Source organism: Vitis riparia, chromosome 14 (assembly GCF_004353265.1).
Source record: "Vitis riparia cultivar Riparia Gloire de Montpellier isolate 1030 chromosome 14, EGFV_Vit.rip_1.0, whole genome shotgun sequence".
NCBI classification, from domain to species: domain Eukaryota; kingdom Viridiplantae; phylum Streptophyta; class Magnoliopsida; order Vitales; family Vitaceae; genus Vitis; species Vitis riparia.
The window spans coordinates 25874442-26017959 of record NC_048444.1 but is presented as its reverse complement, the minus strand read 5'-3'; the positions used below and the strand labels follow the sequence as shown (position 1 = coordinate 26017959).

Below are 143518 nucleotides of genomic sequence, written 5' to 3'. Positions count from 1 at the left end.
TCAACAGCCTTACCTATATGATTCCACATGATTTGTATCGAGGTTGCATGAGTGTTGTTGGTCTTTGACAATAGTGTTGACAACTACATTTGTGATTGCTAAAGAACAATTAGATTGGTTGTTTGTCAATCTCTTCCTCATGTCCATAGAACACACATCCCTCCAGCATTCCCTCGTTTAAGCTTCTTTAAGAAGATCAATTTGTTCTGTCTCCCTGCCAAGGACATAGGAGCATAATTCACTCTAGGGTGTGAGATGGACATGCTCTATCTTTTAGCTCTCAAACCGAGTGGTATGAAACCCAGTGGAGTAGTCTCAAAAGTTGGTTTCTTGTCCAATTTGCACTTCTTGTTATTTAGTTTATACCTCTAGGCAAGCACATTGATTTGTGTAAATCTCTTAAGAAGGTGAAGGAGAATTCTACATTAAAAGGTATTTGCATAAGCAGTATTAATGTTTTTCATGGTTGGAACATATTCATGTAGATCAATATTGAAGCATTTAAGATAAGAATTAATTAACTTTGGTTTTCTAACTATTTGCACAGGTGTTCATCTAACAATAGAAATTAGAGTCTATTGCAAGTTGGGTTTCCTTTAAGATTTGGCCCATTGACTATTTTTTATTGTATGTGAGGGATGCTTTGGTTATGAAATGTTTCATGTAGAATTGTTTCACATCATAGCTTGGGTGGGAGATCTAGTAATGGCAGTTTGAGCTACAAAAAGGAGCAGAAAGAAGAATAGCAAATTGAGTCTATTAATTAAAATTACCTATTGGTTTTGTTTCCACCAATTTGCTATTGGGTCATTCGCTCTTGAGTTAACACATGTATTTACTTTGGCATGAAACTTGCCTACACATGCAATAAAACTAAGTGTGATTACCTTCCATATTGGTGAGATAAGGAAATTCACATTATTGGAAATGCATCTTAATTACATGAAAATTAAAAGGATACCAATGAAGTTTAGTATGAAATAACAATGAAGTAAAAATTCAAACAAAAAAACATGTATAATAATCAAGATATTGGATTCTTGCATGTTTTGTGATTGTGACTAGTTCCACGACAATAAGAACAATATGTTATCTTCTTTTTTTTCCATGAATTGTGATTTTCAATTTTTTTTTCTTAGCCGTTGAGGATGGTGTTTAGTATAAGGAGGTTTAAGAGAATAGTACACAAAGTAATGTTGCGAACGACACCATCTTTATCAACTTTTAGCATGTTATGAGTCTCAATACTAGAAAAAAAGCCCAAGTATATCAATTCTTATTTCATGAATTTGTATTAGTCTTCCATAAAATCATATACATTTTGACTTATCAAAAGTATAATTGCATATGTAAGTTCACATAGGATTCCTGTCATTTGTCAAGCCTTATAAGTACAAGAGTGTTATGAATGATGTTGATATTTAATAATGCCTTCCAAATAAAAATACCAAAAATGCCATTCATAAAGGAACTAACAGGCAATGTCTCTCCCTTGACAATATTCATGTGTATTTTTTCCTCGATCTTTGTGCTAACGAAACCTTCCACTTCATTGATTCCATTTTGTGCTTGACTAGCATGTTGTCCAACTTTATCATGTACTCTATAAGAAAGTTGCAAATAGAGTGATGACGATTCAATTTTCACCTAAGTATTAAATGATTGTACAAGATTTTTCATTATTTTGCCCTATCTTTTTTTTGGGAAACTTGGACATCGACCAATGTTCAGGTCTATTTTCTTCAACCCAATTAGCTTATCTAAAGTTCAATTTCCTTAGTTCAAACATGGCTACATTATAATCATGATCTAACCTTGCATAAGGTGGATAGAATTTCACCATATATCAATATTTAATTGTATCCATGTTTAGTATATAAAATAAATATATGAAATATGCTCTTTCACACATATGGCATCAATGTGACCCCTTTATATTCTTCAAAGCCATCAATACCCTTCACTAGTTGGCCTCCATGTATATAGCATAACACTTCATGATTTGGACCCATTATTTATATGTTAAATAAATAAATAAAACAAATCAAATACATTAGTGATCATCTTGAAGCTTTGTAATCAAAGGTAACTACAAGAACTTGTTATATGATATGAAATGCTTATTTGTGATGCTCTTGGTTTTCACTCTATTATTATATGCTCATAAAAAATAAAAAGCTTCTGAAAATCAAAAGAAATAAAGAAATAAGGAAAATATTGGCCTTAAGCTTCTAAAAAAATATTTATTCAAATGAAAAGAGAAGAGGAAGATCAATGTCTCATGGCAATAAAAGAAGAAAAAGGATAACAAAAACATTATAATGTAGTGAAAGAACAAAGTTGTTACAAAAAAAAACGAGAATAGGCAACAAGAACAAAACAAAATAAGAACATATAGGTAGAAAAAAAGAAAATCCATTATGTCAAAAAATTGGTACAAAATGGAAAAGATTCTAGTGGCTACTGCATAGGCATAAAGATCATGACCCTAAATTTGGTCTGATCCCTCCGCTATCATCACAAACCCTCCAAAAAAATCTCATAATTTTTCTTTACCACATATGCCACACTACGAACTTTTCGGGTCAAACCAAATAAAATTCTAGTCACCAACTCTAACAAAAATCCTAATTCTCACCTACAAAGATGACATCCTCATCCATGGCTCCACTACTATGTATTTGTCATATTATATTGATAATTTACACTTGACGTCATATTGATTATATTTTGTGTCTTAGATTTTTTTCATAAACATTATACTGTTTTTTAAATATTATATTATTTTTAGTATTTTAATTATTTATTTTGATGCATAATATAGTTTTCTTTCCTTTTTTTTTTCTTTTTTTTTTTTTGATAATATTTTGAGTATTTTAGTTATTTAATTTGATGTGTGATATATTTTTCTTTCCTTTCTTAAAATGCGTTTGAAATTGCTAAATTTAAAAGGATAATCACTTTATGTTAAACTTCTTTTAGTAATTGTTTATAGTTACTTGAATTATTTGAAATAGTTAATTAATCTCATTAATAATTGAAATTATAAGTATAAATTTTATATTCATTTTTGGGAATTTGATCTTTATATGATTTTGTTGAGAAGTCACTTATTTGCATTCTTGTATATATGATATTTTTTTTAATTTAAAATTTAAATTTAATGTTGAAATTAGTAATCCTCATTAAAGTCAAAAGAGTTTTAGGAATTTGAGCAATATTAAAAAAAATTATTTATTTTAGGTTTCCTATGGTATATTAAACTCCTAATTTAATTATTAATTAAAATTGTAATGCTAGTATTATTATTTTATTATAAATAGATTTTTTTTATTCTTTTATATAAAAGAATAGAATGAAATAAATATTCTTTAGTAAATTGTTATTCATATATATTAAGGACAAAATAATCACTAAATTGGGAATAATAATCCTCACTCTCACTCTCTACAAATCCATCATTTAATTTTAAAATAAAATTCTAAAATTCTTCATAAAAATAGGACTTAAATTTTCATAACAATAAAATTGATTATCCCTTCTTATTTTTTATCATTCCAAATATGGTTTAAAGAATAGAAGTGGTAAAAAATAAAATAAAATAAAAAAAGCAAAAACGTGTTGGATTCAAATTTGGAAAGTTAAAAAATATAAACTAAATTAAGAAATTATATTTATATATAATATGATGGAGGGAGAGCGATTAAGTGTGAAGCAGACATGGCTGCCCTCAACGGCGCATACGAACGAAGTAGAAAGCCACAGGATGATATCGAAACCAAGCCATGGTCAGATCTTCCTCAAGACTTAATAGTCTCGGTAACGGAATGCCTCTATGTAGCAGATCAAACCCGCCTTCGTGCAGTTTGCAAGGATTGGCATCTACAACCCAATCATGGGACTAAAGCCATTGATAAGTTGCCATGGACAATGGAATATAAATGGCGGAACCCAAAATCAATCTGTTTCTGGAGTGTCTGCAAGCTTTATGAACCGCTCCATCACAACCCAAGATGGTCTTCATGATAGAAAAGGGAAGGATAAGGAGGAAAAACTTTACGAACTCCCAGGTGCGTGCTTCTAGATCCAGCTGGGTCCTTTTATCCAAGGAAGAGTACTGACGAGGAAAGTTCTTCTTCAATCTTTTTACTAAAGAGGTGATATTTCTTCCTTCCTTGGAGTCACCTGTGCCTGAACTCGCCACATTCTCTTCGGCTCCAACTACTTCAGACTGTTTTATATTTGTTCCATATCTGCGCAACTGTAATGAAATTTGGATAAACATATACAGCCATGCGGATAAAACATGGAAGACTCATGACTTAGCGGCTAATGATCATCCTCTTGGCGCCCTGAAAGATGTAGGCTACATGGAAGGAACTTTCTACTGTCACTTCAGTAGCTTCCATCTTGAGGCCTTCAACATTGCTGGCCAAGAACTGAGTCTTGTGATGACAACTTGTCCAGCGCTGGATCATCTTGATGATTCTTTGTTTAACTACCTTTCTCGAAGTTACTTGCTTGAATGTGATGGAGAATTGTTACTCGTATATTTATTCGAAAGCTTGTCATGCTGGCATCATTTGTACGTATTGAAGTTAGATTGGTTGCAGAAGGAATGGATGCGGGTGAGTAGGCTGGGAGGGCGTGCGATGTTTCTGGGCGAGGCCTCGTTCTGCGTTTCAGCGGGGGAGAGACAGAGATAATAGCAAACAGGGTCGACTACCAACACGATGGTGTTCCAGAGTTTCAAACCCTGGATTTATGTAGCTTTGATGAGTATGACTCTCGAGCCATGATTATTTAACTTGGCAGAGGGAAAGAAGAGAAAAGGGGGGGATGCCAAGATTTATGGGTGCTGTAGGAAAAGCCTAAAAACCATATGGATTCAACCTCCTCAAGATTTAGGTATATTTGATGAAGTTGTGTCTAGGAATAAGAGATAAAAAAAAAGTAGCTTTTTTATTATGAGAATATATGCTCATTTATAATGAAAAAGTTATGAAAATATTCTTTATATTTCTAATTATTTTTTAAAATACTCTAACAAAATCTATCATAACATATTTCAAAATTATTTTAAAATTACATTTTTAGTAAAAAAATTTACTAAATAGGTTTCTCAAGTAAAAAAAAATATGCTTTTAAAAACAATTTACAAACTCGTATACCCACTCTAACAAAAACTATCAAAACATATTTCAAAATTATTTTAAAATTGTATTTTTAGTAAAAAAAAATTTACTAAATGGGTTTCTCAAGTTAAAAAGTGTACTTTTAAAAACAATTTACATACTCAGTTGACCCTATTTGGTAACTACTTTTATAGAATAAATTTATATTTTCTAAAACAAATAAAACATAAAAACACATTTAACAACCAAAAAATATAAAAAGGTTTTTTACTCTTAAAAAAAATATGGTATTTTTAGTTATTTTCAATTATTTTTTGAAAATTTTTTTAAAAAAGAATTATAAAAATATGAAAAATAAAGAAAAATAAAGTATTACATGTAAAAATATTGAAAAAAAAAACAAATTAAGAATATTTTAGATTACCAAATAGAAAATATATGTAAAAATATAAAAAAATAAATTAAAAATATTTTAAATGTCCAAACAAATTATTCTATAAAACATTATAAAACAATTTTTAAAAACATTTTTTAAATAGAACCTTAGCTTTTGCGTATTTGTATTCTCCTACCATTCTTTTTAGACTATATTTTTCTTTTGTTAATTGAATGATTGATAGAATGTGGACAAGGTGGTTTTATCATCACACCATCTAAACTTCTAAGTTATACTAATTCAAGTTTATAAAATAATTCCATAAATTATATTTATAAAATTAGAAATTCAAATTTTTTTTGTCAAATTTACATATAAAGTGCCAAAGAAAATTATATATTACAAAAATTATTAATGATTTACACATTTTCAAACGCCCCATTATTTATAGAGAATACAAAAGAACAATATTTCTAGAAAAATATTATATATACTTGAAGAGTGAGTTGAAGTCCTTTTCTAAACTTCTCCATTGTTTTATGTTACCAGTCAACTGTAAACTTAGGTGGTGTTTGTTTTTTTTTTATTTTTTACTTAAAGTAATTTGTTTTCAGAATTTAGGTTGTTTGTTTTTCTACTTTTTCATGACTTATTATAAACTTTTTACTAAATAGAAAAAACCAAAATATGTAACTTTTTCTAAATAGAAAAAATAACATATTGTTTTTTTTACTTTTTAATACTTAATAGAAATAAAATACTACAAAAACAAACAACCTAATATTTAACACTATTAAGCATTAAGGCTCTATTTAGAATTAAGTAAAAAAACAAACACCACCTTACTCTATTTGGCCACCATATAACAATAAGCAAGATTTAATCTTACCATAAAAGATAATGTTCCAAATTTTAGAGTATCTTAAAAGTTTTCCACACTAAAGAGTAGAGCACATTGCAACCACAAAGAGAGGCAAATAGGAGAAGAAGCTTCCGTACATGATCTTTGGATAGGTAGCTGAAGGCTCCCAAAGCTTTAATGTCAGAATATTTGGAAGCAACTTCCTTTCGTCGCCCACCAAGCTTCACTTTGTTTGACGACCTGGTATAAAAGGAAAAGACGCTGATGGGAACAATGTTCTTAAGTAGGGACGAAGTAATAATCAAAATTCAGTTTAATAATAACAGTAGGCCTGTCTTGAAGGGTTACAACATCATCTATATTACAATGTATCTTCTAAAAACAAGAGCAAGGCTCATTGGTAGTTGGCCTTCTCTTCTGTTAATTCATATCTAGGATTTCACACTATGACTAAGAAGAGTCTGTTTGGTGCATGAAAGAGTTATGGATTTATATTCGTCAGTAACAGAAATCCCAGTTCAGGTCAATGGATAGGTATGAGGCCAAAAGAATATGAAGTTGCAACAGAAGAAAAATATCGCACCTTCTAAAGCTCTCTGCCATTCAAGAACTGTCAGAAGTGGGAATAGGAACCCCTGACTCTTCTGTCAGTTTTTTATAAGCATTTTGCAGATGTCGAGTTACTGGCCCTACTTGGCCATCACCAACAGGGCGCCCATCAATCTTGATAACCTAACAAAAGAATTATCATGGATTAGGCATCACTTATCATGAATGCAAACTGAGATAGGAGTAGAAACATGACAAGGCACTTATGCCATGATAAAAAGTCTTACTCATCTGGGTATGTCACAATAGAGCGTCAGAAAAAGTAGGATTTCAAAGAAAGCGGTGAGAAGCACTAGTTACTAAAAATGATGGTTGAGGTACCTTTAGTAGAATTGAAGTCATAATTTAGCAGAAGATGTCAGTAAGTAATAGTAAAAGTTTGACACCAGTTAAGTACTTCTCATCAGCTGAGTCAAGCTTGGCTATATCCCAAGCCCAGAAGCTCTCAGTCCTTATAAACCTAGCCTTACTGTCATTCCCTCTCCAGGATTTTGTATGGCTGACCAAATGGCTTTATGCCAGGCTAATGGCAGCCAAGTATACTTGAACTGCTCACTCAGCCTAAAATATCTCAATCCCATAAAACAAAAATCTATCTCACATAATATAACTTTTAAGCTTGAAGAAGATTATTATATGGGGGTGGGGGGTGGGGGGAGGGGACTGTAAAGATGGTAGGTTCTATATCAAACACCAGCTGAACTAAGCCTCTAAAGCATCATCAAACAGAGAGTAGACCAACTCAAGCCTCACACTAGTACACCCGACCCAGAACAAGAGAGTGAATGAGACCAACCTGAGTTTGAAATTTTTCCTCAAGTTCCACTTAAATAACAAATGTCCAAAGAGAACGTATTCCAATTTTTTTACATATGGGATAAAAATATAGACTAACCAACTTGCAATTCATACAAACAAAAATCAAAACCGAGGATTTCCAAAATATTTAACCAAAACAACAAATGCCTGAGATGTGCCCCTACTACACCATACTTTTCAGATTCATTACATACAATAAAAGGAACTTACTGGGCTGAGTTCTCCCATGGTTCCAGTTGTCCATACCTGCAAGGAAAGCATTTTTGCTGTTACTCTAAAAGCATAAAATGTTTAAAAGAAAATAGATTTGAGCTAGAATGGGCACTTTTATAACAAGTTACCAGATTCAGAGCCACTACCCAAACAGTTGATCACATTTGACATTTAAAAGAATGCTGCAGAGCATATATTTGAAACAACTTGGTCATTGCCTGAGATATCTTAAGTTTATAGATCATACAATGGGATCCAATACCATTCCCATGTGTGCATGCATATGAGCAATTGTTGGCAAAAGTTTTATAGGATCCTAGTGGAAGAAAAGTAATTCAGCACACTAGAATTCATCAATCTTGGCATATGATGTGCATTATAGGAATTTGATGTTAGATGATCACTGCTATTATTTCAAAACAAAACTTGCGGTCCATGTTTTCTGATCAGAGGTGAATTTTGGCCTGTCAATGAACAGAATTGTTTGGGAAATGCAACAAAAGTGGCAAGAATTTTTTTTCATAGGATAGAAACTCATGGAAATAATTGGAAATACAAAACAAACTCAGAAGAAAAGAGATGCCAAGAAATAATGATTTGACAATAATGAAAGAATAGAGCTGACGCACTTGTTAATACAGACTGCTAGTTCTTTACATCAAAAACAAATGTACAATTAATAGATTAAACTAAAAGTTGTCAATACATATTTGTGTAGTTTATAATATAAAATTAAGATTTTCCATATATACAGGTATAGTTTAAATTTTTATGAATTTTTTAAAATGATGATACATTTAAATTTATTGAAATCTAAATTTACTTCTTAAAAAAATGATATGCAAGACTATTATGTATGATGGAAATAGCATAACGCAGCAAAACAGCCCTCATTGAAGAATAAGAATCTCAACTACTTACTACAGTTAAATTTGCATCATAACAAGTGTAAAATAAAATTATTAAGATCTCAAAGTAACTGTTCAATTTATTGAATCAAGGAATGGTCAATCATATATCAATCTGAAGCCAAAATGTTTTACTTCATTTATCATTGAATATTCCAGTTTCATGATTTGGAAAGTATTTCCTAAGCCATTAAAGTATATGCATATATTCTCTTTTTTTTTGATAGACAAAGTATATGCATATATTCTCAACAAATTGCTTTCATACATTCATCATTTGCATATGATTCATGCAATGGTATGCTATCACTGTTATGTAAATACATAGACGATATCAATAATATCTTCTATGATTAATCAGCTTTCTGAAAGAAAACTTACAGATAAAAATGATATATTATTGCTATGGAAGTTCTTAAATACAACATTTTAGTTGATATTCCCTTTTCAAAACTGCCCTCTTATTAATAGGTTGGTCGAATTTGATCTGAATAGGCCCTGCAGAGTAGATTCATTACCCAACAGAATTATGACCATTTCAGGTTTTTTCCAATTAGACATGACCAAATTTTTTAGTAGACTTTCTGAGTTATTATGCAGAGTTGTTTGAGACATTTTCAATGATTACGAACCTAAACAAACCTTTAAAGTGATCATCATACAATACTTGCAATTCTGAAAGGTGCCAGCTTTTCAAATGCATCATTTTTTTTGCAGAATACTAGTCACTGAAATTCAACAATGACCCATCAGGTGCTCCTGATGGATGTTTTGGTCAAACAAAAACAGACCTCATCTGCAGTATGAAACTCTGATAGGCTGATTCGCCGCTCCACTAAAGGAAACTTTTCCTTTACCACTAGGTCCATGACCTGCCACCTCAAAGAATAAATTGGTCAGATCACCACCAAAATATTTTACTCTTTGACAACTTATCATATTATCTTACTATAAGAAATGTTAACACCTTATTATGCTGTTCATTTTATTCTACTTAGTCATATCATCTATTCACACTCATATTAATACATCCAATCTGAGACAGAAATTTGTTGGATGTTTTCCTAATTTCTCATGCAACTCAACTTTTAGGTCCAACTTGTTGACCATTCTTTTGTAAATTTCAGGAGATCTAAATCACACCCTTTTATTGCACACATCCATCTGTATCTTACTGGGTTAGCTGTCAAGAGAAGGCCCCTCTAAACACTGTAAAAATTTTAGTCTTTTCCATCCCCACAAGATGGGTGCAGGTAAACTGGGTTCACACTTGACCTACATTCTACTTTCAAACGTTCAATCACTTTAAATGTATGCAGGTTTTACCTATTTATAGTTCAGGGTAAAAGAAGCTAAAAATTTCTTCATGTTAGATTGCTACAGATTGAATAAGAAAATGAAAGAAACTTACAGTAGCTCGAGTTATCCCAGGAAGGCAGTAATCAGCATGAGGTGTCAGAACATGACCTTTCTTCACTAAGAACTGCAATATGAAACAGAGGAATATTTTTCAGTCAGGAAGTCTACAGTCAAAATCAATGAATCTTCAAGGGACTGCTTCTTTTCAATGATGAGAGCGAAAGCTACCAATTGGAGACTGCCTGAACATCATTTATCAGAGTAGTACACCACTGTTGAACATGCAGGGAGGTGGGATCTACCATTTATGGCAATTAAAGAAAATACATCTGAATGTTAAGTTGATCATCAAATTGTGAGTTCAGAACCATCTCTCAGAGGAAAACTTTTAAAACTTGTTCATGAAAATTAAAATATAACACAAACTAAATACCCCAAATTGAACTTCTGATAGAACAAATGGTGGGTCCCACCTCCTTGCAAAGGCAAAGGAATGGGAAACCAAAATACAGAAAATGCATAGTCTTACAATGTTTGTAGCATTTGTTTCAGAAACATAACCATCCTTGTCAAGCATGATTGCATCATCAGCATTTGCATTATTCCCTTCTATCTGTACCACCCCAAATAACTAATTTAAGTTAAAATCCAACAAGACGTAATAGATCTGTACATGTATGAATGCATAAGGACAATGAAGGGCTACCACCAGAGTACCATAGACTAAAAGCATGTGTATCTACCATGTTCTTATACATTATATCATGTAGATTTGATGGTAAACATGATGTCATCAATTTTCTATGCCATGTTATTATTAGCTGATAAAATTTATTAGTTTAGGACAAGGAAATTTCCCATATTACATAAACCCAGAAGATCAAAAAATTGCTTATCTTCCATGGCATGGTAAGAGATATACACTCAGTTGATGAAAGATTATTGTACTATCAGATAAACTTCACATTAAATCATGAAGTGTTGTGAAGAGGACAATACCTTTGCAAGTATGTTGTTAAGAAGGTTATTATGGTGAATCTTTGAATCCAAATTCTGGTTGGTACAAAAGAAAATAAATCAGGGTCAATTACATCAGCAAATAAGAATATATCCACCACATAAAAATTGTGGTTGAGATTAAACTATATATTTTCTGTACTGTGATGGGATTTTAGGCTACTGAGATATATTCCACTATAAGATGTCTTGCATGAGCCATTTTACCGTCAACGGTGTATTTATGCCCACAGGATTAAAGAAAAAAAAATTTAAACACTGTTCAGATGGAACATCCACCTTCAGGCAACATCTTTGTGAACAAGGAAATAACGGCAGAAAGTAATCATGAAATTAGTAAGAGATAAATAACAATCTAGTAAGAGAAGCAAACTACACCTCTGATGTACATGAGAACACAGACAACAGAAATAAACAAACTTGCACCATAAACCCAAGGTCCAAGTTTTAATGAGTTCCTCTTTACTGAATAAGTCTACATTTTTAATAGCTTATGCATATCTACATTGTACTGGTTTATGATAAGAACAATTCAAACATGGACTACCATACAGATTACAACCAAAAGGAGAATTTTGTCCTGATCAGTATAAATCTAAAAAAAAAACTAGCCTCAACTTAATTACCCAGTTGAGCTGGTAAAATTTCATCTATAGAGCTGGTAAAATTACCCAGTTGAAATTTGGGCAGTATTGACCTACATGTCACTACAACCAAAGCCAGGTCCCATTTATTGCAGAAAATGCATTCAGTTTCTGCATCAAGAATGATATTTCCCAAAACTAAGAGTATTTTCTTCAAAGAATAGTGTGGTTTACTCTTTCTAATTATAATGTCTGTGCTCTTTATATTTTGCACTTATGTAGGGTGCTATCTTAAACATTGATGCAATGCTGTTTCATGTTGCTAAAAAAAAGTTAGCTAAAGGAGGATGGATTTCTCTCTCTCCTTCCTCACTTCAGTGGTACCTAAACAGGTATATAATTTGGTAATTCAAATAGAGCCAGTCATTTAAAAAGAATGAACCAACATCAAAGTTCTGCCAATGGAACCCATAAAAATAGTAGCCAGGAAATGCACTGTAAACTTGTGGCATTAAAGCTGCAGGAAGCAAAAGTTCTTTATATTCCCCTTCATTGCATATTGCAACTAAAAGTAACATAGAACACTATGAACCTTACATTTGGTGAATTACGACGTGTAGTAGCAGTCACCAGAGTAATACCCTTTGTATTGTCATAGACAGGTGGCTTCCATTCAGCAAGCACTGCATTTTTCAAGAGACATGAACTGCTGTGTAAGGAAACCTATACATAGGGATAGCATATTCTAGAGGTAACCAAAAAAGGGGTAGTTTTTTAGAATAAATAAAAACTCTCATTAGCAACTTAAGAACTTGTTTAATAAAAGCTCAGAACAATTACTAACTTGTACTCTTTAAAGTCAACTAAAAGTAGAATGTTTTACTATCTAAAGGAAATAGTTTGGACTTTGCCAATGAAGTTCATTATTTTTAGAACATAGTCAGTATGTCAAAAGCTGACAGAAAAACTTGTGTTCAAATATCAGAGTCATGAGAATTCACAAGTGACCATGATATTTACTTCTTTCAGATATTCAAATATGTATTTTCTCTTTTATTTGTACTATACTTAACATGCCTTCAGGGCTAATTAGACATGAAAGTATATAAAGTTGGGACATCTGCAGGGCTACTTGAGAGCGTGGGATGGACACATATGTTTGTAGAAAAGGACAAAAGGTACCAATCATAGTAACTACAAAGAACATAGAGACGGGGACACAGCTATACATGGAAGCACTTGAGAATTTCTTATATATCAAAATATAAAAAATATAATTCAACTTTCGTTGAAGTTGGTGTCTGTATGTGGAAGAAAGTGATCATTCCAAAATAACTTACATAACAAAAGGGGATTGTTGAACTTAACTGTATGTGGAAGTTTAAGTACATAAAAATGAAATATTTACAAAGATCTTGCCACCACGTGTCCAAGGGAATTAAGTCCTCATCTAAAAACAATGAATATTGATTATACTTTGTGAGGCATCCAATATGATCCAACTTTGTTTACATCAATAACCATAGACAAACAACACATCCCTCAATTTTCCTTGTGAGATTATCAAAGTAATCATTTTTAAACTAGGTGAGCATCCAAGATTTACAATCGCTGGAGTTTCAGAATTAGTAAAGTAGGAGTCTAACACTCAATGTGATTATGCACTTCAAACTAATTGCCTAGGCTTTTGAAAGGAACTAGCCATGCAGCTGACTCTCAGGAAGAACAAAAGTTTCATGGACAATGCTATATAAAAAGGATACTACAACAAGTGCTTCCCTGCACAACAACCTCAACAACACAAAAATATCAGGTAACTGGATTCGGTTGATATAGAGCCCAAGTGACTATGCATTAAAAAGACAGAATATTTAAATCAGCCATGCCATTGTAACATTGGGGATATACTAGAAATTAAAATTACCAATTAGAGTGCATCCATAGAGATTGAATGCCGGGCTCATTCCAGAAGTAACCTGAATTACACCAGAATATAGCAAATCAATAAAACAGTAGGCATGCGAAGAAGTTGCACAAATATTTTATCATTTTTAAAATTGAGTTAGTTTAATAGAAAGTGAAGAATTTCTGAATTCCTTTATTGATAATGATAGGTACACACCATACACATATATATACACAAATAACCGAATAAGAAAAAATCAATCTAGCTTGATTCTCTCCTAAAATTAGGAAACAGAATCATCTAAATGATCTCTCCTTTTTTATTCCTAAAATACTTTCCTAAATTAAAAAACCCCTTTTTTATTCCTAAAATACTTTCCTAAATTAAAAAACCCTAACTTTGAATGCCAAATTTCAACACTCCCCCTCAAGCTGGAGAATATATATCATATAATCCCAGCTTGCAAGTTAAGTCTTCAAAGTTAGGCCTAGGTAAAGCTTTGGTGAGGATGTCTGCGGTTTGGTGCTTGGTAGGAACATAGTTCAATCTAACCGTCTCACTAGTCACCTTCTCTGTGATGAAGTGTCTGTCAATCTCAACGTGCTTGGTCCTGTCATGATGCACGGGGTTCTTTGCTATGCTTATAGCTGCCTGATTATCACACATCATCAGAATTGGAGATGAACTCGTTTGCCCCAGTTCACTAAGAACCCTTTTTATCCAAATCCCTTCACAGATTCCCTGTGCAAGAGCTCTGTACTCAGCTTCTGCACTACTTCTGGCTACAACTGATTGCTTCTTACTCCTCCAGGTAACAAGATTTCCCCAGACAAAAGAACAATATCCAGAAGTGGACCGCCTGTCAATGATGTTTCCTGCCCAATCCGCATCTGAGTATACTTCAGTGTCACGGTTCTCTGTCTTTCTGAAGAATAGACCTTTCCCTGGTGTCATTTTTAAATATCTAAGAATCCTGTAGACTGCTTCCATGTGTTCCTCAGTGGGGCTGTGCATGAATTGACTTACAGTACTCACTGCAAAGCCAATATCTGGCCGAGTGTGTGAGAGATAAATCAAGCGCCCGACGAGCCGCTGATATCTCCCCCTGTCTACCGGTGTACTTTCTTTCTCGATACCAAGTTTCTTCTGACTATCCATAGGAGTATCAATTGGTTTGCATCCAAGCATACCGGTCTCCTTAAGAAGATCGAGTATGTATTTTCTTTGAGAGACTACAATTCCCTTCCTTGATCTAGCCACTTCCATACCAAGGAAATATTTCAAATTTCCAAGGTCTTTAACTTCAAACTCCTCTGACAAATACTTCTTCAAATTCTGTAATTCCTCCATATCATTCCCAGATGGAATAATATCATCAACATAGACTATCAATATGGCCATTTTCCCGGCATGAGACTTCTTGACAAATAGAGTATGATCAGCCTGACCTTGTTTGTAGCCCAGCTTCAAGACTGCTTTTGTGAATCTATCAAACCAGGCTCGGGGAGATTGTTTAAGGCCGTACAAGGATTTTTGGAGTTTGCAAACCTGATTCTTTGCCATACTTCCTTCGAAACCAGGTGGTATTTCCATGTAGACTTCCTCTTCTAGGTCACCATTTAGAAACGCATTTTTATGTCCAGTTGTTGCAAGCACCAATCTTGATTGACAGCCAATGAGAGAAGAATCCTGATAGTGTTCAGTTTTGCAACAGGAGCAAAAGTCTCCTGATAGTCTATCCCATAGGATTGTGTAAACCCTCTAGCTACCAAACGAGCCTTGAATCTCTCGACTGATCCATCTGTTTTGTATTTTATGGTGAAAATCCACTTGCACCCCACGGGCCTCTTCCCAACCGGCAAATTTGTGATAGTCCACGTCCCATTCTTCTCAAGTGCATCAATCTCATCTTGTACTGCCTTCTTCCATTCTGAAATTTTTAATGCCTCTTGTATTGTGTTGGGAACCTGAGTATCATCAAGAGAAGTAGCAAATGCTCTGTAAGATGGTGATAGCCCTTCATATGTAACATAATTCCCAATTGGATGATCTATACATCTCCTAACACCCTTCCTCAATGCAATCGGCAGAGTAGAATCATCAATGCTGGGAATTAACACCTCTCCAGCCCTATCCTCACCTATGTTCTCTTCAGGAAGACTTGAATTGGAGTCAATATATTGGCCACATGTTGACTGTGATCCGTGCTCTAATTCCTGTCTTTTCCTCCTCATGATGTAAACTTGTAAGTTCTCATTAGCAAGTTGTGGGGCTATAGGTTGAATAGGCATGGGAGACTGGATGGTCACAGGAGATGGCTGGACTGATGACGGTATGGGTGTGGACAACTCAGTGGGCGCGAATTGGAAAGGATTTGGTGACTCTGAGTGAAAAGAAGGTACACCCTCAAGAAGAGACTCCCAAACTTGATGTTCATTCATGCTCTCCCCCTGAACATGAGATTTGGGATAGAAGAAGACATGTTCAAAGAAAGAGACGTCCATGGTGGTGTAAAATCTTTTGTTGGTTGGAGAATAGCATTTGTACCCTTTTTGGGTTGGAGAATACCCTAGGAAAATGCACTTATTGGCTCGAGGAGCAAATTTGCTACGATTTTGAGGATACACATGAACGAATGCCGTGCAACCAAATACTTTGAGTGGTAAATCAGAAGAGGCTGCACGGGTGTGAGGAAATTGTTTTAAGAAAAGTTGACGTGGGGATTGAAAGGTAAGCACTCTGGATGGCATACGGTTAATCAAATAAGTAGCTGTGAGAATAGCTTCCCCCCAGAAATAGTTTGGAACATTAGAGGAAAACATAAGGCACCGGGCAACCTCCAAGAGATGTCTATTCTTGCGTTCAGCCACCCCATTTTGTTGTGGGGTGTCAACGCAAGAACTTATGTGGATAATGCCGTGGTTTTGAAGATAAGTACTGAGACTACTAGTGAAGTATTCCTTTGCATTATCTGACTTGAGGACTTGAATTTTGGAATTGAATTGATTTTGAACCATAAGATGGAAGGTTTGAAAAATGTGCCCGACCTCTGACTTTTCTTTCATAAGGAAAACCCATGTTACCCGTGTATGATCATCAACGAATGTCACAAACCATCGAGTGCCAGAAATATTTTTTATCCGGGAGGGACCCCACACATCACTATGTACTAGAGAGAAAACAGTCGAAGGTTTGTATGGGATTTGAGAATAGACTGTTCGAGTATGCTTTGCAAACTGACAAATTTCACAGTGATACGATGCTGAATTTTTATTGATAAATAATTTGGGAAACAATTTTGCAAGGTAAACAAAGCTAGGATGACCAAGGCGATAGTGTAACATTATAATCTCACTATCTTTATTGACCTTAGAATTTGACACAGAATTGAAAGACTCTAACATACTCTGAGACTGTACGCAACTTGCTTGAGAGACTTGGTTTGAGAATTGGCCACATGAGAGGAGGTAGAGCCCGGAACACAGTTCAGCACTGCCAATCATCTTCCCCGATTTCAAGTCCTGAAAAACACACAAGTTTGGAAAAAATTTAGTAACACATTGGAGATCACGGGCCAATTTGCTAATGGACAAAAGATTACAATCCAAGTTTGGAACATGGAGAACAGAGTCAAGATATAAGTCTTTAGTAAGTTTTATAGAACCTGTCCCGGCAATTTTTGACTTTGAACCATCAACAATATGGACGGATGAATGACCATTACTTGGCTTGTAATTTTGAAGAATGGTAGCATCTCCTGTCATGTGATCAGAAGCACCTGTGTCCACTATCCATGACTTCATTCCTCCTCGATTAGCAGTGAAGGCTACACCGGTAGTACTGCCACTGCCAACTTGGCTTAATAGTTTCTGTAGCATCTCCATCTGCTCTTTGTTGAATGGACTCGGCTCGGGAACAGATGTGCTCTCAAAGTTGGCAGCCACGTGTGCTCTGCCATCTCTGTCAGACCGTGGCTTTGGTTTCCAATCAGCCGGTTTGCCATGAAGCTTCCAGCAAGTCTCCTTATAATGACCTGGTTTCTTACAATAATCACACCAAGGCCTATCCCGTTTCTGACGATCTCCACCACTACTATTAAATGACCGAGCAGCAAGGGCAGAGGCATCCAATGTTGGGGCAGGTTGCTCTTTGGATCCCATCATCACTTTCTTTCTACTTTCTTCACGCCTAACCTCTGAAAAAGCCTCCCTGAGGCTTGGCAGGGGTTTAATGCCCATGATTCGGCCTCTAACATCATCCAATTCCCTGTTTAGTCCTAGGAAAAACTTGAACAGTCTCTTTTGTTCCACAATTTTCCTGTATGTTGCTGCATCATCAGGACATTTCCATGAGTGAGTCTCGAATAAGTCAAGGTGCTGCCAATACCTTGTGAGTGTGTTGTAATACTGAGTAACTGTCTGCTCTCCTTGGCGGAAGTCATGTAGGGCTGATTCAACCTGAAAAAGTTCTGAAATATTTTCAGAACTTGAGTAAGTTTCTTTGGCTGCATCCCATATGTCCTTTGCAGTCCTAAACAGCAAGAAATTTTCACCTATGTCATTGTTCATGGAATTGATAAGCCATGACATGATCATGCTGTTTTCAATCTTCCACTTCCTGAAACCCGGTTCTGTAGTTTCTGGCATGGCTGCTTCTCCAGTGAGGTACTCATCCTTTCCTTTACCGCAAATGAACAGCAACACAGATTGTGACCACTGTAAATAGTTATGGCCATTTAATTTGTGTCCTGTGATGAGAATAGGAGAGGAATCACTGCCACCAAGGTTTGGAATTTCAGATCTGCCTCCTAATTCTGGTGACGTGACGCTGGATACTTGTGATGATGCCATTCCGTATTTTGTCATGGACCGGAAAGGTAGAAGAACACTTCCCAAGGCACGTGCAGGGATTGGAGTTGAGGAAAAATAGCCGGAGGACGTCGGAAAAACTAATCGGAGGGCTCGCGGAGGCAAAAAGACCCCAAAAGAGGCACTTGCAGGGCTTGGATGGCAGAAACAGGTACGTAGGGTGGCTGGTCGGCGTCAGGCGAGCTTGGAGTAGGAAGCGCGTCGCCGGAAAGTGGCTCACGCGCCCTCACGCGCCGGCGCGTGAGATGCAGTCGCCGGCCGAAAAAACGCGCGTGGGCGGCACGTGGATGGTTTTCTGGCTCCGGTGTTTTGGGAAAAGTCGTAGATCTCCTCCAGACTCTCCTTGCGGTGTGAAAAAAAAAACGTCGCCGGAAAAGTTCGCCGGAAAAATCGCCGGCGGTGAATGTTTTTCTGACGACGATTCGACTGACCGGAAAGCGTTTTCTCCCTTGGCTCTGAGAACAGGGACTGATGACCGGAATGAGAGATGGTCGGATTGAGAGATGGCCAGAGAGATTTGGCCGGAATGAATAATGGCCTGAATACGAGGTGGCCAGAAGGGATTAGGGTTTCAGAAAACTGGCTCTGATACCATGAAGAATTTCTGAATTCCTTTATTGATAATGATAGGTACACACCATACACATATATATACACAAATAACTGAATAAGAAAAAATCAATCTAGCTTGATTCTCTCCTAAAATTAGGAAACAGAATCATCTAAATGATCTCTCCTTTTTTATTCCTAAAATACTTTCCTAAATTAAAAAACCCCTTTTTTATTCCTAAAATACTTTCCTAAATTAAAAAACCCTAACTTTGAATGCCAAATTTCAACAGAAAGCACATAGTATATGAATGGTGGATGTATCCCCACCACTGAAATGTAACATTAAGAAATAAATTGTGCTTGATGTGGAACAAGAATTTGTGTAATTCCTGGAGACATTGGAAATGGAAAATGCAAAGGAGGAGCCTATTGACACCGAGTAAAGAGCTTAATTTTGATTAGGATGGTTTTATGGGACATATAGCATATTGTTGGAATTGTCTCAAACCAGTTCTACATCACATCAATGAACTAAACAGGAACTCATAATCAATCACATTAATGAATTTTTGTTTTAGTAGGATTTGCCAATTAGGGGTTCCAATTGTAAATAGGGCTGTAACAAGAAAATTTTTAAATAGCTTTTTTGGATAAAACAACTCAATTTTTTTTCTTGTAATTTTTTTTTTGGTGGTTTCAAGAAGCCACCAGTGGATTCTGGTTCTTTGATGTTGTAGGTCTTCTTCCTCATGCTCCTTACTCCTACATCATCATGATATTATCATCCCTCAATGAATCACATCACCAGATGGAAAGGTAGCCAGAATTTTAAAGAGGAAGCCCTGACAATTTTAATACTTCTTTGCATTTATGATCAAATGACCAGCTGAGATGAGTGGAATTGATTCTCCTCCAAGAAAAGTTCTTATGGACCCCCCAAAGCATGTCAATCATATGAAGGTTTCAAAAGTAGGCACCAATAGGTTAGCGGACAAACAGAAGGAACACCTCTGAAGTTGTTTTTTTATGCTGACATACGGCACATATTCCTACTACTGCTGCTATCTTCCAGCGAATAGAAAGGTCCAATTATAATCTTATGTCAAGGAGTATTTTTAGTTTTTTGCTCATTGGTTATAAAGTACAATAAATCCTAGTGTGAGCAAACTGTAAGCTCTCTCCATATCTTTATTTCTTAATCTCTCTCCTTTTTCTTTCTTTTTGCTTCTTCCCCTTATTGAACAAACTTATAATCTATTGTTTATCCCACCCTAATTCAACATTGGTTCTTGTCTTTGTGTGTATTTTTAACGAGTGTTTGTGTGTGTGAAATGTGAATTAGAGAGAGAAAAAGAGAGAGAGAGAGAGAGAAAGAGAAGAAACAACCTTTTTCCCACGTGTCAGCGACAGTCGAATGTGTGTGTTATCAAACATTCCATTCCTATTAAGGGTAGTGAAGATGGCTTCCTTAATCTGCATTTTGATGCATATAGTCATGTGTCATGAATATAAACAGAACTTCTGTCAGGCATAAGGCAATAGAAAGAACAAACTTCTAATGTGACCTACAGACTCAGAAAGAGAAGTAAGGAGCTACAGGCAACATTGTACTCATAAATGAAACAATCAAAATTCATCTAAAGATCCACACCTCTTCACGAGTTGGAACATTGTTGAAAGCCAGTGCTTTTGCTGAGTCAAACATCCTGATAAAAGAAAACAAATCCGAGTTCAAATTTGGCATTAATACAGACAATGTTCCAGTAACCATTTATGAATTAAAAATGAGAAATATTTTGTGAAATGGACATTCACACAAAGGGAGAATAGGACATTCACATAACCACCACAAAGAACACCAAAACCCTACAGAAATTGATTGTAATGACCATATCTCATCCATGAACTCTTTCAAAATGTTTTCTTTCATATCATCAGTAATAATGAGAAAAAATAATTTGAATTAGCTAAAAAGTATCATTTTGATCCAAATAAAAAGATAGGTTCTATTCTCTTCAAGTTTCAAGTGAACTTGAGAAGCAATAAAGATGAGGATTCTGTCCGGTTGCTAATCCCTCAGATTTCCTCAAGACAGAAAAAAGAGGAGTATTATTCAAGTACGGTTTATAGATGAGTTGGTAGTTGTAGCATCAATAACCATCTAATTTTTTTAAAACAGCCTAAAATGATCGACTTGTATCAACTGAAGTTAATTTTGTAAAGTGGCCTGAAAAGATTGGAGCAAAATACTTGTAATTGTTACAGCATATCATTGTGGAGTTTAAAGGATTTCCTAATACAGGATTCAGGATTTCATAAATGCTTTTAGGGAGCTTATCATTCCAAAACATAATGACATGCAAGTAAAAGAAGATATCTTGAAAGGAAACACAACCATAAGAGAGAAGCAAAACATATTAGATGTGTAACCATTACTTAAAAAGCAACAATTGATTAAAATGTGTTTCCTAATTCTAGATATTTCCAAGCTGCTAGTGGTCCACCATCTTTTAGAAACACTAAAACGAATTTCAGTTAATTGAGACCAGAAAATGATTCAAACATTTCATATATACATTATTTCTTACCAAAGTTCCTAAAGCCCATATTATTTAAATTTTTTGTGTATATTACGAAAAATTCCTTTTGGGTGGATAGGAAGTATCAACAACATATAAAGTACAAAATTTCAAAACAAGTTGAGATTGCCCAAGGAATGTGTCTGCACCAAGCATCAATTCTTATCAAATTTCTCAATTTTCTTTCACTAACCTATCTAAATGCTCTTCAAGCTTAAATATCTTCCCGTTGTAAATTCGAAGCCCCTCCCACACTGAATCACCACCTTGGACAACAGAGTCAAACACCGAAACCTTAAAAAAAATTCACAAAATTATGCATCAGAAACATAAACTGAGAGCTCAATGATGTTAAAATTCTCCAGGAAGATTCTCCAAATATCCAATATAAGAGTACCTTGGCACTTTCACGTGGTACAATTTCATCCCCCACCCATGCAAGCAGCTTCTCATTTTCAGGAACAGGAAGATCTGGAATTGGCAAGGTAGACTTACGAAGGGATGCCCTCTGCTTGACATGGCGCCTAAGGATGTTGTATAATGGCAAACTCTGCTCCAGCAAGTCATAGAGAGAAAAAGGGAATGGCTGAAAGAAAACTTTAAATCGTAAGCTAAACCAAAAAGACTCTCCCTGTCATCCTGATACCTAAGCATCAGATTTATCTTAATGTATACATTTCAATAAATAAAACCATATTGATGCCTTTAGAGATACCATTATCAGTGATTTCAGATTAGTTAAAGAATGATTTACAACAAAATTAGAAAAACAGAGAAAAAAAGAGTAGCAAGAATGTATAAATTTAAATACCACAAATATTTTGACAAACTGCAAATAATATACTGTAAGAGAAGTATTGTCAAACCTATTCAGCCTTCTCAAAAAAAAAAATTAATCATCATAATTTCCTTATAAATTGTTTCTATTTCTAGCAACTGGAAACATATGCCCAGAAATGTCAAATAATTTTATGACATTGCAAACATGCTGACACTAGTAAAACAAGTAGGGAACATACAAGAAATGACTGCTTAATATGAAAAGAATATAGTTGCAAGGGAAAAAGGAAAATGAAAAGGAGAGAGAATGAATGACTAGTAGTATTTATAAAATATACAGTAGCTATATATACAAAATACTTGTATGTTGAGCTTGATCTTCCAGGTTACACAATTGTCAGAATCTAAATTTAAATGTATTTTCATATATATATATATATACATGCTTACATAGACAACCAGACACAAAAATATCTTATTATCCTCACAATGGCTGCATTAGTACCTACTTTTTATTATTTTCAGTTTTAGCCTATTTATGTTGTATTACATCTTGTTTGGGCTAATTCATTTTGGCACACTGGTAATCCCAGCATCAAATTATAAGTCAACACAAATCTGAACACAACACACATTGGTCGAGCTCCCTACATGCCTCCATGTCAATAAGAAAGTATGTAAAATTATTAGGAAAAAGAAAGGGATGATTTAACTAAAGCTGAGATTAGTTGATGCCTCTTTAATGAATTAGAGAACCTTCTACACAATCAAGTAATCTTTCATGTAATTGGAATATGATTTGCAGAGCTATGTTTTAATAAAAACCAATACCACAGGATACTTTCTTCCTGGTTTGAAACATGTTGATTTGTGTACACTTTGATACCACCATGGAGCCCAAATGCCATCTATTGATTTTGGTCCTGCGTCCCATCTGCAAATATTCAGGTTAAAAATCTATTATACACACAAAGTCATGATTTAATTATATGTAATTAGCTGAATTATTAGGCCAGGATAAGGTCAGGCCAAAACCAAACCTTTGAAAGCATATTAAACAAGAACCGGAAAAGAATGTTGAACAACACGATATATATTGTGGGCCCAAATCCTGATACTTTGAGCTTTGAGAAAAATTAGTTGTCCAATATGGTAAGCCTCATTTAGTGGAGATCCTAAGTTTGAACCTCACCACATGTTTAGTCCCCAATTTATTGAGCCCATGTCCATGATTTGTTTACCCACAGGCCTATGTGTTTCTACGCGTGCAGGTATAGGATCACACATGAGGTAAGGTGTTGAAGACCATGATATTCATCATGGGCCCAAATCCTAATAGCTTAAGTTTTTGGGGACATCGATTGTTTAACAGGGCATATTTCCTCAAAGCTAGAGTCAAAGCTAGCATGTTTTGTGCTCCACTGAGGCAAGCATAATAACCATATGTTCTAATTTATTTTAAAAGTAAACTAAGAAAACAAAAAAATATATATCAAACTTAACTTTCATTAAATCTATTTCTTTTACCTTTGATTAAACAATGAAAGTTTAACAAAAAGTGCCCAAATAAACTACAGAGAAAAAGACCATATACTTTCAAGTGAAATAACAGTTGCATACTTGAGCATTGAAGGTTGAAAAGAAATACCCAAGTCTTCACAAAGACCCCGTAAAATAGCCTGCACATCAATGTAATAACTGAAGGTAAGTCTCAAAATATCCCCAAAAATGAGTGAGGTTCCAAAATTTTTATGATAGGGAAAAAAAACTAAAAGTTAAAAAAATAAAAATAGATGAGAAAACTAACAAATTATGAGAAAAGGATACAATAAGCAGTCTCTTAAAACAAGAAAACAAAATACCTACCTGGGATCTTAAGAAAAGGATGCAATTAACAGTCTCCAACATAAAATAAAATATTCATTCAAGCAAATAGAATTAACCATAACAAGAACTTATAAGGTGATATAAGTTCATCCAAAAATTTCAAATTCTTTCAAGCAGCAATTCTGCTTTGAGAAAGCCTAAATAACTTTAACATGAACTAATTTTTACATCCCACTGTAGCTGATGCCACATTCAGCTATGAAGAAACTATTAAAAAAGGTAGATGTCATTTAGGATTAACTTATTATTATCATTTTTCATCCAGAAGCTGAAGCCATGACTCCAAATGGGCAACCTTAGCATTATGAAATTCTTATTGAACATGAATCAGCTTCCTGACAAGCTTACAAAGGCTTCCACAGGAAGCAACCTTGTGCTTACTGCTGTATTAAGCTCTTGGTAAAGCCAGAAGCACTTTAATTAAAAACCATCTAAACACAAATAGAACTTTGTATAGTATATTGAACAACTTATAGGCTCAAACTTCAAGGAAATACTTGAAAACTTAAGGTTTATGTTAGCAGTCAGCTAACCTACAAGGGATCAACCAGATTTTCCAAATATTTAGCCTGCATAACTATATCTTGGAATAGATGGAGGACATGGATAAGCTTCTGGCAAGATTCAAAGGACCACTCTCTATCATATAATAGATTAAAATGGGGGAGAGATAATGGCTGTGAAGAATATGTTCTTTAAGAAACTAGATAGACCATGAAATCAATGTGAGCATAAAATGAGATGAATTTACAGACTAATAATGAAATTTTACAGTTATTATATCTCTCCATGTTTCGTAACATCCCTCTCTTTGCTCCTAGTTCACTAGTACCTTTTGGGTGCTGCAAAAGGTACTGGTTCACCACATGTGTGTCCGTGTGTGTAATACACATGCATGTTGCATGTGCATATTACATGAACATTACATGCGTGTGTGCACCATGATTTGTATTCAAGGCACCTGTCAATAGGAAATCTATCATGAGGTCCCATAAACTTTAGATTTTCAGAGTAGAATTTGGTCATACAGTGGAGTTTTAAAGAAAGATTTTTCCACCCAACTAGAAAATCTTGGAGATGTACAGACTAGATCTTCATGTTAGGAAAAAAAAGGAAAAAAAAAAAAAGGTAGACATTTTTAGTGTTGTATCATTTTGGAATTAAAATAGAGAATTAATTCTTAACACAGGCATCTAGAATGAGTATCCATGAGCAATGTCCAGTCATATCCACACTTTTTGCAGTGGAAGAAAACTATGTGTTTAGAAAGCTCTACAACCTCGGGATCTTGCTGAAGGTCTGCTGCATCAATAATAGGTGGAGGCTTTCCCAGATCACACAGTTCACTATATATAGAGACCAAGTCTGCCAAACCAAGCTCCATGAGGGATGAAGGTATGACCTTGTCAAAGGACGGCTGAAAAAAACATCAGATGAAAATGAGCACACACAACTTGGTGATCTGAAGGATATGGAAAATCGGAAACAGTTAAACCATGAAGAAATTATGCCAGCATACCATCCTATAGTTTCTTAAGCTCTACAAATTAAAGAAAAACGAAAAACTTGCTGCCATAGAAACCTAACAATTTGAAAATTGCAACCCACTAGGAGTGGACATACTGCTGGACCATCTTGTCCCTTTATTTGGTATGTAATCTTTCTAACCATTACAGGGTACCTTTGGCATTTTTGCCATAGTAAGTAACTAGTATACAATATAAGAGATGAAAAGAAACACTGTACATTCTAATTTATTTTGTCCAGCCTCCTCTGTTTATCTTTCCCTCTGTCTCCTTTATTCTTCTCCTTCTATTAATTAAAGATAACCTATCTCACATACCATGTAATAATATGCTACTAAAGGGTTCATTGTTTTTAAGAAGATATGCTATACCTAAAACAAGTGACTAATATAAATTTCACAAACATCTTACCAGAACATCAAGGGGATTCCGTATCAATATGAAGTGCTTTCCTTTCTTCATTAAATCCTTTGTCAAGCCAGGTACATATTGTTTCGCCATATGCTGTAGACAAAAAAAGTGAATACATGGATTTAAACATGATATTAATCCAAAATGTTTTATTAGTAATTCAAAATGTTTCCATCGGCATAGCCATAATGTTTTCGGTTTTAAAGAACTAGCTTGAAAGCTAGGGCAATTGTGAACCTTCATAATTTAGAATAACATAACCAAAGCCTATCGGAACCTATCAAAATTCAATAACCTATGCTGTTGTAAAATATTTTATAAAACTTCGGCAGTTTTGGGAAAAGTTTAACATATTAATCCATAAGATGTAAAGTTACTTTGTTGATAGGTGATAAGATGTAAAGTTATTAAAATCAGTTTCTAAACAAATGCTTCGTACTTCAATTTCACAATCACCATATGACAAAGCAAGTCACTTTATTGCAAAATAATTCAATTTTTTTATGCTAATTAAATAATATTAGAAAAACAAATAAAATAACTGTTTTATCAAATAACATTTTTCTTCAATTTATGACGTGTAAGTGTGTGCTTGTATGGAGTCATTCTTGCTTCATTTTCTATTTGATTATAAGGTCATAAGTTATAGGAATGTCTGGTTGTTTTATTGACATTTTTTGCACAGTTTATTCCATAGATTCAAGTAGAAACAAAAAGATAATGATAATGTAATATTTTGATTTACAAAAAAAAAAAAAAAAATCAAATGAAATCAACAGAATCCCCTGGTCTTAGGGCCTGATCAGCCCTAAAGGACCTATGTTTGGTGTATATTAGTTGTTAATATTAGCTAGTAGAATTAGTCAATCAATGTACAAATTAGGATAACTGTAACAGCCAACTATTGACTAGGATGGCTATAGATTAGTGATTAAGACAGCTATAAATAGAGTGTTATACCCTTAGACACTATGATGTGTGTGTGTGTGTGTACTACTTTTTAATCAAATAATAAATTGTTTTTTTCAACTAATATGGTATCAGAGCCACTTCAGTTTCTTAGGCTCAATTTTTCTGGCTACTCTACCCTACCTTTCTTCCTTTTCTTTTTTTTGGTGTCTCTGCCCTTCCTTCTCCTAACTTTGGTATCCGCTCCTCCTTTCACCCCTTCTGAATCTTTGTTTCTCCATCTTCAGTTCTCCACATGGCTGAACAAACCTCCAATCAGAATTCCATAGTCCCTAAAGTATCCAATCAACTCGATAACCTTACTCTCCAAATCACCACCCAAAAACTCAATGATCATAATTTTCTTGAGTGGTCTCAGTCAACCAAACTCTTTTTATTAAGTTGAAGGAAGATGGGGTATCTACATGGGACAATAACAAAACCAAAAACTTCAGATCCTAACTTCGAATCATGGAAAGCTAAAAACTCTTTAATAATGTCATGGTTACTGAATTCAATGCAACCAAAAATAGCTAAGCCTTTCTTATTTCTCGCTATGGTGAAGGAGATTTGGGATGTTGTTACACATACCTATTCAAAGCAAGGAGATGCTGCTCAAGTGTTTGAATTGATGAACAGGATTCATGAACCAAACAAGGAGAATTGACAGTCAAATCATACTATAATACATTGAAGGTATTATGGCATGAGGTGGACATCTATCAACATATTGAAATATTTATCAAAAAAAAAAAAAAATCAACATATTGAAATGGAATCACCCAAGGATGTTACAAAGCTTGTTAATTTATTTGAAAGATAGAGGATCTTTGACTTCCTTGTTGGCTTGAATCCAGAGTTAGATAAGGTACAGAGCCAAATCCTTGGAAAAGTTCCCCTTCCTTCCTTGAATGTAGTGTTCCCTTATGCACAGTGAAGAATTTAGAATTGGTGTTATGATGAAAACACCATCTTATGGTAATTCTGCTCTCAATGTGGCTGTGGAAAACAATCGAAACACAAACAAGGGAGGGGAGAAAGATACGAGATGGTGTGACTATTCCAAAAGACCCAAACACACAAGAGAGACATGTTGGAAAATGAATGGAAGGCCACAAGAAAGGGAACAAGAATGGAAAATTTTCCAAAGACCAACGAGAGTTTTCAAGCTTAGATAATACCAGGCCCCAACTTTGCTGCTAATGAATCTATTTCAGCTTATGAGAATCTGCCTTTTAGGAAGGAACAATTTGATCTTCCATATAAGATCATGGGAAAATCAGAGGTTACTCCACTTCTTGTGCTCTTACACAATCAAGTACACTCTATAAAGCTCTTACAACCACTGTTACATCTAATTCTAACTCTTGGATCATTGATTCAAGAGCTTGTGATCATGTGACCAAAGAATTCAATCGTTTCTTGTCATAAATACCATGTTCCGGCAAACAAAAGGTGCAGGTTGCTGATGGAACTCTTACTCTAGTTAGTGGCAAAGGAAAGTGCATCTTCCACCCAAATATTACCCTCACTTCTGCACTGCATGTCCCAAAAACGTCTTGTAACCTTTTACAAACTTAAAAAAACTTACAACTATTTAACAACTTTTTTCCCAAATTATTGTGTTTTCCAGGACCTCACCTCAAGGAAGTGATTGGCAATGCTAAGGAGGGAAATGGCCTATAGTACCTAGACACCAAGGAAAGAGGAAAAGTTCAGGCTTATCAAATAAAGGGAGCTAAAGGATTTTTTGAAAGCTATTGGCTAATGCATGAGAGATTAAGGCATCCAACTTTTGCTTACAACAGTTGTGTCCTAAACTTTGTATCAACCTAGATAGCTCTAAGTTCAAGTGTGAAGTGTGTGAATTGGCAAATGGCAAAAGACCATCGGGATCCCTATCCTTTGAGTATAAAAGAAGTGAAGTTCCTTTGTCTATTATACATACAGATGTGTAGGGAACCTCATGGATAACTTGTCTTTTTGGAGACAGGTGATTTATTAGTTTTATCGATGATTGCAGTAGGACTACTCGAGTGTATCTACTAAAGGGAAAATCTGAAACTATTCTCATCTTGCAAACTTTTACAAAATGATACAAACACAATTTGGTGTCCAAGTACAAGTGATTTGATATGATAATGGAATTGAGTACTCCAATGAAAGTCTAAGTACACTTCACTTAAAATGGACTTTTCCACCAATCTACATGTGTGGATACCCCTTAACAAAATGGGATGGTTGAACGAAAGAGTAGACATCTCCTTGAAGTAGCTTAGGTACTTATGTTTGCAAGAAATGTGTCAATGACTTTTTAGGGAGACACTATCCTTACAACAGCTTGTTTAATAAACGATATGCCTTCAAAAGCCCTTAACTTCAAAACTCCCATTGAAAGCTTGAAAAATTATTTTTCCCATATACCATGGCTTGGGACTCTCTCTTCAAAAGTGTTTGGATGCAATATTTTTGTTTATATCCCAGGTAAAGACAAATCTAAACTTGACCGTAGAGCTACTAAATGTATCTTCTTAGACTACTCTCCTACTCAAAAGGGTTATAAATGCTACCATCCTCCTTCTCGAAAGAAATTTGTTATAGTGGATGTTAACTTCTTTGAGGACTAGCTTTATTATCAAAAAACTAATCTTCAGGAAGAGAAATTGGAAGTGGAAGATCAGTACCAAAACTAGTCCCTACCTTTGTTGATGCCTATTCGGGTGGGTGAGAGAACCAGAATGCAAGGGGAGCCTAAAAATTCCGAGCCATAAAATCAAGGGAAGTCTCAAAATTCAAAGTTGCTTGTTTACTCAAGAAGACCTCCAAAATTTGGGCTGGAACAAGGTCAAAATCCTCTTTGAGCACGATCAATCATCGACCCTAAAAGAAGGTATGTCCCCTAATCCGCCTAATTCTACAATTTTGAATCCTCCCAATGTTGTCCAAGTGGTTGATACCAATGCGGACATTCTTTTAGCAATCAAAAAAAGTGTTACGAATTGTAATAAACATTCATCATTGAATTTCTTGTCTTATCACTGGATGAACAACAGCTACAAGGCCTTTACTACAAACTTGAATTCAAGTTCAGCCCCAAAAAATATACAAGAAGCACTTGTTGACCCCAAGTGGAAAGAGGCAATAGATGAAGAAATGAAGGCCCTATACAAGAATGAAAGATGGGATATAGTTGATCTTTCTAAAGGAAAGCATCCACTTGGATGTAAGTATCAAGTACAAAGTTGATGGCTCTATAAAGGGATATAAACCAAGATTGGTCGCTAGGTGATTACTACTCAAAAAGTGCTATTTGATAACTTATAATTAATCCTTTTAAACACTTTTGAGTAGTAGTTAGTGCCTTTTAACCCAATTAGCATGTTAAGGCCCCTTTCAATCAATTCTAATCAAAATGTGTAAGTTTTGGTGTTTTTGTTAGTATTTTGATCACCAAAGCATTAGGAGATTGAGGAGAGTTATATGGAATCCTTGGCAAGCAATGGGAAGCTTAGAGGAATGAAGAATCAAAGCCTTGAAGCACTTTTGCCATAAACGAGTCTGGAATGCAAAGGGAAAGCAAAGAGAAATCAGCCATGGAGCATTCTTGATGACAGTCACTGCAGCCACTTTTGGAGCACTTCCTGATGTCCAATTTATGCATGTTATATGTCATTTGAAAGCTTAGGAAGTCAACAATCCAATGCTTCAAACCGTGTGCAATTTGGAGCTGAAATGAGGAAGTTACAGCCTTTGGAAGACAACTGCTCCAAGCTGAAGGAAGGTTTCAGAAAAGTGCTGCGGAATCAGCCTTTTGTTGCGAGATATTTCGCAACACTTTTGTACAGTGCTATGGTTTTCCCCTGAAGCTTTACGCCGCGATGGAAGCCAAACACCACAAGATGGAAGTCCACTTTGCAAAGGTGTTGAATCAGCTAGTTGCTATGAAGAAATTTCGCAGCCCTTCTTGTGCACCTGCGAAATTTCGCAGACCTCACTTTTCACCTGCGAAGTGGTCTTTAGTGCTTCCCGATATTTGTAACCGACACTTGGAGATATTTTTCATTAGATTTTTTGTTGCCTAAATGCCCAAATTCTCCTTGTAAGTCACCAATGATAGGATTCCTTAGTTTTTAAGTTAGGAATTTGGCAAAAATATGAATGTAATAGTTGATTATGTAATTTTGGTTAAAAAAAGAGAGCCCGAGGAGCCTGTTCTGAGGGTGTGGGGGTGATGAACCTGTTGTAAAAGTTTCAAAGGAAGAAATACACAGAGCTTGAGCTTGAGCTCTGCTTTACCTTCTCACTTTGATTGTGTTTTTTTCTTATTTTACGAAGTTATGCACTCTCTGAGGAGCTTTCCCCAGAGAATGAGTAGCTAAACCTTTTAGTTCCTTGGAGTTAAGGTTGCCGGGAAAGGTTCCAAGTGCAAAAATCAGAGGCTTTGTGGTTTCAGCTAAGAATGAAGAGTAAGTGTGTCCCATGAATGGTTTCTAATGTTTTTAGTTAACTTAAAACACCTTGGAGTCACCTGGGCCAACACTTGGTAAGGCAAGTAATCTCTAACCATGGAGATGCACTAGTGTACCCCTTGCGAGCCTCTGGTAGGTGACTTGAAGGTAGGATTTTCTAGAATAGCCAACACTTGGTAAGCTTTTGGACTCTTAGGAGACATCCATTAGTTACCTCTTGCGAGCTTTTGACGGGTAATCCAAGGTTAAAGATCACCTTGAATGGTAAAGGCTAAGTGAGAGGCTCAAACCATTGCAAGTTGCATCAGTGAGAGAATTAAAGTTGAAATCCAATTGAGAGATGCATTTGTGCAGCACCTGTTAGAGAATTGACTTTAAGTTAATTCTCTAATGTGAGGAAATGAACCAACTGACCGGAGCTATGCTATTGCATGAGGAACCTCCCCTGTAAACCTGAATCTCCAAGGAATGCTTTTCTTCTTAAGTAAATTTTCATCACTTGTCGTCTTGTTAACCTAAGCTTAAATCTTTTTCAACCAAAGTTTGTGTTTTATTTCTTAAGCTAATCTTGAAATGAAACAGCACCAATTCACTTTGAATTGGTATCATTTTCAACTTGAGTATCCTTCCCAGTGGAACGATCCTAGAGCCACTATGCTATAGTAGCTTTGTATTTGCTACCCTAGTTCATGGTGTTATAGGTCATAAATATTGTTGATTACTCTCGCCATCAAGGAGCACCAGCTGGACACGAACCAGCTGAGACACCAATTAGGCATGAATCACTAGGAGGTACACTCAAACTTACGGGATCAACTACCAAGAGACCTTTGCACCTGTTGCAAAGATGAACTCCATCAAAATCCTACTATCTTTTCCTGCAAATTGTGATTGGTCACTTCTACAATTTGGATAAAAGATGTTTTTCATGGGAACTTGGAAAAAGACGTCTTCATGGATGTACCTCTTAGATTTGAGGGGTAGTTTAAGAATGAGAAGATGTGTAAGTTTCAAAAGTCTTTATGCAGTTTGGAACAGTCCCTGAGGGCTTGGTTTGAAAGATTTGCCAAATCCCTTATGGGGTTCAAATACCAAAAAAGCCAAGGAACCACACTTTGTTCATCAAATGATCACCAAGGAAAATAGTGACTATTCTTATTGTCTATGTGGATGATATTATAGTCACTGGTGATGATTTTAAGGAGATATAGAATTTGAAAGGTAAATTAGCTAAGGAATTCGAAATTAAAGATTTGGACAGTCTCAAATATTTCCTTGGCACTGAAGTTGCACAATCAAAAGAGGATTATATGTGTCTTGAAGAAAAATACATTCTTGATTTCTAGAAGAAATCGGAATGTTAGAGCGTAAGCCTTCGAATACACCTATAGATCATAATAATAAGTTAGGGATAAACTTAGACAAAGCGCCGGTTGATAAAAGAAGATATCGAAGGCTTGTTGGCAAGTTGATACACATATCTCATACAAGGCTAAACATTGCATATATTGTTGATGTCACAAGTCAATTCATGCATGTTTCCATGGAAGATCACTTGGAAGCTATAGTGAGGATATTGAAATATTTAAAGGCTACTCCAGGCATAGGATTGTTATTCTCTAAAGGCATAGGATTGTTATTCTCTAAAGGCATAGGATTGCTATTCTCTAGGATTGTTATTCTCTAAAAATAGTCACATGCAAGTAGAGGCTTACACTGACGTTGATTATGTTGGATCTACAATGACAAGAGATCTACTTTAGGGTGTGGCACCTTTGTAGGAAGCATCTTGGTGACTTGGAGGAGAAAAAAAACAACCGGTAGTTATTGGATCAAGTGTTAAGGCTGAATACCGAGTTATGGCCCTTGGTATTTGTGAACTCATGTGAACTCTATCAAAGGAATCACAAGTAGATGTTGAAGAACCTATGAGGCTATATTGCAACGACAAGGCAGCCATAAGCATTATACATAAACCGATTCAACATGACCGCACTAAACATGTTGAAGTGGATAGACACTTCATCAAAAAAAAGATTGATAATGGTTTCATTTGCACTCCTTTTGTTTCATCAAAACTGCAGCTAGCTAATAAATTCACTAAAGGAGTGTCTAATCCAAGCTTCAACTCAGTGACATGCAAGCTAAGAATGAACCACATCTTCAAACCAGCTTGAGGGGGAGTGTAGGAAATCAAGAGAATCCCCTGATCTTAAGGCCTGATCAGCTCTAAAGGACCTATATTTTGCGCATATTAGTTGTTAATATTAGCAATTAGAATTAGTCAATCAATGTACAAATTAGGATAACTATAACAGTCAACTATTGACTAGGATGGCTATAAATTAGTGATTATGACAGCTGTAAATGGGTGTTAGACTCTTAGACACTATAATAAATAAATAAATATATATATATATATATGTGTGTGTGTGTGTGTGTGTGTGTGTGTGTGTACTATTTTTTTATTAAATAATAAATTGTTTTTTCCAACCAATAATAATGTAAAAAGACTTCATCAGGGAAAAAAAAATCATCCCACATTTAGTTAATATAGCTTGATGTGAAAAAGAGTGCTTGTATGGAGTCATTCTTGCTTCATTTTCTGTTTGACTATAAGGTCTTAAGTTCTAGGAACGTCTGGTTGTTTTGTTGACTTTTTTTGCACACTTTATTCCATAGATTCAAGTAGAAACAAAAACATAATGATAATGTAATATTTTGATTTACAAAAAAAAAAATAACAGTAATAATGTAAAAAGACTTCATCAGAGAAAAAAATCAGCCTACATTTAGTTAATATAGCTTGCTAAACTTTTTCATGCTTGAATGTAATGGTAAAACTTGTTGATTACCTTGCAGAACCGATACTTCTTTCCTCCTGGACCAAAAATGATCTCTTTTACAACTTTATTTCCATCAGATTCCTATTCCAGTTCAAGCAATTAAATTTCAATGTCAAGCATAAGGAAAGATGCAATAGTGCATAAAAAGAAAAGGTTGCATTGTAAAAGTGGGAAAAGAATACAATAGTTTCATAATAATCAACTGTCAAATTTCAAAATCATGGACGTATTAGGTTATGATGACCAAAATAAAAAAAAAAAGATAAGATATTTTTTGTGCAGATCATGCTAATTTAACATATGCAAACCACACTGGACTATACAAATAGAATGGAGCAAACTCCTCTCCAAACCCTTCACAAGTCTTGTTTTCACTTTTGAATCAACAAAACTTCGTGCTCTTGTAATAGTAAATTTACCAAGGAGCAGAAGGCTTCTGGCTCTTGATATAAGATGGAGTATCCACTTTAAATCATCAATGTATCTAATGGATATCAACCTTAATGAGGTAGAAATTGGATCAAATTTGGATCACGATCTGACCCATTCACAGTCCTGTATATAGGAAAGCCAATCCCAAGACATATAACGAACCTATTGGGATTTAGCAGTTTAGACCCAAGTTACTTTGCAATGTAAACAAAGAGAGTAATCCATTCCAAAAAGAAGACCAAATCTATATCATGTCACAATTTCCATTTTCTTCACACAATTCAAAAACAGAACAGGAAAAAAGAATGCAGAATTTGCTTCAAGAAAAATGCATACAAGCTTCATTTAACATGATAATTTTGTGTAACAATCTAACATACCATCTTGGACAGAAGCTCCTCACGGTAGGGCCTTTCAACACCTGTTACCCGAAGAAAATTTGCATAGAGGGGTTCATCAAGCACTTCAAAATCATCCCTCTGAGGAAAACACAAAGCACAACCAAAAGGACATAATATTAACGAGGAGGAATTAATTTTAGAGGTAACTCAGAAACATGCATGAATAATGGCTTCAAGTCTAAGGAAATGTTGCTTAGTTATTTTCAATTAACAAGTACAAGGAGCAGCAAAAGCATTCAAAAAGCATCTCTCTACTAACAATCCAACTAAATAATTTCACAAAATAGAATGCAAATGATGGTTACAAGTTAGAACACTTGCTGATGCTTTTTCCAATTGACATATTCAACAGGACATATGAGTGGGTTTCAATCTATTTTTTGAGTTACTATTATTACAATTTCAGTATAAATCCTTTACTTACTGGACCTGAATTTTCCAGACAGGAGCCAAGCCCAAGATAGATCTAATTTTTGGGAACCAATTATAACCCACACACTGGAAAATCAGGTTAACTCTGATTCAACATTATTACTATTCAATCTTAATAGTCCCTCAACCATTCCCATTTTTCATAGCCCTAGTTTCTCATTTGTTTGATTTGATTTTAATCGTACATGTTTTTCTTATGATAAACATGAATCTAACTTTTAGAACAATCCCCCATCCAAAATGTCAAAGGTGTCCAATAGCACATGACTGGTAATAAAAAGTAGAACACCAAAAGAACAATAAACTGATTTTCCAATGAACCAAACAATCCGAATTTTACACCATCCTTGAAAACTGCCATTTCCAGGAAATCCCTTGAAAAAACCCACTACCAACCCCCGCCGGTAGGAGAAATGAATTCAATTTTCTTCTCAGTAGTATTGCACTCGACTCGACTCTGACTATCACAACCATCAACCATCCGGCTTAGTGAGAGTGAGTTCTTGATCAAGCGGGAACCAGAAACCAACACAAACTTCAAGACTTCCATCCATTTTCTTGCTCTTTTCCCTCATTTTCTTTTTCTCAGCAACCAAACAATCGATCAATTAAAGAAGCACAAACCTGAGCAAACGAATACATGAGGCCGGTACTGATAGATCTGGGAGCAGACCATGAATGGATCACTTCAATCTCTTGATTTCCCGGGTCCCCCATGACTGAAAACTCCGAAATTGGGCTTTGACTTTCAAGAATGGAAGCTATGAATAAACACAGTGAAACTGCTACTGAAAGTAGAAATCTACACTTGTAGAGTGCGCCATTGGTTTCAAAAAAACTACAGCGCCGATGGCTCCAATCTCCACGTTTATTTTAAGAAGATGACAGTCGGATTCCCCAAACACCGCGGCTTCAACATTATTGACAAAAATACAAAAAAATTACATCATTTTTCTAAAAAAGGATTGGAAAATTATATCTGGTGCTAGAAAACAGTTGTCAGCGGTTATACGAAAATAGATTACTAAGGTCGAATTTCTATGATACAGTCAGCTCTCTTGAAGGAGGTTGCGTAAACGAAGTGGCGATAGGCAAGAGTTGGCATAGGATTCATAAGGGATAATCTTGAAAGCCAAGCCTGTTGATTGGTCCAGAATAGACAAGCAGACAAATAAATTTTAATATTAAATTCAATTATTAGAATAATTTATCATATGAGCAGTGAGTCAGCACTAGCTGTCGGACACTGTATATTACCAAAGGGTGGAGTCCGGTATTTAGATTAGAAAATAAAAAGAAATGAATTAAATAAGAAATATATTTCATATTTTGGAAGGTTTATTTTTTTATTTTCATATTTGCTAAAATCACCTAATAGTAATAAATATGGAAAAAATTAAAATAATTAAAAATTTACTAAATTAAACGCATGGGTAGACCAAAATTGTAAATAACCAAATTACAATATTTTATAAAATAATCAATTTGAAACTTCAATAGTTTTAAAAATGGAAAATATCTACAAAGAAAATTATCAAGCAAATTTTTTAACAAATGTGATTTATAAAAGAATTATTTAAAAATTTATTAATTATTTTGTATCAACAGGATGATTCTAATAAAAATATTTATTTCATTTTTTATAGTTTCTTCAATTACATGAATTATACCTATTTGCACAAATGCCTCAACAATTCTCACTCGTTAATACATAGAGTCCAATGAGTTGGTTCAAAAATGAGTCGGTACAAAAATAAGTCTCTTATCGAGCCTCCAAAGATAAAGGTACATGGAGTTCTTTGATCCCTGTCAAAATCTACATTGAATAATGGATGTATACAATTACCTTAACATAAATTAATTAGAAACAATTTGCATACTTTTGCTTTAAAGTCATTCACTCACAAGACATTGTATATATTTTGCTAAAATAATTGATTAAAAACTATTTTAAAAAAATACTAAAATCTTGACAGGATCAAAAAACATTTTTCTTTATAACAATTCCTATATTTTATATAGGAGTTCCTACTATTTTTAAAAATCAAAAACAAAAAGCATATCCAAACACCACTTTAATGTTTCACTGAATTTGTCCTAAATTCTTTTCTCGTAGTAGTTCTAACTTCCAAGAGAAATAACAATCTATACAATAATCTTTCACAAAGGAATGGCTTTCTTGAAAATAAAAGAGATATACTATCCCAATTACACATCCATGAAGCTCCATCAAAATGAAATAGAGAGGCCAATGCAGAAGCTATTTGCGCAAGTATGAGAGAGTAAACAACCTTATACTTGATCTGTCATATGACTGCATATAAGGAAGTAAATCAAATGGCTTACATTGTTCAGTCAGGTCCTTGACATCCAGGTTCGCCTCCTCTGCCAATGCAAGGAAGTAATTGAATGTTTCAATGTTGCGAATCACGGAAGCAATGTATGCCACAGGGACTGAATTTTTACCACCACCATCCGCATTGGTAGTAGATCTACTACCATGATCATGGTTGTGGATATCAGCACCTTCAGCTCTAGCATCCATAATACATCTGCTATCTGGTGAAAATTCCACACAATTATCTTGCTGGAGAGGAGACGAGGATCTGGTTTGGTTCAAAAGAGTAGCCAGAACTCGGATAAGATGTGGGAAGCAAAGTGGATTGTAGATTACATCTGCACCCAATCTGTAGAAAGAGAAGGAAAATGAGAATAAGCTGAAAAATGAAACTGACACTGTAACCTGTGTTACAAATTCGAATAACAAAATGTCAAACTCTTCCCCACTGTTGATTTCAAAATTTTCAGTTATCTAACAAACTTGGGTTTTTGGTGTAAGAGAAGAACCGAACCAGTGTCAGCAGGAAACTGAAAAGTCAGAAGCGTTCCTAATGTGTTCAGAAGCCAACTTAAAGTATGGAATGAACTTAAACAGGGTTACTAGGACAACTACACGCATTCAACATCGGTTTTGAATGTTATACTTACATGATGTCAGGCATGAAATTTTGGAGCTCACTTTCCTCTGCAGATTCCCATGGCAGAAAAATGCATTTTACCTGTGTTTCAAAGTTCAAGTCAGCCTCAACTGCCGAAGGGTCTTTTCATAATCCCATAACATGATACTGCGCTTCATAAACTTCCAACAAATTGCAAGGATCAGGTGAATGAGGAAACCATAAAATTAAAATCAAAATTTGAACCTTATATTTGAGGCATTGGGTCTGAACTTCCACGAATGGATTCAACTACTATGAGTGCACAAAGGGTAGAAGCCTTAGCTATATCAGAGGCATCATTTTCACCCTGAGATCATGCTAGTTAAGCATCATAGTTTGCAAGTCAATCAATAAAACAGCTGGAATTAATAAGCGACCATATTGATCATTTCACAACCAGAAAACTCAAAAGTCAAAACCCACCATTCTTGTTCAAAATTCCAAACTAACATGTTTTTACAAATGCTCTTCTACTTGCTCAAGTCAGAATAGTTCAAATGGGGCTAGTCCGCTGGATTGATAAATACTCTATGCCCTTTCAAAGATGGAGCATTTCAGACAAAATGCGAGACATGCCACACAGATCAACAATATAGATTAGTAGATGGAACAAGTAGGGTAATCTGGTGATCAATTCATAGCGAGAGAAGGGCTACTTGTTTCCTTGAACAGTTCTTTCAAACATGAATCATCCAATTAATAATCATGATCCTAAGATTTTGGAGACCCAATTAATTCATCTTGTGCAGGGAAATTAAGTAGAACATTTTGAAAACAAATTGAACTCAAGATTGGAACAAAAAGCATTTTGCATTTCAGCTAAAGCACATTGTGAGAACCTTGTATTTTAATAGACAAAAAATACATTGCAAGAACATTAATATTCCTATGACTGAAACTCACCAAATTTGGATCTTGATTAGTTGTCCCCGGATCATCCATTCTGTTGTTCAACTGGTTCAACTCCAAGTTAAGCTTCATATTTGCTAAACTTGACAGGTCACCTTCACTTAATATCACCTGCATCAAACACAACATGTTTGTGAATGTTCAACATCAAATACATCATTTTTTTGGACATTCAAATGACCATTATGTTCCCATCATGTTCTCAGTAGAATATATATAAATATATATATATTCCTTATTATTAGTGTTTAGCTAGGTTGGCAATTCCGGACAAAATTCCTAAGTGTCCCCTAACTCGGCTTTCCAATTCCTCTTCGGACTACTTGACTTTGAAGACTAAGATTTTACTAAGAGGCCAAGGTATGTAGCCGAGTGTGCGGTGATTGAATGTGAATCAACCCGGTTTTTAATCTTTATGTGTTAGAAAGTTGGGAGAAATGGTTTTTGGTGCAAGACTTTTATTCCCCTGTTTCTGGATCGATCCAGGTGCAGGGGTGGATCGATCCAACTAATTTTTTTTTTTTTTTTATCAAATCTCAACCATTAGATTAAGGGCTTCTTTTTACACTTTAAAAAGCAATCTTCTCTCATTTTTCTGGAGAGTGATTGTAGAAAACGTGGAGAGAGCAGTCACCCCATGTGTTCTTCATTTTCTCATATTGTTTTCCTAATTTGGGGCTTTTGATTGCAAAGAAAATCCATTTCTCTTAATGTTTTCCAAACTAATTTTTAATGGATTTTCTTGAGCAATAAATGGGTTGATTCATTCCTTCATTCATATCTCAATCTCTCATTCTATATGGGTTTGTGCAAAAACCCATTTTCTTCTTGTGTGGATTCAAGAAGAGGCCGTGATTGAGCTTGGTGCGGACTCCAAGTGTGCTCCGGAAGATGAAGGTGAGAAGCTGAAAGTAAAGGTACTAGTCAAGTGGTCCGGGAAGGATTGGTTGGCTTAAGCTAGGTAAAACCTTGTACTTGGTTTTTATTCTTCATAGTGGAGTTTTTCAATCGGTGGTAGGCCCGTGGTTTTTTATCTCTTCGGAGGTTTCCACTTTAAAATCCGGTGTTAATTGTCTCTTTCTCTCACTACACTTTGATTTAATTTCTGTTTTTGATATCATTGATTACTTGGGCATATATGTTGAATGGAAGAAATATGAGGTGATATAAGTGTGATGATCCATGGAATATCCTTAATAATTTTTTTGCTCATTTTGGTTAATGATATCATGGAGTAAATTGATATGAGTTGAGGAGATAATTGTTTTTTTGATTTATTTTTGAGGATTGTTGAAGCATTTGCATGTGTATTACATTTATAAATTGTTGGGAGAGTGTTAGTGCATACATTCTTGCTTGTGGATGTTTTGCTTTGTTGAATAGTTGTTGGAAGAGAAGTTTCTTGACATTGAGAAAGTCTAAGGTTAGGTAATCTTTGTTGGGAGAATTTTTAAATTGTTCTATAACACCTATTCACCCCCCTCTAGGTGTAGTCCATTATTATGATTAACATTTTCACTTATAGATATTGGGTGCATGGGTTGGGTTCTTAGAAAACATGTTCAATGCATATTCTTTATTAAATTCTTTCTACATTGACATCAAGAAGCATTTTTGTATCCTAAGTTGAGTTTACTAAATAAATGTTTACAATGTAATACAGAATCCAACTGCTAGCTTCATGAGTAATTTACCTCAATATGGAATCTGTTTTGAGTTATTCAATGTCTTGCATTCTTGAACTTGTTACTTCAAGAAAGTTTCAGCTATGACGCCTAAAACTATCCTACATTTCCATGCACCTCTGCAAATTCAGTAAAGGCAGTTAAACACCTGATTGGACATCTAGAACAGGATCATCACCCCAAAATCCAATTTAACTACATAATTGAGTCAACCAAAATATTATGGCACTTCATTTGAAAAAACTATTATTTACAGTTAAAAGCTCAGGATATCGGGTTGATTATAATATCCTACCACCTTGCACCCAACCAAAACAGGAAGTCCATCATGGAATGGTTATAATTGATGAGATGTGAAATGCATTCAGATCAACTCCTATGAATTAGCATAATTTCTCTCCAATTTCTCCAATTATAGAACATGCAAGAAAACACCTTAATACTTGTGAGAGCTCATAGTAATGATGCATGGACAAGGGAAAGAAATATGTTAGAAAAGAGGGAAGGGAACAAGATTCTTTTAGATATTTCTCATATAGCAATGCTGCTGTAGAAGGAGAAGACTTTGGCTTTCCTTCTAACAATAAGCGTAAATTTTGAATAAAGTACCTTGGAGGCTTTCACATGGGCCAGACAAATGCCAACCAAACCAACACCAGAACCAACCTGTTTTTTAACCAATCAAAATTTGGGATTACAATGTGCACATAAATACATAAATATATAAGGTTGCCGCAATATGATTTAAAAAAAATAAAAAATAAAAAATACACTGGAGCAGTGTATTACAAAATATAAAACACATGCCCAACCTATAAGGTTAGTATTGAGCAGCCAAAATTGAGTAAGTTTCTTGGCATGTTTTAAACCAAAAGCTATATAAATGATTATTATTTGCAAATTTCAAGAGCATTTGTAATGCTAAGTAATCCATGTTGGAATCCATGCAACAATTAATAGCGAAAAATAGAAAAACGAGAAAGAAGAACACGGAGATTTAACGTGGTTCAGCTAATTGCCTACGTCCACGGGAACAAGGAAAGAGGATTTTCACTATGTTAAAATTAGGGTTACATAAAAAAGGGTATTTATACTAACCCTTAGGAATGAAATTCCAAAAATACCCCTAAACCCCCCCAACCTATCGTTCGCCCCACAACAAAAGAAGTACAAGCTTAAATGGCAAATGCCGGAGTGAAGCTTCACTCCAACATTTGCTCTTTTTTCTCCATATGTCTTTTCGCTCAAATATGAGCCACATACTACAACAATCTCCACCTTGGTGAATATTCACTCTCCCCTTAGGAGACAAGAAACATAGCTTATAACTCCACCTAGGACAATAGGTTGGGGTATCTCCCATCTAGAAACTGGAGACATTAATCAAGTTCAAGCAATGCTTGAACTTTTCTGTGGTAATAGGCTTTGGCTTTTTTTTTTTTTTTTTTTAAGGATATAAAAGAAATATATTAATAAGAAAAACGCCAAAAAAGTGTCCCAAAGTACACAGGAAGTATATAAAAGATGCCTTAAAGCACCACAAAAAATAAGGGGAACAACAAAAAACAACCCTCCCTCAATCAGAGTCCAACCAATCCACAAAATCAACAATGGACTATATACACCTTAGCCCACACCCAAAGATTATAAAGGAAAGAAAGTTTAAGCCTTTAGACCAAATGCTCCTCATTTTCAAACGCCCTACTATTTCTTTCCTTCCACATTGTCTAGAAAAGGCATAAAAAAGCAATCCGTTACACCTTATTTCTCTTTTTACTCAAAAAAGAATTGTGTCATCCTAACAATGTCACTCTGACTGAGAAAGGAAGCACCAACGACACCCCAAACAGAAAAAATAATAAGTACCATAAATCCCTTGCCCTATCGCATTGCATGAGGATGTGGTCGACGGATTCTTCCTCTTAGAGATAAAGGAAGCATCTGCCAACAAAAGACTACCCACTCCTCTACATATGATCCAAGGTTAAGGCCTTATTCCAAGTAGCCTCCCAAGCAAAGAATCCCACCCTCAACAACACCCATGAATTCCAAATTACACCAGCTAGAAAAGAGCCTTGTCTTTCCGACTCCAAAGCCTTGTAGTGGGATTTAACAAAAATTGTTCAATCCTTTGACTTTGTCCAAACACCTTATCATCCCTAGACACCCTCCTCCCTTGTAGTCTTTGGAAAAAGCACTCCACAAGAACCACCTCCCAATCATTAAGCTGCCTAAAAAAGCAGGGAGCCCAAACACCCCCATCAACTGAAGGGTACCAAGCCTCCTTGGATGAAGTAATGGCATATAAGGATGGAAAAGAAGTGCTCAATAGATCACCACCACACCACTTATCCTTCCAAAATCTCACCCTCTTCCCATTACCCATGGCAAAGGCCATGTTGCCACTCAAAATATCCTAATCTTTCCTTATGGTTTTCCACAACCCTACCTCATACCTTTCTCTTACTTCATGGGAACGTCACCCTCCTTCTTCTTCCTTGTACTTACCGCTAATGACTTGCTTCCAAAAAGCCTCCCTCTTCTATGCAAAAACAATAACTCCATTTACATGAGGGCCTTGTTGTGCAACAACATATTCCTAACCCCTAGACCTCCCTTTCTTTTATTTGAGCAAACAATAGACCATCTTACTAAATAAGGTTTCTGCTCAAAGGCCCCTTCCCCCCAAAGAAAATCCCTTTGGATTAATTCTTAGCTTATTCCTAAATGGTTTGAATTGAACCAGTGTTGCATCACAAGAAACAAATTCCTAGTACATATATCTTACCTCAAAACATGATTTATTAGAAAATATTTCTGGATGAGAAAGAATGAACTCTGACAAGAAAAGACTTGAGGGCCAGATGGAACACCTGCATAACGTTTAATGTTAGTCAATAAAAATCAATGGAATAGTTATTATACTCGTAGAAAATGCCAATGTTCCTCATATATAAAATTGATAAAAACACCCCCAATATAAAGATTATAGAACCCAAGTAAATATTCCATCACCTGTGGAGGTTAAGTAGGATAATTAAACTCAATCAATCAGCTGGTCACATCACAATCAATTGGGATAAGCCACATAAATCATAGGCCAACATTTCGTCATGGTGATTGCCAAATCTTCTGTTATCACAAATGCATTATCTCTTCTTTTTAATTTTAACCATGTCCTCCAAGGGCTTCAGTTTCCTCTCTTAGACCTTCAAATAAATCACAAATTTTCACCAGCATTACCTTTTTTTTTTTAATATATATCACCAAACCTTCTAAATCAACAGCCCCGTACTTCTCACCTTAGTGGCTGCCACTACTTTTTCTTGAACTTCAAAACTTTTAATCTTGACTTTTCTAACCTTCCCAACCACAACACCTTCATCTCAGCTACACTTATTCTATAGCATGCTTCCATTCGGTCATGCACCACCACCAGGGGTCTAAAAATTAAATAGAAATGACAATTCCTCCAACACTTTCTCCATTTAATTAGTAGCACACAATACTAAGCAATTTAACTTGTTTTGGATGACGAGGAAAAGCTCAATAATTATTATTTCCATTCCCAGCCAACTCGAAATTCCCTTTAAGGTCCATTAACAGAAAAACACATCATCATCCATGTTAAAAATAATGCCTCAATTAAATTCCAATCTATTTTAGTTTACATAAGGAACTAGTCAACACACTTCCTAAAATTTTCTTTAGCTTGTTCCAAAGTGGACTGACTGAATTTTCTCTGCTTGCAAGCCTGGCTACTCAGTTTGACAAAGATTAAGTAACTGCTAGTTTATTACACAGATTTGCCACTAATCCTGTTGTAACCCAACTCAACAATCAAGCTCAGGATCTCAGCAAAACAAATACACTTTTGCTCTTCCATTCTGTCTGCAAAATGTAGATTCGTCCAAAGTTAAACAATAGGTTATCATTTTTTTTCTCACAGCCTCAACCAATAACTCTTATGGACTCCAGGTAACCTTGTTAAAGCTCTACTAAATTATTGCGTATAACAAGAGGTGCCCTCATGGAAGAAAATAGTTAAGACTATGTGGTAAGGTTGACTGCATTTTTTCCAATAAGGACTGCCGATGGTTAATTCAGATCAAATGCTCTTAATGAATGGCGCAATCAACACCATCCATTTGCTTTTGTTAATTGCAGGACAATATGTAACTGCAAGAAAGCATACCCAGTATCTCCTTCAAGCATGTTGACTGAACAGTGCAGGGGAACTGCCAGTTGCATTGATTTTGGACAACTTGGGATTCCAAAGCAGCCTACAAAAGTACAATAACATCAATTAAACATGAGCTAGTGCAGAGAGATTCTAGAAATTCCAGAAGTAAACATCTCACAACTAAGAGTTCATACCTGGAGGAAAAAGAAATGAAATGCATTTCAAGACCCTTGAGTTTTCTTTCACCAACCTGTCATCCTAAAATGTGACAAGCTAAGATTTAGAAGTTTCATACCAACTGAGAGAGAAACAAACAATAACCAGCCCAGCCAGAGATAGAACATTTTACCTTCAACAAAATCATGTAAGAGGCATATTGTTCGTATAATTCATCCAATATATCACCATGAGCTGATTCAATTTCATTTATAAGCTTCTTTAGAAAATTCTTCGAGTAAGGCACATGGCTTTTTTCAACCTGCATTGCTGAATTAAGCTTAACAGGGTACGATAAATTTATTAATTTACATATATAAATAAAACCTTAACTTGATTGGGAACAGAACCATCTGGCTATAAACAATGTATTCAAAGATTTATTCTCTGATCGTTTCCCTAGTTTTATTGAAGCTGGTAATATGTAAATGGTGTGGTAATGCATTACTAACAAGGAAGAATGTGACACGCATGCAGGTTGTTTTGAAAGTTTGTTTTAAATTTGAAAAGGCCATGTACTGTTCAGTCCCCTTCTCTGTATAAAAACAGGGGAAGCCCAGCTTTACTCGTTGAATGAAAAAAAGAGATACCCATTTATTTCTCTCTTCTTCTTCTTCTCTGTGTCTCTACACTCAGCAGCCAAACAGCAGATGAACATCTCTCTGGTTAAACAGACACTCTAGAAAATAACAGAAGTTAAATTTTTGAGTATAGGTTGTTCACCATTTTTTTTTCATCTAAGCTAAGAAAGATAAAGCCTCTACTTGACTCAGTCTACTGCAATTATTAGGCTTAGCAGAGCCATGTCTTTGATGTTCTGGAGGACGAAAAATATATACCTTAAAGATTCAAAATATAACTTTCGATATTATTCCTCCACTTTCCCAGCAACAGAACGGGGGCTAAAAATCCTTTTGGTGGCGAAGAAAAACTTAACTTCTTCATCATCCCTAAGAAACCAGATCACTAACTCCACCTAGCCTACTGCAACTAGCTCGCTGACTTCAGCTGAGTTTTTCATTTTCCGGAAATCAGAATAACACAGAACACCTGATTCAAAATATCATTTTCTTTTCTTATCCTCCATTTTTCTCGGCATCTAAACAGATACGAAGAGATAAATACTCACTTTGCTGATACAATTGTCCCAAATGAAACGCTGAACTCCTTCAGTAATCAAACCTCCACCACAAACACTGCGTTTTGCACACAAACACAACACATCCATTACATTCCAATACAAATATGAAGAAGGAGAAAGAAACTGCAGAACTGCTAGAACGCGCGGGCCCTGCTAAGATGCGCCGGGGGAGTACCGGGCTAACGAGACGAGGCAATGGGTGGGTTCCATGGCGAGAAACGCTGAAAGCAAGTGGAGAAACGGAGGAGCCATGGGATCGACGCCTTGCTCCGCCATGGCTGCTTCTGCCGTCTGCGTGGTTCAGGGTTTGTGATGAATTCCGAAGGTCAAAGATCTTCGCTCTTTGACTTGTTGTGTCCAAATGCAATCGAGCTTTGACACGTGTGTTGCTCCATAGTATTGCGGTGGACCGTACGTATTCCACCCTATAAAAACTGAGTTTAGACAATAAAAAATAGTAATAATAACTCATTTTTTAATATAAAAAAAATTCCACCAACTAAACCTAATTCCAAAATAATACTCGACCTAATATGTCTCAATCACGAAATATCCACATCAAAAAACCGTAGTTTGTAAAACTTAAAATCGTTGGCGGTTATGACTCAAACCATTTTATAAAAAAAAATCAAAACCGTAGTTATTAATTATAGTTTTAAGTATCAAGTTAGAATCCAATAGAGATATCTTTCTTCGATTTTACTTCAAATTTATTATTTAATTTTTATTTTAAATATTAAAATTATTTGATAAAATTAATTTAAAATTTGTTTTAAATTATCAAATTAACATATTTATCCTCGTAAATTATAATTAAAGTAAGTGAGCTCGAGTAACAATAGAAGTCGTGAAAAATAAATAAATAAAAATCGTGAAGTTAATTAAGACAAATAAAAATAAAAAAATAAAATAAAAATATAAATTTCAGAATAAGTTAATTATTTTTATTTATTACTTAAAGTTATTTTTTTACTTTAATTCATACAATTAAATTATTTTATTAAACATACTTAATTTATTTAATGATTTAAAGTGACTTAATAACTTAATTTAAATTATTAAATAAATTAAACACGTTTGGTAAAATAATTTAATAATACGAATTTAAAAAAAGAAAAAAAAAATTTAAATAATAAATAAAAATAATTAATTTATTTTTAAATCTATATTGAATTTACTATTTCACAACCTTCGTTATGACTCAATCTAATCTACCTTAATTATAATTTATAAGGATAAATATATTAATTTTATGATTCAAAATAAATCCTCTACTATAAAAAATTATTTGATTATATAAATCATTTAATATGATTTATACCCTCGTTAGGAAAAAGGGTGCAATTAATTATCCGTGAACTCAATCTAATCTTGTTGGCAATTGAGTAGACTATTTTTTAACGCTGACGTGGTAAAATCAACCAAATTGAACCTATATATAAATTAGGGAAATTCCTATAAATTATAATCCACACACTTCTATTCCAATCAACCCATTCCCGCCAAAACAGTGAAATTTACTCTTCACCCTAATGTAAGGTCACGAAAATCCATTTTCTGTTTGGTTGCTGAGAAAATTGTAGGAAACTAGAGAAGGTTATATTTGTACTTACATTTTTTTGTTATATGGTTCCGATTTTGGAAGGTTCGTAGTTTTTTTTCTCGGATCCAAACAGAAAATTTTAAGAACTAGATTTTTTTTTTTTTTTTTTTTTATCTTCCTTCGGTTTTCTCGGTGACAAAGCATTTGTGTTTCGATGTACAAATCAGTGTTCCAGTTCATCTCCCTCTCCCCCTGTTTGGTTGCCGAGAAAACTGAAGGAAAAGAAATGTTTAATCTCAACTTAACACAATAATATAACAATATATAAGCCTCACTCACTACTATTCAAGTTAAACGGAATTTTATTCTCTTTTGTTTTTTCGCTTCATTTTGCCTCAATGACAAAACAGAGCGCTAGTTCTAAAATTTTCAGGTCCACTATGTCATACTTTCTTTTTTCTGTGCTGAATTTCATGACAGTTCAACACTAATTCTTGGAAGATTAAGGTTTTTGGCACCATAAAAATATGTCGCACATAACAGTCTGCGCTCGCTTTAGACCTTTAAGTTCAAAAGAGAGAAGAGATCACGGTGATAGCGTTTCTGTCCAAAGCCTAGATTCAGAAACTTTCATTTTCAAGGTTATCTTTCACTAAAATTCACTACTCATCTGTTTCTGTTTGTGTATTCATGAAAAAATCATTATAATAATTGAATTGATGTATGGCAGGATGAGAAGGAAGAGGATTTCACCTTTAGCTTTGATAGGGTTTTTTATCAGGGATCTGAGCAAGTTGATGTCTATGAATTTCTAGCCCTGCCTATTGTTCGAGGTATCAATCTGAACCCATCAGTTTTACCTTTAGCAGTTTTGCCTGATTGTGTGTATAAATTTTTATGTTGGTTTGCTAAGATGAGAAAAAGGAAATTGTAAAATGTTATGTGTTCTATTATTTTGTATTTTTCTCCTAAAATGAGAAGTCAACTCAATTAAGACACTGGGAGTTCTAGTTTTCTCATAATGCCGAAAATTTAAAACTTTGTAATTTTTATCAAGTTTCCTTTCTTATGTTTTCTAACCAGTTAAACATAGGATAAGTTTAACTACTTTGCTTGATGTTCTAATGCAATTCCGAAGCAGCTTAAGCATAATCTTCATCTCATTATTTGGTTGTAATTTTTTTTTCTGGGTCTATCTTAAAAACAGATGCTGTTAATGCAATTAATGGGACAATCATCACTTATGGACAGGTAAGATATAGTTAATTTATGGAAATTGTGGCATAAAGGGTAAGTGTTAGACTTTCAGTGTTATTAACAAACTCCACCACCCCCTTCCCAGTTATTGTTTTGGTAATCAGTAATGAAACTACTAAGTGCACATGATTTGGTCCTAGTTTCTTCAATAGAATGTTTAAATTTTGTGTTAAATTGATGCCTATTTTTGCCTTTGGTCACAGACAGGAGCAGGGAAGACATATAGCATGGAGGTAAAGTAATAACATCGTAAAGATATTCTACAATGATAGATATTACTCTCAATTTTTTCCTTTGCATCAGGGACCGAGCATCCTGGAATGTGATCAGCAGAAGAAAGGCTTACTTCCCAGAGTGGTTGATGGACTTTTTCAGTGCATTAAATCTTCTGATGAAGCAACCAAGTACACAATTAAGTTGTCCATGGTATAAGGACATATTATATCTTTTGTTTGCTCTGTGATCTAGCTGCAAGGCATGCAATGTCATTATCAAACACAAAATCTAACTTTTAAACGTCTTCTGACTTATAGGTAGAGATCTACATGGAGAAAGTAAGGTTTGTGTCACAGTATTTACCCTCAAATATGTGATTCTCTTCCAGGTTACTGGTTGGCTATTCCTAACTCAATGATACAGAAATCAAAATTCTTGAAATTCTGGATAGCTTATGCTTAATGCACAATTTTTTAATTGTAATAGTTGTTCCTACTTCTCAGGGACCTTTTTGATTTGTTGAAAGACAATATACAGATCAAGGAGAGTAAAGTGCATGGGATATTATTGTCTGGAGTAACAGAAGTAAGCCTTATCTTTTGCAGCCAATTTTGATGATCCAAAATTAAAGGAATAATTTCAATGCCATATTCCTCTTTTTTTTTTTTTTTTTCATTTGCAATAATACATTCAGCATGCTGGTCAGTTGAGTCTTATGATTTGAAACCAACTCCAACTAAGCCACTACATTGCAACTCAAGATGATGGTTGCTGATATTTGAATTTTATTTGGTTGCATGAAGTTGAATGTTCATCCTTGACTTGGATAATGAGTTTTTCGTAAAACCAGTGTTATTATATTCTTTTTCAGTTGTAAGAGTGTTTTAACTTTCTCATTTTCCAGGTCTCTATATTGGACAGTACAGAAGCATTACACAGCCTATCTGTAAGATTAAGAACTAAGTCATAAATCATTTCAGTTATATAGATTTAGGTCACCTTCTAATACAGACCCTGAGAATGCAGAGAGGAATAGCCAACAGAGCAGTTGGAGAGACCCGTATCCTTGTTTTTCTTTTTCAATCTCTTTTCATCCATTTTTGGGCAAGCAAGTTGCTAACTTCTGTTTTGCGCTTTAACCTGGATAGAAATGAACATGGCAAGCAGTAGAAGTCATTGTGTTTACATCTTTACAGTCTTGCAGGAATTTCCTAAAGATAAGAGGTTCTCTTTCCTCCCAATTTAGTTTTGGAAATATGTACCAAGAAACTTAGAACATTTTGGGACTGTGACAGGATAAGAACTGGAAAGTTAATTCTTGTGGACTTGGCGGGGTCAGAGAAAGTAGAGAAAACTGGAGCTGAGGGGAAACTTCTTGATGAAGCCAAGACTATCAACAAATCCCTTTCTGCACTTGGGAATGTGATAAATGCTTTGACTTGTAGTCCACAGGGCAGAGCAAATCACATCCCATATCGTGATTCTAAGCTTACACGGATTCTACAAGATGCTCTTGTAGGTGTTCCCTCCTCTGGTCCCAACCCACTGTCCTGATTATCAATTTTTATAGAAAACCAAGTATTTCTCATTTTACAGGGAGGGAATTCGCGAACTGCATTACTGTGTTGTTGTTCACCGAGCCCTTCTAATGCTTCAGAAAGCCTGTCCACCCTCCGCTTTGGTGCAAGGTATCTTAATCCACATTCATTTGAGGGCTTATTATTCCTATATTGATATAGGGAAATAAAATGATAACTAATGGACAAAAAATGTGGAGGAAAATTTGAATTAAGAGAAAGCATAGTGAACTCTTCATGGAATTGATTCACCTAAGTGAGAATAAAGAAATAATCTAAATTGTTCCATCCTGTAGACCTTTTTCTTCTAGGTCCCTTTCTCCCAAAGAAGCATCACTTTTACTGACTTACCTTCTGATTCAAAATCCAAACAACCTATAACAAATCTGTATATAATAAAAGAGTAACAATTGAAATACTGTTTTGGTGGCATTTTGTTAGGCTAACAAAGTTACGATATGCTTGTTTTTTAAGCCTTTTGGTCATTGATGTGAGAAGATCATCATAATGATTTGTGTTTACAACTAGGACTTGCTAACAAAACAGTTGGGGGAAATTATCTATTTCTCAAAATGTTTGGTGTGCTTTCCTTTGTGGCTAAACCTTTCCTGGATCCTTTTTAGCTGTAATCACCTACTCTCACAAGAACAAAACAAAGGGTTTGATTCAGTGTCTATTGGGGCAGGGCGAAACATATAAAGGCATCACCACGCGTCAGTCACAACGATGATAAGTATACAAAGAAGCATGGAACTCAATCACCATCTAAAGATGGGTCATGTGAGAGAATTCTAAACAAGGTTAGAATTACATAGAAAAATTATTTATCCAGACTTTTATATACCAGTCTTTGATGAGATTAAAATTACGTTACATCAGCATTTACTCAAACTTCTGTTTGTCAGTCTCTAATACACAGCTTCCATTAATATAGTTGACAGAGAAACTGGATATTGAAGATGTAAATTTACTGGAGGAGTTGTTCATACTTGAGGGGATTTTCACTTATCCAAATTCAGTTGAAGACTTGGAGTTAACTCTTGAAGATGTTGCATTACAAACAATATCCTCATTGCAAGAAGCTCTGGAAGAGCTGACATTGATAGTTGAGGAGGTAAGAGAAAAATATTAGATGCAATTGATATCAATATCCGGCCTACTCTAATGGTCATCTTTTAAGTACATATATCAAACCCCAAAATGAGCACTTTTTGCTCCTTTTTTGAAACTTTTACATAAGTTTGGCTCAAATCCAATTAGAGCTCTTTCTTCCTGGAAGTTGCTCAGAACTTTTAAGGAGAGAAACCTAAGCTTTAACTACTGTGTTTGTTTCAATTTGATTTGGGATTTTACATTTCACAGCTTAAGATAGAGAATAAGGCTCTCAAGTTCAGACTGGCTGCTGCTGAAAGGGTTGACACACTCAACAAGAAGGCTGGAGGAAATACTAGTTTTCTGCATAAGGTTTTTCAGGCACTCTCAGCTTTCTCCTTTCCTGGGCTGTTTCACTCTCTCATGTCAAGATGCTGAAAACAAAAATTAGTACACCATACAAAACACGAACTGCATTTCCATACTTGAAAATTTCTGCTTAATCAATTTGAATAACTATTGCCATCTGTTATTTTTACACTCTTTTGCATAATATGAAAAGGTGGAGAAACCCGAAGAGATGAAATGCCTAATATGCATGTGGATAGGTAGATGCATCCAAATTGCCACTTGATTGATCTTCACTTGGACCATATACCATTTTATCCGACAACCAATGAAATCATTGAGCACCACTTATCCTTATAGATAAGGAAGCAAATTTTTACAATTCCTGATATGGCTTGACCGATAATGACAATGCATAGTTCGACATTTCTGCATAATTCGCCTCCATTCAATTTTTCGTTCCACTGTTTTCATCAGATCAGTTTGTTAGGAGCAATGAAAGGCGTAGTCAACCTAGCAACACTTGAATTCTATATAAACCTCCATGACAACCATTTCTTACCAACTTCCAGAGGCAACTAGCAAATTACCATGTCCAATGTTCCCAATCTCAGGATAAATATGGTGTCTGAGTTTCTATCAAGGACTGGATAGAGTAGGCTAATTGAACTTTGGACTTACAGATTTTACATCAATTTTCTCTGTCAGTACTGCTTCGATTGTATCATGTTTCGTTTGTCATTTTCTGGAAGGTGTGAGATTTTGAGTGGCATTTGCGACAGTTTTGGACTAATGCACCTGCAGATCCCGTGACTTGTCAAATTATTTAACCAATACATTCCCGTGACAGGAATGGAATCTCTTAAAATTGCAAGACAGCTATCTTATACCAAATTTCTAGGATCCTGCGCCAGCATGGAATCAGCTACCGTTCCAATGCACATATACGTAATTCATAGGCTCAAAAATTTGGGTCTCAAATTAGTACTGATCATATGTGTGAGTTAGATTGTTAAAAATATATGATTAAATTGAAGTTGTTGGATGAAAATACAAATATATGAAATTAAGATATAAAATAATGAGACTTAAAATGTATATATGATCAGATCTGATTGATTTCATTTTGCCATGTCATATCGATGGTATAGCAAGGTCCAACCAGATGTTATAGGATGAATTTGAATGACTACTTTTAGTAGCGATATGAATTTGTTAGAGTTGAAGAAGATCACAAGCAAGATGTTTGAAGTTGTCTGACTCCTAAGTTGAATTGGGTCATGGTTTGAAGGAATTTGAGGAAGAAAAATGTGTGAGATTGGGGGAGGTGGTGAAGTTGGAAGATTTGAAGACAATGGGGGGAGGAAGATGTCATCCCGGTGGCACAATCAGGATGCAATAGTCATATTCCAAAAGTACAAGGCCCATTATTGGGATTTACCAATATTTTGGAGTACAGCCTGCAACGCTTCGCAACCTTGCCACTCGTGAAAGGGAAAATCAACCCATTGCTTCCAAATTGGAGCTCAGAAATGGTCCCTCCCTTTGCTTTCAATGCTCCTCAAGCTTCTCATAATTTCTAAACTCCCCCTCCAAACATTTCTTTCACACCACCGCTTTTCTGTCCTTTTAGATTTCATTACATCTTACTTGTTTGAAACGATGACCTTGTTTTTAGTACAAATCTCAAATCCCTTTTCACTTATAGTGTAGCGTGTGGGATTACGTGCACATGAATAGCATTTAAATTTGAAGGACACTTGAAAAGGAAAAGAAAAAAAAAAAAAAATCATAATAAACTTATGTTCTAGAAGGGCGAGGTTCAATTCTTTTGATAGATAAGCTATACTAAAAGTCTAATTTGATGGTGACTTTTTTAATATAAATTAGAGGTTTTTGGAGTATTATATGTAAATAAATATTTAAGATTCAATTTTAAAATAATATCGAAGGTAGCACACATGTAATACGCATAATTTATTTCATTTAGTTTCATAACCTCTTAAAATAAATTCAATTATTAGAGATATTGACTTTGAAAAAAGATATCCACATTTTATTAATAATTGACTATTTTTTTCCACAAATGTTATATAGGCAGATAGAATATAAAGAGAAATTTGAATAATTCCTCCATTTCTTAAATTTTATAAAATAATGAATAAAAAGAAGTCTTAAATTCTTTTATTTATTTTAAAATATAAAACTTGTTAGAAATTTATAAATTTTCACTTTATCTCTATTTGGTTATTACATCCTTTCTCATTAACATTTTAGCACCAACAAAATTTCAAAGTTATCTTTGATGGTTAGATGAGATATCTAAGATTTTATTTCTAACATGAAATAATATTTTTGAATATTATATTTAGAGATATCATATACCATATTCATGATGAGTAATGTTTATTTAAAATAAAAATTATATTATATCCCCATTATTTGCTATTAAAAAGAAGTATGAAAATTTTTTTATATTTAATATTATTTGAAAATTGTTCTACAATTTAGTATTTAATGGATGTATTTTTAAATTTTTTTATTAATAATATTTGTGATTAAAGAAAAAAAATGAAGAAATGGTTGTAAAAAATAAATTTAGGATTCATAAGATAAGTATGTTTTATATTTCAATTGAAGATTATTATATTTAATATATAATTGAATAATATATTCTACTTCTATAATTGAAAATGTCACACAATAAGTATATATTATAACATATTTTATCTCATTGTCAACGGAATATCATATTCCATGTACAATTCTTATATTTTATCTTATTTCATAGTATATCTAATGAACCAAATAAGACTAAAGATCATATTTATCATGATTAGGATTAAGACCATAATATTACCATTTTAACAAATATTTTCATGATTTATTTTCAAAATATAGATGTTTTAGATATTTTTCATATTTATATTTTGTTTTCTTTTACATTAGGGTTAGGAAAACAATGTTTCCCCTTTACAATTTTTTTTTAAAATATTTTATTGTCAAAAGATTGATAAGATGATAAGATTATTTATAAAATAAGCATCATAACATTTATTGGTTGACTCAAATGGGTATCTTGGACATTTTCATGAATACAAAGGACACCCATTTCTTTCATTCAACAAAAAGGACTCCTCTCCCTGAGTTTCCATATCTCAAAGCAAACATTCTCCCATAAATAAGACCCACCAAACTTTTTTTATTTTATTTTATTTTATTTTATTTATTTTTGTGTCATTTTAATTTATAAAAGGCTTGTGGGTGGTTTGTTTGGTAGTTAAAATTACAAGTGAAAGCTGCAAGCTCCTCTGCCACTACAGCCATGGCCTCCAAATCCTCCATCCTGCAAATTCTCGCTTTCATCTTCATCTTTTCACCTCTTGCACATTCCATACAGTTCAATTTTCCTGCTGTTTTCAACTTCGGTGACTCGAATTCGGACACCGGGGGCCTTGTTGCCGGAATTGGTGATCGCCTTGATCCGCCTAATGGGCAGATTTTCTTCAAAAGACCAGCTGGGCGGTTCTGTGATGGCCGCCTCATCATAGATTTCCTCAGTATGTTACATTGAGACTGGTCCCCTGTTTTATTCTTCTATATTCCTCTGTTTCCCCTGTTTTTAAGTTGTCTTTTAATCTGAGGTAGAAGTTTTACTATTTCTTCTTTATGTGACAGTGGATGCAATGGACCTTCCATTTCTTAATCCATACCTGGATTCAATTGGGGCGCCGACTTTCCGAAAAGGGTGCAATTTTGCAGCTGCAGGGTCCACTGTACTTCCAGCATCTGCCAATGCTGTAAGCCCATTTTCATTTGGGATTCAGGTGGCTCAGTTTATGAGATTCAAAATTCGGGTTCTCCAATTGCTGGAGAAAGGTGAACTTTGAAGCTATGAATTTATCAGAGTTGATTGGCTTCAACAGATACCGCCATGCTAAGCTGTGATTCTAAATTTCTTGCAGGCAGAAAGTTTCAAAAGTACATTCCTCAGGAGGATTCCTTTCAGAAGGGACTTTACATGTTTGATATAGGCCAGAATGATCTTGCTGGTGCCTTCTACTCCAAATCATTGGATCAAATTCTTGCTTCAATTCCAACAATTCTGGTAGAATTCGAAACCGGGATTCAGGTTAGGAAAGTTCCCATTTAGCAAACTTCAAGTTTTCAAGGCCCCCTTTCTTGGGTTGAGTAAACATTACGACTCTCTCTTCTTTTTCTTTCATTTCCAGGAATTATATGACCAAGGAGCAAGAAATTTTTGGATACACAACACGGGTCCTCTTGGATGCTTGACTCAGAATATTGCCAAGTTTGGAACTGATCCCTCAAAGCTCGATGAATTAGGTTGTGTAAGTGGGCACAACCAAGCTGCTAGACTCTTCAATCTGCAGCTTCAAGCTCTCTGCAAGAAGTTCCAGGGCCAGCACCCGGATGCAAAAGTCATACATGTTGACATCTATACAATAAAATACAACCTCATTGCAAATTATTCTCGATATGGTTTGTTCCTCACCATTATGATCATGCTCCTTTTATTCTGCAGGGTTCTTCTTCAATCCAATCAGATTGAAGTAAAAAATTTATATTTTGTTTGAATGGTTATTGGCAGGCTTTGAGCACCCCCTGATGGCTTGCTGTGGATATGGAGGTCTACCATTGAACTATGACAGTCGGGTCCCCTGTGGGAAGACAAAAGTTGTGAATGGGACTGAAATCACAGCCAAAGGGTGCAGTGATAGTACTGAGTATGTGAACTGGGATGGAATTCATTACTCAGAGGCTGCAAACCAGTATGTCTCATCACAAATACTCACTGGGAAATATTCTGATCCCCCCTTTTCAGACAAGATGCCTTTCCTTCTCCCCCTCAAGTTCTAAATGTCCAATGCCCTTATTCCTATTGTTTCATTCTTTGCTTCCTAATCTATTATTGTACACTGATATTTTCAAGAAATTGAACAAAATACAAATCTGACAAGCAGTGCTCAGTTTCAATGAAAGCTACAAATGCTTATATAGCACTTGGTTCTTTATTTTAATACATTGCCTAACAACTTACTTGGGGCTTGTACTAGTGAATGTGTAATGATTCTCTGGTATTACTAGAGGCAGTGTGCTCTTATTACTGTTTCAAAAGTGGAAACGGGGTTTAGATAATGTGATCTGGTGCATGACTCGGGGAAAAGGTTTCTGATACTATATATGTAGTGGGTAATTTGACCCAAACAAATCCCATTACAGATGGTATAACTGCTGATCCCTGTTTGATCTAGATGAGAAAACCATCAACCAAATGAATCAATATATTTTTTACCCTAACAGGCAGCATAACCTTAGTAAAAGTTTTGGAAATTACCTACAAATGTCATCACAGATTTCATATCTCAAAAGCACCAGCTGTTCTATGCAGACCAAAAATTATAAAAAATTTCTTACCTAAAACTTTTAACCCCATTCACTTGCTCTTTCAAGTCACATCCTATATGCCAAAACTCTACTGCAAACTATGAACGACATCATAAACCAAACCAATGTTCTCATTGTTTGTATATGATTCACTTGCAGATTAGGTATCAGACAACTCCATCTGTTCAAATCATGAAAAGGGTGTTGCAGAATGAGTTCAAATTACAGGATACTAAAATGGTATAGGTACACAAAAAATAGCATATCCAATGCTTGTACTTTCATGAACTCCAACAACAATTTTTGCAGCAAAACAAATTGATTTGTTTCAATCCTCAAAAGGGTGTCAAACAAACCAATATCACATTATTCTAGAAGAACAGAGGCATGCTAACTTGAATATATAAGGACGCATTCTTCACTGCGTAAAAACAGACTTCTTTCAGCTTTCCACATCTCAAAGCAAGTTACAGTTATGGATAAAAGCCACCAATCTTTCTCTGACAGTGAATTATAAAAGCCTGTGCCTAGTTTATAGTTAATATACAACTTAATAGCCATGGCCACCAAGACCTTCATCCTCGAAATTCTCATCCTGATTTCAGCCTTTTCACCACTTTCCAATTCCATAGACTTTGATTTTCCTGCTGTTTTCAATTTTGGTGATTCGAATTCTGACACAGGCGGGCTTGTTGCAGGAATGGGTGACCGTCTTGATCCACCTAATGGGCAGACTTACTTTCAAAAACTATCTGGGCGGTTCTGTGATGGCCGTTTGATCATAGACTTTCTCAGTAAACTACACATCATTTTGGAAGACTTTTAAATTACTGACAGTTTTTTTGGTTTGAAACAGCTATGTTCTGCTATATCCATCTCATCCACGTTCTCTCACTGTATATCTCCCTGTTTCTCTGTTTTTCCACAACATTGAAGTTGGTCCTCAATCCTTTATGTACCATTTGGTCACCTAGACAGAACTTCACAGGGTTTTTTGAATCTTAAGTGTGTCTTCTTCCATTGTGTGACAGTGGATGCAACGGGCCTTCCATTTCTATCTCCATATTTGGATTCAGTTGGCATGCCGAATTTCCCCGAAGGATGCAATTTTGCTGCTGCAGGGTCCACTATACTTCCACATGCATCTTTGGTCATCCCATTTTCATTTCGAGTTCAGGTGGCTCAGTTTCTGCAATTCAAAAACCGGGTTCTTGAATTGCTGGCTCAAGGTATGGACTCTATGTAAAAGTTTTAAGCTGCAGCTGCATGCTCGTTTATAGAATTTCTTTGAACTTGGCTAAGGAGAACATGAAACAGTTTTCAACAAGAACCTCACAAATATCATGCTGTGGCCTCACTTTGTTGCAGACAAAGAGTGTGAGAAGTGTGTTCCCCGAGAAGATTATTTTCAGAAGGGACTTTACATGTTTGATATAGGCCAGAATGATCTCGCCTATGCCTTCTATTCCAAATCACTGGATCAGATTCTTGCTTCAGTTCCAATAATTTTAGTAGAGTTTGAATTGGGACTCAAGGTTAGGCCAAGTTTCCATCAGTAAACCATGATTTGTTCTCTAGACTGAGTGACCCTTATGACAGTCCCCTTCTATATTCTGTTTTTTTTCTTCTCTTTCAGGAACTATACGAGCAAGGAGAAAGAAATTTTTGGATACATAACATGGGTCCTCTTGGATGCTTGCCTCAGAATATCGCCCGATTTGGAACTTCATCCATCTAAGCTTGATAAGCAAGGATGTGTCAGCTCCCATAACCAAGCCTCTATGCTTTTCAATCTGCAGCTTCAAGCTCTCTGTAGAAAACTTCAGGCTCAATTTTCGGATGCAGAAGTCATATATGTTGACATCTTCACAATTAAATCCAACCTCATTGCAAATTATTCCCACTATGGTTAGTTCCCTGAATCCAAGACCTCTAGCTCTAATACCATGTTAAGCTACCAACTTTTGGATATGGTCCACAATGTATATCAGGATAACAGCTTATGTATTTAACTTCCAGGATTTAAACAACCCCTAATGGCTTCTTGTGGATATGGAGGTGCACCATTAAAGTATAACCATCAAGTCAACTGTGGAAAAGGCAGAGTTGTGGAAGGGACCTCAGTCACAGACAAAGGGTGCAGTGACAGTACTGAGCACGTGAACTGGGATGGAATCCATTACACAGAGGCTTCAAACCAGTATGTTTCATCACAAATACTCACTGGAAAATATTCTGATCCGCCTTTCTAAAACGAGATAATGCCTTCCCTTCTCAAGCGTAAGCCCTGAATATCCGAAATGCTTGATATCATTCTGTTCTCTTCTTCCTCACCTGTTTATGTGTCCACTAATATATATAGATATAATCACAAGAAGTATGGGTGGTGAATAAAAGCTAGAAATGCTGAAAGAGTGGTTAATTCTTTGTTTTAGTTTCTTCGACTTGATCTTGCCTAAGGGTTTACATGATACAAACATGAATTTATAGCCAGCAGACTCAGCACAAGCTATGGAGATGTAGTTATTCCCTCACATTAGACTCTGCCCACAAGCCCCTTTATCTCATAGCAGTACGGTATAAAATATACAATTTTGTTGTCAGAAATGAAAAGCCTGCAGCATTTTGTATATCCCATAATTCATTTCTTGCACTTCATCTTCAAAATCAGTAAAAACACTCTCCTAAATGCAATCTTAGTGCACTCTCCTAAGTGAAATCATAAAGCTACCAATGAGTAGGAGTACATCTAGTTTCAATGAAATGAATGCATCATCTGTTGGACTAGAAGGCAGCAAAATATTTGTAAAAATTTTACAATTCACCCAAAAATATGCTCTTATCATGAGTTCAAGTTTCTCATCAATCATTTGTACAACATGATCATTTGTACAATTACAAGATATACAAGTTTCCAGAGAACCTAATTTTAACACATATCTAAGAATATAGATGCTACTTACTTCCTGGAGACATAAGCATAATATTGTGCCATGGGCACAACAAAAGCTATCACTAACAAACCTCCAACTACAAAAGTGAATTGCCCACGTTTCTCTTCTGTCTCTTCCCTGGTTTTGAAGTTAGATTCTCGTTTGTTGTCCTTAACTGATGGGCCACCAGGATCTGGAAGCCCATCAATGGCAGCCACTAGCCGTTTGGCACTGCTGAAAACTGCTTCATTGTACTTTTCTTCAGTTGCTAAAACTGCAGTAGTCAACCAAAATCAAATACTCCAATTACCATGAATTCAATTGCTGAGGAAAATTTACTGCTATTCATTATCAAATCAAGAAAAATGAGAATCTGTTCTTGTAGGGGTTGTTGGGTTTGTTTTCATATGTATGATATTGTTTTTTCACTCAAACCGGTTGAAAGTGGCTGGAAATAAAAAGAATGTGTGGGAAGCTTTTGAATAACAATATGATGTGTCAATGGATTCAACTTCACTTAAATCAAATAGAATTGAATATTCAAGATCATATAAAGGGGCCTTAATGCGAGACCGTCTACATGCTTACCTTTCACCAATGTCATTTGAAGTCTACTCAATATATTAGAAATCCCCGTCATATATGTCTAGCCACCTTATAATGGGGTTTCTTTTGTTTGTTTGATTTTGGTGGGAAGAGGCTTGGCAAGGTTATGAACGGAGGGGAGGTAAGAGCATACTTGTCCCCACCCATCATTGCCTTAATGTGGAAGAGCTTACTAGGAAAAGCGTTGGCTAACAAAAGTCATTCCTGTGAAGAGTTAAGAAAATCAGACAAAAATGAAGGAACTGCTGAGCTTGTTTCTGTTAAAAGGAAAAGAATGATAATAGTTGTATTCCATACCCTGAACCCATTAATTCCTCCAACCATGATATCAAGATCCACAAGTACATCTGTTGCACTTACAGCTAAATAGACCTCAACATCCAAAAGAACATGCTAAACACTCAGTCAATTCCATGATTGAAGGGATTGCAGCTTGTGATGAAAATAGAAGCAGTGAGCAACCTTTTGCAAAAGGCAAAGGTTGTGAATCTTAAGCTACTCCTTGGGATGCATACATATTCACCTAATGCATCATGAAGGACAGAATTATGGAAAGGATTCTTACAATTACCCAACAACCATGGTTAGGTGGCTTCCACCTGCAGGGTATTTTGAAATGATGCTCTCATTTTGAAGCACAAGAACTATCCTATAATCTGGCTTGACCAATAGGTCCCTGGTAAACTGGAATACAGCATTTATCTGCATGATGACCGTCCTATTAATATTTTCTGAGAAAGGATTCTGTAAGTAAATATTCCTTCAGCTGAGCTTAGTAGATGGGTGCAGATGGCCCACTTTGTTGAATCTGCCATGACCTCCCTACTAGCATAAATTGCAACTTCACCAATGCCAAAATTCCTTCTATAAAAATTTGAGAAAAGCTTCAAGTTAAAAAAAAAAAAAAAAAAGGAGAAAAGAAAGAAGCAAAAAAGTGATTTGAACGTTCAACCACCCTTTGAGACAGCAACCAGGAATCTTAATTCACTGCATCTTGTACATTAAGTATCAGTCCACTGCATCATACAATTAAATTTCTCATCAATGTTGAAAGTGTTTTAAAACAAAATCCATCTGATGAATGTCCTGGAATGTGCAGTGAAGGCCATGCAATGTGCTCTTTGCAATTAGCCCTTCGTCTATCTATTTCCCAATTGTGTTTTGAACCCTTTGTTCAAGTAGCATTGTGCCATGTAAAACCACATAATATCTCATAGGAAGTAGAATGAGTTCTCTGGTTTGTATCCAGCTACAATTGAGTTTATCAGTAAGTTCATAATTGGGTTTAAGAATCCAAATGAGCTCTGGGTTATATGGCTTATATCTGTTCCATTCTGCACTTATAATTCTCATAATATAGGCTCTCTCTTCTATTCATCATCGATACAACACCTAAAGTCTTGTGTTCCATTCAATGTTCTTTCTCAAGCTCAAACAATTCTCTTTTTTTTTTCTTTTTTTATCAGGGTTTCTTGCAACAAATTGAATTAATAAACCATTACATCTTTTGGAATTCCTTAAAGTGTTAAAACCATTCAAGCTTTTGATGATAAAACAACAAGACAGCCAGAATTTTAAGAAGTGAAAGGAAATGTTTTTATACCCGGAAGGTTCTCTGATACTGTAGCATCAAGAATGGTATCACCAACAGCCTGGACAAAGGCAGGGCCACCAGTGACTGCTCCTTCTTTTTGACTGGTGACAAGCACAACAATACCCTTATTGCTGCCTTCTTCAATTGTGGGATACCACCTCTCCAAAACTTGGTCAGCATATTCAAAGGCATCTGCTTTACTCTGCAAACCAATTCAAATCACAATTTTCATACCTAAAATCCAAACCCTTACACAATTGCAATCTTAAATTTCATATTTTTCTATTCACATATGCCAAGACTTCCCCATATTTCTAAGCACCAAAGCACACAATAAAACAAGTTTCTCATTTTCTGCATATGAAGTCCCAAACAATTAGATCACAAAGACCCCCATTTGCTGAAATTATCAAAAGGGTGTTGCAAAAAGAGTTCAAATTACAGAATGCTAAGACATTGATTACACAATGATTTGACATTTCATGAACTTGAATAACTCATGCAAGAGGCAGCTCCATTTGCCCAAATCACAGATTACCAAAAAGGGTTTCCTCAGAAAGAATCAAAATCACATTATTCTGAACTTACAGTGAGCTTCCGAACAGTGATGAAATTGATGCGCAAGTTCTTCCTGGACTCTAAATCTGATAACAACCGCTTCAAATCAGACTTTGTCACTCTGCTAAGCACACCTGCATCGTCCACCACATATGACTCCTGTGGTGGACCATCGTTGAGCACATCAAACTCAGATGCTAATGCAGAATTAGTAGGCAAGAGTGGGCAAAAGTTGAGAGCTAAAGATAGAGCTAGAGCTGCTAGCCCATGGTGGGCATGTGAAAACCAGCTTTTTGGTAGTGATAGAAATGGTTTTGCTGATTGAGAGGGCTGTTTCTTGAGGTTAGATGTAATGGGTTTGGTGATCAAAGAGAGAGAGTTAGACTTGGGTTGGATAGAAGGAGAGAAAAGGGCCTTTGAGGAGGAAGGTTTGGGGCTGAAGAGAGGAGAGGAGTGAGGATAGAGAATGGTTTCCATGATATCAGATTGTGATTAGAAACGGGAAAGAGAGAAGACCCAGAGAAAGAAAAATAGAACGAAGTGTTTTTTCTGTTTTTACTTATTTATTTTTGTTTCTTGGAACTGTTTTTTTGTGTTTTGCGTTTGGTTTGGATTTTGGGTGGCTGCCATATGTCTGCTTTGGATTGGTGGCTATACTTGATTGTGGATAACGTCTATTAGTGGCCATGCAAAACACTTGGGGGCATTTTCGTCATTTTACAATTGTTATTTCCATGTATTTGTTTTTATTTTATTTTTTAATATGTAAAAAGGTCAAAAAATAAGGATTGAGAAAAGTTTGATGCCCAACAAAGTGGAGAAGGATGAGTAGTAAAATTATATATTTTTATTTTTATTTTTCATTTTATCTCCTTTTTATTTATTAATCCTTTTAAAAATAATTATTATATGTAGTATTTTACTTTTTTAATCATTCTTTATATTTATATAATTATTTTTTAAAAAATTTCTTAAAAAACAAATAAAAACAACTAAAAAATACTATCTAAAAAGGAGTTGTTTTGGTTTTTAAGAATAGAACATAGTTTTTTATTTTTTAGTTATTAAATGTGTTTTTTTTTTTTGTTTTTTTTCATGTTTTAAAAAATATTTACCAAATAGGGCATAATGTCAATATCAAAGTACTTTTTTGTTTTTTTATATCACTTATCTAATCACTATTTATGTATCAAATAAGCTCAATCTTGTATGTATAAAAAAATATTGCCACTTTACATATCTTTCATGTATTATTGGATACAATTTGTTGCTTGCAAGTGAGACCAATGTGGAGACTACCTATTTACAAGTTCAACTACATATACAATATCCAGTCTTATAGAAATCAAATTCCATAAACATTCCAATCATTTTTCTAAAATTTGTAGGATCAACCAACCCACTTGACTTATCTTTCTTGAATTTCAAATTTTCTTCAAATTGAGTTAAAATATATTTGTGTAATTCCACCTTGATTTTTTTTAAGAATTTCACTTGCATACTACTGGGAAAATAACCTTTGAATATAGATTAACGGATGCATGCAACTAAAATCGTAAGCATAATACCTAATTTTCAAAGCATTACTCTAAGGTGTGCTTAAAAAACATATATTTGGATTTGAATGTTTCCAAATCCATTTTCAATTTACAGCAGAAATCTCAAATACCTTACGATCTTCCACCCAATAATTGAGAAGTGTTTGTTTCTTTCTAGAGGGAGTGTTGGCTAGGGTTTCTCTCCAAACAATGTGGAAGATAGTAGTTAGTCTAACTTCAAATCCTAAGAGGGCTTAAATGGACTCTCTCAATTGGGCTCAAGTGACTAGGGTTCATCTTATGGGCATGGATGACTTAATCTAACTCAATGAATTCTATTCAATCAATTAATCCAAATGGCTCCATTTAATTAAATAATCTAAATAAAACTTGTAAGTCCTTTAATTATAAGTCCTTGTACAATTTTGTATTTATACAAAAGTATGGAGGAGTAGGATACTTTTATAATTACCTAGAGTCATTTAATTACCAATTGAGTGGTACGTAGGATTCTAGAGAAGCCTAAAGACATCCACATGTATCCACACAAGGAAGATGAGGCATGGAGAAATCAAGAGAGTTTCAATAATTCTAAAGAGTTCTAGAGTAGTAACGAACCTTTGAGGGTTCCGAGAAGTTCTTTGGGTGCTTATAAATAGAGGATGGTTTCATTTAATTGAAACACCAAGCACTTGAGAGCTTTTCAAGCATTGTAAAGAGTTCTTATGTAATACAAATTTCACCTTTCCTAGTTGCTTCCTTTGTTGTTCCTAGCTTCCAAGCCAAGTTCAATTTTCTTAGCATAATTAGCTAAGATTAGGATAAGGTGAACTTAGCAACATCAAATGACATGAGTTGTCTAAGTGTCACACATGAATTTATGAAGAAAAGGCTTACATCCATGACAAGTGGTATTAAAGCTCAGTTTCAAAATGGTATGATTGGAGCCAAAATATGTTCTTTAATGACACATATTCGATGTGATTTATGCATTACAAGAGACTCAAATTATCTGAATTGACGCAAATCTTCTGTTATGATGAAGCAGTTCGTAGAGCTTGCAAACACTCCAGAAAGAAATTGATTTTGGGTTCCGCCATTTATATTCCATTGTCCATGGCAACTTATCAATGGCTTTAATCTCACGATTCCGTTGTAGATGCCAACCCTTGCAAACTGCACAAAGACGGACTCGATCCGCTACATAGAGGCGTTCCATTATCGAGACTATTAAGTCTTGAGGAAGATCCGACCATGGCCTGGTTTCGATTTCATCCATATGGCTTTCTTCTACGTTCTTACGCTCTGGATTTCTCACTTTGAGGGCAGGCATCATCACCCTCTCCCTTCAACATATTATATATAAATATAAATTCCTAATTTAGTCTATATTTTTTAAGTTTTCAAATTTGAATCTCACACGTTTTGCTTTCCTTTTTTTCACCACTTCTATTCTTTAAACCATATTTGGAATGGATAAAAACTAAGAAGGAAAATCAAATTTTATTCCAATTAATAAAGTTAATAAAATTAACAAGAAAATTTTTTTATTCTTATGAAAATTAAGTCCAATTTTTATGAAGAATTTTAGAATTTTATTTTAAAATTAAATGATGGATTTGTAGAGAGTGAAAGTGAGGACTATTCTTCTCAATTTAGTGATTATTTTGTACTTAATATATATTGATAATAATTTAATAAAAAATATGTATTTATAAAAGAATAAAAAATCTATTTATAATAAAATAATAATACTTGCATTTTAATTAATAATTAAATTAGGAGTTTTATATATCATAGGAAATCTAAAATAAATAACAATTTTTAATATTGCTCAAATTTCTAAAACTCTTTTGATTTTAAGAAGGATTACTAATTTCGACATTAAATTTAAATTTTAAATTAAAAAGTATCATACATACGTAAGAATGCAAATAAGCGATTTCTCTATAAACATTTAGGTTATGTTTGATTCTTGAAAAATACTAAGAAAAGAAAAAATGTTAAAAAAAATTATTTTCTAATGTTTAGTTTTACTATATAAAATGTAAAATAAAATATAATATAATTAAATTTAATTTAAATAAATAAAATAAATACTGAAAAGATTTTTAAATTGATTTATATTTTTTTAAAGAAAATTAATTTATATTGAAAAGATTTTTAAATTAATTTAAAATTTAGAAAATTTTAAATTATTTAATCTTATTATAATAAAAAGAAATAAGTAAAATGAGTTTGAAAAAACATATAAAAATAATAATTTATTAAAAAATAACATATAAAAATGTAAAAATATTAGGATATGTTTGAGAACTGGTTTTTTAAAACAAATTTCCGTTCTTCATAATAAAAAACACAAAAAAACACATTTGACAATCAAATACCGTTTTTTGTTTTCAATTTTTAAGAACAAAAAATAGGATGTTTTCAAAAAACATCTTTTAGTTGTTTTATATTATTTTCCCTTGTTTTTCAAGTGTTATTTTAAGAAATAATTATACACATGTAGAATAATTAAAAATAAAACATTAGATATAAAAATAATTTTTAAAGCATATTTAAAAATATTAAAAATATGTTAAAAATATTAAGGTTTGTTTGAAACTGTTTTCTAAAATAGTTTTATGTTTTCTAAAATAAAAAACTCAAAAAACTTGTTTGACAACTAAACACCGTTTTCTGTTTTTTGTTTTTAAGAATAGAAAATAAAATATTTCTAGAAAACATATTTTAGTCGTTTTATATTATTATTTTTTTTTAGAGTTATTTTAAGAAATAATTATACAAACATACAAAATAATTACAAATAAAATATTAAATATAAAAATGATTTTTAAAACATATTTAAAAATAGGTTAAAAGTTTCTAATTAGACTTTTATTCTAAAAAATTCATAGAACAATTTCTAAAACTTGTTCTCAAAAACTATTTTTCAAAATTATTTTTTAAAACAGTTATCAAACATGAGAAGAAAATGAAGATGAAGATAAGGGCTTTCACGGATGAGTATAATTTTAAAAAAATCTTAAGTTGTGTTTGTTTGGAAATTTTAGTTTTAATTTTTCATGGATGAGTACAATATTGTTTTTCTATGTTTAGAAACAAAATATTGGAAGTATCCAAGCAGATTAACTCGGTACAAAGTAACTACCTTACTTTATAAAAATAAGGAATTTGCAAGAAAAAGGAAAGTGGATTTGTTAATTTTGTTTCCTCCTTTATTTTTGCAAATAAATATAACTGAATATGCATAATTTATCAAATTATTAAAAAAGTCACATTAAAATTTTAAAAGAATTTTTCTTATTTCACATATTGATTGACATAATAATAAACCTATATTTATGATAAACAAATTGCTCCAATTATAATGAAACACTTGTAAATAATATTAAAAATATCAATAAATAGCTTTTGTAATGTTTCTCAAATTTATAAAATTATTTTAATTTACTTTCAGTTAAAATTAATATTTTTAGCAATCTTCTTAGCTTTAAAATTAGTCGCATCAATATCATATTCAACTTCTCAAACTTGGACTTTACCTTTTAACATATGAGTTTATTATACTTCTGGTTTGAGAGAAAGGTTAGAGAAAGCCAAAAAAAAAAAAATATGGTCATGGTAAGGAAGGGCTCAAAACAATCTAGATTCAACCTCCCAAATATTTATAAATACATGGTTGTGCAGAATAACGACATTATTTTATTTCTAAGGGTTATTTGATTAAAATGGTCATTGAAAATCCAATTTTGGAAATCTAACCCTCCATTTTTATTTTATTTTGAAATTAGTAATCCTTCTTAAAATCAAAAGAGTTTTAGAAATTTGAGCAATATTAAAAATTGTTATTTATTTTAGATTTCCTATGATATATAAAACTCCTAATTTAATTATTAATTAAAATGCAAGTATTATTATTTTATTATAAATAGATTTTTTATTCTTTTATAAATACATATTTTTTATTAAATTATTATCAATATATATTAAGTACAAAATAATCACTAAATTGAGAAGAATAGTCCTCACTCTCACTCTCTACAAATCCATCATTTAATTTTAAAATAAAATTCTAAAATTCTTCATAAAAATTGGACTTAATTTTCATAAGAATAAAAAAAAATTCTTGTTAATTTTATTAATTGAAATAAAATTTGATTTTCCTTCTTAGTTTTTATCCATTCCAAATATGGTTTAAAGAATAGAAGTGGTGAAAAAAAGGAAAGCAAAACGTGTGAGATTCAAATTTGAAAACTTAAAAAATATAGACTAAATTAGGAATTTATATTTATATATAATATGTTGAAGGGAGGTGATGATGCCTGCCCTCAAAGTGAGAAATCCAGAGCGTAAGAACGTATGGATGAAATCGAAACCAGGCCATGGTCGGATCTTCCTCAAGACTTAATAGTCTCGATAATGGAACGCCTCTATGTAGCGGATCGAGTCCGTCTTCGTGCAGTTTGCAAGGATTGGCATCTACAACCGAATCGTGAGATTAAATCCATTGATAAGTTGCCATGGACAATGGAATACAAATGGCGGAACCCAAAATCAATTTCTTTCTGGAGTGTTTGCAAGCTCTACGAACCGCTTCATCATAACAGAAGACTTTCTTATATGGTAGAAAAGGGAAGAATGAGAGGGAGGAAAAACTTCGCGAAAGCTGAGGTACGTGCTTCCAGATACGGCTGGGTCCTTTTCTACAAGGATGACTACTGGCAAGGAAAGTTCTTCTTCTTTAACCCTTTTACTAAAGAGGTGATATTTCTTCCTTGCTTGGAGTCACCTGTGTCTGAATTCGCCACATTCTCTTTGGCTCCAACTTCTCCCCACTGTTTTGTGTTTGTTCCATATGAACGCAATTGCAATGAAATTTCAATAAACATATACAGCCATGCGGATAAAACATGGAAGACCCATGACTTAGTGGCTAATGATCATCCTCTTGGCACCCTGAAAGCTGTAGGCTACATGGAAGGAACTTTCTACTGTCACTTTAGTAGCTTCCATCTTGCGGCCTTCAACATTGCTGACCAAGAACTCAGTCTTGTGATGACAACTTGTCCAGCGATGGATCATCTTGATGATTCTTTGTTTAACTACTTTTCTCGAAGTTACTTGCTTGAATGTGAGGGAGATTTGTTACTCGTATATTTATTCGAAAGCTTGTTGTGCTGGCATCAGTTGTATGTATTGAAGTTGGATTGGTCGAGGAATGAATGGGTGCGTGTGAGTAGGCTGGGGGGCCGTGCGATGTTTCTGGGTGAGACCTCGTTCTGCGTATCAGCAGGGGGAGAGACAGAGATAATAGCAAACAGGATCTACTACCACCACGACGGTGTTCCAGAGTTTCAAACCCTGGATTTATGTAGCTTCGATGAGTATGACTCTCGAGACCATGATTATTTAACTTGGCAGAAGGAAAAGAAAAGAGAAGCGGGGAATGCCAAGATTTATGGCTACTGTAGGAAAAGCCTAAAGACCATATGGATTCAACCTCCTCAAGACTCGTAGTCATATTTGTTCATTTTTAAACATGCCTATGCTTTTGTATAAAAATGATTTAGGAGGACATTACGAATTCATGTTTGTAGTATTTAATGCTTATTATTTAATAACTTAAGTTGAGTTTAAGTTGTTAAGTTGTTAACTTAAAACTTATTACTTAATTTATATTTTAAGTATTAAGGTTGTTTGATAAAATTAACTTAAAATTTATTTTAAATCATCAAATTAATATGTTTATCTTCATAAATTATAATTAGGGTAAGAATGTCGAGTAATAATGGAGGTCGTGGGGCAACAAAAGAAATAATGGAGGTAATTAGAGCAAATAAGGATAAAAATGTAAAACGAAAATATAAATTTAAGTATACGTTAATTATTTTTACTTAAAATTATTTTTGAATTTAAATCATATCATTAAGTTATTTTATACAATATACTTAATTTACTTAATGACTTAAATTAAGTTATTAAGTCACGTTTACCAAAGACCCACTTAACTTCTTCTTAATTTCTAGAAATTATATACTTATTTATAATGTAAAAGTTATGGATATATTATCTATGTTTCTAATTATTTTTTGAAATACTCTATAAAACTATCAAAAAAATATTTGAAAATTACATTTTTATGACAAAAAATTATGAAATAGGTTTTTCAAGTTAAAATTTTATTTTTATAAACAGTTTGTAAAGTTTTAGAGTTTGTTTGGTAACTATTTTTCAAAACAATTTCTTATTCTCTAAAAAAAAAAAAAATAAGAAAAAACATTTAAGAACTAGAAAATAGAAAACAGTTTTCTCTTATTAAAGATAAAAAAACTTGATTTTTTAGAGAACATATTTTAGTTATTTTCAATTTTTTTAAATTGTTTTAAAAAATAATTATATAAATATATATTTATAAAAAAAAATCCTTGGGAATAATAGGAATACAAAGGAAGTAAGTATTAAAAATTAATTTTACAATATGAAGGGATATAATACAAACCATTGCTATTTATTTATAATTAATAATTAAAATTCATTTTTAAAAATTAAATTGTTGATATTCTACACCCTAGAATTATCATAATAAATATCCGTTTAAAGAATTTAAATGAAATAGTGATAAAACCAAAACTAAGTTAATTACCTAATTATAAAAAATATAAATAATTTTAAGAATAGTAAAAGATAATCTTGTATTATTATAATATATTACAATATTATCTATTATTATAATAGATAATATTTGATTTATTTATAAATATTATTTATTAATTAATATTATATTTTAATTTATGTCATTTTATGTATTATTTTAATTAATTTTAAGTTATTTATAAACTATTTAAAGCAAATAATTTATCATCAAACTACTCTCTTTTTTTAATATTGAATATGTATATATTTAACTCCTAAATTTAATTTAAATTATTTCATTATTAAAAAATAATTCACTCGTTAATTACCTTTACAATAACAAACATTATCTCTTTCCATATTACCTTTACAATAACAAACATTATCTCTTTCCATGTTAGGGGTTTCACCCATGTGACTTGTTAATTTAATTTTTCGAATAATTATTAATAATAAATAAAATGAGAATTCAAAATCCGAAGTATCATTTTATTTGGAATGATAAAGAGATATGATATCAGTTATTAGAAATTAATATTTAAAATTAACAATTGAAATTAATTTAATGTTAAGTGATATTAAAAATATCATTCCTAGCTAGGAAATGATAGGAATATTACTTTTACTATATGAATATATTATTTATTAAAAATTAATTTTTAAGAATTAAATTATTGATATTCTACATTTAGAATTATCATAATAAATTTCAATTTAAATCATTAAATAAAATCGTGATACAACTAAATGTTTAAATGATTAAAAAACAAATATATGATAAGATAACTATAAAACATAAGTTAATTACTTAATTATAAAAAAAATTAAATAATTTAAAAAATATAAAAGATAATCTTATATTATTATATTATATTATAATATATTTCATTTATCTATTTATCAATATTATTTATTAATTCATATTATATTTTAAATTTATGTGTACTGCTTTAATTAATTTTAAAGTATTTAGAAATTATTTAAAGATAATAATTTATCATTGATATTAGCAAAACGTCATGTATAAACAACACACCTACTAAACTTGTGAGCTTTTATCAAATATAATGATAAAAAATTTATTATTCCAATAAAAATCTTTTTCAAACATTAAATAATATTTATGTTAAAGTTATTATAATGAAATTTGAGTTAAAATAATTTATTTGAAACAATAATGATAGAAAATTTGGATAAATATAAAAAAATAAATTTATATGTAACTTCCAATATAATAAAGTCAAAAAAACAAAAACTTTTAAAATATTAAATTATTGATATTTTGAAGTAGAAATATTAAAAGTTAACATAAATTCAGATAATTATAAAAATAAATTCATACAAATAAAATAAAATAAAATAAAATAAATACGCTTTTTAAAATATTAAATTATTGATATTATGAAGTTACCTAAAACAGGAGGATGCAAAATTTCATAGAAATAAATGTATGATTTCAGAGGCAAAAGAAATATATGATTAAACATATAAGATGCTAAAACTGTGGAGGAGGTGCGATCCAGATTGTTTTTAGCCCTTGCGTACAAGGATGATAGCAAATCTTGCACTTCTCTCTATATTCTTCGACAAGCCCAAAGGGATAATCCAAGGGCGACAGAAAGAATTTAGGGGTGCCACGGGAGTAATGGTGGACCCTATTTGCTACGATCTCTGTTTCTCCTTCACTTGAAATCCAAAACGACGTTTTACCAAGAAATATCGCCCCACCTCTCAACCTTCCCTTATTGCGCCATGCCTTGCGCTTCCAATCCAGCTTGTACAGAAGAAACCATTCGTCATCATACTCACCAGGATATAGGGAATAGCGATCTTTGGCTGCATATGCCAATAACAACTCTCCTTCAACTTCCAGCAAGTAATTCGGATTACTGAAGCAAAACAAAGTACAATCATCAATAGCAAAGTCGTTTTCATAGGTTGGAGAAGATCTAATTCTTATAATACTCCATTTTTGAGTGGCAGTGTTGAAAGATGTCATCCGGTAGAAAGATCCGAAATGACAGTAAAAACTTCCTCCCATGTAGGCCACGGATTCCACGGAGTCGAAAAACTCAGGTACACGAAATATACTGCCGTTCCATGTCCGATCATCCCCACAGGGGCGGCATATGCTTATGGAGATTTTACCCGACTCGGGTGGATGCGTCACAAACACAACGCAATCAGGGAAAGTAGGGGCGGAGGAGAATGTGGCAACTTCAAACCCAGGTGACTCCAGGTGAGGAAGGGATATCACCGCTTTAGTAAATGGACTAAAGAAAAAAAGAGCAAACTCCCTTTTCCTTCCTCTTTGGAGAAAAGCACCCAACCGTCTCTGGACGCACAAGCCTCCGCATCCACGAAGTTGCTCCTCCCTTCCATCATCCCGTTTTCTACAATGTAAGATCGGGATGCGCTGCTGCCTTGATGGAGATCAGGCTCACGTAGCTTGCAAATACTCGATGTACGGTTTGAATCCGTTGTCTTCTTCCACATGTATTCCATTGTCCATGGCAGTTTCGGAATGGGAAAGAGCCCTTGAATGAGTCGTACCGGCAGCCGCCAACCCTTGCAAACGGCGCGAAACCGAATCCGATCGCAGATGTGGAGGAGGCGTTTGAATAGCATCACTAGTATCTCATCAGGGAGATTCGACCATGGCCTGAGCAGGGAAGCCATGAGTGCAATTGATAGGGTTTCTTCTTCAGCCCTAGTTTTATATATAGTACTAGTGTGAGGGCAAGGGATTGTTTCCAATAATGTACTTGACGTGCGGAACAAGCAAGAATGATCCGTCACAATAGGAATCCTTCTTCCCACTCCATAAAATTATAATTTATGATAATATATTCCATGTTTAGTTCCAAATTTTATTTTATTTTATTTATTTTTCTCCTTTTTAATATTTCCTATAAATCTTATAAAAGTTATCCTTAAAATTTCTAAGTGGGCATGCATGTTTTTACTTGTACAATTTAAAGTAATAGGAATACAAGGAGAATGAACAAGAGAAATTATTATTTATATATTGTCTATAAAAAGTAATAATATTAATAACAAGGGAAGGCAAAAAGTTTATTTTAAAAAATAATAATAATAAAATATAACAAGAGAAGTTTATTCTAATTGAAATAAGTTTTATTATTGAATTTTGAGTTACATTATAATATCAACTTGAATTTCCATCTACATTACATTCGATATTAACTTTCTTAAACGGTTGAGATATAAAAAGAGTAAGAAATACAAGAAAATATAAAAACTGAATTATATTCATTTATTTTTTTGTATTTTTTATGGTAAACCATCAATGAAAATAATTATTTTTAAAAAAAATTTTAATTCGTTTTTCTTACCCTATGGTTTTTAAAAATTTTGAAGGAGAATTGAAATGAAAGAAAATCAAAATGAATAATAAAAAAAAAAACATATATTTAAAGTTAATAACTATTTCTAGGTAGAACTTCAAACTCATTTCACTTATTTTTTTTATTTTTATATAAAGCTCAAGTAATATGTACATAAACTTTTAATTCATTTTAATTATATTTGATTTTTTATATTTTTATAATAAATCAAATATTTGAAAATGTTTTTTCTTAAAAATGAATTCGAAAAAACACATAAAAATAATTTAGTAACTTTAATTTATTTTTTATTTTTATGTACTTTTCCTTTTTTTATTTGAAAATTTTGAAAAACACTTTCAAATTTTTGAAAAATCATTTATAGTATTTTTTTGGAAAAATATTTGTAGATGATTCTTTTACAAATATTTTTAAAAAATATTTTTATTTAAAACACTTTGGAGTACAAATACTATCAAATTCAATTAAATAAAATAATTATTGTCACTGTAATTACTTAAAAAACAAAATCAAAAAACTCAAAACGCAGCGTTTTTGTTTCCCACTATAGCAAAAAGACTATGACTACCACTAACATTCCTCCGAATACCCACTCACATTATCCACTCCCTTCTCTACCAGACATGAACTCAATCTCCACTCTCTCTAATGGCCATTCTTCACTTGTCTCTCTCTCTACGCCTCTTAAAACCTCCCCAAAACCCAAACCCCACCACCCCAAAACCCAGAATCCTCTGCAATTCCTCCAAGAGAGACTTCATACTCAACACTGCTTCCCTCTGTGCATTTTCTTTGTCAGCACACGACCCATTTGCCACAGCCTTTGCTGATACTTCCCCATCTTCAAAATCCATACTGTCTGCCATAGCCAACACCAAAACTTGGTTTCAGTTCTTTGGTGATGGGTTCTCCATCCGGGTTCCACCTGAGTTTGAGGACATTATGGAGCCTGAGGTGAAAATGGTTTCACACAGTTATTCTTATACATTCTGTGATTGACTAAAGAATTGTTTGGTAGAACTGAAAATTCAACTTTCTGTGATTACAATAGCATGAAATTTCCAGTATTGAACACTGAATTGTGATATCAAAAAGTCCCTGTTTGACTGTTTTAATTTTTTATGTTTCTAGGATTTCAATGCTGGATTGTCTCTTTATGGAGATAAGGCAAAGCCCAGGAAATTTGCAGCTAGGTTTGCATCTTCGGATGGGTATGCAATCAGATGTCGAGTTCCTTTGATTTTGTGTTTATATTTTAATCAAATGGAAGAAATTTTTGAGAATTTTGGCTATACAAGTTGTGCTTTGTTGAATTTCATACCCCTTATTTATTTTTTTATGCTATTTAGTTTCTGAATATGTGAAGTTTCCACAAATTTATAGACATTCATTGTTGTGCATCTTTTCTTTATCACTGAATGTCTTATTGTTTGGCGCAGATCAGAAGTTTTGAGCGTTGTAATTCGGCCTACCAATCAGCTGAAGATCACCTTCTTGGAGGTTTGTGCTTTGACAATAACAGTGCTTATGATATTTTGTTCATTGTTAAATTAATCATAGAGCTCTTTTTACTAGACGAACTGCAAATCAATAATTGTTATTGAATGGTTGTATTTGGGGTTTCTACCATATTTGTTGTTGTGCAATCAGCGATTAGCCTTATATTGCCACTCTTAAATAAGGACGAGCTTAGTTTGTGCCCAATGGTGCTAGAAGATACCACATTGTGACATTTCAATTTTTTTTCTCTAATTTTGTGCAGAACCGGTATTCTTGTGCATTTTTGTTTAATTCTCTCTATCAGTGGCAAGCTTGAAATTTTTTCTTTTAGAAATAATGTTTCGCATATCTAGTTAAAAAACATTGGAAGTTTTGGAATTTGGCACAATGTTTTCTTATCAATTTTGAGACTACCTTGGTTTAAGTTATAGTAATGAAGATTGTGGGCAAAATGTGTGCCTTTATTCTATTGAGACGATATTGGTTTAATAGAAGGAAAAGTTAACTGTCCGTTTAGTATGCCTGAGATGAGACAAACCATCGGTGTTTTAAGTGGATGTCCTACGGGTTTTAGAAGCTTTTTGTGCCAAAATTTTCTTCTCCCATTCTATGCTTCTAAGTATGCGTTGGCATCAGTAGTGCTTGGCTTCCCAAGTAAATGATTACCCATAAGATTAGATACTTGGTGAGGTCCATGGTGGATTGGCCTTTTCAACTATGATGTCGGGGTTCATTCTTGATTCAAGTTCCAGAGGACCTCTAACTCTATTTTGCCATGATAAAAAGAGATCTATGATGACTCTATATCTAAAATAAGAACAAGATCCTTGAGCTTGTTCTGACCAAGTAGCTTGCGGCTTGTGGAATCCTGTGGGAATCCGTATGTAACACCTTCCTGAATAATGGCTCTGCCTTTTCAAGTTTCAAAAGAGGTATAGATAAAAGCATCTGTTTGCCTAGTTCCTCCTTTAGTATAATTCTGAAGTATCTTGTCCCATACTCTGCTTGTTAATTTGATTCATACAGTCCTTAACTTCAAGATTAAGAAGTAGATTTCCATGACCTAGCTGAAGGTCTTACCATATAGGTTTGCTTTTATCCTATCTCATGAAGTTTGTTAACACAATTGTCATTGCAATCAATTACATTGATACAGCATTGCTTAACTCTCTCCCTAATACTTCTCGTAAACTGACATTCTTGATAACATGCTTCTCTATTTCATTGAAAATAAGAGCATCCAGAGTGTTTTGAATTCTCTCACAAGATAAAGATCAAGCTGGGAGTTTTTCTGCAATAAGCAGCTATGAGAACATTCAGTTCTTAAAAATTTTTAATTTCCATGTAAGCTATAGCAATTAGCCTTGAGGTGGTTGTGCTGTTTCATAATCATTAGCCCTGTGGAAGGTATAAAAGAAATTTTCACAATTATTAGTGAAATACCAACATGGGATCATCAATATCATCCTCAGTGATAGTTTTAGATCTAATATCGTTCATGATTGTGGTTCATCCCTTTACAATCTTCTTACTAGAAGAGTAATTTACATAATCTTTGCGTACATGAACAGGCCAAAGATATTACTGATTTAGGTTCCTTGAAGGAGGCAGCAAAAATCTTTGTTCCAGGTACTTTGTCTCATTATTTTCTTCCACCTTTTTGGATTTCTTAGGCAAAACTTTATAGCAAAATCTTTCTTCAGAGGGCATAGAGCTGTTCTAACTGATTTAGTTTTTCCCTATCAACTACTATGTATGAGTAATGGGCCTAATGCCCCCATAGTGCAGTTCTTTTTATCTTCCTTCTGCCATCTTGGCATTGATTTTCAATTATTTTCATACTTCCATTGCAGCTGCGGCAACTTTGTACTCTGCCCGAACAATAAAAATAAAGGAAGATGATGGTTTCAGGTAACTTTATCTTCAGGCTGAGACAAGGCCATTTAAATCATACTGAGAATTAATTCCTCCAAAGTTCTAGTTATGTCTTTATGAAAGATTAGTAATTTCCTTTTGTCTTTCTCTTCTTTTCTTTTTGGCTGAGGAAAAAAAAGTAATATATTGAAGGGCAAGAAAAGAAATGAAATTCAATACAATCAAAAGTAATTATAAGCATCTTCCCTTCTTTACTACAATCATCAGCAATAACACAAATGACATTATTAGGAATTCATCTAGCTTCCAACTATGCTTGTTTGGACTATATGACTTAGCATACTCCCCCTTTTGTCTCTCTATATTCTATAAAAGTTAACGAAATTCCAATACATCCTGTTTTTGAAGCAATTGCTTGTCATGGTTATCTGTTTAAATACTTGATTTATTTCAGGACTTATTACTTCTATGAGTTTGGTAGAGATGAACAGCACCTAGCTGTAGTTGCTGCTGTTAACGGCGGAAAGGTTTGTTCTCACATGTCCTCTAGTGTTCGAATACAATCAAGGACTATAGCTAGACCACACTTAGGACTTTGTGCATCATGATGGATAATAGTTTTCCAGAAAAATGCATTGTGAACTGATCAGATTTTCCAAAATGGTTCACTGGCTCGGTCAATGGTGTTGAGTGTAATTTCTCATAAAATGAGGGACAATTTATCCCTTGAATGTATTTGGCTAATCATTTTGGTAAACCTGATTGGTTCACCGTGCAGCACTCTAGTTTCAATCTTACAGTTGATCAACTTTACAGATTTCCTATTGAATAGCCTTTGTTGAACCTGCCAGTTCAAGATTTAGAATCCCAATTTTTCCACTTGAAGACCAGGGTTTTTTTTTTTTTTTTTTTTTGGTCATTTGGATGAATAATTATCAATTCAAGTGAATCCCATCTGTCTTTTATTTGCAACCTGTAGGCTTTTATTGCTGGAGCAGCTGCCCCACAGTTTAAGTGGGATGATGACGGTGTCAAGCTTCGTTCTGCTGCTATATCACTGACACTGTTATAGTCATCTTCCAAGAAAAAATCATGTAACAGGTTTGCAGAATCATCTCTTGATTTTGGAATGCCCTCATTATTTGTCATGCCACCACAATGAAGAAAATTAGGACATGATCCTTTTCTTCTAGAAATTTTAGCCCAACTTCTTGAGCTCAAGGCCGAAACCTTCAACCTGAGATAAAGCCTCTGGTCCAAGAAGTTGGAAAATAATTCTGAAGCTATCAAAAAGTAGGAAAATTGATCATTGAGAATTTTACTGTTACTCACTTGGTGGTGTTGTTTTTTTGCTGCTTCAGAGTCCAGATTGTCTTGTATTCTTTGTAGTATGCTGCCGTGCTTCTAATTTGGAAACCAAATCATATTTGTGATTTGATGGGTCATTCTTGAAGCAAACCAAAATCCCAGAACTCCATGGTTGTTCTTATCTGCTAATGGCAAGTTGTGGGCAGTTCAGATTTTCCTGACAGCTGCAAAGCAGCTTAGAGCTCATAGCTAATGGAGTCTGAAAGAAAAAAAATTGTTTCAGGCATTTGTAAATTCTGAGGGATTGTATGAGGGCATTTCTTGTTCAATTTGCGTCGAAATTTTGTGAATGAAATACTTTTTTCTGCAGTTTTTTTGCATGATTCACTAAGTACCCACTACAGTCTGGGCTTTTTCTGAGATCTCCAAATAACAATCTGGTCTCATGGCCATGTTTGATATACAAATCTTTTTCTTTTCCGAGTTTTTCATGAGCTCACAGATGGCTGACTGCCTTTGCTCTGAGCTGGTACATGGTACTGTCTCAGTCTAGATGGGCTGCAACTTCCATGGTTTAACCTTAGCCTTTTAACAGTAAGCTTAAGATACAGGCCCATGATCCTTCTTCAGGGTTTTTGCTCCTATCTTCATCTTTCTCTGCAATAAGCCCATGAAGCAGAAGGGCTCATTCAAAATCACAGCATGCCAGCATCAAAGAATTTGGCTGACCCATTTAGTAAATCAAAGAAGCTGATTCACCCATTCAGTGGATTCCTCAAAATTCAGCCAATCGATGAATATACCAGCCAGATTTTTTATTTCATTTCTACTTCTTTGAGATGCTGTTTTGTGCATGGAAACCTCTGAAAACAGATCCTAATCCTTTTAACACTACATGGAATAGTAATGAAAATATGATGAGAATGGAGGTGAATCATCCTAGTAAAAGATCGAGAATAAAATTTGGTTTTTTGTTCAAAAAGCAATCCAATCCATTTAAACTCCTCTATTTTAGCCTTCCAAATATGAGAATTTTCACCAAAAATAATCCCTTTTAAGAAAATATTCCATAAACTAGATTTGGTTGCAAAATAATTTTCAATCTAATGCATATTTGCCATGTCACCCTCATATCACAAAACTGTAATTGAACTTTTTTAAAAATTGTCAAAATAATTTTAAATTTAATTTAAAATCGTATATGATGACTATAGTTTTGAACTTAACTTAAATTTCACATATATTTTTTAAAATAAATTTAATATTTATTATATTATTTTTTATTTTCTATTTATTAATATGTAAGTGGTTAATAATTTATAATGCCTACTTTTTTAATAAAACTAACAAAAATATTTTTATATTAAATTAAAAATAAGAATTATTTAATTTCACATAGTATTTTCAAAATATTACTCATAATAAATAGAAAATAAAAATAATATAATAAATTCATAATATTAAATTTATTTAAAAAATAAATTAAAATATTTTAAATGAAATAATATAATTTTCTATATATAAAAAAAATAAAATTCAAAATTATAATTACAGTTTTAAACTTAAATTTAAAATCGTAGCTGATGACTACGATTTAACCTTTAAAAAAAATCATAATCACTAAATACAGTTGTATGATATAGATTTTTACGTGAAGAAAATACATTAGATTAAAAATTATTTTCGAACCCCATCTAGATTTTGAATTTTTATTCTTAAAGGTGGAATACTTGGTAAAAAAAAAAAACCCATCAAAAATGATGTAAGAAGAGACGTACAGATGTGAAAGAAAGATTCCGCGGAATGCTCGAATGACACATGACAACGTATGTACTGAATTGTGGTTGGATCAAACCCCCCACATGGAACACCACCCATTTTGTCTGTGTACCTTCATGTGTTCATCCATTGTAGCCAATCTTCCCCACACGTTAGGTAGCTGGCATGGCCAAGGTCTGTCTTGATTCTCCAAGGATTTGCCTCTTCTCCCTCTATAACCCTCTTTGACTGAAAGACCCACCTCCCTAAGGATCCATGTCATTCAGTATTTGAATCAACTCATTAATTAATTAACTTCCTTTTTAATAATCTTAACTCCAGATCTCAACTCAGTGACTCACCTTTCATGTGTGTACTTGCACATGCTCCATATGTATATTCAACATTGCTGGCATGTCCAGGATGGCCTTTTAATATGCCGTTAGTAATAAAAAAGAAGTACAAATTGCAATTATGGCTTTAGGATTTTTACTTATGTTTTTTACTGTTCTAACTTTTTGCTTTGTTGAAAAATATAATATTTTTATTTATATAAAATAATACATGAGTAGAAAAAGGTTGCAGTCAGTTTGATAACGATTCAGTGATATTACTTTTTTGGCCTGAATCAAATAATCCTTTAAATATGATGCAAAATGAATCTTATTCTATCGTTTGATAAGAGATTTCTCCATGAAAAATATGAATCGGAGTTTGAAGAAGGGTTAGGAAAAAGAGCCCCCGACTCGCAACAATTTGAGATGAATTTATTCAATCACATAGTTGGGCTTCTAACATATGACACCCTTAGGGTTTTCTATTTGATTGTATTGAAATGACCAATGAATTGGGATTTTCCTATACAGTCAAGTCTTTTTGAGGTAAGCAAATTATTAATGATGAAGAGGATAAGTTTCAAGAGAATGATTCAAAGTTATTGTGGAGTGGAATCATATAGTAAAATTTTCAAATAACAAAACTTTTTTCGAATAAGTCAATTCATTGGGACCCCTACAGATCCACTCTTTTTCTTTTTTAAATATTAGCTCTTTATTTCTATATTTTCACATAAATATTTTTTTGCAAATAAAAAAATGTCACATGCGCTTCTTATTTGTCAAACAGATCCTAACTTTTTGTTTTATTAAAACATTTAATTTTGTTATTTATATAAAATAAATTGAATTTATTAAGAATTAAAATTTTTAGAGACCTTTAAATTACTAAATCGCATGCCAACTTCCCCCCACTAACATACATCTAATACTTTAACTTTGACACGAAAAATCAAATGTGTTCATCGTCCTTGTCAAATTTTTGTTTTTTTTCTTCACCCTCTTTAGAATTACTCCTATCACACCTGGACTTTGACTTCTTTCAATTATTTTACGTCGGCTTTCTGCAATTATGATTCTCTTTCTTCCCCCAAAACCACCAAACATGAAAAGAAGGGGAAAAAAAGGAGCCAACTTTCTATGTTTGACACCTATTCCACCAAAGATCATGGACTTTTTCGGGAGTAGAACAGTATCCTATGCTAGTTTGTCCTCGTCTCGCCATCATATCAAGCGCAGCCAATTACTCCACGGAACAATATTCTAATGAGCTAAGAATGAGAGAATGAATTGAATTTCAATTCATTTGAATTTCATTTCAGATTATCATATGCTGTGGGCCATGTCACAAAACGGTGGTAGATCTATCATTTTCATACATGACAAGGAAGATATTTTCTTCTTGTCAATGGGTCCAACTTAAGATTTTCTAAGCACGAAACTATTATTATATACGTAGGAAATTGATACTTTCATTTACGTGTAGTTGGTGAAATTTGTTAGGCGGTAGCTATCTATCTATATATATATATATATATATATTGACCAAGGAATTTAAGATTTAGACATTAAATCAATAACGTGTAATCAAAATTATTGATAGATAAATGTAAGATTTAGACATTAAATTATAAGATGTATCGAAATTATTTAATTAATTTACTAGAATTCAATCTCCCAAACAATTACGTTAAGTTAACAAGAATTGACCCAATACTCTTGATAATGAAGATTATGATATCATATTAAATTATTATGGTTTGGTCTAAATATATTTTTACATATAATTATACTAACTCCTTTTATAAAATATATAAATAAATAAAAAATTAAACTTTAAAATTTTAAATTTATCTTAAAAAGATAATGAATATAAAAAAAAAAATCAGATGGTAAAAAAATTTTAAAATGGTTTTAGGCTATTTTTTGAGATATCTATAAATCTCGCTTAATTGTTTCATCGATCAAAATTTTCACTTTACATGGTGAATAAAATTACAAACACGAAAATTGTGGGACACTCACTGTTGTTTAACATGATCCCTATGTGTCGTCTAACGCAATGCATGTTATGCACAAGAAATACGTAGCATTATCTATCCACTTTAGGGTATAAACCGATAAACCAACCAAGCACTATACATTCTTGCCTATTAAGTATTAATTACAAGAAATACGTAGCATTATCTGTCCACTTTAAGGTATAAACCGATAAACCAACCAAGCACTATACATTCTTGCCTATTAAGTATTAATTACAACCAACATTAAGTACATTGATTAATGCAACTGTTGTGAAGTTAAAAAGCCAAGACTTCAAAGCTCATCAAGATTAACATTAAATATGGTAAAAGCACAATCAAATAAACAATTAAGGTATTAAAAAGACATTAATATTTGGTAAGGATAAATAATTGTGATTTATCAAAAGAAATATATGTTGCCTTTTTTTCCAAATAAACTCTTACTCAAATCTTTTATGTCTGACTTAATATTTGGAGGGGTGTACCTGAAAAATTCATTTGGACATTCCTTTGTGCAAGTCCATTTATCATCTACAAGTGAAATGCAATCAGATACTAAATTATTGGTCGTATGACAACAAAAACCACTTTTTTTTCATAACACAATTCTTGATGTTCATTTTCATGAAAAAAATGAAAGAAAAATTCAAGAAATGACCTCTATTCCAAAATGAAGAATTGTTTTCATTTTTATTTTGATAGGGAGAATGACTTCTCAGAAAGAAACGACATTTGAGAGACGGAGCACAATTTTTAATTTTTTTTCCTTATAGTGATAATTTTAAATCTGTTTACAACCTCATTTCTTATTTATTAGGTTGATTCAGATCAATCCCATTTGAACATCCAAACTCAACTCTAATATTTTTTATATAAGTTATTGCTATTTTTATTATAAAAATAATATCCAATGAAGCATTAAATTAATTTAAATTAAAAGAAAATGATTTTAAAATATAAGATAAATTTCTTCTTTTCATACCAGAGTTCTCATATAGGTTTTATTTAAAATAAAAATAAAAAATAAAAAATAAAAGAATCTACATTCACCTAAATTTTTTTACTTTTATAGTTTTATTTATACGTGGATTAGTAATTTAGTAATATAAATCCAAACTTGCACGGAAGTGGACCCCATGTATTAAATTTAAAATCTCACATTTGGTCCCACTTCAATTTGTCCTTCATAATTTGTCAAATCAAGGACGACGGGCAACTAAACCTCAAAAAATTCTCTAAAAATTGCTCAAATTAAGTATTCCGATAAATAAATCCAGGCATCAAAACCAACTCAAAGAATAGCAAAAGGGTGTATTTGATAATTGATTTTAAAATAATAATATTTTAAAACAGCTTTTAAAAACTATTTTATAAATTTTATAGAATAAAAGTATATTGTGAAAGTTAAAATATTTTCAATATATTTAAAAAATAAATTTGTATTATATAATTATTTCTTAAAATAATCATTTAAAAATGAGTGAAATTAATAAAAAAAATAAGTAAAAGAAATTTTTAAAAAATATGAATAAAAAATAAAAACAATTTTCTTTTATCTTTAAACATATTTTTTGTATTTTTTATTCTAGATAATAGAAATTTTTTTTAAAAAACAGCTTTTAAACCTAGTAAAAAAAATTACACATTTTAGGGTATAAAAAAAAAGTATATAATAAAATTTAGGTTATTACATAAGAATATAAATATATAAGATTAAATATAAATTAGTATTAAAATAAATAAAAAATAAAAAAAGTTATATAAGTGATAAGGTGATAAGCACTGAGTCATCTCACCTTTCCACCGAGATTGATCAGCCAATGGATCGCTTTTAGATAGATATTGATGAAGAGAGCAGTCCCATCCGCTTTTTCCTTGTTTGTCGGCGTCTATCTACAACAGCACACGTACTTCTCGCCAGTTGCACCTGACTGTGACTTAACATGTGACCGCCCCTTAGTCTTTCAGGTTGTGAAAGTGAAACCCTTTTTATAACAACATCCGTGCCTTTCACGAGATCCTTGGCTCTCTTATTAAGAATGGAGTTGAGACTTCAGATTTAATGCCCACCGTTTGGATTCTACAACCCTCTTCCACCAAAATTTAATTTATTCCTGTTTTTTTTATTTTGTATTATTGCTTGAAGATTAAAAAATCCCGTAACGGTCCGCACCCAATCATGTAGATATTGTGTCTACTTGGTTAAGAGGAGTTTCTACATATATAGATTGCTCCCCTATCCGATGTGGGACATTATAAATACCCTTCATACCATGTAGATATTGTCCGCTTTGGACTCAAGAGGGCCCTCATGGCTTTAAAACGCGTCTACTTGGTTAAGAGGAGTCTCTACATATATAACGCCAGGAACTTGCTCCCCTATCCAATGTGGGATATTATAGTTTGATTCTTAAAAGAAAATATATAAAAAAATAAAATAAAAATATAATTTTAAAGTCAATAAAAAGATTATACTTGTGGTTTTTTTTTAAATATTATTAAAAAAATTATTATTTTGGACCACAATCGGGTGACTAAGAGTCTAAGACATGTAACATCAACATGTACTAGTCATTTTCACCAATTAATGTAATTTAAAATTTTCATTTCAATGAACATCACACCAAAAAAGAGAAAAAAATCATAAGGGGCCAGCCTTGCTTTCAATGCCTTTCATCACCCTCCATCATCTTCAAAACTTATATGATGGTTATATTAAGTGAAAAATGAGAAGATGGCAATCATAAAAATAATTTAGAAATATTCCCTTAGGCTATGTTTGGTTCCGGAAAATTTGAGGGAAAATGCGAGGGAAATAAAATACAAAGAAAAAGTAGAAGGAAAGAAAAAGTGAAGGAAAATAAAAAAATAGATTAAAAATTGATAAATTATTTTTTTGTTACTTCAAACTCATTTTATTTATTTTAACTCATCAATATAAAGATTAAATAATTTAAAAATACATAAGTTTTTAATTAGTTTTAATTATATTTGATTTTCTTTTATATTTTTCATAGGACAACCAAACATGAGAAAATCATTTTCCTTAGCATTTTTTTTCTTTCCTTTGTACTTTCCGGGAACCAAACATAGCCTTAAGAAGGATATGATCACTCTTAAATTAGAAAAATAACATCTAAATTTTTAAAAATAATTAAATATGACTCCATTTGGATGAAAATATCCTCTATGTATATTTATTTCTTTAAAATTATGTTTCGTTTGAAAAATAGAAAGGAAAAGTTAAAGGAAAGAAAAGCCAAAGAAAGATAAAAATAGATTTAAAGTAAATAAATTATTTTATATACTACTTCAAACTCATTTAACTTATTTTCATTTTTTTATATAAAAATTAAATAATTTAAAAAATATACAGATTTCTAACTAATTTAAATTATATTTATTTTTTCTCACATTTTTCCTATTGAAAACAAATATAAAAAATTATTTTTTAATAGTTTTTTCTTTCTTTAATACTTTTTGAAACCAAATATAACATAAATAATTGTTTTTTTCCCTTATTTTTATTATTTTCTCAATCTTATTATTTCATTACTACTTGTCTTTTTAAGGGACAACTCAACCATTTTTTCCTCATTATTATTATTATTATTTTGTTGACTTTAATCATGAGAAATTAAAAATTCTTAATTTATTAAGCTCCATAAAAGCCTTTCTTTCTTTTCTTAATATGGAAGTTATGAAATTATTATTATTTTTTAAATATTTGCTTATACATAAAGTTATTTGATATTTAATAAAATTTTATAATATTTCAATATCAATGTTAAGTTTTGAAAATGACGACTTTGACTTTGATTTAATTTTTAGTTAAAAAGATAAAATAAAAGGCTATCTCAAATGGGATGTTAATATTTTTAGGAGTAGAATATATTTCCCCCATATACAAATTATTTTCTTTTATTTTTATCAAACAATATATATATGGAAAAACTATTTTCCAAACATGATTTATTTGACAAAAAATATATTTTTTTTCTTTTTGAAAACTTAAGTTTTTTAACAATATGTTTTTTTCTAATATATTTTTATTTTTTTTCAACAATTATTTGAAAATATAATTATCTAAATATAAAAATGATTGAAAATAAAGCAACTACAAATACAGGCTAATTTTATAGAATATTTGAAAAAAAATAAAAAATAAATTGAGAACATTTAAATATCCCAAACTACTTTTAATTCAAAATTGACCAACGTTTTTAAATTTTTGTGGATAGAAAATCACAATCAAAACAAGAGAAAAAATCTAAAAACTTTTTCTTCTTTTATTTATTTATTTATTTATTGGAAATGGGGAAAAGGGGATGAAAAGATAAAATAGATGGATCACTGTGACCATTGACTTGAGTAAGACATTACTTAATGTGAATGTGACATGGGCAATCAAGGGCTTCCAAGTTTCAACTATCTACAGTGGCATTTTTTTTTCTATGTTCCTAATATAAAAAGATTAAAGATTTGTGGAGCCATCATCAACCCTCTTGCCCATATCACTAAATCTTGGATTATGTAATCTAAGAGGACGCATCTACAACTTGGATGTATCACTTTTCTCATTTTGCCAAAACCCACCCTCATTTATAAATTGGAGTGGTCTCCAAATAAGTTTGACCCTTTGGTCTGCCTCCCCCCAAATATTCTAGTTTTTCTAAGTTTTGAAAAAACAAAAGGTAGGTATGAGACCTACCAAACTTCTCAATGATTCACATAGTTTTCTATTTTATTCAAAAATTGAAAGGAAATAATTTCATGATATATTCCTAATTTCATAAAAATATAAATAAATCGTTTAAAAATATTTTTTAAATAATAAAAATAATATGTTAAATTATTATTTAATTTGAAAGATTAAGATTATGTTTGAAATATTATAATAGAGGCTGCAAACTTGAAATTACTTTCATTATTGCTCATTTATTAATATATTTAGATTGTTTTCTAAAATAGAAACAAGAATAAGAAATTTGTTGTCTTTCTTCGTGATTACAACATTTCTGTTTTTTACTTATTTTCATTTCTATTCTTATACATTAACGTTATGTTTGATTTTTGAAAAGTATTAAAGAAAATAATGTTAACGAAAATGCTTTTCATATTTGATTTTATCATAAAAAATATAAAAGAAAATCAAATATTTAATAGGATGAAATTAAGAATACTGACCCGTAAAAAAAAAGCGACAATACCCTATTGGTATAAGAAATTTTAGAAGTCAAAATATAATCTATATTCTTATATGAATTTTTAATTAAATTCATATTAAGGATTTGACTATTCATTACTTCGGAGATGTGCAACCCATGAACCATTATTATTTTGTATAGGAAACTTTGAGCTTTGTTAATATTCTAAGAGGTGGGATGCATTAATGATCGGAAATGCCACGTGTCAAAGTGGGTGTGTTTTAGAAAAAATATTTTGTGTCTTCAAGGAATCAAGGGTGATTGATCAAATTTATTAGATGAAAATAATTTGATTTTGGTAATTAATTAAACAAAAAATCACATAATTTCAAATATAAACATTTGAGCGCCAACTAACAGCCATACCAAGTACTCATCTCCACTGAAACCCTCCAACATAAGCTCACAAAAATCCCAGCAATGAAAACACAGCAGATATGGGCAATCATGCCAGTTCGCATTATGGTAGGGGCTATAATAGTACTTTCCCTTTGCATAATATGGTGTTTAATGGAGATGATTATGACACGTGTTCAGTGTAGAAGAATCCAGTGGTTCTCATTGCAGAGAATCCAGAAGTCACCAACTACCATTCTTCCCTCCTTCGAGGCCTTAAAAATCAGAGACGGTTGCATCATCACCTGAGCTGAGGTATCAGTCATTTTCAGAGCCTTCTTTTCTCTATATTTCGATTCCACGTTCTTGACTCTTCCATTTGTGAAAATCCAATCTCTTCAAAACTCCAGTTGTGAATGCTAATCACAGGTGAAATTTTCGCGAAATGGAGTTCTTGGATGCCATACCAAATAAGCATTCACTCCAAGATTCATCCTCCTTTCTCAACACTACTACTGTCATAGCCCTCTGTTTGTTCTTTGCTCTTCTTTGTGCTTGCATAGTCATTGGCCATCTTCTTGAGGAGCACAGATGGGCCAACGAGTCAATCACCGCGCTTCTTTTGGTGGGTTGTTTATGTTTTGATTGGTTTTTTGTTGGTGAGTTTTGTGAATTTGATTGAGATGACGAATGGTAAATGGTTGGAATTAGGGGTTGTGCGCGGGTGTGGTGGTGCTGTTGGTGAGTAAAGGCCGTAGTTCGAAAATTCTTGCGTTCAATGAGGACTTGTTCTTCCTCTATTTGCTTCCCCCAATCATTTTCAATGCTGGGTAAGATTGGTTTCTTTCTCTTTTAATCTAAAACTCGTAATTTATTGATCATGGAAAAGAGAATTTTGGAGATATTGTATTTTGATCACATGGGATTGAGGGGTTGGAATTGAAATTGGAGCCCTAATTCCAAACCCATAGTTTGGTTACTATATGTACCAGTGGAATTGGAACTGAATTGGAATTTGGTAGACCACAAATCCACATAAAAGGAAGAATCTTCAATTCTAAATCAGATCCAATTCTGCATAGTTAAACACAAAACAGATGTTTTAGATTGTCTCTTCGCTCTTAATTCAGAGCATGATTGGGAGATGGTCTTGTGTTTGACATACTGTTGTTTTGCAATTTCTGGCAATGGAAATCAGGGTTTTATAAGTTTAATATTGGTTCTTTGAATTTGGAATTTGGTTTCAGTTTCCAGGTAAAGAAGAAGCAATTTTTTAAGAATTTCTCAATAATATTGATGTTCGGAGTATTTGGTACCATAATATCCTTTTGCCTCATATCAGCAGGTAAGATCAGCAATCTGTCAAGTGTAATGTTCATTCAATTTTAGCTGCCGTTTTCTTTTTTTTTTTTTCTTTGCATCGAGATTCAAATTCAAATTATGCTAAATCACTAGAATACTGTGAGGATTCTCTTGTTTTTCTCTCTTAGGAAAATGCTGACTGAACTTTTGGATGATTAGTGTTGTCTTCTCTGTTGCATTTACTTTAATCACAAACTATCGCTTTCATGTAATGATGGAATAGTCATTACCTAGCACTGCTAGGCTCACTTTCATGATCTATGTCCAATCAAAACAAATGGAAGCTAACCTGTTTACTTTTGTTCTGGAAACTCTTTAGGTGCCTTTCTTCTATTCAAAAAGATCGGCATTACAACCTTGAGTATCGAAGACTACCTAGGTGATCTATCACAAGTTTGAATTTCTGTTGCTCTTGTCACTTATTATACTTATATGCTGATTTTTTGAGCTTCCAATACTTGCAGCTGTTGGCGCCATCTTGTCAGCAACAGATTCAGTTTGTACATTGCAGGTATAGCCTATAATTTCAATCAAGACATGGCCAGTGAATTTAGACATGCTAACTGGCTGAAGCCATTAATGCAAATTATTTTTCTCATGTTAAAGGTCCTCAATCAAGAAGAGACACCTTTCCTGTACAGTGTTGTATTCGGGGAGGGAGTGGTGAATGATGCTACTTCTATTGTGCTTTATAATGCAGTTCAATCACTTGACTTAAGCAATATCGATGCTTTGACGGCCTTAAAATTGCTGGGGACCTTCCTTTACCTCTTTTTCACCAGTACTATCCTTGGTGTAGTGGTAAGTTATAGGTTTTTTGGTTAATTTACTGCAAAATAGATTGTTAAGAACACATTGTATATGGACTTTAGTAGGCGATCACTTCCTCTTGGATTCTGCAGCATGTGTTTCTCTATAAAATGTACATCCAACTTCATGTCTTAGATTCTACTTTTCTCTACGAAAAATTGTCTTCTTTCCTAATCTTGGTTTGAACAGTCCTCATCATTTCCAGTTTGCGTGTGTGCACACACACACATATATATGTTTGAACTGTTTAAACTAGCTTTGTCCTTCCTTTGGTGGTATAACTAAAACCAAACTCCATGACTTCCATGTTTGTGTCATTATGTTATTGCAGTATTTTCTTGGGCAAGATATTTAGTTTTCTTTTATCTCAAATTTTACCATGATATATTTTAAATTGAAATTCTCCATTTATGATTTGATTTTCTCTGGGTTGTAAGGAATAATAATGTATATCTTTAAATTTTTGGTGGTTCATGACAAACATAATTTTCCCAATGATGCGTCCTTGCTCATCCCTTTGAGCTTATAAGTGCTTATGCATCCCTGCTCATCCCTTTCAGCTTATAAGTCAGTGTCTTACTGCCAATTCAGCCTTTAACTAAGATGTATCCTGGTTATCTTGTTGGCTAGCTAAGTGTTCAACATGTGCCTATTGTCTAACTTGAGGTATGTGGTGAAATTTCAGGCAGGTCTTTTGAGTGCCTACATCATAAAGACTCTTTATTTTGGAAGGTACATACAATGCTTTAGATTTTTGTTCCTCATCTATTGTTTCATTCACTCGGCTATATTTCTTCATATTTCTGTTGGCTAAAGTATTAGCTTAGGAGCCTCTGACAGACAAATGATTGGATAAAACAGTGACGAAAAGGCAATATAGATTATAGGAAATGAAAGCAAAATGAAGAGGTTTAAGTAGAAGGATGAGATGAAGTTGGTTTGGGTCATATAGGTCATTTATGAGACAAGGAACTCTAGTTTTAGTCTAGCAAAACATTGTACATGCATTCTACTTGGCCTTACTGCATTATTATATGAATTTCTCATGAATATATTAGAAAACATAAGAGACTAATAATAGGAGGGTGAAACTATATCAATGCACAAACATGTAACTCTGAAAGAATGTTAAATATGGGCATGAGAGGGAAAAAAAAAACATCGTGTAGCCATCCTTATAGATGTAAACCATCGAGAACAAGGAAGTGTGCAGAATCAGTAGAAATTGTAGAAGGCATATTTACTGTTTATGCTTGCAAAAATAGATGGTTGAACCTGAGGGATGTGTCAGAGTCTCTGTGCTTGTGCTACTCAATTTATTCTGAGACTTATCTTCTTTTATCAACAGACATTCCACGGATCGTGAAGTTGCACTCATGATGATTATGTCTTATTTGTCATACATGTTGGCAGAGGTACCAAAGACTGGATTCTGAAAATTTTATTTTAAACACTATATTTCTTTGTAAAACATGTCCTCTTTGCCTTCCATACAGTACAACTGAATGGTTCTCTTTGGTTGACAAGGGACTGGTACTGAAAACTGTGAATATATTCCTTGATTGTAGATTGTTTAAAATTGATAAATTTGTTATTTCTTGCAGCTTTTGTCTCTGAGTGGGATTTTAACAGTTTTCTTCTGTGGCATTGTCATGTCGCATTACACATGGCATAATGTTACCGAAAGCTCACGAATAACAACCAAGTGAGTACATCTTCTTTTATGATTTTGAGTATAGGATACATATAGTACTTGTGTGGTGATACTTATGAACAGTTAATTGTTTTCATCCGACAGCCTGTAGAAATGATTAAGGGAGCCTACTTATGAACATTGAATACTTTTCATCTGACAACCAGTAACATAGATGAAGGAAAGCTGGGCAGAAAGTCTGAGTAGGTTTGCATTGTTGCCTACGTCAACCAAAAGCTCAGCCCAGAAAAGATAATTCATTACTAAAGTGCCAATAGCTCTTAGTCAGTAAGCTAACTTACTGTGCACTAATTTTTGAATAGAATTATATGGCTTTCAACCCAACTGTGACTGTTCCCATTCCTATGAGAAATGTGCAAATGCTCACAGAAGCACAAGTGGACATTCATAATCAATGAAATAAGAGCATCAGCCCAAGCATCAAATGAGGAAAACAGTAGAAACAGAATGGAATATTAAGTATTGTGAATAAGAAGATAAAAGAGATAAAATTACAAAATACAACTTCAAAGAACCCATTGGAAAAGGGTGTTGAGTCAGAACAATAAGTATTTTATGGCAATCAAGGGGGATTACTCGGAAGTCAAAGCGTTCATCTACTGGTTATTGGTTTTCTCTCAAGAATCTTGAAGATCTTTGCACTGGTTCCTAAAAATAAAAGAAAACATGATGATACTAGGGAACAAGATTATATATGTAGTCTCTTTTCTTTTATTTTCTACTGTTCACTCCATTCCTCTTTTGAGCTTTGTTACCTCTGTCTTTGTTTGTTATTTTCCCACCAGTTTGAAATTTTTACTGGATTTGACTATTTGAATTTTTTTTTTTTTTAAATAATTAATGAACAATGTTATGTTAAAATATTTGAGTTAGAAAATGAAAAATGAGTTCTAATTCAAAACTCCGATTCTAAAACTGTCTTGATGGTTTCAGGCACGCATTTGCTACAATTTCCTTCATTGCAGAGACTTTTATATTTCTTTATGTCGGTATGGATGCCTTAGACATTGACAAATGGAGAAGCAGCAAAGCAAGGTACTTCTATTACTGTACCACTTGAAATTCTGATGCTAGTTTTGTATTTTTCAGTTAACAAGTTGTGAAGACAGAATCGAGATATGGTTGAGAAAATGCTTAATAGTGATCTTGACAAATGTGTTGTTAATTCCTAGACTTTATACACCCAACAGAGAACTTAGGCTGTAGCTGTGCTACATTCATATGGCAGAGACGCCAAGTGAGCAGCTGTTCAAATATATGGCAAGGGAACACAACAATATTGAATGTTAATTAAAATAATTAATTTCATATCTGAAAAAAAAATCACATCATTAATCCAAAATGTGTCACATATCACAATTGCAAGAAACCTATATGAAAAAAGTTATTTTTCTTAACACTTCTTGAAGATGAGAGCACTCTATGGTCTTGATTAATGTCGTTTTGTTTGATATCATAGCAGAAAACGTTTATCTCTAACGTGTTTCTTACTCTTTGATTCAGTGCAGGAACTTCAGTTTCTGTCAGCTCGGCATTCCTAGCATTGGTGCTGATTGGAAGAGCAGCTTTCGTGTTCAGTCTTTCAAACATATTAAATTTCTTTAAAAGTGCAGAGAGCACAAAAGTTGAGTTCCGACAACAGGTGATTTTCCAGACATCTAATAATGTTGCTGTTTACTCTTATCAATTCTCCTCTTGTACTAACTATTTGAAATCTCAGTTTATAATATGGTGGGCAGGCCTAATGAGAGGTGCAGTTACCATTGCTCTGTCCTATAGCGAGGTAAGTTGATAATATCCCAACTCCTGGTTTAACATTTCTTGACTCAGGCTCCTGAGCAACTACTGAATTGTATGATCCTCCATTGCAGTTCTCAGACTCTGAGACCACATCGACACAGGACTCTGCCCTAATGATCACCAGCACCATTATTGTTGTTCTTTTTAGTACAGTGGTATGTTTACAGATACTTCTATAATTTGAACTGCTTCACGATACCGATTTCATGTACACTTCCCTCTATTCTACACAAAAGTTAAGGTCCTCCATTCTGTTGGGCACTACTTTAAAGAATTCAGAAAAATCTATTCAATGGTGCTCTGGAAAGGAGAATAGATATTCTTTTGAACCATTTCTGAAAAGTTCACTTTCATTAGGCCACACATTCATGCACTATGGATTGAACTAGCTAAATTCTTGAAGCTTGATGAGAGCTTTATTTAACTTTTTGAGCAGGTTTTTGGTTCAATAACAAAGCCACTGATCGGAGCAGTGCTGCTAAGACATGCAAAACCAACAGTGTCTGATGCAACTGACATTGCAAGCCTGGAAGACTTGAGACTCCTATTCCTTGAAAATGGAGACCCCAGTGATGGTGGCAACAATCAACCAAGTCCAAAGGCAAGTAACTTGAGGCTGCTGATGAGATACCCAACATCAACAGCTCACTACTTCTGGAGAAAATTCGATGACAAATACATGAGACCGGTGTTTGGTGGACGGGGTTTTGTTCCATATGTTCCTGGTTCACCAACTGGTGCACAAGATGAAACATCTTGATTCTGCAGGCCAACCATTTTGTTCTTTTTTCCTTATAATTCTTGTTACTTGTTTTTTCTTCTTTTCTGTTATAATGAAATGTATGAGGAATTTGTGAGAATTTATCTGTAAATTAGAGGTGTTAGACTTGAATTCTTAAGAAAATATATTTTTTTTTTTGGGGAAGAAATGCAGATGTTGTTAGTTGTATGATAGCAACTGAATTTTGATTTCTGCTATGGAAAGAGGTGGTGTGTTTGTTGAATGCCTATGTAACTTGTTTTGGGAACTCATGCATACTCTTTTTTCCCTAAGATTGCAAATCCGTTTATTATTATTTACAGTTGAATAATGCTAATCATCTAATTATCTTGAAGATTCATAAACCTCTAAAATGTAAGAGAAAGAAAATTAAAATCAGATTCTAAAAACAAGTCCGTTTGGCAGTGTTTTTTAGGCACCGTTTTTAAAAAACACATTTAACCTAAGTAGTATTCTTGAAATAAAATGAGGTGTTTGGCAAAATTTAGAAAACACCTTTCAAATTTTAAAAAGTCACTTGTAATGTTAAATAATTGTTTGTAGTGTTTTTCTAGAGAAACATTTGATAGATGGTTCTTCTAAAAGTATTTTTACAAATCAAATGCATTTTTAGAGTGTATTTTGGAGTGATTTTATAAAATGTTTATAGCATTTCTAACACTTAAATGATAAAAAATTTCAAATATTATAAAAATTAAAAACGTTTTTTAGAATTACTGTCAAATGGGCTCTTACTATGTTTTAGAGTGCATTTAATAATGATTTTAGGAAGTGTTTCTAACCTTTGTAACACTTGAAAATTTTCATCCTTCAAGCATTCGAAATATTAAAAATACCTCATATAATCGTTGTCAAACGCACTTTTAGAGTCCATTTGTGAGTGATTTTATGAAACACTTTTAACTTTAAAAATGTTTTGAAAAAAAATTAGATGTTTAACAAAATTTTAAAAACACTTTAAAATTAGTGGAAAAATACTTGATTGGTGGTTTATCTTAAAAATATTTTAAGAAAATACATTTTCACTAAAAATACTTCAAATATAAATATTACCAAACACATTTTCAAGTGGCTTTAAAAATGATTAAAAATATTTTATACCGGGAACACTTTCTTATTGAAATTACATTGATAAATTTTTTAAATTTTAGATAATATTTTTAACAATCAAAATAATTGTTTTTTATTTTATTTTATTTTATTTATAAAACACGGTAGCTAAAATTATCATTAAGATTGTTTCTAAATGAAGCATTAGTGTTATAAACTATTTTTTTAAATCAAAATTTAAAATTATTTTCAAAAGACTCTAATTCCAACCTCATTTATTAAAATAAGAAATAAAATAAAATAAAATGAAATAAGAAGTATTATGAACTTCACTTTGTTGCTCCAATGTTTTATTCATACTAAAATCATAAAAATTATTTTATAAAAATTCTTTATTTTGAAATTATATTTTTAAAGCTCAAAAAGTAAAATTTATTATTTGGATTGATTGTTTTGGAATTTTTTAAATTATCGTAAATACGGTTTTATATCATTTTATTTTTAAAATAAAAAAGTGGTTAATAAATCCTGATATGGGAACTAATCCATATTTCCACCGTTTAAATGGTGCTTGTCATGAGGTGCAGCATCGACTTTGGTGGAGCAGCGGAGCACCGAATACTTTCGTCTTAAACCCTCCGAGACTCTCCTCCTCCAAAACCTCTCATTTCAGTGTTTTTAGCTGCAGGGCTGTGGAGTTCAAAGTCGTTAATTTCATGATCCATCAATCGTTCTAGGGTTTTCGATTTCTGTAATCAGTAATGGCTTTTGGGCGATTGCGATCGATTCACAATCTGTATCGAACGGCCGAGATTCGACCACTTTCATATCTGTAAGTGCAAGTTTCCATTTTTTAATGTTCTGTTTGGTTGCAGAGAAAATGTAGGGACAGAAAGGAAATCAACTTTTGTTTATTGCTTTATCTTTTATTTGTGGAGTTGGTTGGGGAATGGAAACTGAAACAACAGAAAAGTCTTCAGACCAAAATTTTGTTCTATTTTGTTTTTTCTTTTTTCCTTACCATTTCTTTTCCTCTGCTTCTCAGTAACCAAACAGTGCGTAAACGTAATACATTATTTGGAAATTTAGTTCGTTTTTTTAATGGGTGAAGTAATTTTTGAGATGGTACTGTCTGGATTTTCAGGCTTGGAAGCTCTAGAAGCTACTCGATTGTTACAGTAAATGGTAAATTGCTTCCATAGTTTCTGTTTGTTACTTTTTAGTTCTTGTTATCGTGATTAATATGTAGTGCAATTATATTACGTTGAGATTATAATATTTCAGATAAACTGGAGTTATATTATGATTCGGGTTTGTTTCGATGCCTTAAATCATATAACAGAGAAGGCAAGTGAATTATATTATGATTGTTACAATAAATGGCAAATTGCTTTCATATTTTCTGTTTGTACCTTTTTTCTTGATTGTATTCTCTAGTTTCCCCTTTTTAGTCTAGAGGGTAGTCTATAAATTGTACCCACTTTTCTTCTCAAATAATAAGAGATTTTGATTTGCAACTTTCACTTCCCAAGCAAAAAAAATACACTTTTGAGGGGACCAAAGAATTCCAGATGAACGGGGAAGGGAGTTGCATGCCCCCACTCCAGAATGGAGTAAAAGGAGCCTTTCTTGAACCCATCCACACCATTCTATCCTTCACATCCCTCTTCACAGTCTCTCCTTGAATCCTTGAGAAAAAATCCTCTACATCGTCTAGCTCCCAATCATTTAAATGTCCAACGAAACGAGGATTCCAATTGTTCCCACCTCACCCATGTCATCCCAAATAAAATGAGGATTCTAATGAAATGAGGGTGCAAGTCTTTTTCCTATAGTTGAATTTAGAGGTTTTCCGGGTGACGAGAGCATGGAAGCTAAGATTACTTATGAATGGAATGATATTAGGGTTTTGAAGAATTGTTTTATTGTTGTCATTGTGGATTATTAGGTTAAGACTTGGATTGGAATTGGTGCATTTGGCTGCAGTATACTTAGAAATGAAATCTAGTAGAAACTGTTTCTTTTGCCATGAAACCATGAACATTTTCCAGTCCAAAATTGACCACTTATGTATATTCAAAGGCTCCTTTATTCATTTAATTGATTTACGATTACTGCAATTGCACATGTGCAAACTGACATACATGGCAGTGCTTTACCATTCTATAGTTTTCTACATGACAAGGCTCCTAACTTAAACAGTGGATAAGTACGAAGATGCTTCTTTATACAGTTATTTGTTATTTCTTAATCTAACTTTTTATTTTATATAAAGATTAATTGATTGCGACACAAGTCTCTTTACCATTCACAGTTTTCTATGTGACCAGTTCCTAAAATTAATTGCCGGGCCACTTCTTACTTCTATAAGGGCCACAATGTTCTTCCCTGGACATGTCGAAGCACAATGACACTTTGCTCTTCAATGGTATTTTCTAAAACATAGAATCAAAATCTCTAAATTGTAGATTCCAATTTATAGGTTGCTAATCTTTCACTGATTCATCTACTGGTAAATGAATTATTCATTTGAACTTACTCAATATTTTGTTCCTATTAATCAAGCGCTTTTTTGTTGCTTTGGTTTTAGCCTACTGAGCCATGGATCTTGTTGAATGATGCAAGGTTGCTAACTACAAGAGCGAAAGCCCCTGCCCAAGTTCGACAAATGGTATCTTATCCTTTCTTTTTGACTGATGGCAAATATATTGCACTGCCACAAAGCAATTAATTCCTAGATTTATCATTCCTTCCATAATTTTTTTTAATTTCCTTTATTTTGGTCAATCTTCCCTCTGTTCTTTGAATTGACATCTGGATACATTTGTATTTTGGCATTGACACTTCACCAGCTGCCTTAACTCTTAGAGAGATCCATTACCATTTGAAGCGTTGCCTTTAAGAACTTTTAGCATCAGTAGAGTGATTATCCAATTTTAAAACCTTATCAGGATTTCAAATAGTCCGTGCGTTTAAATAACCTTTTTAAGATTACCTTGGTTCCTCTATGAGCATTATGCTCAAATGTTGAAATCCATTAAAATGTAATGATCCAGTAGCTTACGTGGAGGTCCACAAGTCATGGTTTAGTGTCTATGCTGAGAGCCTCCAAAGAGGAGCTTAAAGATGGAACAGAGAGCTATTTAGAAATATTCAGCCTGAAGAGCTTGCGCCTTGGAGCTCATTAGAAGTTGAGATGTGAAAAATGAGAGGGTGGCTTGGCAGCTCCTTCTCAGTCTTTCAGGAGCATAGTAGGCCGACTGTGTTGGAAGAAACTTTTTGGAGATAAAAATCTATCGCTGTGTGATTGAAAGAAGAGGACAAAAATACCAAATTCTTCCATCTGATGGCTAATACTTGTAGAAGGTTTAATCTCACAAGCAGTTTTGAGCATTGAGGGATCTTGGCTTTTAGAAGAGTCAAAGCTGAGGATGGGTATTTCTAATATTTTCAGCTGCTTTTTTCTGATTTGAGGTGTTGCTGCAATGGCATTGGGATGGGGAAAGCACAAGTAGTTGCAGGAGGATGGTAGGGGCTTGGAGGGGGGCTTTAGTGAGAATGAGGTTTTGTGGGCATTTTTGGGTAGCGATAAAACCCCCATCAAACCAGATTCAACTTGATTTTTTGTAAAAAGGTTGGAATGAGGTCCATTTAGATGTGAGTTGTGTGTGAACTTTCACTGTTTTGGGTCATTTGAAAGAGTTATGCTTCATTCTGATTCCGAACAGTGGAGTGTGAGGACATTAAGGATTTATGCCCTTCAATCAGACTTCATGCCCATCAATCTTTTTTTTTTTTTTTTTCCTTTTTTTAAATAGGCAAATAGGTTCTAGAGAGGGGACAGTATCCACATTGGCAGAAGTATTGGAAAGCTGGCTTAAGAAAGTTATTGACAACGTGGTCTTTAAGTCTCATAATGTTTTTGTGTTGGGTGGACAGGTTTTGGATGTTATTTTGATTGCTAATAAGGCACTTGATTCTAGATCCAAAAATTTGAGGCTTGGGATGGCATGCAAGTTGTATACAAGGATTATAACTGTGTAAATCAAGCTTATATGCTCTCAATATTGAGCTTGATGGGTTTTGGGCAAAAATGGGTTAGTTGGATCAAATTCTATGTCTCCAGAGTTCGCGCTCTGTTTTCGTTTGCGGTTGTTAGCATGAGCAACATAGAATCTGTCTAGATTCATAGAATTTGGTTTAATCAATGTTTTATGTGGATTTGGTAGGGAGCAGATTATGGAGTAATTTTAGGGATTGAATAGTTGTATATTATACTTTTTTTTTCCACAATAGCTGTATAGATATGTTCTAATCAAGTGAGAAATCATTTTCTTCTCTCTTCATTTCTTCTTCTACTGATGGTGGCACTATGATGGGCATTTTTCAAAGTACAATAGATTTGAGACTCTGTATCTCCATAATTATATTTATCTTGATGATGGAGGCCTTGAGTTGCTTAATTCAGAAGGTGGTGACATTAAGGGTTTTAAGGGGTGAAGGGTTATTTGGGCCCTTTAGCGCTTTAAGGGGGTGTTAGGCTTGAAAATCTATTAGGAGAGAAGTGATCTTATTTCAATTAGGTGAATGATTGGTATCAAGAACTTGTCTAGTCAAATGCTTTTTAAGAAGGGTAGCCTTTCTTATAGAGTATTTGGGGCTGACTATGGGTATGTCTATTTCAAGAAGGGTGTAAATAAAGTTGGTTGGGTCGTTTTTTGGAAGAAAAATTAACTAAACTGATAGAGTCTGTTCATGTATAGCAAAGACTCAAACCAACCAGATTTATATTGAAAAATTGAACCAAACTAGGACATTTGAGGTTGGTTGGTTGGTTTGGTTTGGGTGGATGTGCTGAACCTGATCTCTAGGCACTTTAACGATAGGGAGCTGAACGTTGTTGAGACTTTTTTCTCACCAATGCTAGTGCTGTCAGTTAGAAGGGACAAAAACAACAGGTGATCTTGAAGGATGATGAAAAGGGCTTATTTTTTGTTAAATCTTTCTATTTGGTCTTGAAACCCAAGAGGTAAATCCCTTTTCCAGTGAACATTATTTGGAATTCTTGGGTCCTGCCCAAAGTGAGTTTTTTTTGCTTGGGAAGCTAATTGAAGAAATTTTTTTACTCTAGATCAGCTTTAGAAAAGGTGACCGTTAACAAATAGATGTTTTCTTTGTAAACTTGAAGGGGAGTCTATTGATCATATTCTACTTCACTGCATTGAAGCAAAGATTCTATGACAACTGTTGTTATCCTTATTTAGTGTAGTTTGGGTAATCCCTTCTTCGGTGAGCGGGATGACTCTTTTGTAGGAAAGAAACGGAAGAAAGTATGGAGAGGCGTTCCTCTTGGCATTTTTGGACTATTTGGTGGGAAAGAAATTTAAGAACTTTTGAAAACAAGAAATAGATAGATCAAAAGATAAAACATTTGTTCCTTTGTAATCCTTTTTTATTTTTATTTTTATGGGTAAATAAGAGAATACATTAACAGTGCAAAAGGCACATCAAGGTACACATGAAGTATATAGGAAGGGTTCAAAGGCTTACAAGAAGAGACAGAGAAAAGCGAGGAACAAACCTATCCTAACAACCTAACAACCTAAAAAACCAAAACTATGTGTAGTTGCCTCACCAGCCCTTACTGCCCTCAACACCCCAAAGCAACCCTCTTTAGATGTGAAAAGCCAATAGGGCCAACATTTGAAACCTAACAAAAGCCTCATGCAACAAGGTCTGTGATCTCGCTACTCCTCCCTTGCCCTTAACTAACAGAGGGGAGTTTTTGTGATTAACCGAACACTCCAATTTTTGGATCTCCCTCTTGAAACGGGAAGTTGAGTTTAGCTTCTTTTTCTTTCCTAAGACACAAACACCACGACCTTTCCTTGTCTCAATCTTCCTTAAGAGGGAGAAAATCTCCTTTTCATATCTCTCACATCCCCACAAGGCTATTGAAACTAGCCAACTTAGAAAAGAGATCATCAGAAAGAACCTCCTCCCTCGCCGGCCAATTGAAAGACTTCAACTCTGAAGACACCTGCTCCTTAGACCTAACGACCAAATCTTTGCCTAAAGGGCTTTCCATGATGTTCTTTGGACACTTGAAAGAACCTTCACAAAGCCCCACCTTTGGCTGAGAATTCTTCTCTTGGTCACGATTGTCTCCTAAGGGTTGAATCAAAGCCCTACAACCACCTGGCGACCCAGCCACAGAAGCAGAAGGAGAAGAGAAAGAGGAAGTCCCTCCCCAAAGCCGAGAGTCTGACCTACCTTCAAAGGCTGCTGCTTTTGCCAAGAGAGCGTTGTCAACACCCGAACCCCTCCCATTTGATCCTTGAGACCTTGCCTGAAGAATGGGATCATAAAAAAAGCCCTCCCCTTTCATCGTTGCTACCTTTCTCTCCACCAAATGGAGGGTACTGAACACCCTTAGAAGCTTTCTTTACCTTGCCTGAAACCTCTCTATTGAGCTTAGAAGGTAACCTCTTTGAGTCACTTGAAAAACCCTGGCTTGTCCTTGGCAAACCCACTAGCGCTTGGCTTTGGCCCATCCAAGACAAGCTCACCAACGCTTCCTTCTAAAATGGTTGGCCTCTTAGTGAATTTGGGTTGACCCAATAAGAACCCTTTGGCAAGGCCATAAAGACCACTCTTATCCGTCGCACCTAAGCACACTTTGGAAGAGCATGGGTCATCCTCTGCCTTGTCTTAGGAAGTAAAAATCCCAACGGCCCATCAAGAGCCTCACCGGGACTCATAGATGGTTTAGAGCCCGCTTCCCCAACCTGCTCCATCAAAAAGCTGCTGCCACTGTTTCTAGAGATCGCTTTTGCTGCTGTTGCGTGCATAGAGGGGCTCAGCTCAAAATCCAATGCCTGTAAAACCTCTACTACACTCTTTTTATCATCCCTTCCCACTCTCCCAATAGCATGTGAACAATCCCCACCTTCTTCCCTAACCTCTGAACCACTGTGCCACTCTTTAGAGCCCATTGAAGTCATCCATGGCGGGATCTCCCACCAAAGCTGAATATTGAAAACCCTAGCCCATCCACTACATGCAGCTTTCTTGGCACCTTCTTCCCGTTAGACTTTACAAGGATCTTGGCTCACTGTAGATGACGCTTCTCTGCCTTCTCATCCATGGCCACAAAACCCCCACAAGCATCCCCAAAGTTCTTGAATAACTCTCTTCCCCACAAATGCAATGGCGACTCAACATTCTCGCCCAAACTTCATTAACAATGACTCCATCCCTGAGACAATCCACTTCTGGCCTCCACCAATCCTATTGTAAAATTTTCCCTTCAAAAATGTTGTTCCTCAAATGCTAAACCCTTTTTGCTTCAAAAGGGTTTTCAAACTCAAATAAAATAAGGTAACCGCCTATCAAGGACAGTTGAAGATTACCATTTAATCTCCAATAAATCCTAGTCCAAGATTTCAGAACACCCAAATCCGACACCAAGTTTGCAGAGACACCCCATCTCCCTGCTAAGCACTTACTCAGAAACTCAGAATTTTTCAAAACCTGCTCTGGCATGCTCTAAAGCCAAACTGCCTCGCCCACCTCATTCATGCCCCTGCTCACTACTTCTGCAAAGGACACTCCCTTTGGAGGGACTTCCCCTTCACTATCCTCCAACCAGGATAGAGCAGCCTTGGATATCTCCTACGGCTTGGACATGGGAATAACACCGATGCTTCTTAGATTGAAAGCAAGGGTCCTCCATCCCCCTAGGTTGTCGCTTCATTTGGGAAACACTAAGGAGAACCTGAACAAAGCAGAAAACTCCCTGAGTTGTTTTTGCGAAGGACGTCCCTTTCTCCTCTGAAACCACCACTGAACAAAGCAGAAAACTCCCTGCGTTGTTTTTGTGAATGTCGTCCCTTTCTTCTCTGAAACTACCACTGAACAAAGCAGAAAACTCCCTGCGTTGTTTTTGCTAAGCTCCGGCTTATAGCCCCTGCCACCTTCATTCCACACCATCTTGAATGACTTTCCAGACTTCCCTTTGCACAAAGCTCCACCACCTCCAACAACAGTGCTAGACACCTCTCTCCAAATTTGATCCATGTGGAAAACCCTTGACCGCTCTCTAGAATATTTCCAATCGTCTTCCCCTTGACCAGCTCCAAAGAAATCTCAAAGAATTTTGATTCAACACCAAACCAACACTTTCCTTTTTGCTGGTCCATCTTGTTGAAGCATCTTTGTAATCTTCTAGCTTGGGTTAGCATGTGCATAAGAGAAGATCCAATGCATTTGATTGATTTTTTAGATTGGGTGGGTTCTTATTGATAGTAAGGGTGTCTTTTGTGACTTCTCTTTCAAGGCCTTGCTTTTAGGCGCCCCTTGTATGTCTTGTGTACTTGGTGTGCTTGTTTCTATTATTAATTTATGCATATCTATCTGTTGCTTTCATTTCATACCACATCCACTATAATAGGGCTTTGTAATTAAGCCTAGGTCCCTTTTTTATTTTAAGCCCAAAGCCTAGTAACAATGCTTTGTTACTTATTGAATAGATAAAAAAAAACACTTGTGTAATGGATATTCCCACTTTTGAAATGATTCATATTCCAGAAAATCAGAACTTCTAAAGTTATGTGCAACCCAAACATGATTTTATGGTTGCAAATAGGATACTTATTCCCCAATTTAGATATCTGTGAACCAAATGCTCTCTAAAAGGCCATCCTTAGAAGGCTAATAGTTGACATTTGTGTCTTAATAGTTCTACAAGACCTACTGGAGCCACTGTAAATTTGTAGTTATAAGTTATCGCTAATGTTATCATACTTCATTACTTGGACTAAGCTTTATTTTAGGGTTTGACATGAGCTTCAAACCTTGGGATAAATTGAGATAATCATGAAAATAGGATATTTGATCAATAAATTGAGATAAGAAGGGGGGAATAAGCAGAAAGGCCCTTCACTGGGCAAAGGGAGTCAGATTGCAGTAGCCCAATGAAGCTAAAGTTGTTAAGTTGGAATGTGAGGGGAGCAAATGATAGCTCCAAAAGAAAAATTATCAAGACTTTCATAAGGAACCAAAAGGTTGATTTACTGTGTATTCAGGAGACAAAAATTCAACCAATGTTGGAGGGTGTGGTGAGAAGCTTAGGCTCTGGGAGATTCTTAGATTGGAGGGCATTGGATGCGGATGGGGCTGCGGGAGGTATCTTGATTTGCTAGGACAAAAGGTCTTTGGAAATTTTGGATTGGGAGGAGGGCCAATTCTCCTTATCTTGTAGATTCAGGAATGTGGAAGTTCACCAAAGAGGAAAGGGAATGCTTGTGGGAAGAGATTGGGGCGATTAGAGGAATTTGGGAAGAGCCTTAGTGCTTAGGGGGTGACTTTAATATTACCCTTTTCCAAAGAGAAAGGGGCAGACAAGGGAGAATAAATTTAGCGATGAGGAGATTTGCTCAAATTATCGATGATTTAGGGCTGGTGGATCTTCCACTGCAAGGGGGAGTGTTTACTTGGAATGGGGGGCTCAACAATCAGTCCTGGGCTAGACTGGACAGGTTTCTTGTGTCTCCTAGCTGGTTAGATCAATTCAGTGGTGTCCTCCAAAGCAGACTGCTTCGGCCTATCTTTGATCACTTCCCTGTCCTTCTAGAGGGTGGAAGGAAAAAAAGAGGACCCTCTCCCTTTAGGTTCGAAAATATGTGGCTTAAGGTTGAGGGCTTTAAAGATCTTATTCGAAGTTGGTGGAGGGGGATTGAGGTTAGAGGCAGTGCTAGCTTTAGATTGACTGCAAAGATGAAGGGGATTAAACAAAAATTAAAAGTTTGGAATAGAGAGGTGTTTGGGAGGTTGGAGTGCAATAAAGCTTCAGCTCTACAACAAGTGGAATTCTGGGACCGGGTGGAAAGTGAGAGAAGTTTGACAGTGGAGGAAACAAAATTAAAAAAGGAAGCAAAGGAAAACTATAAGAAGTGGGTTTTTTTGGAAGAAACCCACTGGAGACAACTCTCAAGGGAGATCTGACTAAGGGAAGGGGATAGAAATACGGGCTTTTTCCGTCGTATGGCAAATGCCCATCGTAGAAATAACTCCCTGGACAAAATTAAGATTAATGGGGTGTGGCTTTTAGAGGAGCAGGAAGCGAGGGAAGGGGTTGCTAATGCCTACCTGCAGATTCTTTCAGAAGAATCGGGTTGGAAGACGGATATTGGGAGGCTACAATTAGATCAAATCAGCCAGCAAGAAGTGGAGAATCTGGAGATTCCTTTTTCTAAGGCTGAGGTTCATTCGGCTTTGATGGAGATGAATGGGGACAAAGCCCCTGGGTCGGATGGCTTTACTGTGGCATTTTGGCAAAACTGTTGGGACTTCGTTAAAGAGGAGATCTTGGAAATGTTTAAGGAGTTCCAGGAGCAAAGCTCTTTTCTCAAGAGTCTCAATAACACGTTCCTAGTTCTGATTCCTAAGAAAGGTGGGGCTGAGGACCTTGGGGACTTTAGACCCATTAGCCTATTGGGGGGGCTGTATAAATTATTAGCTAAAGTGTTATCTAATAGGCTCAAGAAAGTGGTTGGAAAAGTGGTCTCCCCAGCTCAGAATGCCTTTGTATTAGGAAGACAGATTCTTGATGCTTCCTTAATTGCAGATGAGGTGATAGACTTGTGGCAAAAAAGAAAAGAGAAAGGGCTGATTTGTTTGGACATTGAGAAAGCGTATGATAGCATGAACTAATAGTTTTTGTTGAGGGCTTTACAAAAAATGGGATTTGGCTCAAAGTGGTTGGGATGGATGTGAAGCTGTTTATCTTCAGCCAAATTTTCAGTGTTGGTTAATGGGGTACCAACTGGCTTTTTCCCAAGTGCTAAGGGGCTTCGCCAAGGAGATCCCCTATCTCCTTACCTCTTTGTTTTGGGGATGGAAGTGCTGGATGCGCTTATTAGGAGGGCTGTTGCTGGGGAATTCCTCTCAGAGTGTAGTATCCGGGGAGGTAGAAGGCCCACTCTGAACATCTCCTATTTATTCTTTGCTGATGATACAATTGTGTTTTGTGAGGCTAATAAAGAGCACCTAACTCACCTTAGCTGGATCTTATTCTGGTTTGAAGCTGCTTCAGGTCTAAGGATTAATTTGGCCAAAAGTGAAATCATCCCAGTTGGTGAGGTGGATGAGATTGATGAGCTGGCAGTGGAGTTAGGGTGCAGGGTGGGCTCCTTGCCTTCTCAGTTTCTGGGTCTGCCTTTTTTTTTTTTTTTTTTTGATAAGTAAACAAGATATGCATTAGAAAAGGCTAAATGCCACAAAGCATACAAGGAGTATACAAGACGACTACAGCCTCAAAAAGAGAAAAGGACCAAAAAGAACTACCTCCCCTCAAGTGGAAGCTATCCACTCTAAGAAACCTATAAGGGAGAAAGACTCCTCACCTAAATACACTTTGGCCCAATTCCATAAGTTACAGACAAAAGAATTCTTTAATCTCTGAATATTCAATGCACCCCCCCTAAAGGCTAACCTATTCCTCTCCTTCCAGACCGTCCAAAAAATACACAACGGAATGGATTTCCAAATCTTTTTCCTTTTCTTCCCTACAAATGAACCCCTCCAGGAGATTAAAGTCTCCTTTACAGTTTCTGGGAGGACCCACTTAATATCTATCAACCCAAAAATAATATCCCAAAGGACTCTAGTCACTATACAGTGTAAAAGAATATGATTTACATTCTCTTCTTCACAACCACACAAAAAACAACAATTTGGGAGTTGCACCCCTCTTATCTGGAGTCTATCTAGAGTGAGCACCTTCTCCCACGTAGCCTCCCAAGCAAAAAAGCAGACTTTAGTTGGCACCCTATCCACCCATATTCTCTTTGCGGGAAACACTGTATCATTAGGCTTGTCCAACAGCCTGTAAGCTTCTTTAACCCTGAAAAGACCATTTCTTCCTTGCCTCCATTTAACTGAGTCATCCTCCAGGGAAGGCCTATGACCCCTCAAAGTATGGAGCAAATCACCAACCATATCCATCTCCCAGTCATTGAAGTCCCTCACAAAAACAAGATTCCAATCTCCTTGGCCTGAATCTTGGTCCCACATCTCCTCAATCGTGGCGTCTCTATGCACGGCAAGGACAAAAAGGTGGTTGAAGCATTGGGACAACGGAGTGTCAGTGCACCAACTATCTTTCCAAAATTTGATTTTGGAACCCTTCCCAACTAGAAAAGCCAAATTCTCCCAGCACCATTCAGATTCTTTCATAATCTCCTTCCAGACCCCTACTCCAGTCGCCCCATTAGCCTTCTTAGACCTCCAGCCATATTCCTCTTGCCCATATTTCGTAGAAATCACTTGTTTCCAAAGGTTATCATTTTCACAAGCAAACCTTCAAGTCCACTTGCCCAGCAAGGCTTTATTCAGAGTGGCTATTCTCCTTAATCCTAGCCCTCCATTGAGTTTTTCTGTACAGACCACATCCCATTTAATTAGATGAACTTTTCCCTCCAAGTTTCCACCCCCCCATAGGAAATCTCTTTGGGTTTTCTCCACTCTTTTAGCAACGGACTTGGGCTTACGGAAGATAGACATTTGGTAAATTGGCATACTAGCCAAGGTACTTTTTATGAGAGTGATCCTCCCCCCTTTGGAGATGTACTGTCTTTTCCAAAGCGCAAGTCTCCTCCTGACCCTCTCTTCCACTCCATCCCACATAGAAGAAGCCCTATTGGGGACCGCTAAAGGGAGACCCAAATAGTGGGAGGGCAGAGATCCCACCCTGCACCCTAGCTCAGCTGCCAGCTCAAGAATCTCCTCCACTTCTCCAACTGGGATGATTTCGCTTTTGGCTAGATTAATTCGAAGACCCGAAGCCGCTTCAAACCAAAAGAGAATCCAGCTTAGATGAGAAACTTGCTCTTTGTTTGCCTCACAAAACACAATTGTATCATCAGCAAAAAATAGGTGGGAGATATTCAATGAAGTTCTACTACCACCCCGAATGTTGCACCCTGATAGATATCCCCCCTCCACCGCTCTCCTAATAAGAACGTCCAGAATCTCCATTCCCATAACAAAGAGATAAGGGGATAGAGGATCCCCTTGACGAAGCCCTCTAGTGCTAGGGAAAAACCCAGCTGGCACTCCATTAACAAGAATAGAGAATTTAGCAGTAGACACACAACTCCACATCCATCCCACCCACTTGGTCCCAAAGCCCATTTTTTGAAGGACCTTCATTAAGAAATTCCAATTGATGCTGTCATACGCTTTTTCTATATCCAATTTGCAAATAATGCCCTTTTCTTTTCTCTTCTGCCACGAATCTATCACCTCATTAGCAATTAAGGACGCATCCAGAATTTGTCTTCCCATTACAAAGGCATTCTGAGCACTAGATACCACCTTACCAATCACTTTTTTGAGCCTATTAGCTAAGACTTTAGCCAAAAGTTTATAGAGCCCCCCCAACAGGCTGATAGGTCTAAAGTCTCCTAGATCCTCCGCCCCGCTTTTCTTAGGTATCAACACCAAAAAAGTATTGTTGAGGCTCCTAACAAAGGAATTATGCTCATGAAATTCTTTAAACATCTCCATGATCTCCTCTTTGGTAAAATCCCATGCGTTTTGCCAGAAGGCTACAGTAAAACCATCCGGGCCAGGGGCTTTATCCTCATTCATCTCCATCAACGCCGAGTGAATCTCAATCTCTGCAAATGGGATTTCCAGACTCTTTGCTTCTTGTTGGCTGATGCAACCCACCTGAATGCTACCAATATCTGCCTGCCAAACCATATCTTCAGAAAGCATCTGTTGAAACGAATTCACAACTCCTTCTCTCACCTCCTGCTCCTCTACCAGCCACTCCCCATTAACCTTAATTCTGCCCATAGCGTTGTTTCTTCGGTGAGCACTTGCCATTCTATGGAAGAACCCCGTGTTTCTATCCCCCTCCTTTAACCAAATCTCCCTTGAGTGCTGTCTCCAATGGGCTTCCTCCAACAGGACCCATTTCTTAAAGGAGTCTTTAGCTTCCTTTTTTAAATCAGCTTCTTCCACAGTCAAATTTCTCTCACTTTCCACCCGATTCCAAAAGTCTACTTGTTCTAAGGCTGCAGCTTTATTGGTCTCCAACCTCCCAAAAACCTCTTTGTTCCAAACTTTCAGTTTCTTTTTAATTTCCTTCATTTTAACAGCCAATCTGTAGCTAGCGCTGCCCCTGACTTCAATCCCCTGCCAGCATGTTCTCACAATGTCTTTAAACCCCTCAACCTTCAGCCACATATTTTCGAATCTAAACGGGGTTGGGCCTCTTCTAATTCCACCCCCCTCTAACACGATTGAGAAATGATCAGAAATTGGCCGAGACAACCTGATCTGAGTGACTCCACTAAACTGATCTAACCAGCTAGGGGAAACTAAAAATCTGTCTAGTCTCGCCCACGCCTGATTGTTAAGCCCCCCATTCCAGGTGAACTCTCCCCCTTGAAGAGGCAGGTCCACCAGCTCTAGATCATCCACAGTCTCTGCAAATCTCCTCATGGCTGAACTGATTCTTCTTTGGCTGCTCCTTTCTTGTTGAAACAGAATGACATTGAAATCCCCACCAAGACACCAGGGATCATCCTAAAGACCTCTTATCGCCCCAAATTCCTCCCACATACCCTCCCTTTCCACTTTAGTAAAAGGACCATACACTCCCGTAAAAACCCAAGTAGCCCCATTTTCTATAGTCTTGAATCTACAAGACAATGTAAAATGACCCTCCTCCCAATCCAAAATATCCAAGACCCTCTTGTCCCAACATATCAAAATGCCACCCGCAGCCCCCTCCGCATTTAGGGCTCTCCAATCTATAAATCTCCCCTTGCCCAGGCTTCTCACAATACCTTTCGACATCTCCTGAATCTTGGTTTCCTGAATGCACATTAGATCCACCCTTTGGCTCCTTATATAGTTCTTAATAATTTTCCTCTTAGAGCTGTCATTAACTCCCCTCACATTCCAACTTATAATCTTCAGCTTCATTGGGCAACTATCAACTGATTCCCTTTGCCCTGTGAAGGACCTTTTTGCTTATTCCCCCCCCATAATTGACAGAGCATTCCAGCCTCTTTAGTTCCCTTTCAAATTTGGACTTCTCTAAGAGTTCTTTGCTGTGAATCTTTTCCCTCCTCTTTCTGATTTTAGTCAGAAAATTCAATATCTCCCTTTCCAGCCCCTCCGTAGAGAAACCCAGAAATTGGCTAAATTTTGCTAAGCTACAGTCCTCCCATAGATCCTCTTTCTCATTTTCGGTGTCTTTAGGTCCTGAGGCACCAACATTCCCCTCCTTGCCCCTAACCTTGTCTCTATTTTTGTTGGCCTCTCCCAACTTCCAGGATCCATTCTCATTCTCAACATCCCCCTCATAGACTGTTGACCAAGTTGACTTAACTTATCCCCCCATAATTCCTCCTCTATTCCCCCTGGGTGATCGAAAGACTCCCCCTCTGGAGCCCGATCAGAATTAGAAGAGAGAGAAAGAAATGTCCCCATAACCCGATTTCCTTTAGGATGGGAATTCAGGACATACCTCTTAGCTTCTTCTTCAAGCACACGGTCAGTCATGGAGAAGCCTTCATCCCTCTGTTCCCTTCTAATCTCTACTAGCACCCAGCTCGTCAAAGGATCCTCTGGAGTGGGTCCTTTTCTGGAGATAAAACGGCCCAAAAAACCAGCCTTCTCTTGGGAAACAATTGGGCCATCCCTTTCCAAACCTTCCATTTCAACAAAAGGATGGTAGCCCAGTTCAGCAGCCCAATTAGATGGGCCTGCCTCTGACTCACCAGCCACCTTTGTTTTATCTTTTTATCTTTTAACTTTCGGCCCAAAAGCCCGTCTAGCTTAGCCAGCCCACCATCCTTCTCTTGCTCTTTAAGACTCATATTTGGGCCATATGAGGGCGATCCAGCCATTTTTCCATCTGAATAGGCCCAGTCCCGAGGCATCGGGCCATGGATCTGGTTCCCGGGCTCTAAACCCGGCCCATTTTCCTGCAGAAACCTCCCATCATCTGGCAGGTGCAGTCCCTCGGTTCCCGTTTCTATCAGTTCCTTCCCCACGCGCTTCTCCGCGCGTGAGTACGTGTCACCCCTGACCTCGGTTCTCCTTTTGATTTCCGCCGTAGAGAAAATCCTTCTCACCACCGGCCTAATCTCCCACCACAGCGCCAAAGAGTAAACCTCCTCCTCTACCTGAATTTCTAGCATACTCGGTCTAAAATCGCCTCTTAGTTTGACCAGTATCCTAGCCCATTGAATCTCCCCCATCGACCTTGTCCGCTCGTCAATTTCAACAAACCCCCCACATTCATCCCCTATTTTCTTCAGAATCACCGGGCTCCATAACGAAATTGGCAGACCGAAAATTTTAACCCAGGCTTCCTGTACCATCTCCTCCTCTACCCAACAACCCGTCTTTGGATTCCAGAGATCCAACCCTAAGTGGACTCCTCCCATCACTCTGCTCCCCGATGAGACCACTCTGTGAGCCTCTCTTATATCTTCAAACTCCAACAAAACCCTACCTCGTTCCAACTTGGCCAGCCCTAGCTTGCTTTTTAGGCCCCAAGAACTCGCCCAAAGACTTCCCAGCCTCTCCAAATTTTCTTCTTCCTTTTTGTTGGACTTCCAGCTCGCGACGAGGCAGTGTTCCAACTTCTGTAAGTTTCCAGCCATCTCCTCCCTCGAGACCTTCATCTTGATTGCATTTGTGCCTTTCCGATTTGTACTCATGACTGCTTTTGCGTATGATTTCGCCGGAGTAGTTTTTCCGCCGGCCCTTACTTCCTGCAAATCCATTCTTCTTCCAGCCAGCTCTTCCATTTGACAAATCATCTCCGCCATAGCCGTCCATCCTCTTTTGTCCCTCCTACCTCTCGGTAAGAAGATGCAGAACCTTTTTCGTTCCAGATCCACAACCCCTAACCTTAAGAAGCCACCCGCTCTGTTGAAACCCCGAGCCAAAGTGTACCGCTTGCCTCTTTCTCTCCACTCCTTTTCCCATCTCCCTTCTTTTTCGTCTCGTATACAATGGATTAACCCCTCCTTGAAAAGCCCTAAGCTTTCCAGCCCTAATCGAACCCATGTCGAGACCCCTCGCTTCTTCTCCATAATGAGGATCTGACATCTTCCTTTCCTTTCATCCAGGGCAAGCTCGAAAGTCTTGGATTCCACCGTGAAGCTTCGCTTTCGACTCGCCTTGCCGGTCTCATCGTCGTCGCCGTCGCACGCGCCTTCACTCTCCCTCAAGGCTCATTCTGTGTGGGATGGGGTGGAAGAGAGAGTGAGGAGGAGACTTGCGCTTTGGAAACGGTAGTATATTTCCAAAGGTGGGAGAATCACTCTCAGAAAGAGCACATTGGCTTGCATGCCAATCTATCAAATGTCTCTTTTTCGGATGCCCAAAATCGTTGTTAGAAGGTTAGAAAAAGTGCAAAGAGATTTTCTTTGGGGAGGGGGAAATTTGGAGAGGAAAGCTCATCTTGTTAATTGGGAGGTGGTTTGTGCGGATAAGGATAAGGGTGGAGGCTTAAGGAAGTTAGCCCTTTTGAACAAAACCTTGCTTGGTAAATGGATTTGGAGGTTTGCTTATGATAAAGACAATCTTTGGAAACAAGTGATCATGGCTAAATATGGGTAAGAGGGGCTTGGTTGGAGGACAAAGAAGGCTAATGGGGCGTTCGGAGTAGGGGTTTGGAAGGAGATCTTGAAGGAAATTGAATGGTGTTGGGATAATATGGTGCTCATAGCTGGGAAGGGCACCAAAATCAGATTCTGGACAGATGTATGGTGCACTGGTACAATGCTGGCCCAAAACTTCCCTCATCTCTTTGCAATGGCTGTTCATAGGAATGCTACGGTGGAGGAGATATGGGACCAGAATTTTGGACAAGGAGGCTGGAATCTAAGATTTTTGAGGGATTTTAATGATTGAGAGTTGGATATGGTAGGGGACTTGCTCCATGGTTTGAGGGGTCACAGGCCCTCCTTGGAGGAAGACTCAGTTTGTTGGAAGGGAGGAAGAAACGGATAGTTTAGGGTTAAGGAAGCGTACAACTTGTTGGCCAATCCTAATGACACCGCATTTCCGACAAGTTGTATTTGGGTGGATAGAGTTCCAACCAAAATGGTGTTCTTTGCTTGGGAGGCTACGTGGGGAAGGTGCTTACTCTTGACAGGCTCCAGAAAAGAAGATGACAGCTCCCTAATTGTTGTTTTTTGTGTGGGTGTGAAGAAGAAACTATAAATCACATTCTTATACACTATATAGTGGTCAGAGTCCTGTGGGATATTGTCCTTGGGTTATTAGGTGTTCAGTGGGTCTTTCAAGAAACTGTAAATGAGATCTTAACTTGCTGGAGGGACCCTTTTGTGGGGAAGAAAAGGAAAAAGATATGAAAATCCATCCCGTTGTGTATTTTTTGGACGGTTTGGAAGGAGATGAATAGATTAGCCTTTAGGGGGGGTGTGTTAAATATTCAGAAACTCAAGAATTCTTTTGTTTGTAATTTATGGAGCTGGGCTAGATTGTATATTGGAGAGGAGTCTATCTCCCTTATAGGCTTTTTGGAGTGGTTAGCATCCACTTGAGGGGCGGTGAGGCTCTTTTGGCTTGTGAGGTCTTAGCTGCCTTGTATACTCCCTGTATGCAGTGTGATTTTTTGCCTCTGGTTTAATACAATTCTGGCTTACTTATCAAAAAAAATAAAATTGAGATAACATAAGGATCATAGTGTTCTTCCTCTAGTCGGCATATAATTTGAAATTTCGTCTTAAACTTGAAAGTCAGATGCAGGTTGTTTAATTAATATAATGTGCTATTTATCTCATCTGTTTGTTGAAGCTATGTGAAAACTCTCCTATACTCACTTTGTAGGACCAGGTAACATGACACCTCCCAAAAAGTGTGTATTAGACACACCCGAGACTGACCTCAATCCTCCCATTCTTGAATGGGAGGGCCTGCTAGTTGAACTGCCTGTGGGGGGTAGTTGGAGGCTAGGAAATTCAATAGCTCTGGGCTTTATTTTTGATATTATACTATTAATATAGAGCTTACAGAACTATTTTATGTTGACTTTATTTGTGATGCTAATGTGTAGTGAATGATTTGATCATATGCTGGGAAATTTGAAATATCATGCACGCAGGGAGCTCTTAAAGTCTCGATGCAGAGTCCTGGAATCATATATGAACCTTATGCACCTCGTGAACCGATCTCATTTTGGAAGAGGTCAGTTAAATTTTAAGTGAGTTTTCAACTGTTTTGAGCTTATGGCTCTGTTAATTATCTTTTTACTCGATTAGATTGAAGGAATGAGAGCCTGTTTGGTAGAGATTCTAGGAAGTGCTTCTAATATTTTTAATACTTGAAATTTTTTATCATTCAAGTGTTAGAATGATTCAAAATGTTTTTTAGAATCACTACCAAACACACTCAAAGTCTTTGAAGTTATTGAACTCAACCAATGACTTATATCCTTGGAAAAAGAGACTATTCATTCCCTCGCTAAGTGAGCTCCTGTTTGATTTCTTTTGTTTATTTATTTTTAATATTCTCAAGTTTCCCTACTTTGATATTGGACGAAAGATTTATCTTTTCAGTATCCTAAAATGGTTTAAATGTAAATTGTGCTTAATTATATATTCATTGTTTTTAAACCTGAAATTTCTTTCTAATGTTTTCTCCAGTTTTTTTATAATTATTGTATATCAAAATTAACCAAAAATGCTTTTTTTCCTTCCATTTTGTGTAAGCCCATTTGTTACATTGTGTACATGCTGTTTTGGAAATCAGTCCAAATGTACTGCTTTATTACTTTTATAAATATGTAATATCTATGATATGTTAAGGACATACCTTATTCTGTAATTATTATGTGTGGAAGGTAATATGATATTTTCTTTTATATCCTTGAAGTCTTTGCTTCTTTATTTTTTTCATTTGCTTGAGGGCATCTGCAAATTATTTATTATATGAAAGAATTATCAGTGTTTTATTGATAAAGAAAATAGATATTTGTGTAATGGACATTATGAAACCCCCTTTTCCTCTTAGTAATGAATTAGCGGAAATTTTCCTGTATTTGCTTTAGGCAAGTAGGACCTACATTAGTTGCTTGGATGAGTTGAAGTGAATCAATTATAGTTACAGTATGAAACAAAGTAGCTATATTTTGTAAGTGCTATTGTATAGTTATACCATAGAAGGGAGGGCGGCCAAAGCTAAAGTCTGGAGTATTATTTTGTGAGCATCACAATTTGATTTGAAGTGCCAAACATGAAACTGCAGCAAAATCCAGAAAGTGGAATTTATTTATGTGTTTGCATTTGTATCTTACATACATATATTTTTATGTGGAATATCCAAAGAGTTCTCTTTATTACTCCAGCCTAAAGAAAAAAAAGGAAAAAAAATCTAGAAGAATACTTGCACCTCCATGCATTATAAATTATTAAATAACAGAGAAAGTAATAATGCATCCATAGCTGTTTTATTACAAAACCGCACAATATGCATGTTTCCTTTGCATGTTAGAAAGATTGAAATAGTGCATACTCATGCAAGTTTCCAAACAGGTATCAGACATGTGCATCATGGTGTGATTGTGTCAAGTCAACTAGTATTTAACACAGAATTGACAATTAATTCTGTTCATGTGCTTATTTTTCACTAGGGGCTGTTTATGTTTTATGTTACACACGAGTGTAATTTATTTTCATTTTTTTGGTGGACCTTATTCTGTATTTGCATATCTTTCTTACATATTGAGTAGAGTATGTATTCTTGTCCTCACACACTACTGCTGATCTTTTGTGTATCAGATGGTTCACAAGAAATGGTTGGAGAAGAACAAAAGAAGATATTGTTTTAGAGGTGATATTCTTGAATGCTACTGATAAATAGTTCCAAGTAATGGTGGTTTGGAAATTGCATCAGTATTTAGGCTTCTTGTTTTCTTTTTTGGTTGCTGTACTTGGTTTATCATTTTAAAAATTGTTGTGCACTTTTTATAACTTTCTTTGTTTAGATAGAAGATATTGTAATTACCTGGTATTTCATATTTTCAGTGAGTGACGTGTAAATCTAGGATGCAGGGATGAATTGGTTTATATAAGGTGTTAGCCTAGCAAACCCAGTTCTTTATTGATATGTAAGTTCGTCACAATTTTTATTGGCTTTTTTTGCAGCTAAAAAGTGCATATGCAGTTGCTAAATTAAGGAAAATTGGCTATTCAAGACAGAAGTTTTATACGGAGGCTGTAGATTTATATAAGGAGGTGCACTTTTGCAATGCTTTTGAATTTTGATTTACAATTGCAATTATTCTACTTACTTCATTGTGAACTCAAGTCAGGACTTTGCTTGTTTGCCATTTGAAAATTTTTTATAGCATTATTCTTTCTCTGTTTTCTTGGTCAACTGAAATGAAATTGAAAATTTTGGTCTACTTAACTGTGGGTTGTCTAGATTGAAGGAAATTTCTTCAGGAAAATAACTTATCTTTTGATATCCTTTTATACTTTCACCTTACATCCTAATTCCAAAGGATTTGCGTCGCCAAACTTTTCAATGTGAGGAGTTAAAGTCAAGTCAATTTATCAAAGCCCTAATCCCAACTACTTAGAGTCGACTACATGAATCTTTTCTCACAATTCAGTTCTATCTAGAGCTATATTCTCTGTTTGTTCCTAGGCAACCATGAATTTTCTCACCCCCTTGACCCCTTTCTTTTTTGCCACCCTTTTATCCTTGTCACCTTCAACTTGACAAGGGAGGTAAAACTGCCCTCTGTGCAATTTAGAGGGACTGTACAGAGATTTTATTTGGCAGAACAAGACAGGTAAGCATTATTCCTTCGTACATTGGAGAAACCTTTGTTCTTGAAAAGAATATGAGTTTGAGCAAACATTGTTCTTTGGTTATTGAGGGAAGAATGGGAGGAGATAGATAGATGGATAGAGAGAGAGAGAAGTGGGGTGGTGACACAGTGGAGATGATGAGGGGGAGGGAGGGAGGCTCAATTCATGTTCACTGGTTCTCAAATGAAGTGGAGCTATAAGTTTTTACTTTCTGACCAGCAATTCTACATTTTGGAAAGATTGTCTGTCCTTTTTATTCACCATTCAATAGAATGAATTTGTTTATTGTCTGTCCTTTTTATTTACAATTCAATAAAATGAATATGTTTATTTTTTATTAAAAACAATGAAGTTGTCCTCAATTTTACCTGGTGTCAGGCCTTGTAATAAGTATTTATCTGCTGTTGCATGGGCAGTCAGCCCAAGTCTGTCTGTTCCATCCCACTCTGCTTGACAAGTTCCCTATATTTGATCTGCCTTCTTGATTATTTATTTACTACTATATCTTCTTTATATATTTAGATTTTTCATCACTATTACATGGAATTTCTGTCAACCTGTACTGGATATTCTTTTCTCTTCCAGATAAACTCTCAAATAGCAAATTCTGCTAAAGCATCATTAAGGAAATCAGTTACCGAGAACATGTACTCCGTATGTTCCTTTTCTTGCTGCCATGTTGCTCTTTTCTTAGACCAGTCTATATATTATCTGCTTCAGTTATGTTGCTACCTGTCTTAAGCATTCTGATGCATTTTATGTAAGATATATACTTGTTAAATAATGTATAGCTATTTAGGTTATTTACTTTTCCTTTTTCCTTTTCTTTCCTTACTGTATTGTGGGTCCCACTAGCATGTATATATATACCCAAGTCCAATGTGTATTCTTCTAGTTTTTCAATAACAATAATTAGGGATTCTCCCTTTTCTCTCTTTCTCTTCACATGGTATCAGAGCCTAGGGAGAAAAAAAAAAAACTCTAATTCTTTCCGGTTTATCCGTGAATCCATTCTGGGAAATCTTTCAGTGACCGTGTTTCATTTCGGTCACCCTTCCCATCTCCTAAAGCTTCCGATCAACCGTATCGCCGTCAGAAAACCCTCACCGCCGGCGAATTTTCCGGCGACCTTTCCAGCAAAGTCCTTTTCTGACACCGACCATACCATCAGGTGCGCAAGGAGGAGATCTTCAACTTTTCTCAAAGCACCGGAGGAAGAATCCCAGCCACGCGCCGTCCACGTGCATCTCTTCTCCGGCGGCCTGAATCTCAAGCATTGGCGCGTGAGGGCGCATGGGGCATTTTCCGGCCACGCGCTTCCACCTCCAGCCTCGCCTGACGCCGTCTAGCCACCCTCCATCTGTGCTTGTGTCATCTGAGCCCTAAAAGTGCATTTTTTGAGGTTTTTTGTCTCCGTCGGCCCTCTAAACCGCCTTTCCAGCGACCTCCGGTGACTTCCTCTCCACCCCGAGCCCTACACGTGTCTTAGGAAGTCCGCGATAAGCCGTATTAGGGCTCTCTTCGATCCAAACGTATTTCATTCACCAGATAGTAGTAGATATGGCTACTAAAAGTTCCACTTTTTCCTCTGTCATATCTGGATCTCCTATGATTACTTCGGAGAAATTGGTTGGCAGTGAAAATTATTTGTCCTGGTCTGTCTCTGTGGAGCTTTGGTTTATGGGTCAAGGTTATGAGGATCACCTTGTTACGCAGGAGGCGGATATCCCTGAGGTTGACAGAGTACAATGGAGGAAGATAGATGCACAGTTATGTAGTGTGTTATGGCAATCAGTTGATCCTAAGATTCTGCATCATCTTCGGGCCTACAAAACATGCTTTAAATTTTGGAATCAGGCGAAAGGGCTATACACGAATGATATCCAACGTCTTTATAAGGTGGCTTCTTCTATGGTCAATGTCAGACAACAAGACATGGATTTATCTACTTATATTGGCCAAATTGCCTCTCTTAAGGAGGAATTCTTGACCGTGATGCCTCTTACTACTGATGTTGGGGATCAACGCATACAGATTGACAAGTTCTTCATGGTTCTTACGCTTATTGGCCTCCATCCAGATCTTGAGACCATTCGCGATCAGATTCTTGGCAGTTCCTCTGTTCCATCCTTAGATGATGTGTTTGCTCGCCTCCTCCGTATCTCCTCCACTCAGACTTTGCCATCTGATAACACTTCAGATTCTTCTGTGTTAGTTTCTCAAACTAACTCTCGAGGAGGACGCAGTGGTAACCGAGGTAGAGGCCAACGTCCTCATTGCACCTATTGCAATAAGCTTGGCCACACTCGTGATAGGTGTTATCAGTTACATGGGCGGCCTCTCCGCACTGCCCACGTGGTCCAGTCATCTGATCCTCAGTCGCCTCAGCCTCCCAGTTCCTCCACATCTCAGGGTATTTTCCTCACTGACAGTGAGTATGACGACTATCTCCGCTATCAGGCCACCAAGTCAGCTTCTGTTACTTCTGTTGCCCAGACTGGTAATGTTTCTGCTTGTCTTACCCACACATCTTCTCTTGGACCTTGGATTCTAGATTCTGGCGCTTCTGATCACATATCTGGTAATAAGGATCTTTTCTCTTCTATTACTATTATCTCTGCCTTACCTACTGTTACTTTAGCTAATGGTTCCCAAACTATGGCTAAAGGTTTTGGTTTCGCTCATCCTCTCCTTTCCCTACCTCTCCATTCCGTCCTTTATGCCCCTGAGTGTCCTTTTAATCTTATTTCCATCTGCAAAATAATTCGCACTCTTAACTGTTCTATCACTTTCTCTGATAAATTTGTGACCTTGCAGGACCGGAGTACGGGGAAGACGATTGGCATAGAACGTGAGTCTCAAGGCTTCTATCACCTCACCTCGCCTTCACCTGCAGTTTGCATTTCCACTGATGCTCCTCTCCTCATCCACAGTCGCCTGGGCCATCCTAGTCTATCCAAGTTCCAGAAAATGGTCCCTAGTTTTTCATCTTTGTCGTCGCTTGCGTGTGAGTCTTGTCAGCTTGGGAAACATACTCGTGTCTCGTTCCCAAAGCGTTTGAATAATCGGGCAAAGTCTCCTTTTGAACTTGTCCACAGTGATGTTTGGGGTCCTTGTCGGACCGCGTCTACTTTAGGATTTCAGTATTTTGTCACTTTCATTGATGACTATTCTCGATGTACTTGGTTATTTTTAATGAAAAATCGAGCTGAGTTATTCTCTATTTTCCAGAAATTTTATGCTGGAATCCAAACCCAGTTCAATATTTCTATTCGTGTGTTGCGCAGTGACAATGCCAGGGAATATTTTTCTGCACCATTTACTTCATTTATGTCCCAACATGGGATCATTCATCAGTCTTCTTGTGCTCATACTCCTCAACAAAATGGGGTAGCTGAACGTAAGAATCGACATCTTGTTGAGACAGCTCGTACTCTCCTTCTACATAGTCATGTTCCTTTTCGTTTTTGGGGGGACGCTGTTCTTACAGCATGTTATTTGATTAATCGTATTCCCTCATCTGTATTACACGATAAGATTCCTCATTCCCTTCTTTTCCCTAACCAACCACTTTATTTCCTTCCTCCTTGTGTTTTTGGTTGTACTTGCTTTGTTCATATTCTCACTCCTGGACAGGACAAACTTTCTGCCAGAGCCACAAAATGCATCTTTTTGGGATATTCCAGACTTCAAAAGGGTTATCGTTGTTATTTCTCTGAGACTCATCGCTACTTTCTCTCCGCTGATGTCACTTTCTTTGAGGACTCACCGTTTTTCTCCACCTCTGAGTCTCTTCCTGTTTTTGAAGTCTTACCCCTTCTCATTATCTCCTCACCTGATGCAGTGCCTTCTCACCTACTTCAGGTTTATCATCGCCGTCATCGTGTCGCTGTTCCTCCTTCTTTGGCCGCGATACCTGCTGACTCACCTCCTATCCCTTCGGCTTCTTCTGCCTCGGCTCTACCTCCTTCTGCTGACTTACCCATTGCTCTTCGGAAAGGTAATCGATCTACTCGTAATCCTCATCCCATTTACAATTTTTTGAGTTACCATCGATTATCTTCACCCTATTCTGCATTTGTTTCTGCTATATCTTCTGTTTCTCTTTCCAATAGCACCCCTGAGGCTCTTTCCCATCCAGGCTGGCGACAGGTAATGGTAGATGAAATGGCTGCTTTACACTCCAATGACACTTGGGATCTCGTTGTTTTACCCTCTGGTAAATCTACAGTTGGTTGTCATTGGGTCTACACGGTTAAGGTTGGCCCTGATGGTCAGGTTGATCGCCTTAAGGCCCGCTTAATTGCTAAAGGCTATACTCAGGTTTATGGTTCTGATTATGGTGACACTTTCTCTCCTATTGCCAAGATAGCTTCTGTTTGTCTATTGCTCTCCATGGCTGTTATGCGTTCTTGGCCTCTTTATCAGTTAGATATTAAAAATGCTTTCCTTCATGGGGATCTTGCTGAGGAAGTTTATATGGAGCAACCACCTGGTTTTGTTGCTCAGGGGGAGTCTGGTTTAGTGTGCAGGTTACGCCATTCTCTATATGGCTTGAAACAATCTCCTCGAGCATGGTTTAGCCGTTTTAGTTCTGTTGTTCAGGAGTTTGGCATGTTCCGCAGTACAGCAGACCATTCCGTTTTCTATCATCATAACTCTTCGGGGCAGTGTATTTATCTGGTAGTTATGTGGACGACATCGTCATTACAGGCAGTGATCAGAATGGTATTCAGAACCTAAAGCAACACCTTTTCACCCACTTTCAGACTAAAGACTTGGGGAAACTCAAGTATTTCTTAGGGATTGAGATAGCTTAATCCAGTTTCGGTGTGGTTCTTTTCCAAAGGAAGTATGCTTTAGACATCTTGGAAGAAACCTGTATGTTAGACTGTAAACCGGTAGACACTCCTATGGATCCAAATGTCAAACTTATACCAGGACAGGGGGAGCCTTTAGGAGATCCTGGGAAATATTGGCGACTTGTAGGTAATTGAACTACCTCACCATTACTCGTCCAGACATTTCTTTTCTGGTAAGTGTTGTTAGTCAATTCCTACAGTCACCATGTGATAGCCATTGGGATGCTGTAATCCGCATTCTTCGATATATCAAAAGCACACCAGGCCAAGGTGTGTTGTACGAGAACAGAGGTCATACCCAAGTTGTTGGTTACACAGATGCAGATTGGGTTGGCTCAGCCACAGATAGACGTTCCACTTCCGGGTATTGTGTTTTTATTGGAGGTAACCTAATATCTTGGAAGAGTAAGAAACAAGATGTAGTGGCCAAATCTAGTGCTGAAGCCGAGTATCGAGCTATGGCTCTGGCAACATGTGAACTCATATGGCTGAAACATCTTCTTTGGGAGTTGAGATTTGGAAAGGATGAACAGATGAAACTCATCTGTGACAACCAAGCCGCTTTGCATATTGCATCCAATCCAGTCTTCCATGAAAGGACCAAATACATTGAAGTTGACTGTCACTTCATTAGAGAGAAGATCGCATCAGGATGTGTGGCGACTAGTTTTGTCAATTCAAATGATCAACTAGCAGATATTTTTACTAAATCTCTCAAAGGTCCTAGAATTAAATACATTTGTAGCAAGCTTGGTGCATATAACATATATGCTCCAGCTTGAGGGGGAGTGTTAGATAATGTATAGTTATTTAGGTTATTTACTCTTCCTTTTTCCTTTTCTTTCCTTATTGTATTGTGGGTCCCACTAGCATGTATATATATACCTAAGTCCAATGTGTATTCTTCTAGTTTTTCAATAACAATAATTAGGGATTCTCCCTTTTCTCTCTCTCTCTTCACAATACTTTTGTTACTCAGTTTGGTTTAATATTCACAGGCCCTCAAGAATGAAATTAAACAAAGAGAATCCAAATGGCATAAGGTTTATTGGGAAATGGTTGAACCAGTTGTTAAAATACGAACTTTGCGAGCTCGAATGGTAAGTGTCATCCATTTCTTTTATTTTGAATTTTGATTGACACTATGTAAGTACTTGCTGTATTACTTGAATGTTTGTATAAGTAGGAAAACTAATGTCAAAATATATGAAATGTTTCTCACTGCCTGTTCTGTTCTCTTGGTATGGACAAGAACTCATGCAATGTATATATTTGTGTGTGCGTGTGTGTTTTCTCTGTTGTCCATCCAATAGAGTAAACTAGATTGCATGCTTAACATAACTGATAAGATCAAGCAAAAATGCTCCATATATGCAAAAAGTTTCATTTATATTCTTGCTTGCCCCTCGCCAACCTTTTAGTCTCTGGTGAATTGTGAGAAGGTGAATCTCTAGGCATCTCCCTCATATGTCCCCATCTACCTTGGAATCCCAAACTTTAGGATTTGATTTTCAATTTGCATTATGTGAATCCATTTGTGGCACCAATGACTGTTGAAGAAACCCTTAGTATATAAAGCTTTTCATTATTTGCTTGTCCTTTTAAAAAAATAAAAAATAAAAAAGGTAAGCAAGAAGCCCTATCAACTAACTACTCCCCAACAATCAATGAAGTCAAGAATCTACTCAAATAAAGATCTGATAGAAGACTCTTTCATAGTTTGATCAGACGGCTCCAAATCCTCAAAAGTTTTGCTGTTCCTATCTTATCAAATGCTTGAAAAAAAAGCATAAAGGAGCAGTTATTCCTACCTTTTTTATGCTTCTTGCCTATGAAACTGATATGCCAACCAAGTAAAACCACCTTTTTGGATTAAGGAAGCACTTAAGAAAGACTGAAGAGGGGGAAGAAGATGTCACAAGATTTGAGCTTTACCACAATGGATAAGGATGCAGTTGGCTGATTTCTCCCATAGCTTGCACAGGTAGCAATGATTGACCAAATGCCAAAGCCTCTTCATAAGTTGGTTGATTGTAAGAATTTTCTCCTCATTTCTCCTCAAGTGAAGAAACCTGCTTTAGGAGGCGGCTTGGAACCCCAAACCTCCTTGATAGGGGCCCATAGTTATAAAAGACGCAAGGTGCACCTAAGATGTAAAAGTCTCCTATAGCTTGGGCATAAAATATAATACAAGGCATATGCCTTAGTGAAGTGAAAAGTGACTTAGGATGGATGCCAATTTTATAAAATATGGTCCAAAATCTAATCAAATCAATAACAAATTTGAAAGAAGCTTTTAATAAAAAAGTAATGATATTATATAAATTTCAATATATAGTTAAAAATTTCAAGAATAAAAGTGTTTAAAAAGGAAAACTAAAGTAAACAAGGTGTGCCTTTCTAGCAAAGCACATGCCTTAGAAAACGTGGCTGTATAACTAGGGAGTGGCTGTGTTTTGGGCCTAGGCAGGATTTAAGCGTGTCTTTTAATACAATGCAATGGCCTCTAGTACATGGGTGAAGGATCTAATATAAGGATCTGCTTGTGAAGTTTTGGTCCACACCTAGAACAAGCTATCTTCACACCAACATCACATTGCTGATGACACTATTCTTCTTCTTCTTTTGCCAATATGAACCCCAATTATGAAAATAGCACATTCCAACGGATGGTGCGCAACCATGTAGGGATGAAAAAGCTTGATACAATTCACCAACATGACTCGAACCCAACACGATTTTTGCCGGTTTGGGTTGAGTATAATCGGGTCTAGGTGAAATTCGTGTCAACCCGCATTGATAGTTTTTGGGTCAACCTACATAACATGAATTTGGCTTGAAATGACTCATTTAATAATTATGTTGATTAACTTAATCATAACTTTAAACTATTTAACTCATATTTGACTCATTTTATATTTTTTTTTAAACAAATAAGTCAATTGAATCATAAATGTTTGGTTGAGGCATTAATCGTATAGACTTATTCAAGACCTAACTCAACCTCATTATTAAATAGGAGGACCTAATTATTAAATGGGTTGAATGGGTTACATGACATGTTATGTGTTTAATTACTAGGCAGTATTTGTGTTTATATTTTTAATACAATTATTGTTCATGTTTGGTTTGGGTTGATTTATGTAGTAGAATGCATAGGCTTTGACACAATACAAACATGACCCACTTACACGAATTGCCTCCCTTGCATCCATGCATATTCTATGAAGTTAGCCTTTTTTTTTTTCCATCCTTTTTTATCATTCTGAGAGAGCTAAACTGATCATCAGCCTACTGTGGCTCAGCTTCATTGATGGCTTGTGTTCAAGCCTGGTTTGAGTGATAACGAAACAAGGCCACACATTTTTTAGCTGAAGCCCAATCACCTTGAGTGAGGCACACTAATCATCAGGTTCAGGACTGTGTGAGCTTGTTTTGAGTAAACCCACACATGTTTGTGCTTGCTTCAGTAGATTAAGGGTTTATTCAGGCTCAGTACATATTTCACTCCTGCAGTATGCTAATTCTTTGCATCAATGACAAGTTTTGGAAAAGTTGATTTAACATAAAATTCCAAAATAAAAGAAATGACTAGTCTAACATATGAAAGCCCTCTAAAGTAGAATGCAGTGTTGGAAAAGGCCATTTCCATAAAATCTAAACAATTTTTTTTGAAAGCAAGAACTTAAGATTACATTGTGCTTTGAACACAAGCTGTCTCATGTGCAGAGCAGAGATGTAGACAACAGTATTTCATGTGTTAAAAAGTGAGCAGCACCATATCCACAAGCCTGAAGTCAAGCTCAACTCCTTATTAGTGAGATTTTAAATGAGGTTTTAGCTGGATTGTTTAATTGGAAAACAAGCTTGAACAAGCCTGTAAACAACAATGTGTAGTGTTAAAAGTTAACAGCAAGCCTGAATTCAAGCTCAACTCCTTGATTAGTGTGGTTTAAAATGAGGTTTTTAATTGTTTAATTGGAAAACAAGCTTGAACAAACCTGACATGTTTGGATTAGATTTTTTGGAAGCCAAAAGCCCCTTTTAAGCCCAATAATGTCCTGATGATTTTAACAAAAGTGCGTCTGGTTTTAGAAGAGTTCAATACAGAAGTAAGGACATGTTATGTGAAAGCTCTATTTTAACTTTATACATGAAGCTACTATATGTTTAATAAATTATTCATAATACCAAAATTTTCCTTTAAAATCATGGCTTCAACTTCAACTTCCAAAGTAAAATGCTGTCCTAAATGACCCAAGGAGTTGAGACCGAGCTGCTTGTGACTGGTTCTGTTCATGCTGATTGCTGTTCCTATTTAGAATCAATTTAAGGTGTTTTCCATGAATTATAGAATACTTGTTTGTTTCCAGATATCAATTGATCGAAATGACATGAATAAAGCTTTCATACAGCTTACGCTTGAGTTTCTGACTAAGCAGGTATTAATTTCCACTTGGTTTTATCCTACATTTTCTATCAAAAATGATGATTTGTTCATGAATCATGATCGGTATATTCTGTTACATTACGCTTAATCACTTGAGTAGTCTGTGATTTACATGTAAAGATATAAATGTATCATGCAATACTTTTTTATCAAAAAAAAAAAAATGTATCATGCAATACTCTGTATTTTGTGCAATTTCAGTTTTTAAATCATTCATTTAATGCACCTTTTTGTCTGATATAATTGTGAGCTTTGATAATCTTAATATTCAGTGTCACTAAATTAAAAACTCAATGGTCTACTGTTGAATTGTGAGTCCTGTTAATTGAGATGTTATTTTTAAAATTCATTCATAAATATTGCACCTGTTAAGTTCAAACGGTGCTTGGAACTTTACTTGTATCTTTGTGAAGCTAATTCATCACATTCATTTCTCTTCATGATTTTGCATTGTATAAGATGCTTTAGGAAGTGTAGTATTGCTGCATTTGGTTTGTTAGGTCAAAAAGATTTTTGAAGATAGTTATGGAAACATATATTATTTACCAAAATATTAAGTAATTCTCTCTCAGTTATTGGTTTTGATTGTGTTCAAAAACACCCATGCCTTTATCATGCATCTCCAAAAATTAGGGAGCTGTTGTCCTAAATCCCTACTCAGTTGCTTATACCCAAGGATGAAAGTATTGGTTTTGATGGATATTTTGATAATTCGATTTTACGGATATGTCGAGAAATATCAGTGGATATTTTGACACAAAATATTGGTGGGGTAAAAATTGATTAAAACTTATAAAAATGTTAGGAAAAATTTTAAAAAATGATATAATAAGTAATAATAGACATTTTAAAGTTATTTTGTTGATGAAATTGATGTGTATATGCATAATATATTTTGTTATATTCGACAATAATATTGTGTGCGTCGATCAGAATTATGAATTTGATAAGTATACATTCATTATTAAGTTATATTAAATATTATTCAGCAATATTATTGTGACATTTGATTATAATATGTTTAACTTAAAAATATATTTAACATTTTATGAACCATTTATTCAATGATATAAAATAAATATTATATATATATATATATATATATATATATATATATATATATATATATATATATAATTGATATAAAAGAAGACCTGTTAAGAAAATTGCATAATAGTTTTGGTAATCAATTAAATAAAATTTTAAAAATAAAATAATTAGAATTAATTTGTTTATTAAAATATTCTTTTAATATTTTGTTTTTATAATGAATTGCAATACACATATTTTGGTGTATGTATCTAAGTAAAGGGGAAACTTGTCCCAGTGTTCATCATAGGTTCACATGAAACCTTTTGGTGTGGATTTGAATCCCCCATCCACAAAAAGCCGAGACAAACCAATTTTTTACCAGCTTTGACCAAGAAGGGATGGCTGTTTGACCGAGTCAGCCGCTTTGACCCAAACAAAAAAATCGGAAAAGTCAGGTGAAAAATCATGAAAAAACTGATATTTCAGGAAATATCATTGAGAATGCCAAAATATAAGAGAAAAATCGGCAGATCGATATTTTTGTGCATTGTTTCGCTTTGGTAACAACTGAAACCCGAAAAATCAGCGAAAATATCGACAATATTTTGTGATTTTTTTTTTTTTTTATCCTTGCTTTGACCTTCTTTGTGTCTGAGGCCATCTCTTAGTGAATTCATCTACTTGAATTCTGATGGTTGCTTCTTCATTAATTTGGGTTAACCAAACATTCAGGGCCTACTAAGAGACCTCAAAAAGAAAGGATCTTCTATGCCTTTTTAGACTGATAAGGTGGGGGAACTCAAGGAAGGGTAGGAACTTACACCATGGTGTGTCAATGACATGCTCATTGCAGTGGAAATATCATTGACCTTTGTTAAATTGGGAATGGAGATCTTATATCAGCCAATTTCGACGCCAATTTTCCACTTAGGAGGAACATCAACTTGAGAGCATAACGGGACTGTTTGTATTCTCTGTTTTAAATTCTTCTCACTGAACTTTACTTGATTTTTTTAACCATTTAGCTGTTTTGTTCATTTTCTTTTCTCAGTGAGGACCGATGCCTTGTATAATATTTGTTATATATTTCTATGCTATTAAATAGAATACCTCTTTCTATTGAAGCTATGTGCTTTTGAAATTGACCATTTTAGGTTTCCCTTGTGGACATCATGCTTCACCTTCTCTCTCTCTCACACATGCGCGCACGCACACACACACACAAACTTGTTTTCAATGTCCTACAACCTTTTTTCCTTGCTTATGTTAGTTTGTCATCCTTTATAATATCTTTTGTCCCTGTAATGGAATTCTGTTGCTTTAGAATGGTTTGTTTTGTAGGCCTGGTTGCCTGAATATGTGTTATGTGGTTTGGTTTGACCTTCTCTATGTCAATTGCTTGTTTTTGTTAATTAACTCCATCCACTAAGGTGTTGGCAAATTATGCATTTCATTTCTTGCAGAAGTTTGAAGCATATGATTCAAAAGGCTGTGTTGTTGCTGGAGATAAAGATAAGGAGGTAATTTAATGGAAAAACATTTTTTTTCCAAGTTTCTGTACAAATTATTTAAGCATCTTATCTTTAATTTTTTTTTCCCTCAATATGTATTATTTCATCATCAAAACTTATGCAAAATTTTCCTCAGTGTGGATATGTTATATTTTCTGACATAGGCTGTGAAAGATAGTATCTATCAGGCAATGGGACCAACCACATAGCCCTCCTCATGGAACTCTTTAGGTTTTATGACCCAGGTTGTAGTTAATGTTATTGTGGGTTATATGACCTTCCTTCAATATAGCAAAGGAAACATGGACATTTTCATGTGGTAAAGAAAACATCAATACATTAAACATGACCATATTGGATTCTTCTCCCTCCACTGGATCTTTCCTTCCCTTTGATTACCTCCATCACACAGGCACAGACCAGTTTCTTTCCCTCTCTGGTTTGTTAATCAATTGACTAGTACATCTCAGCTTCCTGTACATACGTTCCAGCTATGTGATTTGTTCCCCTCAGAATGATATAGATCATTGATTCCTTGGTCCAGTCCCAGAATACTTCTTAATCTTATATAATGATGTAATATCACTCTTTGACCCTTTTACATACCTAATGCTTAAGTCATGAGTATTGATTATTTTGACTCAAGATTTAGATCAGCCGTCACTCAGAAGAGTACTTTCTAGATGAAGTTTTTCCTGGAAGTGTACATTCTTAACCTAGTATTTTCTTTCGTTCTTTTGTTCTTGGATTTGTGGTTATGGTGAAAATATACATCCACTCATCATTTTTAGAAATGTGTCATGTTCCTGAATTTATTCTTCTTTGCTAAGTTACATTTAGGTTGAAAAAATGCATATTGTCATTTAGCATTGACATCGAAAATATCAAATGTCAACAGACAACTTCTTGTATATATGGAAGCTCAACTGTATGTGGTGCCTAAAACTAGGAGTCTAGTACATTCAATAAAGTACATATTGTCATTTTACTGATATGTCATAAATTTTTTCAAGGTACCTTTGGTGTTCTAACTAGTTGCATTGGTATGAGCTGAACAGTCTGGAAATAATCTTTTTGGGGCATTTTTATTTTTTATATATTTTTAAGGAAGGAGGTTAAGGTGGTTAAGCTCTGGAGACTTGAATGAGCGCTTTAGTTAGTACTCCTAGACTTTAGAACCTAGATAAGATTAGTTTGTTAGGGGATGATGATGGTATAATGGTGCATAGAGGGCAGTTTCATGATGCCTCATGCCAATATTAAGATGAAACTATGCATTCTGGTTATATTTGCTAGAGAACTGACTATTGAGCAACATGTCTATGGGTGGCGGGAAGAAGATGGTGGAAATCAACAATCGGACAACCGTAGACAGCTGGAGTAGGACTTGTTTGGTGAAAAGGAAATGCTTTCAAGTGTGTTTTGTTGGGGAGAATGGGGGATTATGGTTGATTTTGTCTAAACGTAGTCAAGGAGCTTCCTTTTCATTGGGATTTGAGAAAGAAGAGATTGAATGGTTTATGGACCATTTAAAGAAGGCTTCGAAGATGGACAGGTCATTGGGTTTTAACCGTAAATAGCACAGCACATCTTTTGGAGGTTTTAGTAAACCCTACTGGTAGATGTTTTTGAATCATTGAGTTCATGACAAGCCAAAAAGCAACTTTTGTGGTCATTTTAGAGGGATATAAGAGTAGGAGTTGGGATGTAGTAGGAGAAGCTATAGCATCTGTGATGTTTTGTCCTTCCCAATTTGCGGGTACCATGGGAAATCGTAAAGTAGCAAATGAGAAGGTTAAGCCAGTTTTGGACCCTCCTAGACGTAGTTTTGCTAGTGTGGTGGTTATGGAAGGGTCAAGAAGACAAGGTCTTGAATCTATGGGGAGGTGAGCCAGGGTATGGGTTTGTGAACTCTTGGTAGTATGTGTGAGTGGAATTGCAATAGGTAGAGCTTTTGCCAAAGTTTTGGGGATTAAAGGGGTGATTGCCATTACACTTATATCTGAGACCTAAGGGATTTTCTGTGTGGAGTCTATTGATCTAGTGAAATATTTACATGAGAAGAGGTTTATTCCAGTGAGTGAAAAGATAGAAGTCAAGGTGCATAGATGAAATCTGAATGTAAATTCCACTATTTTGGGGACTTTCCAAAAGGAATGGATTGAGGTGAAGGGTTTGCCTTTTCATTTGTGGTCTATGTGTGGAAAGTTAGAAATAAGGATGAGCTATTCTTTCCACGAGTGGAGCATTTGGGGAAGTTGTGATAATTTGGGACTCAAACAAGTTTAGCCGTTTAGAGATGGTATTAGGGTTTTTTTTTTTTTTTTTGGGTAACAATTAAGTTGTTTTCAAATGAAGAAGGATCTTTTTGGCTTACCTCAGTTTATGGTCCTAATTTCTAACTTGAGGAAGGATTTCTGGATGGAGCCTCAAGACGTTTTTGGTCTAACTTTTCCAAAATGGCGTGTTGGGAGAGCGGTATCAATGTCATGAGAAGAATTTCAAAATAGTTAGGTGGCTCTAGGTTAACCCTTAGCATGAAGGTTTTTGATGAATTTATAAAAGAGAGTGAATTAATCAGCTCTCCACTTAGAAATGCATCTTTTACTTGGTCAAATATGCAAGAAGTTCCTATTTGCAAGATGTTGGATAGATTCTTATACTCAAATGAGTGGGAGCAAAGTTTCCCTCAAAGCCTTCAAGAAGTGCTTCCTAGATTGACATCTGATCATTTCCCCATTGTCTTAGATATTGATGCATTTAAGTGGGGTCTGCTCCATTTAGGTTTAAGAACATGTGGTTGCTTCACCTAGATTATAAGGAAAGATTTAGTTCTTAGTGGCGTGAATGTTAGGTTGAAGGTTGGGAAGGTCATAAATTAATGAAGAAGCTACATTTTGTCAAATCTAAACTAAAGGATTGGAATAAGCTGCATTTTGGAGATTTTAAAGAGAGAAAAAAGAACATTCTTTCAAACATTGTTAGGATTGATATCAGTGAGCAGGAATGAAATCTGACCCCTGAACTTTCAAGATTAAGGGCCTTAAAGAAGGGGGAATTGAAGGAGTCACTGTTAAAAGAAGAGGATCATAGGAATTGCAATCTTCATTGAAATATGAACTTTCATCGCAACCTTAAGGATTTGGAAATTGAGAACCTTGAAAGACTTATGTTTTCACTCACTCTAGTGCACTTGTCTCCTTCTGTCCTAGACACAAGAGCTTGGTCTATATCCTCTTTAGGTTTATTCTTGGTATTTTTTTTTTTGTTTTTTTGGCCTTGTCCAATTTATTAGTTACAATTCCTTTCTTTCCAACCTAATTTGTATGGAAATCTAAAGTCCTATCTAAGGTCAAGACCTTTGCATAATTAGTGGCATACAAGAAAGTGAACTCAATGACAATGTTATAGTTGAGAAAAACTTATAAATCTCTTAGTCCTGATTGGTGCAACTTATGTATGGGGAGTGGAGAGTCGATTGACCATCCATATCTACATCATTTGATAACTTTTAAGTGTATGACACAAGTTATTCAATCTAGCCAGGATGAATTGGGTTTCACCTAGGAGTATATGCAACATGATGACCATTTCTTATAGAGGATTAGGGAGTTTTGTTAGAGGTAAAACCTTTGGCAAATCTCTTGCCTCACTTTGCGTTCTATCATGTGACGAGAGAGAAATGATAGGATTTTTGAGGAAAAGTGGAGAGCAGTAGAGATGTTGTCCAAAGCATTGAAAAATGGGAGGACTATACTTGTAACAATGTCTGATGGAGAGAATGAACTTATGGAAATAGCACAGTGTTATTCTGTTGTATAAGGGTAATGAGGTACTTTGCAAGGTTATAGAAGAGGATACAACTGCCAACTAATATTAAAACTTGAAAATTTATATGCAAAGAAATCTCTTACAAATTACTTATATTTGAAAAGGCTATTGTTCACTCTCCAAATGAACAAAGATACATCCATTAAAGCCACCTTGATGAGTTGAATAAAATTATAGTGAATTTTAGGAATAGTGATATAGAATTAACGATGAAGACTAAACCATAAATTCTGATGTGTTTCCTAGCAAATTCTTATGAGCACTTTGTGGATACTATAGTGTATGGTAAAAGATATTTTCTTCATGGAAAATGTTAGGACTCCATTAATTTAAAGGAGTTAAAGATAATGGTGTCTGAGGGTTGAGAAGATGACTCATGTGAAGGTTTGGTGACTAGTGGGAGAATAGGAAAGGAAGACCCTGACAGGAGAGGTTGGCCCAATTAAGGAAACAATAAGTGTTTCACTTGTAACAAAGAATATCATAGATAATTTATCTAGAATGTAAAGGAAAAGAAAAGGAGAAAACTTCTACTTTTGGTGATGTGGTAGTTGCAATGGAAATTCGGATCTTATAGATGTCCTTTCAATTACTATTAGCAACTTAGGTGATGGGTAGATCCTTGATTCTAGGTTTTCCTATCACATGTCTCCCGATAGATATTATAGTTTAGTATATATCAATTGACAGATAAGAAGGTTCTCATAGGAAATAATAGGGCCTGCAAGGTTTGTGTGATAGGCATATTGACTGATATAAGGATTGTTCCAGAATTGAGGAGAAATTTGATTTCTTTAGGTATGCTTAGCACTGGGTGTGCATGTAAAGTTTGAGGTGGATTTATGAGAATCTCAAAGAGTGTTCTTGTTGTGGCGAAAGAATAGAAAATAAATGGCCTTTATATATTGCAAATAGCATAATAGTAAGTGCAACTGTAGTTTCAACCTGAAGATCAATTTCATACACTACTAGATTGTGACATATACAGCTTGGACATATGGCAATTTTGAGCGAATGAGGTTGCTTGGTGGGTAGAAGAGAATTGGATTTTTGTAAGTATTGTGTGCTCATGAAATAGTGTAGGCAAGTGTTCATGGAATTAAAGGTACTTTGGATTACATTCATTCTGATTTTTGGGCCCCTCTTAGGTTGCATGACATGGTGGTGGAAGATATATGTTAACTTTATTCATTACTACTCTAGAAAGGTCTAGGTATATTGCAGAAGAAGAGAGATTGAAAGAATGAAAGGTGTAGAATTCCTTTTTCTTGAATCTTTAATCTGTACATAAACCCACATATATATACACAAATTCCTAGCACCAAAATTAGTAACCTTCCTAACCTAATTACATCAAATCCCTTTGTTTACGGGATTGTCCTAATTTACTTCCCAATTACAATATTATACAACTATGACTTTCTAATTTCATTCTTCCACACATATATCTTGAAGCATAAAAATGATGTTTCAGAAGTGGAAAGCTATGATTAAGGAGTAGACAAGGAAACATATAAAATGTTTGAGAACTGAAAGCAGCATGAAATTTTGTGAAAAAGAGTTCAATAAGTTTTTCAAGAATGAAGGTATTGTAAGACATCATGGAGTTAAATGTCCTCCATGGTAGAATGGTATTGAAGAATGAATGAATAAAACTCTTTTAAACAGAGCATGGTGTATGCTTCAGAATGTAGAGTTGTCGAAGGAACTTTAGTTGCATCAGTTAATTCAGTTTATTATCCTGTGAATAGATATTTTCAATTTCTACTGATTGGACTACTTTTGAAGAGGTATGGTCTAGTTCTCTTGCTAATTGTACAAATTTAAGAATTTTTTGTTTTCTAACTTGTGCCCATGTGGATGAAAGTATGTTGGAACAAAGGGCAAGGAAGAACATATTTTTAGGGTATGTAGGTGATGTAAAAGGGTATTGGTTGTGGTGTCCAAATTTAAAATCTTTGAAACATTTGATTACTAAGGACGTGATATTTGATGAATATGCATTGTTATGTCCTAGTAAGGAGTAATTTGATAAAGAAAACAGCCCTGGCGCTAGAGAAGGATGGAGTTCTGAGTATATAGCTTTAGGAAACACAAGAAAAAAGGCTTTCGAAAGAGCTGAATGAGGGAGAGGTGCAATATCTTGATAATAAAGAAAATACACTATGGGAGTAATGATAGAGTTTGGTCAGAGACAAAACGGGGAGTTAGATTTAACCACCTACATATAAGTTTAAGGGTTGATTGAACTTAATTTGTGACTGCATTATCTAAAGGCCCTTTAAGAGCATGGGCACAAAGTGATATGGAAGACTTTTGAGTTTATGTGAAGCTTGAAAATCTGAGTCAAGATGGAGTTTGTTAGAAAGCATATTAATTTCTCGCTTGAATCAATTTGTAAGTCTTTGATGTTAAAATTTCCTATTATCATAAAGAGTTCCCCATTGTGTAATTTTCTTATAGGAATAGGTTTCTTTTATAATTAGACAGTTTCTTATGGGGAATATTCCTATGTTATTAGATGAAATATAGGAAGACATTTTGACTGAAAGGGAGTCCTTTGCGTATAATTGGGCTTTAAGGAGTTATAAGCCTTAGGATCGTAATCTCCTTAAACAATAGCGGAAGTTCTTTGTCATCTTTGCTTGTGAATGTAAGCTTTAGATCAAACCACATAAATCATTGTGTTATATGTTTATTTTTTGATTTCTTATTTTCTTCCCCTAATTCTTGTTCATTGTTGTGGTTTTTACAATACAGATATCATGATATTAGTATTCATTTTCTCATCATAAATGCATGTGCAACAAAGGTTTTATTGGGAGATACCCAACACATCCTTATTCATAAATCCAACCCTTGAATGTATCTCCATGTGAGTTTCAGTATTTGTTTCTGCCTCCACTGCATAGGTACACATACTAGTAAAAATATCTGGTCACCTTCTGTTGTTCAGTTCATCTGTCAGTAGTTTGTGGTTGGATATTTTTTAAAATGATATTTCAGTCTTTTTTTCCTTTTGCAATTTTCTTCTCTCTTAGTTGATGCTTTGCATGTTTGTCTAGGTACTTGTTCGTGACATCTGGGTATTTGAGAGATCTCTTTTTCACCCTGGAGCTTACTGGCGTCTTTGTGGGCGGATATCATTATAGGTTGGCTACTCTTGGCATGACTGAGATCTTTCATGCTGACAGTGAATAAGTGATTGTTACCCAATTTTGTATCCTGAAGAGATTGAAACTAGATCCAATTAACACATGTGACTTCCCTTTTGTTTGGCAAAATCAATTTGTGAGTTGAGTAATGAGATGAATAAAATGACTTGTGGCTTAGTATTGTCCTGTAATTTTCTTTCTTTGGCATAGTTCATGATGGGCATGACATGGTATAACATCTTCACTGCAGTTCTCACAACCCACTAAGTTGGGATTCATTCATAGCCTGACAATGAAACAAATAAGAAAAGGGTAAATCAAACTGTGTTTTGTTGTTTTTTCTATATTTTCTTTTTCCTATTCCTCATCTTGTTCCTCGGTTTCTGGGAGCTAAGACTTTTTGTACGAGTTTATTAGGTGAAACTTTTGTTAGACTATTGCCAAGGTTCAAATCCCATTTCTGGTTGTGAAAAAAATGTTAATTATGTGCCATTTCTTTAGTTTAGAAATGAAAGTAGCAGAACAGGATTCGTACCTGCTTGGCATGCTGCATCTCTCATTGCTCATTGTGTCATTGATCTGATGAGTTCCTTTTTGAAGTCTGTTTCTGGGTTTGGTTCAGACACGTCAACCAATCCTTATTGCTGCATATAGAGAGAAGACCGAGTTTATCGTCTTCAAGCTATGGCTCTGGTGAGATCAGGATTTTCCAAATAGATATTATCCACATTTTTTCACCTACCGGAAGCCAGTTTTCCTTGCAGCACACTACATATGATGTAGTTAATGGCAGGGATTTTACCTTTCTGTCAATGCTTTCAACAGAAGCAAGTAAAGAACAAAACCCCTTTGGGGCTGAGATTTTCCCTTCAAGCAAAGAAAAGGAAAGAAGAAAAGAATATCTTCCATACAAGCACCATTTCTTCCTTCTACTCCACCTCCTACAATGCCATTGCAGCCTTCCACACCACAACCCCCATTCTACTAAAAGAAAATTCTAGGCATGGATCAAAGACACAACCATCTTGAATCTCTTGGTATTTGCTATAGGCTCTTCAACTTCATCTCCAAAACCCTAGAGTCCCAAGCCCTCAAACTCATGATATTATGCCGGCCGCTTAGCCATGGCCTGGCCATCTGCCACAGGCTCTTCAACTTCACCATGCAAACCCTAGCAGCACAAGCTGTGAAGCCTGTGATTTTAGGCCAACCTGGGCACCAACCTCTTGGCCAAGTGCCCATTTCTGATGCTTCAGCCCCTATTGCCACCATCACCTCTCCCAGGAGTGTTCTTAACAAAGGCTACAAGGAGCTCCCCATAGGTCCAGGCACTGGTAATACCTCTCATTCTTCTCCTTTCACGTGTTCAAAACAAAAATGACTCATATATTGATCATGGGCAGCTGCTCAACCTCAAGAAAAGGGCCTCAAGAAGAGTGTTAGCATAAATGACACAGTAGAGGAGATACCTAACACAAGCAAGAGCAGGAAAAAGAAGATGGCACCGGAGAAGTTGGTGTCGCTGGAACGTGAGAAGGGCGAGGAACCAAAGCCATTGAAATCCATATTGAAGGTGGGTTCTAACTTGACTGGGAAATCGGTTTCTTTTACCATTCCTCCGATTGATGCCAAGATGGATGAAGCACAACGCTGAGCTGAGGCCATGCATCTTGGCCTTCTGGTGGCTTCTGGGCTGCTACTGTGTGCTGCAACCACAAGAAGTTAGAAGATTGTTGTTGAATTTAACTCTGACGTGTTTCAGCTTGTATGGCCTGTGGATTTGTAAAAACATGCATGAAGCTTATGGTGCTATGGATGTTATTAAACCTCCTGTTGTTATAGTTGAATTCTTCTCAACAAGAACATGTTCAAGAAAAGTATGTCTAAGATTCAAACCCTAATTTAAACAGAAACTGTTAATGCACTTACTATTAGTAAACAAATAAAATTAAAGATGGTGAAGAATACTTCTTAACCTTAAGTCATTACTTTAATTGTCATTTTGGCATTATAATGTAAAGATGATTGACATTTTTTTTTCCTTTTTCTCCTGGTATAAAAAGAAACCATGTTGTGAGAAAGTGAATGATCATTAGAGTCTTCATATAAAGTAAAGAAAATTATTGTATGAAATAATTAGTAAAGTGAAGAAAATTGTTTATTTTCTCATAAAATCTCTCCTACTACTCTATTACTAACATGATATTGAAGGATAGAATATGGAATGCTTGAAGAAAAGAAAATGGAGAGGAAAAAATATAAGGAAAAAAATAGGTAAGGAAATTTTGTACTTTTTTTAATTAGACTTTTCATAGAAAAGTTGAAGGAAAACAAAAAAAAAGAAAAAAAAGAAATGTTGTTTTACCCTTTGGGAATGTGGCAAATGAACTTTTGAAGACAACCTTGGACATAAGAATAGCTAGTTGGAGGGGGGAGGCCAGTTAGGCCAACACCTTTTTGATGGTCAAGTTAGTCATGCACAATCAAAGGGTGATTAAATAAAAGAAATAATTTAAGATAGTGAATAGCTGTTTACCTTGCTTTGTCCGTGGGGTGTCTTTATATGGTTGGGGTCATGCTAATTTAGTAGGTCCAATCTCATCAATTATTGAGTGGTTTACGTCATCTTGTGACTAATTTATCACCAAATTTAACCTTGATTAGTATTATATTATTACAACGATCATGGTTGATCGATCATGGAAACCTGTTCTTAGTTATTGAATTGTTAGACAATGATCATAGATGCTCAGTTTATAAATAAGATTTTTTCGATGTTATAATTAAGTAGGAGGCAACGGGTTGTTATCAATTATATTTAATATTTATCGTGTTTATGCTTTGTTTGTCCAAGGGTAGGGGGTGATATTGTGGTTTTGTTGCTTAGATGTTATATCGTTAATATAAACATCATCCCGCAACAAGATGGTGATGTCAAGAATGTCACCTTCAAATCGACATCACCTTCCCTTTTTTTTTCTTAAGATTATGTTTAGTTGTTCAAAAGTGGTGCAAAAAGAGGAAAAATTAACAAAAAATATTTTTTTTTAATATTTAAATGTCATAGAAAAGAACGAGGAAACAAATATTGAGACAAAAATAATGAAAAATATTAAATGATTTTTTCTCTATTTTTCTTAGATAAAGATGAGGGATGGTTAGGACATTCCCTCGAAATTTCAATATGGACATCCAATCAAGAGAAAATATAATAATTTTTTTTACATTTTTTCTTATAATGTTTTTTTTTTTCCTTCAACTTTTTAAAAAACCAAATATAATCTAATATTTTTTTTCCTCACATTTCCCCATACATCCAAATATTTATAGAAGATGGGAAAGGGAAAAAAAAGAAAAAGAAAGAACAAATAGAAGAAAAGAAAATAATAATAGAAAATAAAAATAGATTTTAAATTAATAATTTATTTTTTTCTTCAAAATCATTTTACTTTTTTTATTTATTTAAAAATCAAATAATATAAAAAATACATAAATTTTTAATTATATATCAAATCAAACATGAAAAGATTCTTCTTTTTTTCTTTTATACATTTTTCCCTTTTCCTTAATACCTTTTTTAATCGAACATTGTATACACCAAACATATAATTTTGGAAAAGCATATGGAAGATGCCCTACAAATAGAATGTTTGTTTCCCAAACCCAAAGTAACTTTATCAAAGGAAATGTATTCTAATTGCAGAAAGGAGAATAAAGCAAGTGGATCAACCTTCAATCCATAATCTTCTTCTACATTCGCCGTGACCCCTGTTTTCAAAATTCCCTTAATTTGTGCATCTTACCTTCTTGGTGGCTCCTGGATGCTACTTTATGTTGCAACCATAAAGTTAAAAGATTAGTTCTGATTACATATTGAATGGTACATTAATCGATATCTATCAGAGAAGTACCATTATTTTAGTGTTGTTGTAGGTTCAAAAAGACCCTCACAACTTTAAAACGTGTCTACATAATTAATAAGAACTTATACTTATATAACACCATAAACTTTCTTAGTGCTAAAAACTTTATCCTCTATCTGATGTAAGCATCATAAATATCACATGATATAGATACAACATCCTTGTTGCATTCCATAAAATTACGGGGCTAAATAGACAAACACCCTTTATAAGCACTGACGAAGTCAACTAAGGCATAGGGGAGGTAGATGCCCTAATATTTTAAATTTTCTCCTTTATTCGATGTAGACATCACAAATACTCTTTGATATAGACACAATGTCTGTCCCATGAGAGGTTGGTGCCCCCCTTGAAAATGTGAAAACAAAAAACCTACACTTCTTGGAATAGGATGACTTGAACCCAAAACTATTATTACTCCCTTAACAATAGTAAGTTTGGACCATTGGGCTAAGACCCATATTTGTTTGAGCCAATCCCCTCAAACTAAATTGCTGACTTCATCATTGCTCACAAGGTTAAACAAACCCTCACATTGGGGTCGAGGATTAACTTTGATTCCCATTTTGTAACGATCCACGTCCTACCATGTAAATATTGTTTGTTTTAAACCTAAAAGGATTCTCAAGGTTTTAAAACGCGTTTACATAGTTAAAAAAAATTCATACTTATATAGCGTTAGAGACTTTTCTATCCAATGTGGGACATCATAGATGATATGTATATATCTTCAAATCTCAATTTTTTTTTCCCTTTTTTCCTTTTTTTTTAATTTATAATTTTTTGTTTTCTCAAAATTTTTACGAACTAAACATTGCTTAATTCATTTCAAAATTTTCTTTTTCTTAACAATCCATTTCTCTTTTCCTTGGTACTTCAAGGAATTAAACATATCTTAGCTTTACCTTTGCCATTGGAAAATTTTGGATTAAAAGGAAGAATAAAAAATATGAGAAAAAAGATTTAAAGCCAATAAATTATTTTAATATTTTTTTAAAACTTGTTTCACTTATTTTTTCTCATACATATAAAAATTAATTAACTTAAAAATACATAAAATTTTAATTAATTCAAAATATGAAAAAAAAAAAAAAAAAAGGTGGGGGTTGTGGCGGGTTGGAGGAATGGAACATATGAATTTGGAAAAGTAGATGCAAATCATGCAAGAGGCTACAAATTGTATATTTCATATTCTAAAGTAGCTTTGTCAAAGACTCAAAGGACATGGATTCCAATTGCAAAATAAGAGAATCAACCAATTAAGGGGATCCATATTCTTCTTCTAT

At 34.9% G+C, this 143518-nt stretch overlaps 10 protein-coding genes and 1 pseudogene across 16 annotated transcripts; 8 read left to right on the top strand and 3 right to left on the bottom strand.

Moving 5' to 3' along the window:
* Positions 1 to 6329: 6329 nt before the first annotated feature.
* On the bottom strand, positions 6330 to 47372 carry LOC117930040 (branched-chain-amino-acid aminotransferase-like protein 2). 2 transcript variants are annotated; one of them, XM_034850489.1, is made up of 30 exons: positions 47228 to 47355; positions 47041 to 47107; positions 46045 to 46173; positions 45890 to 45953; positions 45708 to 45795; positions 44301 to 44385; positions 42122 to 42178; positions 39822 to 39938; positions 38908 to 39002; positions 38188 to 38606; positions 36544 to 36638; positions 35467 to 35565; positions 34664 to 34735; positions 26392 to 26484; positions 25734 to 25871; positions 24188 to 24246; positions 23399 to 23501; positions 22185 to 22373; positions 21981 to 22081; positions 20860 to 20914; positions 20595 to 20681; positions 13807 to 13858; positions 12480 to 12565; positions 11281 to 11334; positions 10811 to 10894; positions 10334 to 10405; positions 9714 to 9794; positions 8012 to 8047; positions 6957 to 7105; positions 6330 to 6613 (listed from the first exon to the last, which is right to left on the bottom strand). In XM_034850489.1, the coding sequence occupies exons 1-29, from the start codon at positions 47326 to 47328 to the stop codon at positions 6977 to 6979; spliced, it is 2907 nt and encodes a 968-aa protein (XP_034706380.1). In that variant the 5' UTR covers positions 47329 to 47355; the 3' UTR covers positions 6330 to 6613; positions 6957 to 6976. The 2 variants fall into 2 exon arrangements, with proteins under 2 accessions (XP_034706380.1, XP_034706379.1); XM_034850488.1 differs by lacking the exons at positions 6330 to 6613; positions 6957 to 7105; positions 8012 to 8047; ... (15 more) ...; positions 35467 to 35565; positions 36544 to 36638 and having other exon boundaries at positions 38001 to 38606; positions 38908 to 38978; positions 47228 to 47372.
* A 1166-nt stretch (positions 47373 to 48538) lies between these two features.
* On the top strand, positions 48539 to 53307 carry LOC117931002 (kinesin-like protein KIN-1). The gene is made up of 16 exons (XM_034851840.1): positions 48539 to 48586; positions 49076 to 49236; positions 49326 to 49428; positions 49803 to 49846; positions 50056 to 50085; positions 50156 to 50278; positions 50386 to 50411; positions 50572 to 50653; positions 50973 to 51014; positions 51095 to 51128; positions 51217 to 51292; positions 51364 to 51583; positions 51665 to 51756; positions 52331 to 52445; positions 52580 to 52759; positions 53008 to 53307. The coding sequence occupies exons 2-16, from the start codon at positions 49123 to 49125 to the stop codon at positions 53173 to 53175; spliced, it is 1449 nt and encodes a 482-aa protein (XP_034707731.1). The 5' UTR covers positions 48539 to 48586; positions 49076 to 49122; the 3' UTR covers positions 53176 to 53307.
* Positions 53308 to 56335: 3028 nt separating this feature from the next.
* LOC117930759 (GDSL esterase/lipase At1g54790-like) lies at positions 56336 to 58127 on the top strand. The gene is made up of 5 exons (XM_034851460.1): positions 56336 to 56645; positions 56764 to 56964; positions 57051 to 57217; positions 57318 to 57588; positions 57698 to 58127. The coding sequence occupies exons 1-5, from the start codon at positions 56411 to 56413 to the stop codon at positions 57964 to 57966; spliced, it is 1143 nt and encodes a 380-aa protein (XP_034707351.1). The 5' UTR covers positions 56336 to 56410; the 3' UTR covers positions 57967 to 58127.
* A 496-nt stretch (positions 58128 to 58623) lies between these two features.
* On the top strand, positions 58624 to 60944 carry LOC117930761 (annotated as a pseudogene).
* A 329-nt stretch (positions 60945 to 61273) lies between these two features.
* LOC117930760 (UPF0603 protein At1g54780, chloroplastic) lies at positions 61274 to 64730 on the bottom strand. The gene is made up of 3 exons (XM_034851461.1): positions 64216 to 64730; positions 63637 to 63829; positions 61274 to 61701 (listed from the first exon to the last, which is right to left on the bottom strand). Exons 1-3 carry the CDS (start codon positions 64660 to 64662, stop codon positions 61454 to 61456), a joined length of 888 nt encoding a protein of 295 aa, XP_034707352.1. The 5' UTR covers positions 64663 to 64730; the 3' UTR covers positions 61274 to 61453.
* Positions 64731 to 70148: 5418 nt separating this feature from the next.
* On the top strand, positions 70149 to 71246 carry LOC117930596 (F-box/kelch-repeat protein At1g57790-like). Its single transcript, XM_034851231.1, has one exon. The coding sequence runs from the start codon at positions 70149 to 70151 to the stop codon at positions 71244 to 71246; it is 1098 nt and encodes a 365-aa protein (XP_034707122.1).
* Positions 71247 to 73732: 2486 nt separating this feature from the next.
* Positions 73733 to 74789, bottom strand: LOC117931179. Its single transcript, XM_034852092.1, has 2 exons — positions 73858 to 74789; positions 73733 to 73759 (listed from the first exon to the last, which is right to left on the bottom strand). The coding sequence occupies exon 1, from the start codon at positions 74401 to 74403 to the stop codon at positions 73858 to 73860; it is 546 nt and encodes a 181-aa protein (XP_034707983.1). The 5' UTR covers positions 74404 to 74789; the 3' UTR covers positions 73733 to 73759.
* A 1544-nt stretch (positions 74790 to 76333) lies between these two features.
* LOC117929719 lies at positions 76334 to 80835 on the top strand. 2 transcript variants are annotated; one of them, XM_034850104.1, is made up of 8 exons: positions 76334 to 76684; positions 76862 to 76941; positions 77170 to 77230; positions 78802 to 78859; positions 79084 to 79141; positions 79560 to 79632; positions 80085 to 80206; positions 80467 to 80835. In XM_034850104.1, the coding sequence occupies exons 1-7, from the start codon at positions 76379 to 76381 to the stop codon at positions 80175 to 80177; spliced, it is 729 nt and encodes a 242-aa protein (XP_034705995.1). In that variant the 5' UTR covers positions 76334 to 76378; the 3' UTR covers positions 80178 to 80206; positions 80467 to 80835. The 2 variants fall into 2 exon arrangements, with proteins under 2 accessions (XP_034705995.1, XP_034705994.1); XM_034850103.1 differs by having other exon boundaries at positions 80085 to 80835.
* Positions 80836 to 90395: 9560 nt separating this feature from the next.
* Positions 90396 to 96769, top strand: LOC117931208 (sodium/hydrogen exchanger 1-like). 2 transcript variants are annotated; one of them, XM_034852128.1, is made up of 14 exons: positions 90396 to 90698; positions 90785 to 90903; positions 91321 to 91418; positions 91755 to 91814; positions 91900 to 91946; positions 92042 to 92236; positions 92931 to 92977; positions 93594 to 93660; positions 93850 to 93950; positions 94893 to 94994; positions 95463 to 95601; positions 95680 to 95742; positions 95831 to 95914; positions 96196 to 96769. In XM_034852128.1, the coding sequence occupies exons 1-14, from the start codon at positions 90519 to 90521 to the stop codon at positions 96517 to 96519; spliced, it is 1626 nt and encodes a 541-aa protein (XP_034708019.1). In that variant the 5' UTR covers positions 90396 to 90518; the 3' UTR covers positions 96520 to 96769. The 2 variants fall into 2 exon arrangements, with proteins under 2 accessions (XP_034708019.1, XP_034708018.1); XM_034852127.1 differs by having other exon boundaries at positions 95463 to 95742.
* A 1428-nt stretch (positions 96770 to 98197) lies between these two features.
* LOC117930852 (39S ribosomal protein L45, mitochondrial) lies at positions 98198 to 138509 on the top strand. Of its 4 annotated transcripts, XM_034851608.1 has the most exons (13): positions 98200 to 98422; positions 98735 to 98775; positions 98875 to 98937; positions 99921 to 100018; positions 100181 to 100261; positions 116756 to 116838; positions 118431 to 118482; positions 118797 to 118886; positions 120054 to 120122; positions 125329 to 125430; positions 128704 to 128772; positions 131276 to 131332; positions 138220 to 138509. In XM_034851608.1, exons 1-13 carry the CDS (start codon positions 98352 to 98354, stop codon positions 138304 to 138306), a joined length of 963 nt encoding a protein of 320 aa, XP_034707499.1. In that variant the 5' UTR covers positions 98200 to 98351; the 3' UTR covers positions 138307 to 138509. The 4 variants fall into 4 exon arrangements, with proteins under 4 accessions (XP_034707501.1, XP_034707502.1, XP_034707499.1 ...); XM_034851610.1 differs by lacking the exon at positions 120054 to 120122 and having other exon boundaries at positions 98198 to 98422; XM_034851611.1 differs by lacking the exon at positions 128704 to 128772 and having other exon boundaries at positions 98198 to 98422.
* A 319-nt stretch (positions 138510 to 138828) lies between these two features.
* On the top strand, positions 138829 to 140204 carry LOC117930853. The gene is made up of 2 exons (XM_034851612.1): positions 138829 to 139643; positions 139713 to 140204. Exons 1-2 carry the CDS (start codon positions 139313 to 139315, stop codon positions 139961 to 139963), a joined length of 582 nt encoding a protein of 193 aa, XP_034707503.1. The 5' UTR covers positions 138829 to 139312; the 3' UTR covers positions 139964 to 140204.
* The last annotated feature ends 3314 nt before the right edge of the window (positions 140205 to 143518 follow it).

Bases quoted from the DNA above. Each gene is read 5' to 3' on its own strand.
- LOC117930760 (XM_034851461.1), bottom strand. From the start codon at position 64,662: ATGGAAACCATTCTCTATCCTCACTCCTCTCCTCTCTTCAGCCCCAAA. The intron at 63,830-64,215 runs GTAAGTTCAGAA...ATTGGTTTGCAG, and splicing joins TCACTGTTCGGAAGCTCACT to AGTAAAGCAGATGCCTTTGA. The intron at 61,702-63,636 runs GTATAAAAACAT...TGACTACTGCAG, and splicing joins AGTATCAGAGAACCTTCCGG to TTTTAGCAACTGAAGAAAAG.
- LOC117931002 (XM_034851840.1), top strand. From the start codon at position 49,123: ATGTCGCACATAACAGTCTGCGCTCGCTTTAGACCTTTAAGTTCAAAA. The intron at 49,847-50,055 runs GTAAGATATAGT...CTTTGGTCACAG, and splicing joins CAATCATCACTTATGGACAG to ACAGGAGCAGGGAAGACATA. The intron at 51,293-51,363 runs GTTCTCTTTCCT...GGACTGTGACAG, and splicing joins GAATTTCCTAAAGATAAGAG to GATAAGAACTGGAAAGTTAA.
- LOC117930759 (XM_034851460.1), top strand. From the start codon at position 56,411: ATGGCCTCCAAATCCTCCATCCTGCAAATTCTCGCTTTCATCTTCATC. The intron at 56,965-57,050 runs GTGAACTTTGAA...AATTTCTTGCAG, and splicing joins TCTCCAATTGCTGGAGAAAG to GCAGAAAGTTTCAAAAGTAC. The intron at 57,589-57,697 runs GTTTGTTCCTCA...GGTTATTGGCAG, and splicing joins TGCAAATTATTCTCGATATG to GCTTTGAGCACCCCCTGATG.
- LOC117930596 (XM_034851231.1), top strand. From the start codon at position 70,149: ATGGAACGCCTCTATGTAGCGGATCGAGTCCGTCTTCGTGCAGTTTGC.
- LOC117930852 (XM_034851608.1), top strand. From the start codon at position 98,352: ATGGCTTTTGGGCGATTGCGATCGATTCACAATCTGTATCGAACGGCC. The intron at 98,423-98,734 runs GTAAGTGCAAGT...CTGGATTTTCAG, and splicing joins ATTCGACCACTTTCATATCT to GCTTGGAAGCTCTAGAAGCT. The intron at 116,839-118,430 runs GTCAGTTAAATT...TTTGTGTATCAG, and splicing joins CCGATCTCATTTTGGAAGAG to ATGGTTCACAAGAAATGGTT.
- LOC117930040 (XM_034850489.1), bottom strand. From the start codon at position 47,328: ATGGCGGAGCAAGGCGTCGATCCCATGGCTCCTCCGTTTCTCCACTTG. The intron at 45,796-45,889 runs GTATGAACTCTT...GTACTTTTGTAG, and splicing joins TTCATTTCTTTTTCCTCCAG to GCTGCTTTGGAATCCCAAGT. The intron at 34,736-35,466 runs GTATGTTAGATT...GAACTGGAATAG, and splicing joins AGGAGCTTCTGTCCAAGATG to GAATCTGATGGAAATAAAGT.
- LOC117931208 (XM_034852127.1), top strand. From the start codon at position 90,519: ATGGAGTTCTTGGATGCCATACCAAATAAGCATTCACTCCAAGATTCA. The intron at 95,743-95,830 runs GTAAGTTGATAA...CCTCCATTGCAG, and splicing joins TTGCTCTGTCCTATAGCGAG to TTCTCAGACTCTGAGACCAC. The intron at 95,915-96,195 runs GTATGTTTACAG...CTTTTTGAGCAG, and splicing joins TTGTTCTTTTTAGTACAGTG to GTTTTTGGTTCAATAACAAA.
- LOC117931179 (XM_034852092.1), bottom strand. From the start codon at position 74,403: ATGGGAGGAAGTTTTTACTGTCATTTCGGATCTTTCTACCGGATGACA.
- LOC117929719 (XM_034850104.1), top strand. From the start codon at position 76,379: ATGGCCATTCTTCACTTGTCTCTCTCTCTACGCCTCTTAAAACCTCCC. The intron at 76,685-76,861 runs GTGAAAATGGTT...TTATGTTTCTAG, and splicing joins AGGACATTATGGAGCCTGAG to GATTTCAATGCTGGATTGTC. The intron at 79,633-80,084 runs GTTTGTTCTCAC...TGCAACCTGTAG, and splicing joins CTGCTGTTAACGGCGGAAAG to GCTTTTATTGCTGGAGCAGC.
- LOC117930853 (XM_034851612.1), top strand. From the start codon at position 139,313: ATGGATCAAAGACACAACCATCTTGAATCTCTTGGTATTTGCTATAGG. The intron at 139,644-139,712 runs GTAATACCTCTC...GATCATGGGCAG, and splicing joins CCCCATAGGTCCAGGCACTG to CTGCTCAACCTCAAGAAAAG.